This window comes from Homalodisca vitripennis, chromosome 2, assembly GCF_021130785.1.
Source record: "Homalodisca vitripennis isolate AUS2020 chromosome 2, UT_GWSS_2.1, whole genome shotgun sequence".
Classification (NCBI taxonomy): Eukaryota; Metazoa; Arthropoda; class Insecta; order Hemiptera; family Cicadellidae; genus Homalodisca; species Homalodisca vitripennis.
The window spans coordinates 201,535,664-201,641,344 of NC_060208.1; the positions used below are offsets into that span (position 1 = coordinate 201,535,664).

At 33.3% G+C, this 105,681-nt stretch overlaps 3 protein-coding genes across 6 annotated transcripts; 2 read left to right on the forward strand and 1 right to left on the reverse strand.

The window, feature by feature from the left end:
* Window positions 1-4,972: 4,972 nt before the first annotated feature.
* On the forward strand, window positions 4,973-59,838 carry LOC124355262 (nicastrin). Of its 3 annotated transcripts, XM_046806310.1 has the most exons (14): window positions 4,975-5,626; window positions 11,814-11,918; window positions 13,839-13,962; window positions 14,352-14,598; window positions 16,022-16,163; window positions 19,906-20,139; window positions 23,131-23,336; window positions 23,435-23,604; window positions 24,080-24,272; window positions 26,363-26,590; window positions 37,916-38,027; window positions 38,864-39,056; window positions 42,305-42,376; window positions 51,357-52,549. In XM_046806310.1, exons 1-14 carry the CDS (start codon window positions 5,569-5,571, stop codon window positions 51,373-51,375), a joined length of 2,103 nt encoding a protein of 700 aa, XP_046662266.1. In that variant the 5' UTR covers window positions 4,975-5,568; the 3' UTR covers window positions 51,376-52,549. The 3 variants fall into 3 exon arrangements, with proteins under 3 accessions (XP_046662267.1, XP_046662266.1, XP_046662268.1); XM_046806311.1 differs by lacking the exons at window positions 42,305-42,376; window positions 51,357-52,549 and adding an exon at window positions 59,712-59,838 and having other exon boundaries at window positions 4,973-5,626; XM_046806312.1 differs by lacking the exon at window positions 42,305-42,376 and having other exon boundaries at window positions 4,982-5,626.
* A 2,709-nt stretch (window positions 59,839-62,547) lies between these two features.
* LOC124355263 (probable RNA-binding protein CG14230) lies at window positions 62,548-81,232 on the reverse strand. Its single transcript, XM_046806313.1, has 7 exons — window positions 81,080-81,232; window positions 77,228-78,002; window positions 76,102-76,302; window positions 73,247-73,452; window positions 72,372-72,640; window positions 67,694-67,900; window positions 62,548-62,812 (listed from the first exon to the last, which is right to left on the reverse strand). Exons 2-7 carry the CDS (start codon window positions 77,930-77,932, stop codon window positions 62,634-62,636), a joined length of 1,767 nt encoding a protein of 588 aa, XP_046662269.1. The 5' UTR covers window positions 77,933-78,002; window positions 81,080-81,232; the 3' UTR covers window positions 62,548-62,633.
* A 7,949-nt stretch (window positions 81,233-89,181) lies between these two features.
* Window positions 89,182-99,837, forward strand: LOC124355264 (60S ribosomal protein L13). Of its 2 annotated transcripts, none has more exons than XM_046806315.1 (5): window positions 89,182-89,270; window positions 91,554-91,804; window positions 92,189-92,368; window positions 93,033-93,164; window positions 99,686-99,837. In XM_046806315.1, exons 2-5 carry the CDS (start codon window positions 91,559-91,561, stop codon window positions 99,803-99,805), a joined length of 678 nt encoding a protein of 225 aa, XP_046662271.1. In that variant the 5' UTR covers window positions 89,182-89,270; window positions 91,554-91,558; the 3' UTR covers window positions 99,806-99,837. The 2 variants fall into 2 exon arrangements, with proteins under 2 accessions (XP_046662271.1, XP_046662270.1); XM_046806314.1 differs by having other exon boundaries at window positions 89,187-89,211.
* Window positions 99,838-105,681: the final 5,844 nt, after the last annotated feature.

Sequence of the window (105,681 nt, forward strand, 5' to 3'; positions counted from 1 at the left end):
CGTTTTGTTTATACTAGTTGTGTATAATAAGGGTTTGTTTGACGTGGTGCCTCTAAAACCGCTTATGGGATATGATCTACGTCCTCATTATAGAGATGATAAGTTATTTTTTAGGGTTATAAATTTTGCCGGTTATCAGCAAAATATTCGTACTGTTTTTGACCAGAATACTTCTATTTATAAAAAAAAAAACACAACTTGCTTTCTGAGAACCAATTCGGGTTCAGAAAGAGTAAGTCGCAGTAGTAACTCTAGTGGACACGGTTGTAGAGGGGATGGAAGGTCGAAATTCCACGTTAAGTGTGTTTTTCGACTTATCCAAAGTATTCGACTGTGTTGACCACGCCAAACTGCTTGACAAACTTGAATTACATGGCATCAGAGATGTGCCACTGCAGTGGTTAAGCTCATTCCTAAGCCAGAAAAAAACAAATTGTCCAGATCTCAAATACATTCTCTGAACCGATTTATCTAAGATTCCCTCGTGTATCAATAATAAGTCCTATTCGTTATCTAATATATGTCAATGACATAAGGCCATCGTTACTGTAGGGAAGAATTGCACAGTACATTGATGACACAACACTCTGTTGCAGCAGCGTATCACAAATAATCCTAGAACAACAATCTTTTGTGGATATTAACAATCGTGTCCAGCATTTTACTAGCCCCAATCTCACAGTAAGCTATTTAAAATCAAACATCCTGATTTTCGCATTACGATCAGGAGGTTTCGACGATGACCCAGCTGTCTTATTTGATAAATTAGGTGACTTGTTCCAAATTCCTTTGAATATTTTTAGATCGGGGATTGACTTCGAATGCTCATATTGACCACGCTTACTCTAGACTGCCTTCGATCATTTTTGTCTTCTTGAGATCATTGGTCAAATATTGCCCTATTCAGGGTCTGAGGACGGCATATTACGGCTTTATTTAAGTACACCTTAACTACGGTTTGGTGTTGTAGGGGGCAGCATAAATTGTCAGTTCTTAAGAGTTTTTAAAATGCAGAAGCAAGCAATTCGAATAATTGCGCAACTGAAGTTCAGATAATCTTGCAAGGAAGTATTCAAAAAGTTACAACTGTTGACTCTGCTTAGTCTGTACATTTTAGAGACAATCTTATTTTGTATGTAAAAAATGTGCCCTGACAATGAAGGGGCCTGAGACAAGAGACAGATACGCCTACCAAACTGGGAGACACAGGACGGGGGTTTACGAGTTTACGAATACTTACCCTCACACGCTGGGGTTCGTTTTATCAACAAGTTACCAAATTCAATAAAGAGTTCCCCAACGCCCAAGGCGTTAAATACTCGTTTGAAACGTGTTTTAGCGTCACAAGCATTTTATAGTGCTGACAAGTTTATCGCATACGGCTGGGTGGCCGTTCAATCAGTAGACTGACACCCGGCGCGGAAAGTGGGAATATTGGCAGGAATGAGTGGGGTGTGAGAGATAACGTATGTTTAAATGGTGCTTCAATGTTGTGGTCTTGTAAGAAATTTTAAACAACTAATTCTGACGATGCCATACATTTTGTAATGTATACGGCAATGAAGATATTTGAATTTAAATAAGTGTTCTTAGTGGATACTATTCGAAGGATTATGACTAGTTGCATGATTCTCAAAGTACTGATTTTCTGGAGACCACTGTACATAAATGAAAAGCTGAAATTTCGGTACGAGATCTCAGAACGTAGCACGCATAATGCGGGCAAGATTTTAAGCTGACAAGAAGCGCTTCTCTTACTTTGGGCCGATTATGTATTGGTAACTCCCTAGGTTCCTCAAATGTTGTCCTTAGAATCGTTCAAGAGTAAAATTATGGAGCTTGTTGAGATTATAATATTTTGTATTGTATCAAATGTATTTTATTTGATTTAAGTGACTAGAGTTGTTCTACTAAGTATATTTAACTGTATCGCATAATCACTCGCAATTAAAAGCATTTCTATTTACTCATCCTTAGTTATTCTTGTATTATTAAACATGCGTGTTAATTTTTCATAAAACCTACCTAACTACCCTTGTACTTTCCTAATTGTTCTTAAAGCCCTTTCCTCAAAAGCGTGCTGCAACTCCAGCCTGGGTTAATATATATCACATTGTATGTCCATTCCAACTATGGTTAAAATCCATCAAACCACAACGAGTCTATAGTAGCTGTATAGAAAACCTTTTTCAACATGACGCTCCCGCTCCCTTCGGTCCGATTTTTTATTTCTTCAATAGCACATCTGCACTTCAACAAAATCACATAAAAACAAAACAATCATTTCAAGGTCATTAATAAGTAATAACTACAGCAAAGGAATTGACATGCAGCGTTATGTATCCTAGCTTAAGTTAAACAAAATAATTAGAATGATAACAATAACAATATTAATAAACAATATGTAAGTAATAACAAATATTTGAAATATACTATGTGTAAAAATATGAATAACTAAGAATAGCAAACAAATAAATATATCACTGCAACTACCTTATGAATCATAACAAATTTGGTACAGATAACAACTTTTATAATATCAGCCAACTTAATCCTCACATATAAAAATAACAAGAAGTTATTAAATAATCAGTCTAAAAAGAACTTAATACTTTAATTTAGGTCAGTAAATCTTAATCGCAATGAATAAATAAAGTGGGCTATTCAGTGACCAAACCGTGACAAGTCAAATCGAGCAGATCATTATGGATGGCTATATCTCCTTTTAATGACAATAAGGGTCTATTGAAAATAAATACTCGATAAAACCTCGCTTCTATTACGTTGTAGTCTCATTATACTGCAGTTATATGAGTAATATGTTGGTTGGTTTACACGACCAATTACAGATATGGATCTTGCTGCTTTACAAGATAGAAATGTATGTGGTGAAGCTGGTCTGGACAGTACAACATATCATCTAACAACTTGAAAAGTAAAAGTAGGTCATATATTTGGACATGAGGTGTAGAGGATTGCACTCTTGCAGTTCTTCAATTGGTACACCCAGGCAGTCGTAGCCCAGACGATCTTCCAGCACTCTCAAGAAGTGAATCTGTATTCCACTTAGTAAACCAACATGGCAACGCTGATATGTAGATCAGATTTCCGATCCACACTTCAAGACAGGGAGAACTAGTGAATTATAGAGTACTGCGATGGTCTAAAGTTTCTAGTCGATCAAAAATTATCCCAAGAGAAAGTATGTTTTGGATATGACGTTGGTGATATGTTACGGTGGATTAAATGTTGACGTCATTATGAAACCAAGATCTCCTATAACACTCACGCCCAGGATTGATTCCCCAACATAGTATTTCTAATGCAAGAAAACCTCAAGGTGGGTAAACAAAACAACATGACACCTAAACTTATTCAGTTTCATAGGTTATCAGTATACCACATTTTAATGTTGGTAAGAGACTGTGGAAGAGTTTTATGATCGTATGTGCATAGATATGGGCAAAGATCTTGAGATAATATTTGCAAACAACAAACAGTTACCTGGCAAAACACTATTGATGTAATTCATGAATACAATAAAAAGTAATGATTCCAAGTTAAAACCTTGAGTAACGTTCGATTTAACACGAAAAAGTGCTGAAAGAGCTCCCTCACACTTAACTATCAGTTCATGGTCTACGTGATCCACTTGTTATCGACTTGAGGGTTTGTCCACCAATGCCGTAGCCCCCAAATTTGGCAATTAACTACCATGATGTACTTTGCTGAACGCTTTCAAAAGTTTAAGCGAATGTAGTCAACTTCGCAAGAGTTAAAGGAAATGGTCATTATGAATTCTTGAAATACAATAACATTTGTAATAGTTGATTAGCCACGAAAAAAACCCGTGCTGACTATCCAAGGTAACTTTCTTCAGGTAAGAGGAGAGATGGTCCAGGGCGAGTGCCTAAAACACCTTGGCCAGAGTCTCTTTGATTACTGGTCCAAAATTTTCAACGTTATCTCGGTCACCGGACTTGAAAATCGGCATGACAGACGGAAACATTTCCGAATTTAGGAGTGCGTTGAATGTGATGGCCAAATGAGTAGCAAGAACAGGAGCACACAATTTAAGCTCCTTCGGAGGAATGTTGTCAGGATGAACTGTCTTGGATTCCCCTATCCGCAATCACAAAAACCATGATCGAAGAAAGAGAACCACTTCAGACAACATAAAAGACGGCACCACAGCGTTTGTATAAAAAAAAACACACTAGAAAATTCCAAGCAAAGAGATCAAACTTGCAAGAAGGATCATGTGGCTCACTTCCATTCAGGGTCCTTATGAACGATGTAAGACGTTCATAACTGACATGTAAAATGCGATCAAAGATGTAATACAATGAGAGATACTCTATTCTATTTTTCAAATATACACTTCATAACATTCTGAAACCAGAACTTTACATTCTCCTCTCAACCTTTTAAAAACTTCACGACCAACGGGGTTTCCTGTAGCATTGATCTATTACGACCATTTTTTTCTATATCACCAGGTTCTTCAGCTCACCTGAGAACCACTTAGGGAAGTTTAATACAACAATTTCCTTTGTACTTGTGCTATGAAATATAATAATAAATAACTGAGTTCAGAATAAGTTAAATGATTGTTCGCCATTATACATTCCACTGTGATCAGGCAGATCCAAACCTTGTATTTGATAAATATCTCATTAATATTTGTCCAAACAAAAAACTTGACCTTAATAGTACGTTCCTAGACGTAAACGTTCGTAAACTTGCGTTTAGATTTGCGTAAAATTGTGTACATTTAAATTTGTCATTATTTAGATTAGAAATGTACATTAATCAGTTTCAGTAGAGCGGTTGCCCGACAGCGCTGTTTTTAAAACGCGTGTAGTGAGGAGTGAGGAATGACAACGCTCAGTTCCCTGTTCAGTCTTTGATGGTTATAGTTCGTTCTTTTATCTAGTTTGTGTCATTATAATATTGGCACCAACAGGAAGACAAAATTATGAGTAGCGGTGAGTGGTGCTAGACGTACAATGAATATGAACACAGTCATCACGTGATTGAAGAACAGTGATAAAATCATTTGCATTTATTGGTGATTTCGCTTCCTTCATTACGAGTAGTGATTCGGCCTGAGGGAAGATTATGTTTATACCCCTCACTGGAAGATTAACCTTGAACTTAAAACATGCTTTGAACAACAGTCTTCCTTTCTTTTATTAGTCACATGAGGTGACTAACATAGTGAGGCAACTACAAAATTGCTAACAATTCAATAAAGGGCAAAGGAAACGTAAAAACAAACAAGCGAGCATAAAAGTGTCCAATGAAGCTTCATGGTTCTCATACCTAACCTGTGTCATTATAATATTGGACTACGGAGAATATTAAGAAAAGAGTAGCAGAGCAGCTAGCCTAGTGCCTAGTGTTAATAGTGACAGTGAAAAACTGTTTTGGGGTTATGCTAAATGTTAATTTCGTTAGGTGGTACCAATTTTAAAGATAAATAAATTATTAATTTGGATGCTGAGACACTAATTGTGATACATAATTGTTATCTGTTTGGTTAAAATTAAAATCGGCCATTTTATAATGTTAACAATGAATAAAATAGTATTGTTGGTAACCCTATATTTTTGTATAAACTCAGGTAAGAAACATTATTAAATTTTATAATTGATGCTTATGTTAATCAAAGGGTCCTGTAAATTTAGAATGATTAATATTAATGATAACCCTTTAGGGTATTGTTTTATCAGTGGTTTGATTGTTTTTATCTGAATGAATAATTCAACATTACAATTTATTTAACAAAACATATGATTCCTACTTATTAGTTACAGTAATTTGTCATGTAAACAATAAACAGTAAGAAGTAACTCATTAGTTGAGTGTTTGAAAATTATGATGAATATGGTGAAATTATGTGATAAATTTCTAGATATACATGTGGGTTTGGCTGCTGCCTTCACAAAAGCGATTGCTCACTGCTATCCACTCAATATCTTAATATTGTAATGTATTTCTGATGTGTAGGTCTAGACCATAGTTGGATTTTTTATTTTGGGTTACAGTATAGTAAGCGGCTAACACCACAATCGAATCATGATTATTGATTAGAAATATCAAAACTATAGAATAAAACATTGGCCTATGGATATTAATAATTAATCATTGCCAGCTGTTTTTATTTCATTTATGTACTGAGTAGGCTAGTGACATAAGCAAGAACAATAATGATGAACACATGCAATTATTGTCTCAAAATGTATTTTTAAACATTCTAAATTTGGTATTATGAATATATTGAAAATCATGTGCTATTTTGGTTAGAACCAAACAAACTATGACTTTAATTAATGAGTGTAGTTTGTATGGTATCAGTACCTGCAGAAATGTCATTTCAGATTAGTATTTCCATACAGTACGTACCATCTTGATTATTCATACTAGAGTAACTTAACCCTAGAAGTGTGTCCATGTTACCAAAGATAAAACGTCAGTCCATTTTTGACGTGTTGCAAGAGTTATTTAAAAAATTCGTAAAAAATACTTAATATCAAGAAAACATATATTGTTATATATCGTTTTTCTTCTCAGAAGTTGTACTATTTGAAATAGGAACAAATGTTTTGATATTCTTTGGTTTAGTATATATTTTCATGAAAATAATGAGAAATTGCAAAAAGTTTTATATGAAAATTTCAAGTTTGGACCTCTGTAAGGTATTGAAATATTACAGTAAGGTCAAAATGTTAAATGTATAAAATGTAGAGAATTTCATGCCAAATTAGAAAATATATTAAAAATTTCTATTAAACAAAAATTGTAATTTTGCCATATTTTTTTACAAAAGCGAAAATGTACAAAAATGTACAAGGGTTTGGGCTTTTCATTTTTTTTACCTCCAAATGTGACTATATATTTATATGAAAAACAGTGTTCTATTGTAAATTATACATGCTATTTGAAAACACTAAAAGTAAACAACAACAAAATAACTGTTATTTTATTATAAGCTTACAAAAAAAATCTTTTGAAAAATGAAAATATTTTGTAACAAGCTAAATATTTTCACTTATATACTTTATGTTTATGTAATTTTTGAATATACCCTTAGTAAGTATGTTTGTTTGGCTAAAATAAAATGTAAGATATGTTCAAATACTTTGAGAAGGAACTGAGTTATGACATTTTTTGTTAACAGTCGCACGTTGAAGAATTTACTCATAAAAAATAATCTGGTTTGCAATGTAAAAAAAAATATGAAAACATTTTTTAAATTTTTTTACTTGTTATATTATGTTAGCACATAATGTTTGAAAGAAATACACTCAATAATTTTTGAAATTGAGTAAAGAATAAATGTTGTGCATCAAATATTGTAAAACCTTGCATTGTAAAATTTTTGACAATATATAAATAGATATTATAGTTCAAAATAACATTGTTTTATAATGTTTTTGTCATTTCATATGCATTTATGCAGTAGAGTATTTCAACCTGAAAAAATAGAGACCTAAATTATGAAAATCGGTTAAAAAATAAGCTTGTGGTGAAATAAAATGGTCAACAATAGCCTACAGGGATGGGTTGGGTTGGTCTTGATACGATGCCGTGATTCATCTCTTTTGTTTCGCACTGCCGGAAACCTAGTGAACTAAATTTACCGCTGAAAGATTGTACCGGTAGATCGTTTCTTTCACTTTACACAGTTTTTTTTATTTTCTTTATTGACAATAAATAACTGTATGAATGTTATTATACTAACCAGCATAAAATATGCTGGTTTACAACTTTAGAATTGTCCCTTTTTAGAATATTCATAGTAAATGAACTATTCGTTATAATGACTTTCTGTTTGCACTGGAAGAAAGAATAATTCATTCCGCGTCTATTGACATATGGCAGCACTGTTTGCAGGCAAACGTAACTTGCTGTGATTGGTTGAAAATGGCGTATTTCTTTGACCCGCCCACGCGCAAAATTCAACTCAAATGATGACTTCTTCAGAAAACATTTCACCACGACCGTAATATTGAAGTTAGAAAAAAAAAGTTTATATGAAAACTGTAGAGTGGAATCTCACAATTTCAATGATACCAAAAACATGGTAATTGTTTGAAGATAAATAATTCTTTTTAATGAAAAACTGAACCGACATATAATATGCTGGTTCCGCACAACACACATAAATTACAACCAACATAAAATATGCTGGTTCCACACTTCTAGGGTTAAACATGCAAAGCTGCAAAATCTAAACCTAAGAACTTGGTTGTTTTGTACAATGAATTATTTACCAGGAAATGAAATTTCGAAGATTATCAATTATTATTAATTTTTAAGATTTAAAACTAGCAGTTTTATATTGTTATTTTAAATACCTATTATGTAATTTGGTTAGACATTTTGTGTGAAGTATTTTTAGATATTCTTGAATATTGAGGATTTGATAATCATGAATATTGATGGTTCGACAATTATGATTCGATTGTGATAGTGGCCGCTTATTAAACTGTAGCCAAAAACTGTCTAGGATATGCATATTTATAAAATGTAACATACTAAATAGTATAACACTAAGTACTTTTTACAATTTTGAAGGATAAACATGTCTGATACCTTGTGACACAAATAACACATGTAAGTTACATCATCATTGTACTTGCCTCAATTAGAGATGGGTGGTATAAGTGTCAGTAACATGGGTTTTCAGTGGTAACGTATTACGAGGGTAACGTGTTATCAGCAACACCCAGTTATTTCAGTAACAGCTAGGCTGAATGATTTGGCGTTCTCATAATATCTTTCTGATATTAATTTAGGTTACTCAGTAACCAGTAACATCCAAGGCGAGGTGAAAGCAATAAGGTTAGGAACAGACGAGTTCTGATAACGCTCCTGGTATTAGGTTAGTGAGAAACATAAAGTAGTGGAGTGAGCTAAGTTGAGTGGGAAGGGCAGGGAATAAAAGATCAAATTATTAGATAGACCAATATATTTATCAATATAGAACCGGACCCTTACAGGCTTATTTCTTAAATTAAAACAAACCCAACTAATTTGTCATTCACTTCTTTGGTCTCAGTTGTCATTGATTAATAAGTAGTGTATTTTAAAGTAGTCTACTAGTCTAATGAGTTATTAAAATGTTTGTATACTAAACAATAATTGGTACTTTGGTATTTTCCTGGGACTGCATTTTTTGGAACAGTTTTTCTTACCTGGGACCTAAAAAAGTACATTATTAGAAAAAACAAACGTTATTTAAGTTATCACTAATTAAATATAATTATGACGATCGGTTCTTGATTTCTTCCTCTAAAAAGGAAGCGATGTCTGTAAGAAGTACGCCACTCTGTCCTGTATACTTCTTGTTTTTATGTGGTATAAGTAGGTTTAGATTAGGTAATAATAAATTTGTTACTAATAGTACCAAAGTCAAAGATAACCTTTACAAGTGCTTGCATGATTTGAGCTTGAATTTGGGTACTATCTCGAGAGATGTTTTTCTGTCTTCACCAGAAGTGTGGAGGGCGATGGCACCTACAGTGGTGGTCACTCTGATTGGCCATGGTGTGTGGTGGCCAGGGGCATTTCCGATGACTTGTTGTAAACTAATTTTAAAGGAAAAGTATTTGCATTTTCTGGTGATTTAATTTAAGGCTTAATCTTACTCTCATTCTCATTTAAATTACTTGGAAGATATTATGGCTCTTCATATCGTAAAATTAAAAAATTGGTGTGAATTTAACAGAATAATGGTTAATGTAGACAAAACGAAGTATATTAATTTTAGTCTTTCAGAATACATCATTCCGATCACTTTAAAATCTCATGATTATAATTATGTTATATTGATTAAACTGTCAACAGATAGAAAAGGTTAATAACATTAAATATTTAGGTAGAGTATTTGACAGTAGGTTGACATGGGAAAACCACACAAACAACCTTCATAAGAAATTACGGTGCTTGGGGATTATACCGACCACACCAGTATGAGGAACACAAAAATATAAATTTATAGAAACAAACATGATAGAACAAAAAAACAACTCTAATTACAAAATTACAAACTTACAACGATTATCAATTGTTAATGTCGCTGTTATCTTTTCGAGAATCCCGATTATGGCAGGCCGCGCGGCATCACATGATTAAGTTTTTTGCATGGTACATAATTGCCTTTCCATTACAATTCAATTTATATTTCTGATCAGTCCCTCTAGAATTTGATATTTTACTGATAGGTACTATCTCGTGGGATGTTTTTCTTTCGTTGACATCAGCGCAGGCTTCGGCAGCACCTGATGGCCGGAGGCACTCGCATTTTGGGTGGCAGAGTGTGATCAAGAATAAAAACAAGTTTTGTGTGTTTTTTCAATAAAGACTTTAGTTTTTGTTTGGTAATGTTTGTTTTTGTTAAATTGTTGTGTTTGGAGAAATGTAGGGGTAAAACACAGAAGTACAACAAAGCGATGCACCAGCTGAACGGGCGGCGAGACCCTGCAATCACGTTATCTACTAGACCGCTCGACTTTGACCTCTGTCTGACGATGGGGAGGGGTTTGCGATAAGACAATTCCTGTTTTATATTGACGAAATATTATTCTACGCTAATCTAGTAATCAGTAGAAGCAAAATGTCAAATAACGATTCATGTCTGGGTGCGGTCGGTATAATCCCAAAGTACCAAAATTACACATGTCAATAAGAAAGTTCTATTTTTTTTTAAAACTGTTGTGGTAAAAAACTATTAAGAACTTTATACTATGCACTAATCCATTTCACGATGCAGTATGGAATACATTGTTGGAGCAAGATTCCAGTTTTGCAAAATGTCAAACAATGATTCATATCTGGGTGTGGTCGGTATAATCCCAAAGTACCACTTTATACTATGCACTAATCCATTTCAGGATGCAGTATGGAATACATTGTTGGAGCAAGATTCCAGTTTTGCAAAATGTCAAACAATGATTCATATCTGGGTGTGGTCGGTATAATCCCAAAGTACCACTTTATACTATGCACTAATCCATTTCAGGATGCAGTATGGAATACATTGTTGGAGCAAGATTCCAGTTTTGCAAAATGTCAAACAATGATTCATATCTGGGTGTGGTCGGTATAATCCCAAAGTACCACTTTATACTATGCACTAATCCATTTCAGGATGCAGTATGGAATACATTGTTGGAGCAAGATTCCAGTTTTGCAAAATGTCAAACAATGATTCATATCTGGGTGTGGTCGGTATAATCCCAAAGTACCACTTTATACTATGCACTAATCCATTTCAGGATGCAGTATGGAATACATTGTTGGAGCAAGATTCCAGTTTTGCAAAATGTCAAACAATGATTCATATCTGGGTGTGGTCGGTATAATCCCAAAGTACCACTTTATACTATGCACTAATCCATTTCAGGATGCAGTATGGAATACATTGTTGGAGCAAGATTCCAGTTTTGCAAAATGTCAAACAATGATTCATATCTGGGTGTGGTCGGTATAATCCCAAAGTACCACTTTATACTATGCACTAATCCATTTCAGGATGCAGTATGGAATACATTGTTGGAGCAAGATTCCAGTTTTGCAAAATGTCAAACAATGATTCATATCTGGGTGTGGTCGGTATAATCCCAAAGTACCACTTTATACTATGCACTAATCCATTTCAGGATGCAGTATGGAATACATTGTTGGAGCAAGATTCCAGTTTTGCAAAATGAATCACCAAAGAATAAGATAGTGTAAAAAAACTATTTCTCAATCTTCGTAAGTTTAGTTCTTCAGAGAGTTTAATGTGACAAAACTTGTTGCAGTGTTGTGCCAGCGCAAGGACATACATCATATGATGTACGAAACATTCAAGAATGCTGCTATGTGTTTCCGCACACTCAATGGAACCAATCAAGTTGGATGCTCAAGTAATTTTTATTTATAATGTAAAACAAGGTGGTTTTCTGTGTATTTATTTTGCCTTGATCCACTCACACATCTCATACGGAGTGGAAGTGTATGAGTCAACAACAGCTCTCTGTAATATGAACAAAATTTGATCACTTAAAAAAAGCCATAAAAATTATGTTAAATCTTAATCATGATATACACATTTAAAAAATCACTTCACTAAAATGGGAATAATGACGGTTTACAGTCGCTACATATATAAAACTATCTTGTAAATGAAAAATATTGGCACAATACCTAAAAATTTGGACACAAGAAATAAAAACAATAAAGAAGCCAACTTATATAGGAATATAGTTTTTTAACCACCTCCCAATATCGATAAAAAATGAGATAAATTTAATGTTGTTCAAAAAATCTTTAAAAGCATTTTTTGTTGAGGCTGCCTTCCACAATTTTAATGAGTACTGGTCAAAAACAAACTCATAATTTTGTACTTTTTTTTTCTTTTTAGTTTTATGTAAAAATTGGCACCATTCATGTACACTTTTGTATATTTGACGAATAAATAATTTTTTAATTTGGATTGAATGGAACAACATACAGGAGAATATTACGGTGGTGCAATAAATGAGAAAAATTGCTATTTGTTATAACTGTCATTAACCTACTGATCCTAATCACAGTAAATTTTAAATTAGTGTATTTTAAATTATCTTCTACCTTATTTTAGTGCAAATTACATTCCTCAAAACTATTTTATATCTGAACTAAACACAAAGTTTTCCGGTTCACACCACGCTGAACCATTGCTTAGACATTTACATTCTTGTAATATTTCACACTCTCTGTGGATAGTGTTCTTCAGTCGATATATGTTAAACATATGTTGCCCAGCGATTCCGAAATATTACAGGAATGTAATTGTTTAAGCAATTTTTCGATACAGTTTGAACATTATGACAAGGCCATGTAATCTTAAGAATTAAGATATTTTTTTCTGAATAGATAACAAGGTAGGCATGCCATACCACCACTGAGGTTGCTTGTAAAATTTCAAATCTATAGCTCATTCATATTCTTTAGGTGTCCTGTGGACTGATAAACAGACAGACAATTATAAAGAATTATAAATTTAGAAAAAAATGAGAAAAATTCGAAATTTAGGAAGAATTATACATTTTTACAACTTCCTGGCTGACAGAAGAGAAATTGTGTCAGCCTACAAGTTCAATGATGCTCAGCCGAATTCCGTGGTGGGAACTGTGCATGTGCACCATCATAGAACTCATTCTTGTGTATGTAGAAATAAAGTTTCATGAAAAATTCTATAGAAATCTTTCTCAAGCACATAATACATTCACGTGTTTGTTCATTGAGTTCAGTTTTATAGCAGTGTTTAAATAATAAAACTTCTGGTGACGTAGATAGTGTCTTATCACTGACTTAAAATTGACTTACCACTTTATTACTGTATTATTTACAATGTTCAATTAAACAAAATATGGTCAATAAGCATTAGATAATGTCAAAAAAATATTACATTTTATTGACGTGAATTATGTTACACCTTTGGTTGTTTAGTTACACAGGAGATTAATCTTTCATACGAACATGGTTTGCTGAGGCCCGGAGAATTACTTCAGTTAACTCTGGGTCCTGACACAAGGCCGCGCCACGTAACTTGATTGTTAACGTTCAAATATTTACTACCTGACCCTCTTATTCCACAGACGACAGTCCGAGCACTCACTTTTGCTGTGCCTCAGTTTATAGCATTGGACGATTTATCTCTTTTGTTAATAATAAAGGTTTTCCTTAGATTATATTCATTAGTAGAATACAAACACAGGAAAATCGATGTCAGATATCACTCTGTTGCTGGACGTTATGAGAAAGTTATAAGACGAGTATTGAATGTGTTGTTTGCTGTACAGCTTCCCAGTCGGGCAGTACAGGTGTGGTGCACTTTGTGAACAATGAGAGCGACGTCCATTGGCTCCTGGAAGAGAGTAAAGCTGGTCCGTACATGGCAGTAGTACCACCAACCATGTTTTTACGGTGAGTAAAATTTTGTCAATAATGTATGATCATGGGTGTAAGAATAAAGTCATTTTTCAAGAGCCTATTACAATATTTTATACAAAAAGGTATTTTTTCCTAGAATTAGAGATTGCATGTAAAGTGTTTTAGCAATAAGCTGGTACTCAGTTTTTGTGTGAAAGAAATCAGTTACATTATTGTATGTTATTTTAAAAAATTAAGCTGTTTTTTATTTATTAGTATTGTATTCTTTAATTTTTGTATTCTTTAATTTAAAGGAGCACACAGTAAGAGATGAGATTCAAACATTTTTAGTTGCACTACTGTTTTGTCAAAATGAAAAACTTGAACTTATAAGCTTAGTTAAAAACCTCGTTACTTTCAACACATGGTGTGTTTACATGTAGGGATGTGATGCTGAGTTTGAAAGACTCACCCAACGTAGGGGGTGTGCTGTTGGCCATCAACGGCACCGGCGACAGGCCCGCCCACATGTCTCCAGACGATACGTGTCCCAACCGCTTCTCCAGCTTGGGGGGTTCTTGTGATGACAGCAACCCTTGGAATCCCGTGGGTTCAGGGTTCCTACAGGTGGACTGGACTGTACCACTCTTTGTCGTCAAGGACTCCTTAGTTATACAGCAGATCTATGAGGTAGCGAATATAATATTTCCTGTCAGAAGTAGATTACTTTCTTTATACACAAAGAATCACAGATTAATTGTTAACAATAATTTAGTAATCACTCAAAATCTTAACCCTTTGTGGACGGATGCGAATATATCCGCTAAATACTGTGTTAGTAGGTGACGGGTTGCGGATATATACACAAAATCAAAGCAAAACCATACCATTGTTTTGTACATTTTTTTTTAACCGTATGTATCAGTGGCAAGTTATATAAAAAATATAAACAAAAACTCTTAATTACAAAACAAATTATTTTTAAGGGAAATTTGTTTTTTGCATTAACAGTACTGCAATTTTATTTATCAGCAAGTCCTTTTTTGCATCAAACTGTCAAAAACATTGTTTTATGCAAATTTATTATCACTCACTAAGTTTTACATCAAAATGTGTCAGAAAAACGAGTTTCTATAAAACCTTTTTTGTTACGAGCCTTAAAAACATTACAATGTTGATCTATGATAATCATTTGAATAGCTTTTTTCAAACATGTTATCCTAAATGTTTGTAATTTGTAGTAAAAATGTTACCTTCGGTTGAGTTACCTTACATGTTGTTTATTGTCAGTAAAAAAATGTTATAATATATGAAATTTGTTCAGATTTTCTGGGCTTTCACATGTAGTAAAGAAGAAAATCTTTAATATACCATATACACTCAAATTAGGCTCAAAATTAACTTTGTATACAAAAGTTTAAAAATCTTTTTGTATGAACTGAAATTGTTATATTTTTATAAAGCAAATTATGTTTGTAATGATATCTCATATTCTTCATTTAATTAGAAAAAAATCTGTTTAATGGTTATTTTACAACAGCATTTTTTCCCGAAAGCTTGGAAATATCCACACGCACAAAACAGCCCAGCATTTTATGTATATGGGAAAATGCCAATGGCACTCAAAGGGTTAAGTTGTAATATTTATTATTTCTGATTTCTGTAGCTGTTTTATTTATTGGCTATTCTTTTTTGTTTTAGAATGTTTTCTATTAGTTATTTGGATTCAGCTCATTGTTTAAAGTTCACTATTAATGAAAGATAAGTTTAAAGTGTAACAGGATATAGGAAATTTTTAATTATGAAGAGTTACAACAAAGTGAATACTGGTATTGAGATCTGTGATATTCACTCTGTTCAGTTCTTCAGTTAAATTGCTGATAAATAATGTGTTAAGTCTAGTATGTTCTGCTCAGTGCCATATTTCTTGATCTGTCAAGTTTTTGTTTTCAAAGCTCAGAAATAGCTCACCACTGGGAGAGTTGATAACTAAATGAGGTTAAAGTAGGTCTAATGATAACAGAAGATGTACAAAGATATTGTGGTAAATAATTTTTTTAACTGATAATATTAAATGCTTGAGTGATAATCTGGGTTGATGATGAATTTTCAGTGTTTTGAAAAATTCAACCTACCATTGGAGAGACAAGTGGAACGGTCGCTGTGCTCGCTGCAGATGACGGGTCACATGTACGCGGCTGTGGACACGCCCACCTGCCTGCGTCGCAACTCTCTCATCAACAGTTTCAATCCATGTAAGAAGTTATTAACATTTAATAATTGCCGGTGAAAGTTTCTTATACGTGGTTATCTGATTTTTGTGTCATGATCCTTCAAAGACAGAATTAAAGTAGTTTTAGTTTTAGTTTGCGTTTTTGTTTTGTTTTTATGACAATACCTGCCTGCATTTTTAAAGTTGTATTGTTTGACTTTACAGACATCTTTTACAAGGGTTGTATGGATTGTGAATTTTCATGTTCAATTAAGTCCAATGTTATTATCCTTATTGAATAGTTAAATCTTAGGTTTTAGATTAAGTATTTTTTTTAGAGATTTTGGAATAAAAAGTTATCAATATTTTCCACACTCATTATTTATTGACTTAGCAATTAAATTTTATGATTTAAGAGACCATGTAACAATTGTAAAAGTTGAGAGTATTCAGTTCAGAGTTAACTATGGTAAATTAACTTCAGCAACACTGAATGGTATGAAATCATAAATACAGAAAATGTAAACACAGCGTACAAAAAACTTAGTGGCATCCTCACCTCAGCAATGAACACAGCCTGCCCTTACAAAAAATCTAGATCCAAACAGAGGCATAAATTTAGAAGCATGTCAGACTCTGTTGCTAGCAGACTTCAAAAAGGCTTTCTTGAGCCTCTTGAGCAAGAAAAATTAAGACCTGGGGTTGAGGCAAAAAGATTAACAGCAGAAAGGAAAAAAGCATACGATTTTAGATTGGAATTTTGTAGAAGACAAGCAATTACCGACTTTATTAACAATGCTGATAACAAGCCTAAAGCGATCTGGGACACCATAAACAGTGAACGACAAAAGAAAATGCACGGAATCAGCAATTTAACTGGAAGTTGACGGAAAGAAAACTCAGAATCCACTCCAAATAGCAGAACACCTAAATACTTATTTCACAACTGTAGCGGAGAAAACACTGAAAGAAGCCGGTCAAAATCTTGACCTCACTGACAACCAAATGGACATAATCAACAATGTTTCTGATTTTAAGTTCGAAATGACAAATCTAACCGAGGTTGAAAAAACTATTCTTTCACTGAAATCAAAACCCTCAGCTGGAATTGACGATATATCATCCACTGTATTGAAATATGTAGTCGAAGAAATCAGGCTTCCATTGACAAACATAATTAACAAGTCTCTCTTACAAGGCATTTTTCCAGACGATCTTAAAGTAGCTAAGGTTATCCCGATAAATAAACAAAAGACATGCAAAGTTGCAAGTGATTATAGACCTATATCTCTGATTTCTAAAATAATTGAAAAAATTGTTTTAACAAGATTGATGAGACACCTCTCTTCTAACAATCTCTTATCTGAACACCAACATGGCTTCCTACCTGGAAGATCCACCACTACAGCCATCATAAGTTTTATTGAAGGTGTAATAGACCAGTTGGAAGAAGAAAACTTGACCACAGCTTTGTTCTTAGATTTTTCTAAAGCATTTGACAGTCTGGGACATAACTTACTCATTAAAAAGCTTAAAACATTGGGAATTCACAATACAGAAGAAAGCTGGTTTTCAAGCTACTTGAAAAATAGAACTCAATTGGTTGAGATCAAATATACAGTGAACAACACAACTTACCATGCAAGATCTGATCAACTTCCTATCAGTAGAGGGGTTCCTCAAGGATCCGTCCTTGGACCAGTACTCTATATACTGTTCACTAATGACTTACCCAATCACCTCAGTGAGTATGCCTCTTCTACAATGTATGCAGACGATACTGCTTTGATGTTGGCAGAAAAGCAACCTGATAATTTAGACTGTAAGGCCTTCATTGCTTTAAATGTAGCCAAACAATACTGTCATGTTATCAACTTGGCACGAAACGAAGGAAAAACAAAGCAAGTACTGTTTAGTAGAGCACAAAATGAAAATGTTGGACTCCCGATGTTAGAGGTGGAGGAAGAAACTAAGTACTTGAGAATTATTGTAGACAGTGCTCTATCTTGGACACATCATGTTGATTTGGTCTGCAACAAATTGGGTACTGCCCTGTATGTGCTCAAAAGAGTTAGAGCTGTCACAGACCTCGCAACAGCTAAAGTTGCTTAATTCTCACTATTTGAATCTCATATAAGATATGGACTGCTTTTTTGGGGTGGATCAACTGCAGGAAATCTGAATAGAGTCCTAATAATGCAGAAAAAGGCTGTGAGAGTGCTAGCAAGCTTGGGACCAAGAGACACTTGTAGAAGTGCCTTTAAAGACCTTGGTATCCAAACTGTTACTGCCTTGTTTATCTTTCAGTCCATCATTCACATTCTCACAAGTAATGCTGAACGATTCATCGACATCCATACCCACAACACCAGAAACGCAGTAAATTTCAACCTTCAATCTCACAGACTTGCAATGTTTGCCAAAAAACCTTTCTATGCAGGAGCAAAATTTTTCAATCTACTGCCAAGACATCTCAAAGAAGAGAAGAGACTATTGCCATTCAGGACACATCTCACCATCTGGCTGGCCGACAAGACATTCTACTCCGTTGAAGAATTTTCAAACTGGAGAGATTTGTCAACCCAATTTATAATTACTTTTATGTATTGACACATATTCTGTACTCTACGTACACGAATAAAGTTTGCTTTGACTGACTTTGACTGCTATAAACATGTAACAGTTTACAGATTGATAATTCTTTTACTATTAAAGAAGACAATAACTATTATGAGCTTTCCTACATAAAGAACTATCATGTAAAATTTTAAATGTAGCAATAAAAACAAAAATTAAACTAATTATTTATACCTCTAGATTTTTCTTAGTTATTGTAAACATAGGTTTGTGTGTGGCATTTTGAAGGTTTCCAGGTTCTTACCCATTAAATTGTTCAAGATATTACTAATCCTAAGGCGAATGTGGGTGAGATTCATTCAAATTCCTTAACTATTTTTGGAGCTCTATAGTTAAATGGCAACGCTAGTCATCTGCTGGGTGTTCGTCTGAGGCTGTTTTTAACATAGAGTTAAAGCTTAAAACTCAGTTAAAACAACAATAATAATAACACTCATTCTACACTCATATTACAACATTAAGTTATGTCACAAATTGTCAATACTGTAATACAAAAATAATTGCAATTACACGTGTTTTCAAACTAATTTATTAATATTGAAATATAAATAAAATTAATATAACCTCAAAGATATTCAAATAGATTTAGATGAAAAAATGGTTGTTTGTATAATTTTAATCTGAAATTTTGAATTTAGTTATTTACACAATGTTAAAATAGAAACTTCTTTCAAACATATAAAAGTTTAACTTCATAAACATAGATTTTAATGTCTCATAGTTAAAAATATGAATATCTGTTAATATTAATTGTTTATAATTTAATTTCAGTATACATTTTTCCATTACACTATATTCAATATAAATTATATATTGTTTAATATAACCACATGTTTATAAATTAATTATCATGAGATATTAAAATCTAAGATTCTGATATGGGGCATTTGTGGATTTAAGCCATGTTTCTATAGCACAGTTTTATATTTTATTTTCATGTTAGAAGCAGAGCCTCTGATGCAAAGCTAACTGGTAGAAATGCTGTAGTCCTCAAATGATATGCCTCTACACATATTTTTGAATTGGTTTTAAGTTTAGCTTATGATACTTAACGGCTGAGATGTTGTAATTTTTATTACTTTTAATGGCTGTATGTCAAAACCTTCAAAGACATACAAATTGACAGAAGTGTTATGGTTGTCTGTTAGTGAGGTACTGTGACCCGATGGGGGACCAGAATGTGATCTCACACCTCTTCTCGCGGCAGCACTTCAGCGCAGCCCCAAACAACAGTGTGGTGCTGGTGAGTGCGCAGTTGGATGCGGCGGCCATGTTTGATGGTCTGGCACCTGGAGCTATGACCACTGTGACAGGCATTGTGACGCTGCTCACCACTGCACACCTGCTCTCTCAGCTGCTGCCTGAGTACAAGGAGACTTACAGTAAGTAACTCTTTACACAAGTCTCTTATGTGGTGCTGGTGAGTGCTCAGTTGGATGCGGCGGCCATGTTTGATGGCCTGGCACCTGGAGCTATGACCACTGTGACAGGCATTGTGACGCTGCTCACCACTGCACACCTGCTCTCTCAGCTGCTGCCTGAGTACAAGGAGACTTACAGTAAGTAACTCTTTACACAACTCTCTTATGTGGTGCTGGTGAGTGCGCAGTTGGATGCGGCGGCCATGTTTGATGTTTGATGTTTGAGGTAAAATCATTTTTACTGAATTGAAGGTGTACATTTAGATTGCTTAAGAATTGGTAAGAATGGGGTAAAACAATTCTATTTGTTTTGAGTTTGGTTATACTACTGTTTGAAAATATGAAATCAAAATCATCAGCATACCTGATTGTGCATGGTTAACAACAGTACAAACTAAAATATTTAAAAAAGATTAAAGATATTGAATCCCAATACTGATCTTGTGAAAGTTTAAAATTAACCTTAACCTATGATTAACCTTAAGCAGTAGACATCAAACTATATGCATTGTGAAAAACATTATAGCCACCTAAATATCTTGCAAATCCTCAATCAATTTAGGATGGCTGTTTCAGTCAGAGGTCCATTAACCCTTTGAGTGCCACGGGTATTTTCCGAAGGCATATGCATAAAGTGCCACGCTGTTTTTCACATATTTGTAAGCTTTTGGGAAAAAAGCTGTTGTAAAATAACTACCAAACAGATTTCCATAATTTTGTTGTTGTTTTTTTTCTTATTAAATGCAGAATATGATACATATCGTTACAAATAAAATTTGATTTATAAAAATATAAAAATTTCAGTATTTATAAAAAAAGTTTTTTACTTTTGTATAAAAAGTTAAGTTTTGACCTAATTTGTGTGTATACGTTATTTTTAAGATTTTTTTTTATTTACACCATGATTAAGGCCATATGATTCTAAATAAAACCCATGGGTAATATCTTATTCTAGAATTTTAAAAACATGGCATTATATGTATTAACAAAATGTTGCCCGGTACCGACATTTTATAAACTGTACTTCATTTGTCAGAGTTTAGAAATTACTTAGTAATGATGTAATTTTCACAATAAATCTAATAAAACATTAATACAACACAAATAAATATGATTAGTAAATTTAGAAAGAAATACTTGCTAACATATTTACATAAAAGTTTACATTTACTAAATAATAACCCTAATAATATTTACACTGAAAATTCACGTTTTTCGCTTGAACACAACTCAAATCATACATTACTTTTGTAAAGAAATACAGTAAAATACTGTATAAGTTACTATTTTATTTTGTATTTACTCAAATGCTTGGTTATCGGCACATAAACAACAAGAAAGGCCGTTACGCAACACGGTACTCATCCGCTACGTCGCGTGACTGGAAGACAGAATCATCGTACAGGTACTTATCACAGTCCACTATTTTTGGACGAGTTTTCCTTATCAGAGATCAAAGTAAACTTCATTATACGTTCCTTCTTCCATAATGAATCGAAAAATACTCGATGAGTCATACTTCCTATCTCCAAATCGTCTCCAAATAGACACACGAATGGCCTGACATTTTCGAATAATGAAATGTTGTTCTTATAGTTTTTGATTTAATTGATTGTCGTAATAACTTGTAAATTCCAAAATAGGTTAAATAAAGTCAGTTGTTTTTAATACTGTAATTTATTTTGTCCCCGATAAGGAAAACTCGTCCAAAAATAGTGGCTTCTTGATAAGTACCCAAACAACATATGTTTCACAGATACAATAGTAGAGAAACAACATAAAACTCGTATTTATTGATAGTTTGGAACCTATTGAATACAGCCGTCTGATTATTTGGCCAAAATAATCTTGTACTATATAAAATATTATCGAAATACGAAACGTCAAAATTGGCGATGCTGGCACTTTATGCACTTTTCGTACCGTCAAAATTAGCGACGCTGTGGCACTCAAAGGGTTAATACACCAAATTTATACTATTTTCCATTAAAACTCTTAACCGTTTGAGATACAACAGCTAATCATGTCTGCTTAAAGTAAGATTTCCTTTCTTCCAGGTACATCACATCCAGGAAGAAAGTAAAATAGGATAAGAGATGTTTTTAGAAAAAAATTTACATCGATCAATCTGCTATCGTAAATTGTAAATGAAATTTGGAAAATTCTATAACATAGACTGTTATTCTTTGAAAGTATTGGTAGCAATATTGATCATGTATAGTGTGGAATGTCATGTTGTCAAGAGCAGATTTACAAAATACTAAGCTTGTTCACCCATCATGAATCAATCAGTATTATTAATTATTAAGCTTAAAGCTGAAAGTATTAATTATTTAATCAGGAATGGTTAAAAGATCTTGCATGGTTAGCAAATAAACTACAAGTGAAAGCAGTGCTCCTGTATAATATACTTCTCATCTATTATAAGGTTACAAGAATATTTAAGACTGATCAAACATAACTTATGAAATTATTGGTCATATTCAGGAGATCATCTCATATTGATGGATTTTTTATTATAAATTGGATTATTATTCTTAATACTGACAGATTGACTACTTAGGATTTGGTTAACAGCCAAGGTTTGAGACACAGACTATTCAAAAAAACTTAATGCTTTTATTCTTACTGGTAAAACTAATTTCATCCACACATAACATAGCCATGGTGGGAATGGTTTATTCAGTGCAAATATTATGTTTACCTCCATTTTACCTTCCGCCTGGTGCAGCATCTTAAATCCGACATTGGCACAAATTTGACTCCTGGAATCGGGAGTCCATGTCCGTCTTAAGGGATCCAAAAAAAGATCCAAACGAAGTCTGCATCGTTTTGACATCAGAGTCACCTAGGCTACAAAGAAGCGCTATCTGGTATAATCTAAATGAAGAGGTTTTCTCACTCTCTCATCAGGTGCACAATTCTTGTAGTGAAATGTTACACCTGTTGCAGCCAAGAATGTGGTGTTTACTTTGATGAACGGAGAGGTGCAAGATTACATCGGTTCCAGCCGAGTGGTGTACGACATGCAGCAAGGCAAGTTCCCCTCGGCCGACCTGCCGACGCGATTGGAGCATTTGGACTTGGTGATAGACCTCCACCAGCTAGACGCCACCAGAAAGCTGTATTGTCACTGCCTTCAGTCGAATACAGCACAGGTAACAATGTTGATTCACTAAAATGCATGTATTGTGTATTACCCATTGTTGAATATTTTCCAAGATTTATCTGAAAATTAACTGTCTTCTTGTTACAGACAACTGTAGAATTGCTTGTGAGATCCAGTAAGTCGTTTGGAGTGAACGTTGAAGGCTCTTGTTCTCCAGACAAACAACTTCCACCTTCGTCCCTTCATTCATTCCTGAAGGCCAATGCCTCCATACCAGGGATCATAGTGACCAACCATGCCAAAAAATACACAAACATGTGAGCACTGAATACTTGGCAACATTATTTCTGACAGATTACTAATTAAGTGAGAACAGGCTCAAGACTAAACTTACAAATTATACAATAATAATAACTTGTGTAAATTAAAAGGTAACATACATTTTTAATTAATTTTTTAGAAGCATAAACTTGATTTAGTTTATTTTTTAATCATATTTTTTAAAATACAAAGACTAATTCTAATAAAGATAATATTTTGCTTACAAGCTCTAAACATTTTCAAAAAGGATTTTGCCATTTATAACATCCTACTTAAGAAAAATTATTATATTGTTTGGATTTAAATAATTTTTTAGACCACCATAATCAAAACGTTGTTTTAAAAAATACTTTATTATGTGATTATTTGTGTAAGAATCCAGATTCTACTATTCAAAATGAGAATGTTTATAACACAATTTGGCAATGTATGTTTTTTCATTGTGTTCATAATACTTTTCTGTTCATTCAGGTTCTACAATGGACTATTGGATGACGCAGAAAATGTAGGCTATCAATATGCCAACGGCAGTCAGATTCCAGATCAAAGCATTCAGCGCAGCCTCACTGCCGTAGCCCAGGGTCTGGCTCTCAGTTTGGCTCAGATGGTGAACAGCAGTGTGACCTGGCCTGCCAATCTGAGTGTAGAGACCACAGTAGCGATGGTGAGTGAATAGGTTCAGAGACAAATGTGGCTACCCATACGTCAGATTCAGAAGTGTGACCTGGACCACCAATCTGAGTGTAGAAACCACAGTAGCGATGGTCAGTGCTGGCAAGCTCATCAGCTTCAATATGAAGCTTCGAAATAATGAACCAAAATAATATTGGTTTCATTTAGTTGTCTTACAGATGCATCTGTTCATTGTATAAGATCAGGAATATATTAATCTTTCTCCATTTTATCGATGGCGATTTTGAATAAAATCTTACGCTTTCAGACGTCCAAGAAAAGTTTTATCTAGCTGATTTTTACTTGTTCAGCAAGACTGATGCTTCTCAAACATCTTGGTAATCCTGTGGATATTCTTGAGCAGCACTCACTGCAAATATCCTTAATATATATTTTAAGGATGACTTAGTCAACAAGTCCTTGCAGTTGGAATGTAAGAGTCCCAGAGCCATTCCCTTTGCCAGCTTCAATTGGTATGAACTAGAACAGTGCTAGCTTGAAGGTGATAATGACTAAAGATAAGATTGCTTTGTAATCTCTGTCAACCGGGATCTTGGCAGGAGGCAACCCTGTTATCCTCTACCTGTTCGGAATATTCTGTCAGGTAGTGCAGCTTGAAGCAGTTGCAAATGCCTTTCAAATTTAAGAGCATTGAGATTTGTGGTTTCTGCCCTATAGCATAATTCACTGACTAAGTATATGAAAAATTCAGACAATCACCTATATAAATTTATAAAGATATACAGAATCATCATCGTTGATAATGCTTTATGTTTAGTTTTATAGTCCCAAAAAAATATTAAAGTAAACATAAAAATATATTTAGACTAGTAAGGACAAACATGTTTTTAAATTTTGGATGAATATTTAGTGTATACTATAATTTTTCTCGATTTTTCAATAATTTACTATTGAAGTACAGTTTGTAAGAATGGTATAAAATTGATTGATAAATTGTCACGTTATGCTAAGAATAACTAACTAGATCATTCTTACCAAAAGTGGGTGATGGTTAGATCGTGATGTTACTATGAAATGTACCAATAATAAACAACACAGAATTTGTAACCAGTAAGAGTTCTCAACAATAAATGAAATCCTAATGATAGTAGGTTATGTATTAAGTTCATTAGGTAAAATCACATTCTAGCAATGAAAACAGACTGAATCACATTGATCATGACCCTGATGATGTAAGGTATGTCACAGGTGGACGAGTTGCTGCATTGCTACCTGGAGGAGCGACAATGCCAGCTGTTCCATAACATCTCCGGGGACAGTGTAGGTCCACTGGATGGGCCTCTCCCGCTGTATGTGGGTGTTAACCAGTCACCCAATCTGGTCACTAAGATGACACTCTTGGCCCTAGCTCAGCTGATTGAATCACATTGATCATGAACCTGATGATGATGCAAGATATGTAACAGGTGGACGAGTTGTTGCATTGCTACCTGGAGGAGCGACAATGTCAGCTGTTCCATAACATCTCCTGGGACAGTGTAGGTCCACTGGATGGTCCTCTCCCACTGTATGTGGGTGTTAACCAGTCACCCAATCTGGTCACTAGGATGACACTCTTGGCCCTAGCTCAGCTGATTGAATCACATTGATCATGAACCTGATGATGATGCAAGATATGTAACAGGTGGACGAGTTGTTGCATTGCTACCTGGAGGAGCGACAATGTCAGCTGTTCCATAACATCTCCGGGGACAGTGTAGGTCCACTGGATGGTCCTCTCCCGCTGTATGTGGGTGTTAACCAGTCACCCAATCTGGTCACTAGGATGACACTCTTGGCCCTAGCTCAGCTGATTGAATCACATTGATCATGAACCTGATGATGATGCAAGATATGTAACAGGTGGACGAGTTTGTTGCATTGCTACCTGGAGGAGCGACAATGTCAGCTGTTCCATAACATCTCCGGGGACAGTGTAGGTCCACTGGATGGTCCTCTCCCGCTGTATGTGGGTGTTAACCAGTCACCCAATCTGGTCACTAGGATGACACTCTTGGCCCTAGCTCAGCTGATTGAATCACATTGATCATGAACCTGATGATGATGCAAGATATGTAACAGGTGGACGAGTTGCTGCATTGCTACCTGGAGGAGCGACAATGTCAGCTTTTCCGTAACATCTCCGGGGACAGTGTAGGTCCACTGGATGGTCCTCTCCCGCTGTATGTGGGTGTTAGCCAGTCGCCCAATCTGGTCACTAGGATGACACTCCTGGCCCTAGCCCAGCTGACTGGCCGGCCTACCAACATGACACAGGCACAGTGTGCCAGCCCCAGCGATCCTAGCAAGGTAATCTTTTGCTGTGTAGTAGCCGGCCTTCTTTTGCCCAGAGGGAGGCGAAAGGTCTTTTTCTCTTGGGTTAGTGGCGAGGAAGGTTGTATAAACTTTTTGAAATAAAACAGGAGTCGAACTAATATATGATTTATTAAAATTAGCACACAATTTGGATTAGGTTAATAACAAATTAGGTTTGATTAATACATAATTGAAAATTTAGAATTTGGCTTATGAAAAGTTAAAATAGGGAGAGGGAAAGAGAGAGAGAAAGAGGGCCTAATTTAACGTCTGCCGCATTCCGCACACATTAGCTGACCCCCGAGCATAGCTTCAACATTGCCTGATCCTCTCGTTGCCAAGGCTCCAGAGCACATTTCGTCTTAGGATGGTACTTTGGAAGGTGCTGCCGCCTAGGCGATTCATTTAGTAATTAACAAAATACATGGTGCTTTTGGACTGCTCGAGGCCTGCGTTCAACACAATTATTGCTGATTTCAGCGCATTCCGTGCATGTGGCTGCAACAACACCGGTGTTGTCGCACCACCCACGGGCTTCAATTTAATGCATATACAGGCTGTGGCAGAACTCCTGTCCCTTTCTTCTGAAGTGGCTTTAACGCCTATATTTTCCTATATTAATCCGGATGGCACTTGATGTGTACGGCGGCATTGTTACATATTGTGGAGGTCTTGACTTCCAATATAAAGGTGATTAAAATAATCACTAAAGTAACAATAAGAAATTTTCATAGAATTCTCAGCTTAGTATTAGCTGTAAACACAAAAAATCACGATGTAGTAAGAGAAATAGTGGTTAACACATTCACTGCTGCCAGAAAATACGTAAAATACAAGCCCATGCTGAAAATATTTTTTTTAGGTTTTACTTACCATTATTATGTGGAGACTTCATATGCACCATCAATGATGTGTATATGTCCATATATACATATATACAGCAACAATATAGTAGCGGCACCGGAAGGTGCCGGCCGCACTCGGCAGGTCAGATGCCATTGGACACCCGACGGTGTCAGTCGCGTCCGTCACTTTCCACGCACAACACTTTTCACTGTTCAAATTGTTTACAGTATTCATTCATTTGTAACCGTCATACACACAATTATATACAATATTTACAATATTTCCACTTTTTCCTGCCTCATTTTCTTTCCTACTCATGATACTTGTCGAAGCATCTCAGTGCACATAGGCCAGGTTCGCCAGGGCACTGGGCACAAAAGAAAAGGGTCATGGTTCTTTTCTTTGTCTTTGAGCATTCTCTGCATCGTTTTCTCTTCATCCTTTCTCCTGTGTTGTCAGGTGTGTCCATTTTTGACAATACGTGTCTGACAGTTGTTTGTTGTCTAGGCCGGAGTGGAGGTGTGATTGCGTTTGCTGCAGGCAAAAACATGTTGATGATGGACAATCTAAAGTGGTACAGCGATCTTTTCCTTGGGTTGGTTTGTAAATAAAGTTTGAAGGAGTTCACCAACAACGTCTGAAGGAAATGGACGAAGATCTTTTTGTACCAGCGAATTGATTTGTGTTCGAAGGCATAATAGCTCATAAGCTGATCATTTCGGTCCACACACCCTTCATATGGGCGTTGTACTGTATTATGGGCAGAGGCTTTTGGCGAGGTTGGTTATACCTATTCATTGAGATTGCCCAATCATTCTCAAACTCTGTGGATAGGTACAACACCTGACGCTTGTCGCACCATTTTGCTATCAAAACACCATTGGCGTACCGTTCTGCCTTTTCTCCTCTGGCAAGACGAGCTGTCTTGAGATTTGTAGAGGCGATCATCAGGTACAGTCTCTTCGTCACTTTCATAAAAATTTAAACATCTTAGGATCAGGAGAAATCTGTCTCTGCTCATTTGGGATCTCACGAATCCAAAATTAAACATACGATCAGTTTTCCAGTAATCGTTTAGACGATTGATTTTTACAGTTCCCATGTGAAAGATTAGCACGAAAAATTTTTTCAGTTCAGCCACTGTCAGTTCCTGCCAATTATTTATTCTTGATTTTATTTTGAGGTTAGGGGAAAATAATATTTCCCAGGCATTTTTGTTAGTGGCAGACACAATTTTTTCCAACAAGGTATCATCAAGTAGTAAAAAAAAACCAATCGATAGGATCGTTTGTTCCGGGGGCAGGTACAAGCAATTTGTTTTCTTTTGTGAAGGGAATTCTTCGCATACCTGCAGTACGAAGTGACCATATTGGGTCAGAAATCACTTGATCAGCTTCCTGGTCATCCGTGTCCTCATCCTCGATGTCCACAGGCGCCACCACATTGACAATAGGCGGCGCGTCAAGCTGGGCTTGGTCAATGTCACTCTCCGGGCCGGCAGACGCCACAGAATCGTCAGAACTACTTTCCACATCACTCTCACTCAAATAGTGTCTTATTTGGCTAGAACTAGGACCATCCATTGTTCACAACGAAGTTCACAGCCCCTACAACTATAACAATACACCAAACACACAGATTAGCCGATGAACTCAACCCGAACCACGTGGAACAACAAACAAGGGTACTCTACACGCGGCGCGAAATATACCTTCCTCACGCAGACGCTGAAACAGCACTGACGTTGTGAAATCTAGAAGGTGGCGTGACACCGTCCGGTTGCCGAACGCACCCGAGGACACCCAAAGCGCGGCACCGTGCGGTGCCAGCCGCATTCAATGTGTTAATGGGAAAGTAATTAGAGAACATAGTGAGATGGTTAATCATTTTAATGAATCTTATTTAAAGACTGTAGAACAATTAAATATAAAAAGCTCTCCGGTAAAAGCAGTGGGAAAATTACAAAAAGTTAACAGCATGTCTTTTCGTTTTAAACCTATTCAAGCGAAAGAAATTCATAAATTAATATCAACGTTGCCTAACAAGTGGTCTACTGGCTGGGACGAAATTCCCTCAATAATTGTTAAAGACTGTAAGGAATATCTTGTGAAGCCAATAACAAATTTGGTTAATCAATCATTAGGAACAGGTGTTTTTCCAGATAAGCTTAAATATTCAGTAGTGAAACCCATTTAAAAAAAAGGTGAGAAAACTCAAGTCAAAAACTATCGTCCGGTTTCATTGTTACCATTGTTTTCCAAGCTATATGAGAAAGTAGTAAATCATCAATTATACAAATACCTAGAAAAAAATAGTCTGATTACTGGATGTCAACATGGCTTTAGAAAAAATTACTCAACTGACACGGCACTTACCAACCTTGCAGAGGAAGTTTACAATGCTTTGGATGGATCACAGTCTACAGTGGCAGTGTGCTGTGATTTATCAAAGGCATTTGATTGTGTAGATCATGATATCTTAATGAAGAAATTAGAATTATATGGAGTGGAGGGCACATCTTTAAATTGGTTTGTCATATATTACAGGGAGAAAACAAAAAACAACTTTAGTATCAGACTATAAAAAGTATCATTCAGAGTATGAAAATGTAGTGTCAGGAGTTCCGCAAGGATCGATCTTAGGACCATTACTATTTACATTGTATAGAAATGATCTACCACAAGACATAGACACGAAATTAGTCTTATATGCTGATGACACCACAGCTATAATCAAGGAGAAAAACTTACATGTAATGAAATTATTAGTAGAACAAACTATAGTTAAATTAGAAGAGTGGTTTAAAGTTAATGGAATGATTCTGAATACTACAAAAACAAATATTATTCACTTCAAAAACAGACAGCAAAGAGAAGAAATGTTTACAGTCACAATAGATAAAGAACAAATAAATAGCTGCAAAAATGTAAAACTATTGGGAGTTTGTTTGGTGAGCATATGACATGGACAGGACAAATACAAAACTTATGTAAAAAACTCAATAATATTTGTTTCAATATGAGCTGTGTTACACACATCATAAGTTTAAAAACAAAGATGACCCTATACTATGACTATTTTTACTCAATTATGAAGTTTGGAATTACATTGTGGGACTCAGTAGAAATAGCAGAAAAAGTGTTAAAAATCCAAAAAAAGATTATAAGAATAATGACATTCTCATCCAGAAGAAGTTCTTGTAAAGAAAAATTTAAGAAACTGAAGATTCTTACTGTCCCTTGTGTGTACATGTATGAAGTACTGAGTCAAGTTCATCAAAATTTGAACTGGTTTTCTAAAGAAAAAACTATTCATCAACACAATACTAGAAATACTGCGAAGGAAAGTATGTTGCACATATGGAAAGGCTCCAAGAAAAGATATCCGAGCTCGAAGCACAGTTGACCAAGGAAAAACTGTATGTGGTTGAAGCACAAACTATTTTTGAGGACCATGACGGGAAACAGATCGAACTTATTAAAGACCATGAAAATAAGATTGAAGAATTAGAGAGTAAAATTATGACACTGCAGCAACAGACACCTGAAAAAAATGACAGGAGGCTCAGGACTACAGGAACTCAAACATTGGCCCCTGACTATCAAACAAATAATACCTTCCCCTCAGTTCTCTTGGAAATCGGACTCTTAAAAAACAGCCATAATGCCATGGAAGAAAAGTTTAAAAGTCTGGAAGCAATAATGAACACCTCCACCCAAACCTCCATAGAAGTCACCCCTCCACCTGCACCACAATTCTTGTCAGTGAACTCAGAGATGCTAATCCTTAAGAGGAGGCAAGACCAACTGGAGCAACAAATGTCAGCACTTCTAGACAACACTCACCTTCATCTAAATGAGTCTGGAAGAATCCTACCTACTAACTTTATAGCATCTAAATCTACTCAACAATGCAAACATAAAGATGATCCTCTAGATTCTACCCTGAATAAGTCTACCTCAGGGAACAAAAGGAAATCAGGAGTTAGACGGGACGCAAAGGGAAAGAACCTCTTTAGTGTGTCTCTCCAAGCTCAAAAATATAAAAACCACAACATGTGTAATTTAGAAGGATTTGAGATGTGTAACAATAATGCTAAAGCATCCACAGGACTGAACATTGGTAACACCTTACAGGTGACGTCCGTTTTAGACACACACGGAGTCGCTAAAGCCTCAGTAATAAAGCCTCCGATGAATGCAAGATCACGAACTAAAGATGAGAGTATAGAAGAGTTCTACACCACAAACATTGATTACTACATTTCGATCATGACAAACAATCAATTGCCGAATGCTGATTGCATTGAGTCTAATTCATTCACGTTCAATTCCCGGCCTCCTATAAGCCAACAATCTCCATCTGAATCAGGCCAGCGGAGCCCACCACGAGCAGAAGATGAACAGGACAAATATTTTTTAGACAAGACCGGCCTCAGCAATTTCAAAATGAAAACAGCTTTACCATACCCCAATTGAACAAGGAACACTTAAAAATTCTACACCAAAACGTTGACAGGCTCAGCAACAAAATTGACATAATAACTCATCTTCTTCAACGACTTGAGCCTGATATTCTAATCCTCACTGAGCATGGTCTGAGCAATGACCAGCTGCACAATACTAACCTGACTGATTATACTTTGATTGCTGATTTCTGTCGGCAGTTTCATAAAAAAGGAGGTGTGGGTATTTTCTGCAAAAACTCACTAATAACTCTAATTGATCCAATCTCTATTGAAGTGAAGAGTGTAGAGATGGTTTGTGAAATGGCCCTTATAAGAGTAAAACTTCAGGATCGGTGTCTGTACATTGCAGGTATTTATAGAAACCAAGGCAACCTAGAGGAATCCCTTGAGATTATATCCCAATGCATACAAGTGGTACCGATATGGAGGTGTCCGATAATTGTTATGGGGGACATCAACATAGACTGCCTAAACGTTAACAGAGACAACATGCTGTTGGAGGATATATTGAGAAGCTGTGGTATGTTCAGAATTTCTCTTCCATCCACTCGCATAACACCTTTTTCACAATCATCAATAGATTGTGTGTGTACTAATGTAGAAGATGAAACAATAACAGTGGAAGTTTTGGATGAGGGGATCTCTGACCATACGGCACAGCTCTGTACGCTACACCACCAGCAGGTAAAACCAACAGCCCAGATGACTGAAAAACGACAATTTTCTGAAAGGAACATGAGGGACATTAAAATAAAACTACAACAAGAATCATGGGAAGATCTGATTACTGCTATAGATGCAGACACAGCCTACAATTTGTTTAGTAACACCTTGGGAATGATAATAAATTCTGCTTGCCCACTAAAAAAATCTAGAGTAAAAGGAAAAAGGAGAAATAAAATAACAGATGCTGAGGCTGAAAGACTACGTAAAGTTTTTTTACAAGCACAGATTGTATACAACACTACTGGTCAATTGATTCATAAGCAAGACACTGCCTCTAAAAAGAAAGCCTATGATTTAAGACTTAAAGAGTTAAGGCGTAAAGAAGTAACAGACAAAATTCTTCATGCAGAAAATAAGTCAAAGGCCTTATGGGCAGTAGTAAATAATGAAAGGAAAACAAAAATATCACATAGTCCGAAGGAATTAATGGATCCGGTATTAGGGAAAATTACTGACTCTACCCAGATCGCTGATTACCTAAATTCTAGGTTTGTTACAGCGGCAGACAAGGCTCTAGAGGCTAATCCAAAACCACCCCTACTTGTACCTGCTCAGAATAATGTTCCACCCTTAACACTCTTTCCTACCACTTCAGACGAAGTAATAAAGATCATATCTTCTTTAAAAACAAAATGTTCTTATGGAATTGACTTGGTATCTTCGAAGCTGCTGAAATTTTGTGTAATGGAACTGACGGACCCAATAACTCTACTGATAAACCGATCATTCGCAGAAGGGAGGTTTGCAACAAGGCTTAAATTGGCGAAGGTTATTCCCCTTTTCAAGCAGGGTAGCACCTCTGATGCTAGTAATTATCGACCAATATCGCTGATATCAACAATATCTAAAGTTTTTGAAAAGGTGGCCCTGACTCGTCTTGTTACTCACCTCCTGGAAAATAATTTACTAACTAGTCAGCAACATGGTTTTATCAAAGGACGTTCTACATCAACCGCTATAGTTAGTCTAATAGAACACATTATTGATCAACTTGAAAATGGCAATACCTGCGCATCTGTTTTATTAGACTTCAGTAAAGCATTTGACAGCCTTGATCATAAACAACTCCTAACAAAACTGAAAGCTCTTGGAATTTCTGGAATTTCAGCGAGTTGGTTTGACAGCTATTTGACTGATAGACAACAACTGGTTCAGCTGGTTCATTCGGACAATGGTATGACTCGTTCGGTGAGATCTAGCCTGCTAACAAACTCGAGAGGCGTACCTCAAGGCTCTGTATTGGGGCCTGTTTTATTTGTACTTTTTACAAATGACCTGCCTAAGTATCTGCAAGAATTTGCTACCACTATTATGTACGCGGATGATACTGTGCTTTTATTAAGTAACAAGGAAACAGAGCCACTTGAAGTGTCAACGTACATAGCACTGAATGTAGCCACTCAGTACTGCCATCAGAACAGCCTGGTACTAAATGAAACAAAATCGCAACATTTAATAATGGGAAGACGAAAGCTTGAAGCGGGAACTCTACCTAACATAGATAGAGTAGAAGCTGCCAAGTATCTAGGTGTTATAATTGACACAAGTCTTAATTGGACCTCTCATGTTGACAGTCTCTGCAGGAAGCTAAGTTCTGGACTTTATGTAATCCGAAGAATAAAGACAATTAGTGATGTGCAGACGGCAAAAACTGCTTATTATGCACTTTTTGAAACACATCTTCGGTATGGTATTTTAGTTTGGGGTATATCTAGTTCGTCAAATATACAAAGAACCCTAATCTTACAAAAGAAGTGCATAAGAACACTAGCTGGGTTGCAGTCTAGAGACAGTTGTAGAGCTGCTTTTGTTGATCACTCAATTCTAACTGTAGTATCACTCTATATACTCAGTGTAATAACTTATGCCCATGAGAATAACTTCATCCGTGGCCGTGACGTACACCAACACAACACTCGCTATGCTGCAGACTTCGCTCTTCCCCAACACCATTCTGCTCAATTTGAAGAAAAGCCATCCTATATGGGAGCGAAGTTGTTCAACTGCCTGCCTGCTGACATCAAGTCCCAAGAAAACATAAAGAAAACATTAAAGACCTGGCTGTTGAAACACCCATTCTATTCCATAAATGAATTTTTATCTTGGAGAACTTTTGACATAAACGTGTAATAATATTGACACAACTAATATTTGTTCTTATAATGTGATGTTATATTTTTGACGCTAATGCCATTCTCTATGATTGTTGCAAATAAAGTACATTGTCTATTGTCTATTGTCTATTGTCTATACCAATTTGTTAATATATCCTGTACACACCACAGCCATATTTGAAAAAAGTTTTTATTATATGGGTATTAAACTTTACAATAAATTGCCTAACAATTTCAAACAAATGCCACAAGTTGAATTCTTAGATAGAATAAAAAGTATGTTTGTCGAAAAGGCTTACTACAAGATATCCGAATTTCTAAATGACAAAAACATAATAATCTAGTTATGAAGATGAAGTGTTTTCTCCTAAGAAACGTAATTTAATATAATAAAATTTCAATAATTGATCTCCATTTTGTTATTTAAATATGTTATACTGTTACCAATTTTATTGTTTGATTTGTTAATGGTTTTATTAATTTTATTGTTTTACTAATTTTATTGTTTTATTTGTTAATTGTTTAACTAATTTTATAGTTTTATTTGTTGATTAGTTTAATGAATGATTGTTATTACATTATGGTGTACTACAATATTTTAATGTTATCTGACTCAGGAATGCTTTACAAAATAAATGTTTGACATAGGTTTTAATACTGTTAATTAGTTTATAGTTAATTTATTCATCGCTGAAAATGTTAATACTGTTATTTATATTAGAGCTTATTTATTTGTTAGAAAATCATTTTAGCTAGAATCTTGTTCTTGTTAAATTTATTACTACTAACGATGGGAGACCGAAAAAAGGGAAATTTCTGACTATGTCATCTGTCTTACCAGCATAGCTGGATCTTGTAAGATGTAGTATGACAATAAACATTCATTCATTCATTAGGTTAAACTAATTTATTTGTTGAAATTTTGGGGTGTTAACACCAAGATGTCAGAGCTGTAATTTCAGTACTTTCTTAATTATTAACACTGTATAATCTCTTTGTACCAATCTTCTCTAATGATGAGTAACTTGATCGGCTTTTCAAATTTTTATTGACCCAGTCATTTTTTGGAATGTTAGTCAAATATGCCAAGGGTATTTTCACAAGTGTTATCCAAAAGTGCTGTGCCATTTTTTTCAGTTTGAATACAGTTATTATAACTTTGTTAATTATTAGTAAATTTTTATAATTTTGTGTAGACTTATTATAGAAATATGTGTATATTAACACTGAATATATTTAAAAAAATTATAAAACTACAAGAAAAATAAAAGATAAGAACAATAAAATGAATTTTTTTTACTTTTAGGTCTGACACTCAAATAAGTACCCAAAAAGATTCTCACACTCAATAAATTCAATCACACATAATGAACACTTTATTTTAAACATATCCACTAATTTTTATCAAATTATCGCCCAAAATAAAAATATTATAGCATTTGTTTAACGCCACTAACTCGTTTTATGAGGAACTAAAATGCACATCTTGAATAGCAAAATGTCTATGTTCTGTACTGACTACTAATTTTCTATGAGTGATAGCTATGATAATAAGTATATAATACTTAACACTTAGAAAAAAAACTAATAAGCCTAACATGATTTTGGCTAAATAAATCATAATTTTGTAAATATAAATATTTACATGATGAAAGAAATATCAGTTACAAAGTTGTCATTTAAGTACTCTTCCTCCACTTCTCTTCCAAGAGTATTTTCACTCAGAGGGGACCTTGAATGATTCATTATACTTCACTACACACACAAGATTTTGTTATATTATAATTATAAACATAACCACCTAACATTCTAACAGAGCACTCTCCGATACAGCAGGCTGACAACTATCAAAACAAAGCGTCTCGGCCATGACCGGCCAACTTGATCGTAAACTTCTGTCATTGTTACTGATTGATCAGCTGCGAATTTATATAAAATACGCGTAAAAATGTGTATATTTTGAATATATTTTCTTAAAAACGTCCACCGGACATTGGCACTGAAAGGGTAATGACATTTCATGCAATACCAAAACCAGTTTCAATAAAGAACACTACTTAAAAATAAATGGTGTTAAATCAATTCAAAATTGTTTATTCATATAGATGAATCTATAATCTATCTATCTATAAATGGACATGATTTCACAATATCACCAGTAGTGATGTGTTCAAGCTGAATCTTCAATCCACTAAATCTTTAAATAAGTTTATCCGCAGATGACAGCTGATCGGTTGTACGTACAACTTACTGATTGCTAAAAAGTGTTATTTTCATACTTTCTTTATTAAAAAACGTAGATAGATAACGAAATCAACAAAAATACTATGGTTTTGTAAATAATGTTTTACTTACAGTTTGTATTTTCTATATTTATTTTCATGCACCACCTTGATTGAGCCTGCTGCGTCTATTTGTGTGTTTGCTGCTCGACAGTGAACTAACACAACATGTGCTGATTTGTGTACTTGTATAATACTTACTCATGGCTAAAAGTGGGTGAAAATTATTTTTGTTTACTCTATGTTAGGTATAAATTTTAATTCATTAACTCTTTGACGTGGTTTGACGCTGTATGGACGTGACATCTCACGATCATATTATGCTATTTTTCTTTTATGCGGTTTGACATTCATATAACGCCAGCCATCAGTCTATCATGTGGTTCCATCTTGCAGAAAAAATATGAACTATTTAGACAAAGTAATAACGTGAGAATGTTCTGGGTAGAACAAGGAACATGTATTGCTGTTCTGTTTTTTTCTCGCTATTTTATTTATTTGTACATTTACGATATAAACAGGCTGTTGTCAGCTGACTGCAGTGATGGCGGCATGAGTAAACAAAGCGGCATGACTTGTTTACTGGAACGTTTTTGATTGTGTTTTATGTTCTCGGATTTGATTGTCGGTTACAAAAGTGTTTGTGATTGTAATGTGATTAAATTGGTGTAATAAATTGTAAAAATGACATCACGGGATAGTGAAGTTGACCACTGGGTGGACTATTATTCTGACGATAGTGTTAGTGTTGATATTGACTATGCTGAATTGCAAGGAACACCAAATTGTGAGAAAAGTGATGAAGATGATGTTCTCGGCATGTACACTGTAAGCACCTAGTAAATGTGTATGTATGGTAATGCTCGTTTGCGTTGCTCTGCAGGTGGACTACCACACATTCTACTGGGTAGGTGGCGATGATCCTGATACAGGTGTTTGTATGGAAACAGACATCACCCTGACTACAGCCATCAGTCCAGCATTCCTTATTGAAAGTGAGTACTGTGTGTGTCATGAGGGTTGTTTGGTGGGAAATGTAGAATTTTGTTGTCTAGTTTGGTTGGTGTTTTTAATTTAACAATTTGATACATCTACATATTCGAGTATATTTTGAGGCAAATATAAATAGAAGACAGTATGTACTGGGTGAATAGGTTGTAGACATGTTACAAGCCAGAAACAGTTTTCCTCTGGAATTATCACTTGTTAGCCCACAAACCAATTGCAACTGCGGCACTTTCCTACTTCCTCCCTTTTTGTTTTATATCAAATTTTCAGAACAAACTATGAATATATCTAAGGCACTCATCATTCCAAAAAAAGTTAACAGCGTTGTGTATTTTGTGATACAAATCAAGTGATAAAGAGTAATTAAAATGCAAAAGGTCATCACACAGGTAGAGAATAAACAATTTTATGGAACATGTATTAAAAATATCTATGAAAACCAGGGCCAATCCTACGGTAAGTGATACCCAAACAACCTAACCTCCTAACCTCTCTCCCCACCAACACAAGTATCAAAAAATAAATTCATGTAGTTATCTGGAGAAAATTGAATCTTAAGGAGTCGGTGTCCCTTTTTTTAAATGTAGTTTTCACGACCATATGCTAATTATTAGTGGAGTAAGATTAGACTGTGGCTGTGTTATCGTGTTCCTAGCTTCAGATATCACCGCAGCACCTGAGGTTTCTGAGAAAGTTCACAGTAGTACATGAAAATATGTACTGTACCTATGATAATTGGCCGCTCTTACTTGACATCTATATGACTATATTAAAAATGTGTATAAAATTAATATTAAGTAATAAGTTTGGAATGATGTGGTAGACTACAACTGGACATCTGGAGAGTTCTCATCGTGGACGGAGTCGGTCTGGCCGGAGATGAGTCTCCGCATGTTCCTGAAGCCCGCCTTTAACCAGGAACTATATACCCTCATATCCGGAGTCGTTGTTCTCTTCCTCTCGTTCAGTTCCGTGTACTGGGTCAACCGCCATGCCGGCCAACTGTTCAACCCACTGTGAGTATCTCAAGTAATAAAACAGTCTCAGTGTTGTAACAGAATATAACTTACAATAGTCGTTAAGCTGCTTCATCGCATGGAAGGTAATAATGATTCTGATTTACTTATTTTTTTAATTAGGTACTATAAATTTGGACATTTAACATTTCTAAATGTTCGTCTGCTATCTTGTGCTGTATGATTTTATGCTGTGGTAGATCTTATTTTTCAATTTATCTATTTTCAAAATGTCATACTTTGGCAATAATAAAATGGTTATCGTTACATCATTTTAAAAATTAGTAAAGTAAACTAAATCAACAATGTTTGAAACTTTACATATTTTTGCATTAAAAAAATTATCTATAAACTTTTTGTATGGTTAAATTATGTAAACAAATTATCATTATGTAATTAGATATTGTCTGGCATTTTTATGCACATTGAGTTGGTGGCTTCTACCGGGTGTCTACTGCAATCTGGTGGTAAAATCTGATTACAAGTGAATGCGAGCACAAACATGGAAGTTAAGTATGTTGCCGATAGATGGAACCACTTTACAGACTAATCTTCCTAAAGGCAATCAGTAATAGCAATGCATTTACGATAATACAAAAATACAGAGGCTAAACGTCATATGACTCCTTTAGGTTACTATAAGAATATACGTCATATGAAGTCCTGACTCATTATGTAGTGTTTACATGCACTCCTTAAAGGGTTAACTAAGTTAGTTACCATGCCATACATGTGATATGGCAAATGTGTGCAATTAAGTTTTATGTCTTTTTATATTTATTTATTTTTCTTTTCTAATTGATCAATCCAGCTATTCACAACAATATTTATTGTTTAGTTTTACTGTTAGTGATTAGGCTAATTATTTATGTTAATTAGGTTAATTGTTTAATTTGTTTGCCATACATTTGTGTTGCATCACTGTACATATTGGTTCATTTGAGTTTCGACAGTGGTTTATTTTGCTGAGTACTTTTTGCATTTGTTTCTAAACAAAGCGAAATGGTGGCTCTTGAAATTTGTACCATGCATTTTTATTTTTTGACAAAACAATTTTGCATAGTAAACTAAATTTACTTGTTTTGGCATGAGCTGTGTTTCACAATTTAATTCACATACCCATTTTTTATTTATAGTTTATCAATATTTAACTTAATATAAAAATACATATAAAATCGTTATTTTATATAAAAGTTACAATTTAAATCGAAATATTTAAAAATTATTTTTCAAAGTAATGATTTAAAGCTGTAAGCCAGTAATTTGTCAAAAGAGCCATTTCCTTGAAAGAGCAAGTCCTCTGCTTTTCAATACTGTATAATATTAATAAAAGATAAAAATGTAAGAAAACAAATTTCCAGTTATGATTTTGTGAATGTTGAGTTTAGCTCCAGTTCACCTCCTTCTTAATGCAATATCTGAATTCTGAGGAAGGTGAACTGAAGCTAAACTCAACATTCATATTGAATCAACCCTTCCAATCCTAGCTTCGTTATCTTACTAAAAGATTTTGTTTAGCTTTTTTTATTGTGATGTAGCCATCGTCATTAACTCTTCAATGCCTTTGGATGCATTAAACGTTTATTGAGTTTGTAATAGAGTTTTTATTTGTTCATTATTATGTTTAGATGTGTCTAGTACCACAATACCAGAGGAACTACGAGCTAAATATCAAAGCTTACCACTAGATCTTGTCGCTGCTATTGAATAATGTTGTCATCCAACATCTATTGTTTTTGTTTCTGTAATGAATAACATTGGCTTTAGTTGATGGGCTTTAGTACATATGTGGTAATTTGTTCAATAACTACTCACCTTAACTCCGGGTTTGATTTAAATTAAATCATGTTCAGTCATGGATGGCTTATAGTAAGTTTTGACAGCTCGTTTCGTTTGAGGATAGGATGTTGACTATTCAGCATATAGGCTTTATTTATTTTATTTTTGTTCATAAAGAATTTAGATGTTTTGTGTGTACCAACACTTAAGGAATAAAGGCATTTTTATTTATTTATTTATATTTGACATCCGTGACTGAAAATGATATAATTTAATAATAATAAAAAAAAAAAAAAAAAAACGGTTTCACTATAGTAAAACAAGGATTGTTAAGGTGAGTAGTTATTAAACATTCCAGAGGCTTTAACCACAAGTAATTTGTTTAAATTCAAACTGCAATTCTTGCTTGTATTTCTGTACAACATGGGTTATCAGTAAAGCAAGTGTTTGTGTATATGAAATTATCATTGTTCACTCAATGTACTCAGTGGGTTTTTAACAGTCAAATTTGGTCCAAAGCCAGTTGAATTTTTTCGGTTTGTCAAGGTTATTGTTTTTTACAAATTAACATTGATAATAATTGTAGTATGGGAGACAGCTATACGTCAGTGCCATAACTGAGATGAACAAGTGCACTGCTCCTTTGAAATGTTCCTTACCAATACTGGTTCACGGCGGCTGAAGTCTGTACACAGTGAACACATTTAGGTTTATATTTAATCAAGTGGGTATAAAGTAAGAAAGTTGTGGAAAATCTTAAAATGATGAGAGTATTATTTCTTGGCCAAAATATATTTAACACTTATTCCATTTATTTTTGCTATTTTGTTGTAACAGAAAAATCTGTAAATTTGTATTATTTTTTACAAAATATTAAAGCGCTATTAAGTTAAACCCTTTAAGAACTGCAATTGACAAGAAGATTGAAAGTAATTGCAAATAAATACAACCGTGGGGGGTAGAAATAATGTGTTTACATGGAACGCATTCATAGAGTTAAAAGGTTTACCATAACCTCATTTACAGTATCAGTTTTCGTACGCTTAAATCCAATAGTTAAAAAAAATAGATTACATTAAAATATTTAATATCATGCGTAATTCTAATTTTGGAATCTACTAAAGATTTGTAAGGTTAAAAATAATCACTAGTATTTTTGTATACTCTTGTATATTTTGAATTATACAGTACTAGAAAAGTATAATAAAGTAACTTAATAAACGATGAAACATCTGAAACTCATGGAACTTTTTAGTTAAATTATAAATTAAAATATTGTATACTATCACAAACAATATTGAAAAATATGATAACTACTATATGAATTGTATTAAATAGAATAAAATCAGTTACTTTATAATTTACTATTTCAGATTTCAATTTTTGTTCCATCAAATTTGAATGTTTCTTTTTAATTCAATTGCACTGAAGAGGATAGCTGTTGAATGACCCTTGATCATATTTTATAGGGTCAACGGTGAAGTGGAAAGTGACAAAGATACAACATTTTTGATGGGCAGAGTGGATCCTTCCTTGTATGGGTACGTAGTACTACATTACATTAGGCCAATTAGTTGAAACGCAAAGGTGAAGCTGTCTAGGACAACTGTGTGGAGGTCGTAATGCTTTGCTCGGTTCAATCCACTCTGGAATCCTTATTTACATAACTAATGAAGGATATTGTAGTAAAGAACTATAACTGAGAAACTTAAATTTAAATAAAGATAACGTTTAATTCAAAATACTTTTAGTATTGATACATAATAATAGAAGTTTTGTATTTTCATCTACAATGTTGGTGGTTAATGCTGTGCATTGGAAATTTTGGTTTGCTACAGTACAATAAAAAGAATCATCATTTATTCGGGACATTTTTACTGGTTTTGGTTGGTTTGGTACAACAAACTAAATTTAAAATGAAACAGCAAATTGTTATCTGAATTTCATGTTCAATTTTGTTTTCCAAATTACATCCTTAATTTTTGGTAAATTATATCAAGAGTTATCCCATTTCAACAACCAATACCAATTGTTTGTACTTGAGTCATGATTATTGTGCCCACAAAGTCTCTTCTTAAGATTCTATTTATAGATCCAAATGTAGTGTGGTATTTAAAATTTTATTATCAACACTTTGTGTTCAGTGTCGATAAATGTTGTTGCATTCTCAGGATAAGATTGCAAACTGGTATTATAATCATATATTAAATTAAAATCATACTGTAATTGTAATTTTTCTAGTAAATTAATTGATTACTTAGTTAACATTGCATTGAACAAGAAAAACAGCTAATTTTCAAATTTATTAACAATCAATATGAGTTTTTTTTCCTTTTTTGTTAATGTATATGTGAAAAAGCTATTCATTTTAAAACTAACTGACAATGGAGCTAACTAACTAGCAAAGTAATAGCCAACTTAAATTATGTGACATTGAAATGAATTTGAGCAGAATTTTATATAAAATTGTACAGTACATATACTATAATTGTTTGGGAATTGAGAATTATTAATAATAATATAAACTAAATTAATCACATTTTTGAAAATAAAAGTAACAAGTGCAATTAATTTTGTTGAATATTATCTTTGGGATATTAACTTCGCTACAAAAACAAAGGTTTTAAATTTTGCACCAAACCAATCCGTTTTGACCTCAGATTTTCTGATATGCTGGAAAGTTCTGTAGTCAACTTAGTGTTTATCTTCAAAAAAGATTGAAAGTTTATCTTTGGTTCACCGTATTTTTACAACAATTAATTTGGAATCAACTGCTAAGTATTGTGATCAAAGACATTATTTCCAAGAATTCATTTATTCTAAAACTTTGCAGTCTGAATTTTTCATTCCACATTAAAAGTGGTGCTATATTTTTGTTACAACTGCCAAAAAGTGACCATATTAGTGAGAATATACTGTTCTAAAGTGTGATAACTCGTCCTGGTATAAATGTGGCAAAGAAATTAATAATACCTAATTGTTATGGTTGCCACTGTTGTCCTCCCCCTCAAAAGTAATTGTTGTTACAAGTCAAAGTTGCAAAACAAAGCAATGTAACTATTGAAATGAATTGCATGTTGGGCATAGTTGGTGATAAGATTGTATTTTTGCTTTTGTTTGCTTACAAAATAATCTGAACTGTTTTGTCAACAAGCCAAAATATAGGCTGTGCTTAGAAAAAATGTGCATGAAGAGTCTTTGCTCAACAACAACCAACATTTTACTTTTATAATTCCTTCTTCACATTTGAAATTGTAAGTTTATGTTGCAGTAGATGAAATATTAATTATGTTACGCCTAGACAAGCTTTGAAACTGCTTCAAAACTAGCCTTTTCAACTAATTATACTAATGTAATGATGTACTGCTACCCCATATTTACGTAACTGCTATTAATTATTCAATATTGTGATGTGTAAGATCTTCAACAATTTCTGTGCTTATCGTACACAATATGCAATCGCTTATCTGTGTTTTTCAGTCGGCCACGCAATAAGAAAGCTTTGGTGTTGGTATTCACTGGTTGCCAAATAAAACATCTTTAGCTAATGTTTAGAGTAAGCAAATCTGTTCATGAGTGTCATAATATGATTTAACTGTTAACCCTAGAAGTGGCGATGCTAAACTTCCACAGTGGCAAGCTCTTTTTGGCCACTTTGAAGAGTATTTTTTTAAAAATTCACCAAAAATATATTTTTTACTCTAACCTAGTCATGTTGCATACTGAATTCTTCGGAAAGAGTTGAATTTTTATATTATGACAAAATAAAATGATTTATTGAAACCTGAATTGGACTTATCATGTGAAAAACCAAAAAATTTTGATTGACCAAACTAAAATTGTAACTTTGACACTTTGTAAAAAATAACAAACACATAGTTACAGAAAATCCATTATATACAAAAGGTAGAAACAATAATTACCTACAAATAACAAAGGGAAAAGTTTGAAAATTATAAAAAAATAAATTTAAAAAAATAAAAAATTTTTGCAAAATAGCAAAAAAAGTTATTTTGTTGAAACTGGTAAAAAAACAACCTAAATGCTGTAGAATTTTTGCATACTATATTTTACTTTGAAGAGAAAGAGTTTTTTACAGATCTGCCAGATCAGTTTATTACAGTAAATTATTATTTTTAGTTTTTTGTTTGTGATCAAACTTGAAAATGAAATTTGGTACCAGGAAACAGTGAATAAACAAACTAACACAAGATCGTAAAAACAATGCCAAATTTATTAAAAACCAAAAAGATAGACAATGTTATAATAATAAAGAAAATATATAGCTATATGTACAAGCCAAGAAACGAAACAGTCACGTAGGCCTACTCAGCTAGTTTTGCCACAGACCGCGGGAGAAAACTTAGGATTATTTCAGTTAGTACCATTGATTATTTCATCGTGATGTTGATGATACTATATGAAATGTATTTGAAATTTAGTGGTGAACGCAACTGTGCAAACTAGGCGTAAAAATAATTATCGGTTGCCTAGCAATAAGCGGCAATGTGAAGCGACTTCTAAGACGTCGCTTGCCACGTCACGGCGGCGTAAATAGAACGTCTCAGACGTCGCTTGCCGCTTAGAGGGTTAAGAGAGCAATCAGATATCAATAGTTGTCAATGTGTTTTTCCATGTACAACTTTGTGTTATGGCTCTAAAATACTTAGTTATTAAGAGTGTTAGATGTTTTTGTGATTTAGAAATAAATCTTTTTTTCATATAAAGAAAAAGATTGAAAGTTTCCTGAAACATTTTAGAATTTGGAAAAAATAATAATATTTATGTTTCATAATCCAAATTTAAATTAACAATTAAACAGCTGTTAATACTTAAAATTTCTGTTATGTTTCAGCTGAAGTTCATCATGAAATATTTAATTAAATTTAAATTTTACAAAATATTATATACACACTGCTTAATTAATAGTGCAATGCAGATGGCAAAAACAAATTTATCCTATAATTTGTATTTCAGATTGCGCCAGTAATTATTTAAAACATCTAATGCATTGGAATTAATTTGTTTAAAGTTTGTTTTTGGAAATACCATTAAATTATTTTTATAAAACTACATTCATGAACAAAGCTAGAATATTTGCACATAAGGTACAAAACTGGTTGGCTTCCTTGACATTGTGATATGGAATATTTACAGTGGCTTAAGGGAAAACACTAACGTGGCTGAACGAACACTAACATGGCTGAACGAGCCATTCTTTCCCAGGCTAAAAGTAACAAGATATCTATAACGCAAAACCTATTATTAACGATTATATTGGAATGTTGCATGAGTTTAATAAGGGTTTATCCATATACTGGGAGTAATGTTTTATTACCGTATTAGACTTCTTAGTCCTAAGTATGTATGTATATTTTCTTCAAACAACAAGGAAAACTCTACTATGGCATCGGAAACATCTTACACTGAAAGAAGACTGCAAGAGATGGAAGTAGACTCTTTATGACCAAAGCAGGTTTCTGAAACCTACATATGTATATATTTTCTTGATCGGAAAAATTAGGCCTACTCTTAATTTGACACTATTAATATATTAAACCGGAAGGAATTTAAGTGGCCTAAAGTGGGCTTCTCAGTCCTACTTGTTCACATTATTTTATTTATTTGGTTAAATATGACAAACTCGCCTATGGCATGGGAAATATCTTACAACAGAAGTTAAAGCTTTTTGATCAGAGTAGGTTTTTGAGATCTATACACACACACCTGTATATATTCTTGATTGAGTCAATATGGCAAACTCTGTGATACCATAAATACATTAGACAAGAAGGGAATTGAAACGGACGTAAGTAGACATTGTTTGACCGAAGTAGTCCTTTTATGTACATATATTTTATTCATCGGGACAACTAAAAAACTCAACTAAGGCACTAGAAATAGGTTACAAGTGCTGGAAATAAAGGGATTTTTCTTACCGAAGTAGATGTCTCAGACCAGTGGATAGGTTTTCTTGATCGGGACAAGGCAAACCCATTTGTGGCATCGGAAATATAATTCATCAGAACTGGAAAAATATCACAGGGCACCATTATATTACATCATAAATGCTTTAATTATGTAGGCTGTGGACTTGATTTAAAAAATTTAGTGCAAAACTGTGGGTAACTGCTAGTATTTAATAACAATTCTAACATCATCTACATCAGGGCTGCCCAACCTACGGCCCGCGGGCCGAATCCGGCCCACAAGTCAGTTTTATGTGGCCCGCTTTGTTGCCAAAACAACCAAATTTGTTTACAAGCATTTGAAATATTAAATAAATACAAATTTTGAGAACCAAGCAGTCCAGCCGATTTCACGTAGAACGAGCCGTATTCATTTGGTGGAGTATGAGTGTTGAAAGAAGTAAAGTAGTTGTAGACAGATTTCACTGACTACGGTGGTGGCTGCCGGCTGGCGAATAGAGCGCGCGTAAAGCACGGCACAGCGCGCGGTGCGGCGACGTAACCCCTACCCAATTCAAGGTCACCAATCGCCACGTAATTTGTATGTCCTAGTATCCTAGTAGGATTAATTAAAATCAATGTATTCAATTTATTGGTGACTTATTGTTCCCTCAGAATTAGAGCAAAAATCCAAAAGTCTGGGTTTATATTTATTTCTACTAAAAGAACCTAAAAACAATATATTATAAACCTTTACCTAACAACTAATAAATAATAAGAAATTACAATAATCAGGTCAACAAGGGCCAAATAACCTTAAAACTCATATTTTGCACAAGATTTCTGGAACAAACCCCGGGCAATACGTTTTGTTTGGGGTTCCAAATCCCCTGGGATGTTGGCCCGCCTGGCCATAAAGGCTTTACAATGTGGCCCTTGGGTAAAAAAGGTTGGGCAACCCTGATCTACATTCTTTTCTAATTTGCTTTTAAAGTTTCATAACATGATCCGCATTGTGTTAAGTATGATCAAAGTAAAAAGAGTTTTGAGGTGAAGTCAGGCCTAAGAAATTTTCTAATTTAAAAAGTTTAATTTAACATTCAAACTAAGGGCCAAAGCTATATAGATGGTTTCTCCAGGTATGTGGGATGTTTGCATGGACAACGTTGCTCAGCGGTCATCCACACTCTTCATTGCTTGATTCACTGAACCCCTGTATCTATAAGAACAGGTCAATAATGGCAAAATAAACAAAATCTTTAAGGGGATAGAATTTCTTCTATCATAAGGAGAAATCTAAAATATTCTAATTATTAGTCAAGAAACAAGAGGATTGTAACCTGATTGATGCATTAGAGTGTGTAATGAAGATGCGGCTTAACACTGGTTTTCATCATTTCTAACAAAAACCCTAAATATATATATATATATATATATATATATATATATATATATATATATATATATATATATATATACATATACAGGGTGATTCAAAACTAAACGGCAATCTCTCGAGAGCTTATTCTATAGCTAAAAACAAGTAAAAAAGTTCATATAACCATATGCCCGGAAACGCTTCGTTAGCGAGTTACGCCTAGCGAAAGATTTCGCCCGGATTTCAGAACCCTTGGTGAAGTCAGGCCGTATAAAAATGGTAAAGGTAGTTACAAAGATACAAATACGATTGTTTTTTATGTTTTTATATCTGACAAATTTATTAAAATTCGTCCCAGAGCTGTAAATGCAATACTTTCAGAGATATCTTATGTAAAACACAAGAATTGGTGCAAAGAAATAACACATTTTTGTGTTTAACGTAAGATTACTTCCATAAATGTTAAATAAAGGTCATTTTTTTCTTAAACAGATTTGTAGAACATTTAATTCTGAAAAGATTCATGTGAATTACTTAGGAAAAAAATTAATAATAGGTATTGAAATTTAGCTTTATTTAAAAATAAAACAGACGCACAAAAATGCATATTCTTATCTGCATAAAATATTAACTAATGTTTAGGTTGTGAGTAACAGCTGATCATTTATTCAACACTTTTTATCGTCATATTTTCTTTGCAAAGGTTGGCAATATCAGCTGATCAACAATTAAGTTCATGAAGTAATATTTGAATAACCTTTATGGAGGTTTTTGTATTGTGGCGTGTGAAGATTGTATTTTGTGAGATCCTGTGATTATTTGGAAATATTTTATACAAGTGTATAAAATATTTTATTAAATATTTATTTTTAAAATATTTTATTAAATATTTTTATAAAAGTGTATGTAATTATTTTAGTAAATAATGGCAGATAATGTAAATGGTGTGTATTCGTTTGAAGAGTATACGGACATGATACTGATTTACGGCAAAGTTAACAAGAATGGTTTAGCTGCAGTTCAGGAATATCGTGATACTTTTCCACATCGAAGAACACCTGATCGCAAAACATTTGAAGCTGTGGAGAGACGACTTAGAGAAACTGGTAGCTTTAAACCGAAGCGAATAGATACTGGTCGTCAACGTAGCACAAGGAACTATAATAATGAACAAGCAATAATAAATGCTGTAGAATTATCACCAACCACAAGCACCAGACGATTATCACGTCAGTTAAATATTTGCCAGTCAAGCGTATGGCGGACACTTCATGAAGCACAGTTGTACCCATTCCATATAACACGTGTTCAAGACTTATTACCGCAAGATCTTAATAAACGGAAGATGTTCTGCCGCTGGTTAAGAAGAAATTGTTTACGACATCAGTATTTTCTTCGGCGTATTCTCGTTACTGATGAATCCTGTTTTACTAGAAATGGAATTGTAAATTTTCGTAATACCCATACTTGGGCGTACGACAACCCACATGAAACTGCGACGAGGCATTTTCAACATACATTTTCAGTCAATGTATGGCTTGGTGTTCTGGGTGATAATTTGATTGGTCCATTTTTCCTCCCTAATCGACTTAATGGAGTAGCGTACTTAAATTTTTTAAGAACAAACCTGCCTACCCTCTTGGAAGATATTCCTGTTCAAAACAGAATAAATGCATGGTTTATGCACGACGGAGCACCTCCACATTTTTCTAATGATGTGAAAAACTATTTAAATGATACATACGGTAGACAATGGATTGGTCGAAATGGACCAGTAAAATGGCCACCACGTTCTCCTGACCTCACGCCAGCAGACTTTTTCTTATGGGGTTGGATGAAGTCAATTGTTTATTCAAAACGGATTAACACCATAGAGGAGTTACGTAATCGCATTACAGAGGCGGCAGAAACTATCAAGAATGCTCCAAACGTTATGAAACGCGCTAGAAAAGAGTGGATTCGTCGTGCGAAAACGTGCATTGCTAACAACGGAGGACACTTTGAGCAACTATTATAGGTGATTATTACAGTTTTATAAAGGTAAATACATTTTATGTTAATGTTCAGTCTAGAATAAATGATCAGCTGTTACTCACAACCTAAACATTAGTTAATATTTTATGCAGATAAGAATATGCATTTTTGTGCGTCTGTTTTATTTTTAAATAAAGCTAAATTTCAATACCTATTATTAATTTTTTTCCTAAGTAATTCACATGAATCTTTTCAGAATTAAATGTTCTACAAATCTGTTTAAGAAAAAAATGACCTTTATTTAACATTTATGGAAGTAATCTTACGTTAAACACAAAAATGTGTTATTTCTATGCACCAATTCTTGTGTTTTACATAAGATATCTCTGAAAGTATTGCATTTACAGCTCTGGGACGAATTTTAATAAAGTTGTCAGATATAAAAACATAAAAAAACAATCGTATTTGTATCTTTGTAACTACCTTTACCATTTTTATACGGCCTGACTTCACCAAGGGTTCTGAAATCCGGGCGAAATCTTTCGCTAGGCGTAACTCGCTAACGAAGCGTTTCCGGGCATATGGTTATATGAACTTTTTTACTTGTTTTTAGCTATAGAATAAGCTCCCGAGAGATTGCCGTTTAGTTTTGAATCACCCTGTATATACAGACACATTGTATATTTACATATGTCGTGAATAAACCATTTGATTCTTGTTTTTCTATACCTACTAAATATTTTGGCCCTCTGTACTGACAAAAATAAAAACATCTTTCAGGTGCATTTAAATTTTAATAAAAGTGAACTGTGCGTTTAATTTTTCAATAATTGTTTCATTTCTATATTCTCTCTGCTATGCAATATTTAAAGTTTCATTGCAAATAATACAGGAATAACATGAGGAGAGTTATCTAGATATACATAATTACTCAGCTTTTTTTTCCTTTTAAATCTTTAATGGAATATCTCTATTTGTTCTGATGAATTTACTTGTGTCCTATAAAACTTTCTTGTTTCCTCTCTTCCTCATTCCTGTCGCTCAGAGAACCATTCTCCTTTTCTTTTGTAAATATTTTCCCCACATGATCCCGGGGTGTATTTTCCTTCTATGTGGTCCTCGTCAAAACTCCATCTTGGTAGAAAATATATAAAAGTTTATAATCAGTGTTGTATTGTATTCACATCTAATATGCCAGAAATTGCTTGACCAAATTCTTGTTGTTCCGCACACACTGCTCACCAGTCGCTATGTTCGCAGGACTTGTGAGCACTGCTAGGAAAGCGATGCAAATCTCATTTCTCTGAGGACCCTGGAGTCGCGTGGTGTTCCGCTCTAGATGGTGAGATTTGCACCCTCGGACATTCAACTTGTAATATGAGATCCGCCCCCAGCAGGTTGTTATTGCTGATCTATTCTCAGGACTGTGATATTTCCTCTACGTGCTTACTTATATGTCGTGAAGCACCTGATTTTGTTCCTTGAGTCATAAAGAAATTTTAAAATTTATATTGACTTTAGCAAAGATTATTTTTGCTCAAAGCCTTGATATATTTTTGTACACGTTTAGTTTTTTTTTTTAATACTTTTTTGATTACCACATATTGTTTATGTACTTGTCAAAGTTAGTTAAAGCACTTGTAACCGTATTCATGTAATGTGGTACACTTTAAGTACACATAATGTAATAGTAGTATAAGTTAAGTCATTTTAAAGCAGTTCGCCTTGTACATTTTGCAAAGCTAAAACGAATATGACCTTGTTTTTAAATAAGCCATCAGTAATAGTTTATTTTAGAAGAACTCAGAAACTATGTTATTGTAGGACAGATTTGATGGAAATGCTGGTTCTTGCACATGTCATTAATTACGAGCTATATAACTAGAAATCGTATAACTGTAAAATGCTGTATTGTACGTACATTACAATATTGCATGGTCATCAAAATGCTTTTTAAAAATATAATTGCTTAATCTTTATCAAACAATTAAAATATAGTGTAAATGTTATACAATTTGTACAAAATATGTACAATACAAATAACTCTTCCAGCATAACTATTACCATGTGCATAGAAAGCTTTGATTTTGGTTGCTAGAGTATTGAGTGCAGACACCCTGTACGTATATGAGCAGCAATGCTTTATTTCCTGAAGCATGATGACTGTTGCAACATAGTGGGCCTGAATATTCATGAGACTTAACTATAATAATATTGTAGTCTTAAGTAGTATTTTGAATTATCTGTTTAAAAGTTTGTTTTAGTATTAACGTAATATTTTATTGTAAAGCTTGTCTATTTAAGTATTGTGAGTGAAGTGTGACATAGTCGAGTGTTTACATTATGTTTTTATCTAAATGTAATCATTGTATAATAGTTCTTTCCAAAAATGTAACCAGTAATTTAGATTTTGTAATTATTTAATACAATAAAAGATTATTTTACTTGAAAAAGGTGATACAATATATGTCATCATAACACTTTGTTTTAATGTTTCAAAAACAAATCCTTTTAACTTTTTATAATTTTTTAGTATTGAAGGTGGTTTTTAGGTATACTTGTTGAGTTTTCTTTTTTTCAACCCTTTTTGACTGGTGGGTTTTTGCACAGAAGTCATGTTCCAAAATTGGACTTATTTTGTTTTTGTTCAGTAATAGTTGGTTTGCTAAAGTTGACAGGTTAAAAATTAAAAAGATCAAATTTTATTAAAAAAAAATTAAATGCATACCAAAGAAAGTCACAAGATCGATTGAGAGTTCAACAAAAAGTACATATGTACCTACAAAAGATTTTAGTGGTGTGAAAAGGCTCAGAAGCATTCTGAGCGCTGTATCAGACTTGTGGCACATTATGGTGGTAATGCTAGCTGATACAGTCTTCATCTGTCCTGTCATTTTCATTAATATTAGAATAATCATTACAATACCCACTTTCTTTGTTCATAAAAATCTTCATTGAAGTTTTTCTTGTACCATTTTATACAATCAGTCATTATGAAAATGTTTATTTCCTAACAATTTACAAACCATAAATACCACATCTACTAAACTAAATAGCAAATGTAACAACACATATAAACAGCGATGATTGATTTTGCTATTTTACTGTTTTGAAACAAATGACAAGTCATAGTTAATCAGTGAGAAGTTACAACTGCAAAGAACGGAAAAATCAAGTCACTGTACTCTATTAGACACAGCGGAAGCTATGTGAAAGTGTTTCGAGTTCCAGCTGTTTGCACGAGGCGTGCTCTCAAGCAACGGTAGCACTACCAGTCAAAGGGTTAATTTCACTGAAAAAGTTATTTTACAGTAGTTCTTTTCAAAATTAAAAGAACTCTTGTCTTTTAAATTTATATTAATAATACCTGGCTAGCAGGTTCCAATGGCAGTAGATTTTTTTATTGTTGGATTATTCGAATAGGCTTCATCTACCTTCTTTTTGCAATAAACTTGGTCTATGTTAAGAGCTAAATTTTTGGTCACAGTTTGAAACTTTAATTTCACAATTAAATTATAACCCATCATTTGCTAATTGAGTAACACATTTGTGGTGTAGAAATTGGGGTCAGAGATAACAAATTTCACTTAAATCAAAATTCGAACCTTCTCCATGAATCAATTTCAAAATGTATAACCAATTTTAATTTTGGATTGAAATATTTAAATCTGTCGATCTGAACTGATATAAATGTGAATATTTTAACTCAAGATGAATACAACAGTAACTTGGTACCTTTTGCTGTTTCACGAGCAAATACTACTAATCCATTTTTAAACTGTAAGTTTTTAACCAATTGGATACTTTTAAAATTAAATAACTATTTATGGTTTGCCAATACAAGAAGATTTGTTTAGCATAAACTTTGCCGACACAGTCAATCCAACAATGAGAGAGAAACTTGTTAACTTAAATAGTGTCGTCATTTGAGATTGAAATTATACTAAATTTTTTCATAAAATGTAAAGTCCCTTGATTACTTGTAATCCCAGATTTGTAACCAATATACACTTAAATAAAATATAAACTTCTGTTGAAAATTATTGATGGCATAATTTAAAAGTAATACGGAGATGACAATATTGTAAAAAAGAATACACTTGCTTGAAATACAGTTATTCAGTGCAATAAAATAAGTAAATAGAATAATTTGTATTACAATAAAGTTTCATTGTTACTTCTTTACATAATTGGTATAATTTATATATTTATTTGGTCTACCCTTTGAGGACTGACATATTTTTAGATTGGGAACAATTTTTCACTGCTATTTAATTGATGTTAAAAGTTAGAAAATTTATGATATACTTATATTGGGCAGTTTATAAAAATGTTCGTATATTTGTTAATACATTCTTGAAGCTCTCTTCTTATTGGAAATTAGTTATTAATTTAAAACAAACACTCCAATAATATAGGTTTTTATTTTTGTGAGGCCTTTGGCAGTCAATGAGCACATGTGGGTCTGATGATGTGCTCATTGAGTACCAAAGGCCTCACAAAAATAAAAACCTATATTATTGGAGTGTTTGTTTTAAATTAATAAATATTTGTTAATGCTAATTAAAAATGTATTTACAGTATTTTACAAATTTGGTGTGATTAAAGTCTTAAAACAAGATTATTTGCAAACATGCTTTGCCAGACCTTCCTGGTAACCTTCACTGTACCTGGAACAGAACAGTTTCTCACGAGGTGTACAGGCCCAATGTGTTTTATATTAACTCCCTAGAAGTAGTGTGTTTTAATGCCTAGAAGTATTGTATCTAATGACGATTGCAATCAGCTGGTTAAGGTTGAAAAAAACCAAATTTACATTTTCAAGTTTTTAGTGACAAACAAAACAAATTACTGACCAACTGGGCATAAACATACATAATTTTAATATTGTATGATGTAAAGGTGTTATAAACTAAAGAAGATTCAATGACAATATATTCCCACCTGATCCTCGAAGGGTTAAACCTAGTTTTTGACGATGGAAGAATTGTGAAGGTAAGAGGACTCTTGCATCAGTGAACAATAGTAAATCCCCTTATCTACATAATAATCCCCTTAACTACATACATTTAGCTAAGCAGTGTATAAAATAATCCCATTTTCAATATTATTATAGTAGCTATTATAACAATTGTTTATTTTATGGTTTATTGCTAAAATACTATAAATCACACATAGAATGTTAGAAACTAACTATATTCGAATTTTCTACTCAGTTAAAAACCAATAGTTATTGTAAAATAATAAATATTTTATATATTAAACTGCTTCTGTACCAAACTGTGTATTATTTATTTAAAGCCTTCCTTCACAGAATACAGTGTGTCCATAAAGTTATGTCACACTTTTGAATACCTTTACCTACAAAAGTATATACAGCACAAGAATGAAATTAACATAGGATTAAAGAGAACTTTAAACAGTTTTACGTCAGTTTATCTGAGATCGACATGAGTACCATGAATCACCCTGCAGAAGCTCAAGTGAACTTTGATCCCCTTCTCATAACTTGATCAGGATTTCTGGGGTAAATAATAAATATTTTATATATTAAACTGCTTCTGTACCAAATTGTGTATTATTTATTTAAAGCCTTCCTTCACAGAATACAGTGTGTCCATAAAGTTATGTCACACTTTTGAATACATTTACCTACAAAAGTATATACAGCACAAGAATGAAATTAACATAGGATTAAAGAGAACTTTAAACAGTTTTACGTCAGTTTATCTGAGATCGACATGAGTACCATGAATCACCCTGCAGAAGCTCAAGTGAACTTTAATCCCCTTCTCATAACTTGATCAGGATTTCTGGGGTAACTGATTCAATTGCAGCTCTGATTCGTTGCTTTAAGTGCCAATATTTTGAATATGTTCACTATAATAAACATAACCTTGGACACAGCCTCATAAATATAAATCTAAAGGAATAAGTTTAATTAAGCATGATGGGCAAGTCTTCCACCCACCTCGACATATCCAACTTCCAGGAAATTACTTGTTCAAAAAATAACAAACAATTTTACTATTGTGGCAAGATGTTCATTGTAATTACAGTGGAGTCCCGCTAATCCGAACACGTGTAATCCGAACGTCGGTTAATCCGAACAGGTCCAGGAGGAATTATTTATAACGATAATGAACAGTTATAGGAACTAATTACATAAAAAATGAAAATGGGTGCATAATTTCGTACATAAACAAAGAAAACTTTAATTAAATATTCATACACTATTTTATTAAGACAAATTGTGTACGGTACAGTACATAAATAATGAAGTTAAATACAGTACCAAATTGAAACTTATAGGTTAAGTATGAGTTAAATTACTGTATTAAGAAGTGAAATCAAACAAAAATTGGACGTACAGTACTGATATTATTATTGAGTACAATATTAATTGTTAAAAGACATAAATTCAGTTATTGTCTTCTGTCGCATTAAAGAGAGTCTATTGGATGACGCGTAGTTTCGTACAACTATTGAACGCGTGGACCCGTACAATATCCAGTACGCTCACATTGCTTAACAATAGAACTCTCACACTAAATACGGTAAATGTGCTTAGTATTCGCAAACACGTTTATTTGTCAAGAAATACAATGCAACAGTCAGAAAACATGTTTTAATAAAAATGTTGATAATTCTATAACAAAATAGACCTATTCTCAAGTTTAAAACCGTATTTTTCTGTAATTCTGGCTAATCCGAATAGGGCTCGGTCCCAATTAGGTCGGATTAACGGGACTCTACTGTAATGTTTTAGCATATGAAAATAGATAAACATAATACTGTTTTAAGCAAAGAAAAAATGTACTAATAACACGATCTTGGGACAGAGCACACTAAACTTTCATTTTAGGTTAGATTGTGATGATTTACAAAAACCGTTACCCACACTTTACTAGATGACAACAACTGGTAAATAAATGTATAAACAGTTGTTTTAATTTAAATCTGTTTCATAGATCCGTGATAAATAATAATAAACAGGTAAAAGTGTGACAAGACTTTTTGAACACATTATATATATAAAACATTAGATAACTCTTAGTAATCATTTGTGTCACTCACACCAAGTTCACCTTTTACAAAGTACTCGGTAGAAAATTATAACTACATTCAGATCAGCATGTAGTTAGTGCTTAAATCTTAATTGCAACTTATTTTACTAACCCTTTTAAACATCATGGTCTGATATGGTGTTTCCGGAAGAATTAAGAACGTATCACTAAGCTATGTAGAATTAATCAGTTATTTATTTACATGTTCGCTGCAACAATTTGAGCAAAGGGTACCAGGGTGGTTCTGGGTACAATGGTGGCCACAGCATGGCGGATCTGCTATATGCTACCAACACTAACTTTCCTGGGACAAAACATCTAGTGCGCTATTCTGGTTCTACATGACACTCTGAGAGGAGCTTGTAGAAACCAAAAGCTGTGTCACTTGAAGAGACCTGTCCTGCTATAGTATACATTTCAGCTGTAGATCTAGCTGCTGTCTCTTGGGTAAACTTTTGCAATTTTCAGTTTGTCTGGGAAAACTCCTTGTGAGAATGACTTGGTTATTACGTCTGTCAAGGGTAATAACATTTCATATTTACAAGATTTTATCACTTTGGCTGATATTTCATCAACTCCGGCTGAGTTTTTCGGTTTTAGGGAGTCAATGGCTGTTTGGACTTCGTCTTGCGTGACCGGTCTGAGCTGGAAGATATGATTTGTTGTTGATGAGTCTGGTAACATATTAATTCTTGTGTTATTACTATTTTGAAGTGTCCTTTCAGCTATTGTTGAGAAAAAGTCATTCAGATAGTTTGAAACTTCTATTGGGTCGTCTACTATTTTATTATTAATTTGTAAGTGAAGCGGTTTGTCTGGACTGCATTTAACTTTTTTTTCACAGTTTATTGTACGCCACAGTGCTTTTGATTTATTTTCTGCTCTGTTGATTTGGTCTTGGCTTGGCTTGCTTTTTTGTGAAAGCTATGTCTGTGGTAGTAGTGGTAGGAGCTTTGACTACAACTACTACAATCTGTCTGCAGCCCTTGCTAACAGATTCTGAACCAACCTCCTCCAGTGTACAGAGTCCTAGATTTTATCCTAAACTGCAGGAGCATTGCCCATAGGGGCCATGACTCCCGGGAAGCTCTAATGTTTCTCAGGCTTCAGGAAACTAGCTGAAAATGGGAGTAAGATAATATTAAAATCACACATGTCAATATGATTACTTAATACACGGTTTGCTGAAATTTGCTCAAAGGTGCAAGACTTGGATTTTGATGTCTTTGCCGTATCTGAAACCTAATAAGACTATGACATAGCTTATATACTAATGATAAGCATTCCTCATGAACGTTATCTCTGAATTAAGGATTTTTACCTCAAAACTAATGAAACTCTGTTGTTCTGAGGGTTAGGGAAGCTTGATTTATTGGTTGAAAACAGGCCTCTTAACATTGTGGATTGTTTTCAAACACTTGTTGTTTTCGCATGCCCCCTATCGAAACAAATCCCGTAGGTATGATGGGTAAAATAAGCCATCGAGAACCTGAGCACTACTGTATTTGGCTACAAACCTCAAAAAAATGAACGCCTGCAGCTAATTTAACGTAAACATTGTCGATGTGAGTAGGTAAATTCCAAGAAATTGTATGATCATGACCTAGCTTATAAACTACAGCTATAGAAATTTGTTTAACTCATTCTCTACCTCTGTTTCATCATTCACAAGACGGAACCCCGTTTAATTTGGATTTTTCTGAATTTTTTTTACTTTATTGCTGATGATGCCCCAAATAGTTTCCCCAAATATGATAGCTTTTGAGACATCATTTGCTTTCACAGTTTGGATCACTTTCCTATAAAATTTGTAGGAAAACTTTAACTTCTGTCTCAAAACAGATATTTTTTAGTGATACGTTTCTTGTTTGATATTTTCTGGCAAGCTAGTTTTCAAGGGATGGCAGCAATGTATATTGGATTATTGTTAACATTTTTACTTTTCTTTAGAAAGTGAAGCATTGCAGCATAGCAACATTCTCAGGCCTTAAGGCCTCAAGTGTTTTAAAATATTTTGCTTACATTCTAAACTTTTCCCACTAATTATTGTTTATTGGTAAAGTGGTCTAAAATTGCTGTGTTGATCAGAGACATTATAGTGTTATGGAGGTTAGAGATGATATTGTCAATATTGATTGTGTGTTCAATTCTTGTTGGGATTTTGACTAACGAAAGTTTAAACATCTGGTGATTGATGGTCTTTGTCCAAAGTGTTTATGATGATATAACGCATTAAGACACAGTGTTGGAGATGCCATGTCAGGTCTGTCAGTAAGGATTTGATTATTGAGTAAAATATATGTTTGCTTCCAATGACAGTTGTAATATTCTTATCATATTTTAAAATTATGTGGACAGTAAATCAAATTTAATCTGTTCTAATTTATGTAAAGATTAAAATACACTATGTTAACGATTTATAACATTATGGTACATTTACTTTAGTAGTTTGTGTTTTAAAAATTTCTAATAAACTTAGTAGTTCATGTCTTAAAAATAAATTAAAATTACCTAGTAAACTATTCTTCACATTTTTTTTCAATTTCAGGTACAGAGAAACCAAAGCTATAAAGACAAGTTTTAGACTCAAGAAGTTATACAAGATGTGAACTTTACTGATGTTACATTTAACAATTTTTCTAATAAACAATGTTAAATGAAAACAGGTTTAAAAAAGAAAACATTTTTATCAATTATTTCTATATTGTTTTCATCCAGGACATAAAAAATTATAAAATAGTCTTAATTTACAATATATTTTACAGTGGTTTACAAATTATTATTTTAATTAAACAATATACTATAGAATAATAATAATAATTAATAGAATAATAAGGCACTGTTGTTACACTTATGAAGGAGAAAAAATCATTATTAAACTTTTAGAACAAGTATTTTTTTTACAAAGTAATAAAAAGCCTAAAACATAATCATGCAGGACAATGTTTTTCACAGAAAAAATTGTAAATTATTGTATAAGCTACAAGGTTAAATCATAACTAATTACTAAGAAAAACTTAAATATTATTTTTGATTCATCCTAGTTTTAAGAGTAAAAAAATGTAACAAATTTGAAAAAATATTTTTGAATACTAACCCTTTAAGGAGTATGGACATCATATGACGTCTTCTTTTGATAGGCTAAAATGGAGTAATGGATAAAATCCAAAAAATTACCAAAAGGAGTAAAAAATTAAAATCTTAAAAAATGTTTATTTACATTTGAAAGCTTAGTAAAAAATGACTACGTGTTCTACAATTCAATCTTTCAGTACTTTTTCAAAATCAAATATCTTATTTCCTCACTACGGCAGAGTCAATCAATATTGGCTGCCATTTAGACAACAGTAACAAACTACATAATTGCTCAAGAAATATGTCACTCTCACAAGATAAATATGGCCACAGTATGCAGTATACAAGGAATGGCTAGTATAATGTGGCGGCATATTCTAACCTTGAGTCAGTGGCTACTGCGATCTGGTGGTAAAACCAGATTACAAATAATGATTACGAGCACAAACATGGAAGTTAAGTATGTTGCTGATAGATGGAACCACTTTACAGACAAATCTACTTAAAAGCACAATCAGTAATAGTATCGCATTTACGATAATACAAAAATACAGAGTGTAAACGTCATATGACGTCCGTAATCCTTTATGCTACTATAAGAATATACGTCATATGACATCCTTACTCATTATGTATAGTTTACACACACTCCTTAAAGGGTTAAACCTGTCCTTCATAACTGTAATTTGACTTTGAACAGGACTCTTTAAGAAACAACAGAATAGAGTAGGATATATTTATTGTGTTGATAATATATAGTAAATTGTATTGCAATAGTCAATAATAATACTAAATTTTCACAATATAATATTCAACAAATTACACTCAAATAATAAACACCCACTAAAGTGTTCAGAAGAGAAAACCAATCAAAGTTATTTCATCAAGAGTACCTATTCCCTATATTTATCAGTTGAGTACGATATAAGAGACCAGTGCGAGATCTGTCCATTGGCAGGACTTATAGTGCAGAAGAGAGAAGGATAAAATCAACAGTAAAGTTGTTCCTACATATTCCTCCTGAACACTGACATTTTAAAATAATTAGTACGTTTGATGTGGTCTACTGCAACTAGAAACTTAACTGTCACTCGTCTACATAATATTGTCAATACACGAGTTGCGACATGATCGAAAGGATACAAAATGAGAAAGAAAACATAGCAGTGGTAGGTTACAATAACTTGGGTAGGTAAGAAAATAAGTGGGTCAGATAAGTTAACAACTTTATTTGACTTGTAAAATAACCTAACCTATCTATGTACAGTTCGAGGACTTTAGCTGTGCGTGTGACCTTGAGTGTGTGGTGATAGGTGGGAGGGGTGGCGGGGTAGCATTATGCGCTGCGTCCCGAAAACATTTCCTGTGACTCATGGGTAAAACCCTCCTTTCAGGAATCGTATTGGCCCAAATGACTCACTACACTCACTACAATCAGTCTGTTTCGTTACATTGCTGATTGTGGTGGAATTAAATAATAAGATAATACCAAATAATAACAATAATAGGACTTATCCTTGTTTTTCAGTTGTTATAGTGTTGTTTAAAGTGTTTTTGAAAATAACGTATTTGTCAATACTAATCTGCAAATCGAAATCGTGAGTTTAAAGTCGTTAAAGCGATTGTTGCGCCTTCATCTCAGCGGCTAGCACGTAAACGCAACCCGCCACACAGATAGCGTTTATTTGTTGAAAGGGTAGTATTAGGGCCCTACGAGCACAGCTAAATTCCTTCAACTGTAACCTAGAGAAGTACAGCATGATTTGTAACGTAAGTTAGGTTAGGTGAAAGTAAGGAAGGAAACCTCGAGGTTGGGGTCAGGCAGAAGCAGGAACTGTCCGTCATCAAGTTGATATTAAACGCTTTGGATTACCAGTAAGTTCTTTACGTTAAAGTTAACACAAAAATCTTTAGTTTTGAAGCTAGAAACAAAGAGTTGAGAAAGGAAAAGAAATTTGTTATATCATAAGACACATATTAGATAAAAATAGGGAATAGATACTCTTTATGAGTAAGCTTAATAGCCTGCTCCTTCTCCCCCTGTAGGCCAAGTTCATGATCACTGGCAACAAAACAAAATAAATCCCCACTAATGACATCAATGTTTGGCACTTCTCAAGTGATACAGATCTAATGATACCTGTGATCTGAATGGTTAATTTTGCCATAAAGCAATTATGTATTTTAGTACAAATTAAAAGGTATGGTTTGGATATACCACAGCACAAGATTAATATTCTTACCATTATTGAGCCTCGCCACTGGGCAGGTTTAAGTGTTAAAATCCTGGTACTGTGAATTACACTGAATGGACCCATTGACATTTATAATAAATAATTTGATAATTACAGCTGAATAATTTCTAGGCTAGAATAGAAAGCATGGCTGTCACTGTTCATTTTAATTTTGTTTTGAATGTCTTCTTCAAACCACCAAGTTTTTTCTTGAAGTGAATTTTCTTCCTGTTATTGTTTTTAACCTTGTGCCTGATGAAGTTCTTCAACATTTTCCTTTTCTCTGTATAAACTTCAATGTCTCCCGTCTCATCAGGAATTTTTAAAAATTCAAAAGCTTCTATAACAGAAAATCCAATGATTAAATTACTACTTTGTCCACATTCAATTTCTTTACTGAATAATAAAAACTACATAATTAAGAGTTGGTGTAAGTTTGGTGTAGTGGTTTCCATCCTGATTTTAGCCCCACAAGAACAATGTTAAATTTCATGCACGTTTATAGCTTTAGTCATAGAATTATGGGTGGTGTCTGATTTTAAAGATATAACTAATACACATCCAAACACCTTTTTAGTTTTTTTTATATTTTTAATACTTATTAAAAAAAGTCTAAATTTCCATTAAATATAAAAAATAAATATATCTCTTTTTTGTTTGAATATTAAAAAAGTATAACAGGGCAGCCATTTAAAACCTCTGATTGGGGCAGTGCATATGTTACAAATTTAGCTTCAATTAAGATACGGTATTACAAAAGAAATTTGTTAGGTTTATGACTAATGGCAGTTTTAATGAGCACTCATTTCCCCTTCTGATGAACCATGGAGTCTTACCTTTGAGGCATTTATATGTATTCAACGTTTTGTCAATGTTCTACAGGGTTAGTGGTAATTTGGGACCAGTTGTTGATAACCACCATAATTATTCATATTAGAGATTAGAGTGCCTAAACCAAATTTTACTTTATTTAAAAAATGTTTTGTATACTTATCTTGCTTCCCACAGAAATCAAGTAAAAAAATTAATTTTAAGTTTCTAATGCAAAATAAAAAAAAATGGTTATTTACAAAAGCTAATGATAAGATTGAGAGTCTCTATATGACAACTGCTTCGATATAACCTTGCCTTCTTGTTTTTCAGATTTTTCATAAATAATTGGTTCTTGGCTTTTTTATAAAAATATTTATTGTTATTTTTCTTTAGATTTTTTTGTTTGATTGTTGAGATGGTTATGGCCCGTTTTTCGTCCATCTTTTTTCATATTGTTGACAGTTTGATCGAGTTTAGTGTTTTATGAGACTACCACCCAGACACAGAGCTTTTGAGCTCTTCTGGGTGAGTAATATTTCTTTCAGTTAATTCTTCTAACTGCTTCCAATTTAAACTCTGTTGTATTTTGATGTTCCTGATATATTTTTTGTTTGTTTGTGTATGTATATGCATATATGTATGTGTGTACATTTATATATATTTACTGTTTACTGTCCGCATCTGACTTGTTTGCGAGCTCAAGGAATGCACCTGCCATTGGCTGAGGCTGTCGACCAACTGTCACTTCCCGCACTACTACCCGGCCTAAAACTATTAGTTATTTGTCTTGTCACATTATAACGCCAGGAAATTGGTGTATTTAAGTAATTCTATATTTTGGGTATAATGACATTTTTTACATGAGCTATAACATTGTTTACTCTTATCCTAAAACTGTATAGTTATTTAAATTATAAATTATTATTTAAACCATAGCAACATGAAGTTGTTCTACTTATTATCTTGAAAAATGTTGGGACTTGAAACCATACGTTTTATAATAAAAAGTCCGTATATTTTTCAAAATATGACACAAAATAAGTTTTGTTTTCTAAGCTTAGTCGAGTGGACATGCGAGATCTGATTCAGAAGAACTCTGGTCGTCGTCACTTTCACTGGAGTCCACGCCACCAAGTTCAATAACGAAGTGGTCAATGACGTCTTCTATTAATCCATCCTTTATCCAGAAGTCCTGCTCTAGTTTTAGGGTGTGATTTGTAAAACCTTCCCAGTCTATTTTGGTAACAGAGTTCATAGCATGTGTTGTCACTTCCTCAAGTTTTGTTAAAATCACCTTTGATATTGTGATTTTTAATTTCGCGTTTCATGGTAGCCCAGGTTAACTCTATAGGATTTAGCTCGCACATATAAGGTGGTAAACGGATTACTAAATATGTCCATGTGCCTTTAGTAAAGAATCTATATGGAAAATCTTTTGTGGAGGTTTGTGTTGCACCATTAAATCGTACAGTTCAAATTTTTTCATAGTTGAGGAAACAAGCTATATTAGTTTTCATTAACCATTCAACCATGTCATTTCTAACTGCATATTTAGAAGGAGGTTTATTGTCCTGAAGGCAGTGATATGGTGCATAATCTAGGACAACTATGCTGTTTTTTGGAAGATGTGGCAATAGTTTTTCGTGAATCCATCGTTCAAAATTAACGCCATTTATTTGACCATGGTAATCACCGGTAGCTCTGCCAGCTTTGAAAATTAAATTGCAGTTATGAAGAAATCCATCTTTCGTGCCGGCACTAACCACTATTAGTCTATTAGATGAACTCGTGTTTGTCGAGACGCCAGGAACACCAGGACGACTCCAACATTTTCCAAAAGTTAAATAGTTGTCCACCCACGTCTCGTCTAGGTATACAATAACTTTACCCTCGTGTCTACACTTATGTATCTCTCGCAAATAACGAGCACGCTAGTTTACTATATCAGGCCGTTCTATTAAAACGTGCCACATCTGTTCCACTTAAACTCCATGGTACGTTTTAGTGTAAGCGTCGTAAAGTGTGTACTCCCCAAGGAAATTTAATCTTTTCTTTAATTGCCTTTAATAATTTATAATTTATGTACGTTGGCACTTTCTTTTGTACAATGTAAAAATTATTAATGGTATCACGAATCACTCTCTGGTCAAATTCATCAATGTGAAATTTTTTTCCCTCTGAATATGGTCTTTTTTTCCCAGGAGTACTTAAGGCTTCATTACCGGCTTCGACACCTTCTTTCCTTATAGATGTTACACTTCGCACTGATATACCCGTGTAATTAGCTACCCGGCTATTACTCTGCTTCAGTCTGTGTTGGAGAGTACCCGTATTTGATTCTTCATCACACTTTTGAATAACTCGCCTTATAACATCCCTTGCCTTACTGTGAATTGTCTGTCCCTTCTTGCGAACCGAAGCCATTTTGAAAAGCTAAAATCTCACAAATATACACTATATTAAATTAAACTTCCTTTCACTTAATGAATTTACACTATGTTATACATTAAAACATAATAATACAAATTTGAGGTGCACTGGTGAAATCACAACTCTCTACTACAAGGTATTCGCGGGCGAATGTGCGGAGGTGACTAGTAGCGCCGTTGCCGGGACAACGGTGACGTATTGTCTGTGGAGGGGAGTCCTCACCCTCGACCCCCTCACCCCGCACGCGCAAACAAGTCAGATGCGGACAGTAGGTTAAGTATGAAATATATAGTTTGTATCCACATGAAATTGTAAGTTTGAAATGTACATGAAATAGTTCATTTTGGGGAGAAGAAATTTTTATTTGTGTTTTAAAAGAAATAAAGTTTATTATTACTATATCACGTTATTTTGTTACTGCATGTTCCTAAATAGTTTCTATACATAAAACACATTTTAGCAATCAGTAATTTGCTTCGTGCTGATCAGCCGTCGTCCACGAATACTTATTTGGATTTGTAATTCAGTTTCCAAACATCACTATACGTTATATGGTGAAATCGTGATTTTCCAAGTGAATCTTAAGCACTTCTGTGGTATCAGAATGGAGTGAAAAGAACTGCAGTATTATCAGGATCAATCCATCCCTATAAAATTTCAGGGACATTATATCACACACACGTAGAACTAACCAAGATAAACTCCACAACACTAGTGGAGGCAGCCTTGGATCAACTGACGTCCGATAGAGCTCACGAACATATGTCTATCTTCATTCAGTTTCATGGACCATGTCGCGTAAAATACAATATTTTAAGATTATTTCGGTTCTGATTGAAGGCGTTGTGTAGAGGCAGAAAAATTATTTTTGAGTTATCTCAATGGTTTTACGAGGCAAGTCCAGAAAGTAATTGTACTGGTACTCTTACAGCTGTAGGGAACACTTTTTCAACATGTTGGCAACACTGCCGCGTAGCCTGAATCCTCCCCTTAAAAACGAGACCAATCCGAGGTTAGAGTGTTGAAAACTCTTGACACAGTAGCATTTCTCACGAAAAATGTCGATCGTATCTCCCGCCAAGTGGAAAATTCGCACCGTCACTGGCTACCTCGTTGTGAGGGGAAAAGCTCCAGTTGAAATTTGAGGTGAAAACTGTTTAGACTGCCTCTTAGTTTCAGGCGTGTAGTGGGCAACCCAAGTTTCGTTTCTAGTGACAATAGAATAGAGAAAATGAATCGCCTTCGAGTTCGTAGCGTTCCAAAAACTCTGGAGCTCTGCACTCGATTCAACTTGTGCTGTTCTCTCAGCTAGCAGACAATTTCCGATATCCAGAGTTTCTGTGATTGTTTCGTGTATCAGGGATCTGAAGATTTGCGGAAACATTGCAGAAAGTTCATCTAACGTCAATCTGCGATCGTCACTGACCGCATTCTCGATTTTGTCCACAAGTTCGTTAGTCACAGTTGGTCTTCCGCTCCTCTGGTACGGAAGTACGGCCATTTTGAAACTTGTGACACCACTTGTACGCTCGTACGATTCATAGCTCCATTACCGTAAACAGTTTTCGCCTCATTATAAATTCCAACCTGAGCTTTTCCTTTCACAACGAGGTAGCGAATGACGGCGCGAATTTTCCACTTGGTGGGAGATACGATCGACATGGTCTCGTTTTGAAGGGGAGGATTAAGGCTACACGGCAGTATTGCCAACATGTCAAAAATGTATTCCCTGCAGCTGTGAGAGTACCAGTACACTTACTTTCTGGACGTGCCTCGTACACCAATATTCCTGGTTTCACCGGTAGGGTGGCCATCCTGTATAAACTTATCTTAAAAAAGCATTTGGGAACATATTAGTTACAGCTTTAAAATGAAAACTCCCAAGTTGTTTCATTAGAGCTGGCCTTAACAAGATTTGATGAATTTCAACTTAAATATAACATTTTGTAAGAAATGTGAGGTATTTTAAATAATTTACCTTGCAATCTTGTATCACTATCAGTAAAAAAGAATGTAGTTTTCCAGGAAATTACTGGAGGTTTATCTTCTCTTTTTTCTGGCTCTTCCTGCTCCAGTTCAGAGTCACTGGAGTCGTACTTAAATGGATTTTTTGCTTTAGGATTTAATTTCTTTATAGGCCTACTGCGATTATCTTCTGGTTTGTTGTCGGACTCCTGTGGTTCTTCTAAAACATGAAAATAACACTATTTTTTACATTTATCAATAACTCTCAACGTAACCAAAATTAATCAAATTTTAGATGATCAATAAGACTGTTATCCTTCCCAAATACCGATCACGTATCAGAATCATAACCCTTTTATTGTTATCTCACATACAATGCATTGAAAAATTCTTATGTCACACATGTAGGCTTAATTACATAGCCTTAAATTAGAATTACATACTATATATATACAGGGTGTATATTATGTCTGGAAACACCCAAATATATCCTTTTAATAATTTAAATATAAATTTGAAACCTCTTTACAATCGTGATAGAGATTGGGCATCTACTTTTTGGAACAATGTTTTTGTTATGTCACACCAACGGGGGACGTCCTGCCGGAGGGTATCGTGAATATTCTTAATTGAAGCCTATACCTTGTGTTACATAATTTTAAAGGTAATAGCTTACTGAATTGAATGCCCACAAACCGCATCTCAAAGGAATTATTCTATCAGAAAATAGAGCATTTTTAGTATTGAAAATTTACTGATGTTCAAACAATGTAATTTTAACATGGTTCTTGCCACAAAAATGTGTTACACTAATTTTTTAGCATTTTTTAAATGTTCAATTAAAATAAAATAAACAATTTATTTTTAAGCTGGTTTCATTAGTACAAATTTACCAGTTTTTAATTACAATGAATTAAAAACTTATGAGTCACTTTCTCTGATTACTTATGAATCTGTACTTGGTGTTTTCCAGTCAGCAGGTAAGGTTTAAAGAGACAAAGGTCACTAGCCTATGAGAAACATTATTGTTATTAATCATCTGGTCTACAGGTTTCAGTTTGTTGAGCATGGAGAGCTTTCACTAGGACAGGTCTAAGCTTGGGAATTACAAATGGACAAAGGTCATATCATTCCTGTCGAGTTAATCAGTGTCTCTGAAGCATTGCTGTCAACAAGTTATCTAATTACAGTAGTTCAGTTTTTATTTGGCATTTTAATGGAATTGTCTGAAAGAGAACGAATTACTCTGTTGATGATGCGAGGATATGGCGATCGTCAAAGATCTTATCGGGAAGTTTGTAATTTGTTTAATGACACTTTCCCAGAAAGGAATCCCATAAGTGTTTCAACAATATCAAAAACTATTGAGCGTTTTGAAATGACAGGGAGTGTAGTGTAGGTAATCGGCCCAAAGTCGGGTAGGATACAATCTGCAACAGATGAAGAACATGCACTAGATGTTTTGCAAACATTTATTGAAGACCCACATACATCGCTCAGAAAAGCTGCACAGCAACATGATATGCACCCTATGTCTGTGAGTAAGATTTTGAAAATTTAATAAATACAAACCATTTAAAGTTCATTTAGTCCAACAGTTAAGTGAGGATGATTACGACAGAAGAGTTTGAGTTTTGTGAACTTGTGATGCGCAAATGTTGATGACAATAGAGATTTTCTGACCAACATACTATTTTCTGATGAGGCAACTTTTTTCCTAAATGGCAATGTTAACAGGCACAATTGCCGTTACTGGGCTAGTGAAAACCCACATTGGATTACTGAGTCCCATTCACAGCAACCACAAAAACTGAACGTATGGTGTGGAAATTTTAGGTAACAAAATTGTTGGACCCTTTTTCATCAATGGAAATTTAAATGCCGAACTTTACTACAATTATGCTCCAAAATGAAATAATCCCAGCTATTCAAATTGCATCAGGAGAATACTTTGATAATGTATGGTTTCAGCAGGATGGTGCTCCACCCCATTATGGGAGACAGGTAAGAGAGTATTTGGATTTAAGGTTTCCTCATAAATGGATTGGCCGAAGAGGAGAAATCGAATGGCCTCCAAAATCTCCGGATTTGTCACCAATCGATTATTTCCTATGGGGTCATTTAAATCCAATGTTTATAGAAGAAAGCCTCATAATTTGGAAGACCTAAGAAACAGGATTATAGAGGAGATTGCTTTGATAACTGAAGAAATTGTTAGGCAACTCTGGTCGAAATCATTTTACACAAGATTGGCTCAATGTCAAACCGTATAGAAGGAACACAGTTCGAACAATTGCTTTGACACCAAATGCAGGTAAAAACGTTTGTTGTAAGACTTTTCTAACAGCATACATTATTTTTTATTTGTAATAAGAAATCAATAACATAAGTATTTCCATAATTGTACTGTAATAAAAACTGGCAAATTTGTGCTAATAGAACCAGCTTAAAATGAAATTTTTGTTTTATTTAATTGAACATTTAAAAAAAAAATGCCTAAAAAATTAGTGTAACACATTTTGTGGCAAGAACCATGTTAAAATTACATTGTTGAACATCAGTAAATTTTCAATACTAAAAATGCTCTATTTTCTGATAGAATAATTCCTTTGAGATGCGGTTTGTGGCATTCAATTCAGTAAGCTATTACCTTTAAAATTATGTATCACAAGGTATAGGCTTCCATTAAGAATATTCACGATTACCCTCGGCCAGGACGTCCCCGTTGGTGTGACATAACAAAACATTGTTCCAAAAAGTAGATGCCCAATCTCTATCACGATTGTAAGAGGTTTCAAATTTTATATTTAAATTATTAAAGGATATATTTGGGTGTTTCCAGACATAATATACACCCTGTATATATATATATATATATATATATATATATATATATATATATATATATATATTGAGTACAATTCAATATCTTAAAAACATACATGTCATCAATATTGCTTAGTAAAATTTCATCCGTAGAGTAAAATTCTTTTTGCCCCAACCATTTTAAAATACAGCTTTCCTCTGTGATGGTTGCTACGTTGACATACTTCCTGCCAGTATGAGAGAGAGCCTCTCACTAAGGTTGTAGTTCATCGAATTTGAGAGCATTGTGGACAGTGCAGTAAGTAAGCATCCTGCATAAAGTGATCACTGGCAAGAGGATTTTTTTTTACCTTAGGAAAAAAAGCTGAGAAATTGCACGTAGTTCTTAAAGGACCTGTGCGTTGCTTCCAGAGTGACAGGACATTCTGGATGGCTAAGGTTGGAGGTTGGGGCCACCTCCTGTCGAGATCCACGAGGAAGTATTTTGGCCATTAATCTCAGTCATGTCTCCTTGGTAGAAGGGGGAAGCCAACTCTGTACCTGCCTCTCCAGTCAAAGGAAGGCAGAGGGCACACCCTTATGTCTAGGCTAGCAACAGCCCTTAACACTTAGCGAGCCCCACCAGCTCCAACAGTCATCTCCCGCAGTAGACTAGACCTATTGATTTACCCTTGTGCCCCAGAATCTTAACATTTGTGGTCAGTGATATGCCGCTCCTGGATCTATAAGGTCACCCAGATTAAGACACGTCGGTTTTTGCTGTACCTAGTGTGGGTTTAACTGGAAGGTATAAACCAGCCAGAAGTGAATCATCCTGGGGCTTTGCATAGCAGCCTCTCGAAAGGGTGTCGCATAATTTATCCTGCTCAGACAAAAAACTAAACAAATGGCAGTGATTTAATGTTTTGTATTTTAAGTTATGCTATCTCTTCCTTTAGATGCTATTCCCTTATGCAGGACAGCAGTAGTAAAATACTGATAGAATGAGTAACTGCAGTTGAAGCTTAGTGGATTCTGGGAGCAGATTTCTTAACCTATACAGTCTGCCTAATGTGCACTAAGAAACATCTTCTGAAATTGAGCTATCCATCCAAAATATGCATATAAGCATATGACGTGCAATTGGGCGTCATCTGTATACAAGTGTACAGTGCAACTTTGTATACAACTAACAAAGTCAGATGTGTAGAAACAGGCTCCAACAACTCCCTTGCAAGTACACCTTGTTGCCTGACAAGTAGACCAGAGTCACTCACCATCCTAGTCACCCGCAGCCTGTCGCCCAAGTAAGACAACATCCATTTAACAAAATTACTGCTAAAACCAAAATAATTTATGTTTGCCAACGGACAACTGGACATCTAATTCATTTTTATACATTACATATTATAACTATTTATATGACTTTTGGATGTTTGGATAACATGGTATCCAAACATACCATGAAAAAATAGTGAACTGTACTACACTACAACATTGAAAACACTGTTACAACCATGGTGGTGAAGAGAAGGTACCCACCTGGTCTTTACAGAGAAGGCAACAGACCAAGATTAAGTAGAAAAACTTTCTTTTATGAATTGGTAGAAGACACTGATTATAGACCAGATCCCCTAGTCGATGTTGTATTGAAAACAAACGTTCCAGGTGCAGGAAATGATGGAGACATTATTAATTTAAAAAGGACAGCTGCTTATTATAAACTTATTCTGCCAGGCTTGGCAGATTATACAACACCAGAATCATTGGAATATTCGAGTCAACTAAAGAAAGATGTATCTGTACAGGAATGGTACAGTATTTTGGGAATTTTAATATACAATGTTTTTTAAGTGATTATTGAAATGTAACCAATTTTACCTTACCTTTAGAACCAAAAAGTCTCAAGAGACTGAAACCAGTTCCACCTTCATTTTTCAATGTTTCTTTCAAATCCTCTTTTACTGTGTAAAACTTTTCATTTGAAACTTCACTTTTACTTTGCACATTTGTTGATTCCCCACTTTCGTCTTCCCTTGTTTTCTTCTTCTTCCTAACAATATCTTCATCTTTCGTTTCTTCCTGTGGTTTCACAATATACTTCTCATGGTCTTCTCTACTCGGGTCGAATCTTACCATAAAAGTCTCCTCCGCACTGAAAATAGCATAAATTCAATATTTTGTTGTTAGAATGCACTACTACAAATCTTTTGGCAAATTAGAACAGATAATGAATAAAGGATTTTATCTGTATATTGTCCAGCATCATAAGCTTTGATCTTTTGTCTTCATTGACAATATGCTGTTTATCAGAATGTAATACTGTAATTAAAAGTAACAAATAAAATATAATAAACTGCATAAACCATTTTATGCTTTGTCTAAAATTATGAAAAACATCTGGTATTGGTTCATATGAATTTCTACATTCAAAAAAGTATAACTTTAAATTTTAATGATAGTATTCTTTCACTATTTGGTAGCTGAAATATTAGATAAACAATTATTCAAAACAAAATAGTTGTAGTAAAATAAATATTAACCTTCAACACACTAATTGTGAATCTTCATTTTACAGGTAGCTTACATTACTGTATACAAATAATTTAAAACACTAAATGTATTTTTAAGTTCCAAAGGATGTGTTTTGATGATTTGTCCTGTATCTGCAAGTTTGGTGAAAAAATATCATTTTCTATAATTTTGCCTTACACAAAAAATAAATAATATTTAATAGTTTGTAACTTAATAAGCAACTTACTTCTTCCGTGCTTTCTTAATTTCTGAAAGAGGTTTTATTTGCTGATTTACAATGCTTTCCAGGATTGCCAATTGTTTTTTCTTTTCATCAGAAAGAGATGACTCTCCATCTCCTTCATGTTCACTCTCTTCTGAGTTGCTTTCATAAAATCTTTTGTCCAAAGTGAATCTGGAATCACTCGCAAATCTAGATTGAAGCTCCAGTAACTGAAAGGATGAACATTAATTAGACTAGCTGTTTTTTTATTTCCTATTTTTCAAATTCAAAACAAGATTGAATATGAGAAATATACATTTACAAATTCATGTATTCATGTTTTAGGTTAGAAAGATGTACATCTTTCTATATGTGAAAGGTTCCATTCTCTGTACTTCGTAATTTCTTTACAAAGCATTATAGTTTACAAATAACATTAAAGTAAGCAAGAAAGTGTATGGGAATTGGCCATAGAATTTTATACAAATCTATTGAATTTCATTGAATTTGGTCTAATCAATCAATTTGTACAAAATACTTATCAAAACCTTTCATAAAAAATAGTTACATAAATGTGAAACAAGTATCTTTAGTAATATTTGATTTTTAGTGGATGTTGTATAAAAAAGAAATATAAAAATAAAGAGCATAAGATTTATTATTTTCTATTGCTTGAAAAGGCTAAGTATTTAGGAATGAAAATTTTCTAACTTTTATCATCTTTCAAATCACTGAAATAATTGGAAAGTTTCACGAGCAAATTAAAATCATTATCTTACTTTACAGATTTTATAGTAATAAAAAACTTTTTTTATATAGCACACAAACCCAAAGTCTCTTTTCTTGTGTTACGACCCTGCCTTACCAATCAAATGTCCTGATATTCAGGAAACTGGCAATGTCCCGAATGAACCCAGCACCTTGACCACTTTCAACACCATACATGCCAACTGGACGAGATCTTGAATATTCAACTAATTGCAAGTATTATTTACATTTTGAGCATGAACACGGAATTTGATATTATTTGTATTACTTTATAATGGCTGAATTCATAAACCTTCTGCAGGGCCATGTATATAGATAATTTCATGTCTCACTATATCATATGTTAAAATCTATTATACATATACTCAATTGTTTTAAAATTTATTTATTCTGTGATTTTCTTGTAGCTATCATGGTTAGCCATAAGACCAAAGTAAAAATGTTCATTAATGCTGAGGAAAATACCAAAGAGTGATGTGCACAATCATCGAACTCGATGTTGCTTATACAGAAATGAGGCTCCATGTAGCCATGAAGCTCTATAGAGTTTGTACTTGAGATATTGTTGTGGACAGACAATACAGATATATTAATCATTCACTAATACTGAGCTAAATACCAAAGAGTGATGTGCACAATCATCGAACTCGATGTTGCTTATACAGAAATGAGGCTCCATGTAGCCATGAAGCTCTATAGAGTTTGTACTTGAGATATTGTTGTGGACAGACAATACAGATATATTAATCATTCACTAATACTGAGCTAAATACCAAAGAGTGATGTGCACAAACGTCGAACTTGATGTTGCTTATACAGAAATGAGGCTCCATGTAGCCATAAAACTCTATAGTTTGTACTTGAGATATTGTTGTGGACAGACAATACAGATATATTAATCATTCACTAATACTGAGCTAAATACCAAAGAGTGATGTGCACAATCATCGAACTCGATGTTGCTTATACAGAAATGAAGCTCCATGTAGCCATGAAGCTCTATAGAGTTTGTACTTGAGATATTGTTGTGGACAGACAATACAGATATATTAATCATTCACTAATGCTGAGCTAAATACCAAAGAGTGATGTGCACAAACATCGAACTTGATGTTGCTTATACAGAAATGAGGCTCCATGTCGCCATGAAGCTCTATAGAGTTTGTACTTGAGATATTGTTGTGGACAGACAATACAGATATATTAATCATTCACTAATGCTGAGCTAAATACCAAAGAGTGATGTGCACAAACATCGAACTTGATGTTGCTTATACAGAAATGAAGCTCCATGTAGCCATGATGCTCTATAGAGTTTGTACTTGAGATATTGTTGTGGACAGACAATACAGATATATTAATTATTCACTAATACTGATAATAGGTTTTCGAATATCAACCGACCTAGATTTCACTTCTGATTAGTAGATTGATAATAATATACTTATTAAACAGCTGCTTTTAACTAATTTAATATACTTTCACAGGATTAACACTGCCTCCTCCATAGACTAATGGTTATAGTCTCGGCTCTCTAACCGAGAGATTACGAGTTCAAATCCTGGGAAGGTCCAAAAATGTGGTAATAATAATAAAGAAAAACCAGTGCACTTCAAAGCCGGCATAGCTGACGCTGAGGCTTAAATGAGGAGAAAAAAAAGAAATAAATAAATAAAAAAAAAAAGATTAACACTGAACCTTTTAAAAGCCGGTGAGCAGATTTCACGAGTCAAATGTATTTTAAATAAAACAAAAAAAAAGCATAAGAGTCATTAATTTATACCAAATATGTATACAAAATTATAGTTTTCGAAATTTAAAATTGCTGTACAAAAATCAAGAATTTTTAAACAATGTAGTCATGGGCCAGAAATACAAATCTGTTGGATCTTTTTTCTTTCACACGATAGAAAACAATAATCTTTTACCATGAAAAATAAGTTAAAAAATTAGTAGAGGAAACTACAAGGTTTAAAAGTAATTTAAAATAGGATGCAGTGCTCTATAGAAATATTGCAGCAGTACTATGGAGCAAAAGTTAAACTTTGCATATAACACATGAGAACTAATGTAATAATATGCATTAATTAAAAAATTAATAATTACCATACCTTTTGACCCTTTTTGCCTTCAAATTGGTGATTTAATTTGAAGTCGGATTCAAATTCAGAATCATCATCCTCAAACAACTTTTGACGGCCTTTCGTTTTGTTTTCATCTGGTTCAAAATTGTTTTTTTGTTGTTGATGTCTTTCTTCAGACTCTTCAGGATCATTGAATATAATTTTCTTATTTATTTTGTTCTTTCCATCCTGTAAAATAATATTTTACAGTGATATTTCTATAAATATGTAATTAAAATACGTGTATTAGAATTTATTACTTAGGAAGGAATTAATAGTATTATCAAAATGAAGTTTTCATGCTGTAGCCTACATTTAAACCTGAAGGGTGTGCTCTACAGAATAAGGCAAGAATATTTAAACTGTTTTAGCTTCAAATTAAAGAATGAATTAGAATCGCTTCCTCCTATTCCTAAGTATAACACACTTGCAAGTAAAATTTAATGTTCACTGTTCTTTGTTACATCACTTTTAACTCATTGTCTGTGTTTCATTCTAGTAAGGACTATTGTTTTAATAAATTTAGAGTTACGTTAACATCAGATTATAAAAAGTATTTTTCATCCTCAAGTGTCCATAACATCACACGGTTTTTCATTCATGGGTATAATTTTATTTTACACGTACTGTATACTTTACAATCTGTATTGACCCATTTTATACTTAAATGTATAAAAAGTTCAAATGTTCACTTTTATTACGTGAATCGCTTCACATTATAAATGATTGTCCCTTAACATTTCTAACACATAAAATATCTTAAGTATCTATAACCAACCGAGACAAAGATAATAGCATTGTTAATCTGTAAACCACTGCTTAAAACAGCTCTTCAGCTACATGTCGATAGGACTGGATGTACTTTGCGATTATCTTCTTGGGGAATAACAGAACTAAACATAGGTTTTCAGGAAGTTTTCAATTGGATTAAGATGTTCTATATAGCTTTGAGAGGGAAGATCTACTTTTCTTAATTTACACTTAATGCTAATATGTTGATACTGAGCTTTATAGTTTTATACACATATATGCCCTGGTGTTTTAAGAAGCTAAAAATACTATATTTGGACAAATAACTCACTAGTTCTAAATTATTATAATTAAGCCCACTGACCATTGATAATGCTTGTTTTATTATATTCTTTTTTTCAATGAGAAGTTGTCTCTGTTCTTGTACTGCTTTTTTCCGTTTTAAATCAGCAAGCTTTGAATCATACTTCTCTATTGAATTTTTATCCACTTGTGCTACGCTGCTGGATTCATCTTTTTCTCTTTCTTCAGAATCTTTTGTCTTATTTTCTGGTGAATATTGTCTAATGTTATCATTTTTAGAATTAGGATGTCGTACATTTCCTTCATTAGTCTTCTTTCTTTCAAACAGAATCTGAGAATAGCTTTTATCTTTATGGGTTTTAAAGTTTTCTCTAATTTTTTTCTCATTCTCTTCACTGCTGTTCCGCACTTGCCGATCGACGTTACCTTTGAACCAATGACCAGAAACGTTATTTTCTGTATTGACAGTTGGATAATCGTTCCAAACGTTGCTGAACTCTTCAAGTTTGTTCATTAATTCAGTTGGATCATACTTCGATTGCTTATTCTTTGAATCTTCGCTACTATTATCAATGTGTCTTTTCTTATCCTTAAGTTTTAATTTATTCTGAACGTCTCTTTCAGTTTGTTTTAAGGATTTGATCGGCTGGGTAGACTTTTTACTAATCATTGATTTAATTGTTCCTCTAAAAGGTAACAAATTTCCATTTAATTTATCTTCTTCAAAATTGTTGGAAGAATGGGACATTTTCTCGTTACTTTTCATGCTCTTTGGACAAATCTTCTCTGTTTTCAATAGCTGCGAGTTCCAACACAGACGAATACCAGGCCCTTATCTGGAAAAATTACTTAGATTAGACTGTGTTGATATAAAAAAAAAATTGAGTAACTTCAAAAGAGAACTTAATAACTGTACTTGCTATCCTATTACAGGCAGCATTCAAGAAGTTTAAATCATGTACTAAAATTTGAAAATTATTCAATCAAATAAGTTATATATTAGTATGAGTTAAATGTTTTAGAACTAAAATTATCACATAAAAATAAATGTTATGTTAGAAAATTACTGAGTTTTTCAGGAGTTGACCAATTGCTGTAAACAACCTATGTGAATGTCAGACTTATTAAGCTAGGTACTGATATATAGGCTACAGTATAAGCGGCCACCATAAAAATCGAATCAGCGAACTAAATTACCAATTTGAATAACCCAAACAATAAAACGCAACAAATTCTAATAATTATAGTTATTTCAAATGAATTATTGCTAGCTGTTTTTTTTTATGTATTATAGCAATATTGTTTGAAATGAATTCAAACAATGTAAAATCATTTGTTTGGTATTTGAGTTTACACTCAATAAAATGTAATATAATTGTTCGGTTGCAACTGCAATAGCGATGAACATACATTATTTGTGTCACAAGCTGTCAAACATGTTTATCTTTCAATAGTAAGAAGTAAGTTTTACACTGCATTTCTTGTTACATTTAATGACCGCACACTGATAGTTTTTAAAGCATCACTACATTATTACTCTTTTAAATATACAAAAACATAGCTGAACTATACTTTAGAATGAAATATCTATAACATAGTTCAGTTTGTCGTTTTGGTTTTTTAATATTAGATACAAGTAGATTATAACAAGCGACGTACACATAATATTTGTAAAATGCGCAAAGATTTAATTCCTCTTAGGCCAATAGTAAGTTTAACTGACTCTCCCGTATCAATGTTACCAAAATTTTTGTTACCTATTATTAGTCCATTATTTGGACAAGCTAATCCTTATTTCAAGAATTTAGAAGATTTTATCAATAAAAAAAATGTTGATATTGATTACAATGATATTAGAGTCAGCTACAACGTACTCTGTTTAAAAATTGTACCTGTCCCTGAAGGCTTAATTGTACATAGATCTGATGTACATAATCACAACACCAGAAATCAACTCCGGTTAGATGTGCCATACAGTAGGCAAAGTAAATTTCAAAATAGTTGTATATTGTAAATCTAAAAATATTTAACCAAATTACACAATGAAAGTAAACTCTTAGATTTCAAACTATTTAAGTTAAGATGTTACAATTTGTTTAAGCTTAAACCCTTTTTATGATTTAAATGAAGCTCTGTGTTTGATTAAACAACAACTTACTGATGATAACAGGAGAACATCATCATCTATTAACTGTGTAATGGAACTTCTTACTATATGTGTTAGCTACAACTATTTTCAGTTACAAGATAGATTTTACAATCCAGTATCCAGTTTACCTATGGGTGGTGTTCACAGCCCAATAATTAACAACAAATTTATAGACCACTTTAAAGATATTGCTTTTGAAAAATGGAGTAATAAACCCAAAATTTCGTTGCAGTATGTAGATGATGTCTTTTGAGTATGAGAAAATAAAATGAACGTTCAAAATGAATTTTTAAAACACATCAATACAATTAGGCCATAGACAAAATTTACCATTGAAAATGATAAAACCAGTAAAGTGCCATTTCTTGATATTTTGATAACAAAAATAAAAGAAAACACAATTAAAACGACATTATTTTGGAAGAAGACTTTCAGTGGATAGTATCTTAATTATAATTCAAATCATCCTCAACATGTAAAAATTTAATTAGTGCAAAGTTTGTTCCAGAAGTTGATAATTTGGTAACTGATAAAAAGATAAAAACTTATAGTACAAAGATACTACAGAACTTTTGATTTAAAATAACTATCCTCAGTTCATTATTGAAATAACTAAGACTAAAAACGAAAGTTGCAAGCAAATTAACAGAAAAAACAATCCTAATTATCTCATTACTGTAACTATTCCTTATGTAAAAGGAATATCAGAAAAAATGTGTAAGATAAATTCTAAATGTAACATACATACTGTTTTTAAGTCATCAAATAATGTATAAGAAGTTACTCAAAATTAAAACCATAAAAACAAACAACAGGAAACCAAAAATGTAATATATAAAATTGACAGTGGATGCAAAAAGACTTATATCGGATAAACATCAAGACCTGTGGAAACGAGACTAAAAGAACATATAATTATAAAATATAAAACGATAAATCTAAATTGTTGGAACATGCAATAAAGGTAAAAAATTTGTTTTAGTTACTTTATAGTTACATGGTCTGAAAGCACAGTTCTTTGAAAAAAATGGTGTATAACACTTTATATTTAAGTTACTATTTACATTTATTATAAATTTTACAAGGAGAGCCTGCAAAACCTCACAAAACAGGTGTGCATTTCACAAAATATGATGGACGCTCGGAGGGTTAACGAGTTGAATTCCGGCTGACTGTCTAGCAGACCATCTTTGTGATCTGCAGGGAAATGCGCCTGTCTGAGGCAAATCCTTTATCCATTTCACAGAAGCAGCTGCTCGCTTCTATCCGGACAAGTTACAGAATCTCCAATATGTAGGCCTAGGTTAAAGTTGGTTTTGTGATTTTTATGCTATTGTTAAATTAATGTTGTTATTGTAATGTGTTATTGTTGTTGTGTATGATTATTAAACAATATCGACTTGGATAATATACTGAATCATTCGATAATAACAAACGAATAATAAGTGTAGGCCGCTTACTAAAGTCTCACCTTCAGCAAGTAGGTTTACACCATAAATAATGATGATTTTATTGTCTTGTTATCTACCTATACTGTAAACTAATCTCCATATTACAAAACAATAGACATCCTTATGAAACTATCTTTTCTCTTACACTACACTTAGGCTTACCATAAGTGAACCTCTGTCCCTAGAAAAATTCACATTTTCTTTTAAATGCTGGATATGAGATGATATACTAAGTATCTAACTTAGGTAATCTACATCTAGGTTACTAGAAAATCAATCATTTTCCTTAATAACAGATCACTTTCCTACTTACTTGGTTGATTTAGGGACATAACCTTCAAACCAGGATTACAGTGTGGTGCTTGCTAGCACAGCAACAACCACAACACAGTTAGCATTTGATTTGAGTGTCTCTGTCTCACTTTTAGGACTCAAGATAGTGAAGCGACGGGAGAATGGAATATAGAATCATTTTTTTTTTTTTTTTTTTTTTTTTTTCTCTTAGGCTTTGGAAATTCCACGAAGCCGCGACGTACACTTGATTTCTCAAATATTCACTGAACTATTGCATATATTTAAGTGTTGTGGTTGCCGATTCTTTCTTTCCAGATCCTTTGAGGGTTATAAATGCTATATTTTGTTATTGGTTAAAGGATTACATTTATGTTTATTTGTTCACAAAGTGTTATTGTTAGTCTAAAGATAGAGTTGGAAAAAGTTTTTAAAGAAGGGATTTTTAATGCATAGGAAGATTAGGGGTTTGGTTTTAGGCATCTTCTCGCCTGGGGCCGATCAGGCATTTCTAATCCGAAAAGGTGGACCACGGATTTTAGCACCCAGGGAATTGCAACATTTATGGCTGAACAGTGTATGTTTTTGTATTAGTAGTCATGGATTTATTTTAGCAGTTTTAATGTATGAAATTATCTCATTATAAACATCTAAATCATTTGTGCGTAGAATGTCTGTTAAACTATGGAGATACTTACCGCATTTATTTTTAATATGAAAAAAGGTTTGTTCTCGAATATATTCGTGCTTTGGGCAACCTAGAATTAGATGATCCAGTGTATCTTCAACACCTAAGGTGCAATTTAGGCACAATGATGTAAAATATAGTTTCATCCAATATAATCTACTGTTATTTCTGGCATGACCGAACCTTAGCCTACATATACTTGTTATACCAAATCTACTTATCTTAATGTTTCTAAACCAAGGTTGTTTAGGAGGTACAGTAACTATTTTCTTATACCATCTACCTGTTGCACTAGCGGTGAAGAGTTGCTTGAATTGTTCTAATGCTATGTTGCTCGTCAACGATTTATGGTCTAGTAATGGTACCTTGATATCTACGTCAAGCCCATCAGTTATAGCTTCTTTAGCTAATTTGTCCACATATTCATTATGTAGGATACCACAATGTCCTGGAACCCAATGTATTACAAAATGTTTGTCCTTGTTCACTACTTCATATAAAACACTGAGGGCTAAGCAATCAGTAGCATTGAAACCGCGTCTTGTTTTCTCTAGTGCTCTTATAGCTGCTTGAGAGTCGCTGTAAATGATAACATGGTCAAAATCGTTGTCATTTGAATATTCAATAGATTTTAATATTGCTATTAATTCTGCCGTATAGTTTGACACATACTTATTTAGCTTATATTTACATTTAACATTCATCTCAGGTATGTAAAAGGCTGCGCCTGCGCCTTCAATGGTCTTTGATCCATCAGTAAATATTTTGACACAATGATTGTTTGGAAAGTTTTGGTTAGAGGGTATGTTGTTAGCTAGGAAGCATTGTTTTAAAACCATTTCGCTATTTTGTCTTTTACTTATATTTCTGCCAATCGTGTGAATGCAAGTGAGTTTTACATTGCTTCTGACCAGGGGTTTTTCAAAATCCTGTTCACTTTTGAACTCCCTGTACCTTTCAGGACTTCCAAAATAGTTGTCTATGTTCTCCAAGGATTGTATATATGAGGGAAGTTTTTTCTTCCGCCAATAATCCAGGTTTGAGGTTAACATCCTTAAGTACATTAGTTTATACCAGGCTGGATGGTCCTTGTTACTTCTTATCTTATAAACTAACCTATCAGTCAACATTTGTCTTCTTATATCTAGTGGCCCTATTCTACATTCAGCTTGTAAAGCAATGATAGGTGTGCTCTTCATAGCCCCAATTGCAATTCTTAAGGCTAGATTTTGAATAAAGTCTAATTTTCTTAAATCCTTCTTTGAAGCCGTACTTAAAATAAAACTGCAATAGTCAAGTCTGGGTCTTATAAGACCTTTATATACTTTTAAGGCCAGTTCTGGGTGAACACCTTTTTTCCCACATGTGATAGATTTTATTATGTCAATATCTTTTAAACAAATCCTACTTATATTCTCAATGTGAGATCTTAAAGTAAGTTTACTATCTAATATGATTCCAAGTATTTTGCATTGTTCGACAACAGGAATAAAACTACCATCTACTAAGAGTTTTATGCAACCAACATTTTTCTTTCTTGAGAAAATTATAACTTTACTCTTTTCTCCATTAAATTGTAAGTGTAATTGTTTAAAAGATGCCTCGAGTGATTCAAGTGCATGTTGAGTATTACATTGCGTTTGAGCACAATCTTTACCAGATGTATAAATAAGAACATCATCCGCATATTGTAATGATTTGGTTGGTTTTGGAATATAATGATTAATCTGTGCCATATAAATTGAGAACAATATAGGGCTTAGGACACTCCCTTGAGGGAGGCCTTTATAAACATGTCTTTTTATTAATGAATTTGAGCAATTTAAAATTAATGTCCTATCAGATAACCATTGGTGGCAGTACTTAACTAGTTTATTGGTAAAGCCAAACTCAAGCATCTTATTACATAAAGTCGGAATGTCAACATTGTCATATGCACCCGAAATATCCAATGATGTGGCTATTAGTGTCTCATTCAAAGATAGTGCAGTCTGGATTTCAGTTAAAAATGTTAAGATATAATCATTACAACCTTTTTTCCTCCGGAAGCCATATTGGGTGTCAGGTATAATATTCATTTTTTCTGTAAACCACTCCAACCTATTTTTAATCATAGTGTTGAGAATTTTAACTATACAAGGAATAAGCGATATAGGCCTATATGAGGATCCATCATATTTATCTTTTGATGGTTTCAAGAGTCCGAAAATTCGAAATTGTTTCCACTTTGGTGGGATGTCTAAATGGCCATTCCAAATATCATTGAATATGTTCAACAGAATTTGTAGTGCGTTTGGTGGTAAGTGTTTAATCATTTTATAGGTTATACCGTCCAAACCTGGGGAGGTACTCTTCTTCTTAGAATATATTGCTAGTTCTAATTCCATTATAGTAAAATTATCATCTAAAATGCTATTACTATTATTGGTTGAATACTGGTCTAATACCAATTCTCTTTTATTTGGGACATAATCTGATGCAATATTTTTCATAAATTTATGACATAAACTTTCATTATTGGCTAGTTCATTCTGATTGAATTGTGGTACTTTATTGGACTTTAATTTATTCACTAAATTCCAAGCAAGAGATGAGGACTTTTGTTCACTTATAACATTACATACTTGGATCCAACCTAATCGTTTTGCGTTTTTTATTGTTTCTCTAGCTTCCATTTGTGCCACTTGGAAATTGTGGTAGTTGAGGGCTGACATATTATGTTTAAAGGTGGTGAATGCTAATCTCCTGCGTGCTATATAGAATCATATAGTGTTTGAATACAGCCCGAGTATTCACATATTTACGATACAATATGGTATCGTCTGCTTTGGAGGCACATTTAAAACTCTGATCGATAAATTACGAATCTCTCAAAAGTCCCTTATTATATAAGACAGAGCATTAGACTTAGGGAATTTTGTTCACTGTTGGAAATTTGGCTAATGACTAAACAAGATGTAGAATTTTTGAATCATGTAATTAGTTAATATAGTTTAATTATTTACATAGCATTCAATATATGTCATAAATTAATGTTAACGCACATTTGGAAAACCTTTTCACAGTTCTAATTATTGAATAGTTATTACAATATTTAAGTAGTTTATTTTAAAGTTTGAAATCATAAACATTGCAGAGAGTGTCTTTCTTGAATATTTAAACTTTATGTGCTAGACTGAAAAAAAATATTATTGTATTTTTATCTTTGCCTTATAAAAACTGGCCACACTACTGGTTACGTGGCCAGTCAATTTCCAGGTTTTGTATTTGTAATTTCTGTTGTATGTTGAAGGAAATAAATCATTTATTCATTAATTCATTTATATTTATTCATTTGAAAACCTCAAAACGAATTCGAATACTTTTGAAATGAATACAATTCTCTGGAAGAATTGTGTCAAACCTACAGTATTCCTTCGTTCGGATTAAAAGCATTCCAATAAAATATTCAAGAGACGTATACATAGCATAGTATTAATACAAAAGTATTCGTTGGAGGTTTTTCAACGAATATAAAAAAATAATAATAATTAGGGGAGATTCATAATTTGGAATAAATAAGTATACATTTTCAAAACAAAAAGCCAGACAATGTTACAAAACCTGAACTACCTCGCCAGGGATTCAAACCAAAGAAGCTTCAAAAACTTAAACGAGTTCAAAATCCCTATGGATTATTTCAGAAGAATTTACATGCAAATATTCGTCACTATTAAAAAATTGTGTTAATGAGAGGTTTCAGTCTACTGGACTACATAAAGTATTAATTTGGAGTAGGCCTCAGCTGTCAGTGAAAAGGGGGTAAATACCATCAAACTGGAGAAAGCGCGGGGATTCTTCGTAAATCTTGAATCTTGACAAACTGCAGTTCCACATGTCAATGTTAGGGGATATCGCCAGACGGAGGAATGAATCATTAAATACAATGAATAATATTAGAAAAATATGGTCGATGATAAAACAGTATATGAACCTCATCCAGAAGTCTACGCAGCTTTGATGCCTCTGAGTTGTGCTGGGTATTGGCTGTATCAGCCGAAAGGTCATTCAGAGCACTTCGTAGACTAAGAACATACCTGCGATCAACAATGGGACAAAAGAGACTCAACAATATTGCAGTTCTCTATGTCCATCAGACTGTATTGGAGGACTTGGATCTGAGGCCCATCATACACGATTTTATTAAAGCCAAATCTGTGTTACGGACGACACTCGCATTGCCCAAAGACTAAATTGTTTAATAACTCAATAACTAGTTTATTCAACCAAAGTAACACGATTGCATGCCTTGGCCATGTCAGATAAAAAGATACTTCTTACAACATATTACACTCGTCAATAAAAAACAACTAAAACGACTTGAACTCTTAATATATTACAAAACATCCCAGTTGTCCAATTAGCCGTCAGTCAGGAACTTACGGGCGCTGTAAAATATTTTTCAAGGAGAAATAACCTAAGCCTCTTTCTAAATTTTAAATGATTTGACCCTTTTTTTAGATACATATTGGGTTTATTAAACAGTTTAGTTGCAGTGTAACGGAAATTTCTTTAAGAAAGCTGTGAAATATGCAGGGAAATGTGAGGGTTGTTAGAAATGTTTGAATTATACTGATGGTTACGAAGAATTTTGAAATGTTCAATGTACTGAGTTGGAAAAGATAAAGTTTTTTAACTATAAAGACATAGAAAAGTAAAAATATTGGAAGACTTAAAATTCTATTTACAAGATTGACGCCTGTTAATTCAAATTACTCTGGTTAATCTTTTTTGTAGGCGGAACATAAATAATGTCCATTTGTTCTCATACGTGAGAAGAGCATAGACGAGATGAAGGTAAATAAGGCCGTAATGGGCAGGAAGATGAATATCAGAGTTAGAAGATATTGGTTAGGTGAGAATGACAAATATTCCTGACCTCACTTTGTTGGATACATTTAGAATATGGTTGTGAAATTTTAGCTTGTCATCCAAGATATGGGCTCAGAGCTTGGGGTAATGCATCCAACTATCATTTAAAAAGTATAGAAAGCATACAAAGACAGACACTTAAATGTAGTATGCCAAATAATTTGAAAGTTTTACCAGATGCTGATGTTTTCCAAAACTTAAATCGATTACAAATAGACAAATAGTTTAAATTTTGTATAATTAATGATTATTTAACAGTTGACACTTATAAAATAAAAAACACACACTCGGTCAGAAAAAACTATCTTGTTGTACCTAAATTCAGCAACAAATATGGAAGTAGAACTCTGGAATTTTATGTGCCTACAGTTTTTAACACGCTTCCAAACAATGTTAAAAATGCTAAGAGTTGTAAATTATTTAAAGAGTTGTTATGGAAAAATGAAATTTAATATTACTGGTTATTGTGTTGTTTTGTTGTTGATTGTTGATAGTTTTGTTATAATTGTTATTATAAATATTATTGAAAATAAATTGCTAATACAATTAAGGTAACTTAAGTATATAAGTTACCTTAATTGTTAATTATAAATGTTACCTTAAATTAAATTAATTGTAAATGTTAATTAATTATTGCTATTGTTTTTCTTGAAAAATTTTGGTATGTTAATTTTAAATTTGTATTTATTATTTTTTATATTGCTACTGCGTTATTGGTGAGGTGTTTACTCTTGTAATAAAACTGCATGGACTTGACTACAAATTAATTTAAAGCATAAAATTAGTAATTAGTATATTTAGTGAAATGCAAACAAACCCAATAGGCTTTTTGCATTTATGAATAAAATGATTTGTAATTGTTGTCATTTCAAAGAATAAATAAATAAAAAAGATCAGTCCAATAAATTGTGTGTTGTTAATCGGGTGGATAGGAATTTCATTTAGATAAAAACTAAAATCAGGATGGATTTTTCAGAAATGTGAAAGTTTAGAAACTGGGTTTAAGTAAATTAATTGTTAACACATTACTGTCAAACCATTGTACTAAGCCGTTGGCTTCAACAAAAGTCAATGGTTCAAGAGTTTCCACAGTGGCCTGGACAGTAAAAGAGATGTGGCATCAGAGTAGAGGACGGCCCTGGCCGACTCAGTACCTGAAGGTAGATCGTTGATAAAGATCAGAAATAGAGTAGGACCGAGGGTGGAGTCCTGGGGCCACCACTCGATGTAGGAAGTTTGAGTGAATTATACTTCCGCAGAAATCTACTCTCATCAACTGCTGATACCCTTACACATTGCCTCCTTCCCTTCAAATAAGACTAACCAATCTAATGTCAAGCTTCTTATCCCATTACAACTCATTTTTTCAAGTAGAAGATCATGATTGGCGGAATGGAACGCCTTGCTCAAATAAAAAATAGACCTGTGGAGTAGTTTTCCTCATCAAGAGCGTAGACGATCTCATCTATAAGAGCAAACATTGCGGTGGTTTTAGATATATTTTTTACAAATTCAAGTTGATTTTCACATATTATTTAATGTTTACCCAAAAATTTAGATAGACAGAGTGAAACTATTTTTTTAATGCCTTACATATTTGTCCAAATTGAGATAGGGCGATAGTTTTATGGCCTTTTGTCACCTTTCTTGGCCTACCTATTGGAATTTTTATGACATTTGGAAAACATCCTGAAGCGAGTGAGAAATTTATGAGGTGGCTGATAGGTTCTGCTATTCGGTCTGCTATATCTTTTAACATTCTTACTAATATTTCATCTGTACCGTCAGAGTTTTTATTTTTTAGATTTGTAATGACATTAATTATTTCTTTACTTGATGTTACTAGGCCGTCTGTAGTATTCTCGTAAAAAGTGTGTAGATTCCAAATCCTTTGTTATTAGTAATGGTCATTCAATTCATCTTTAAGTTTTAGTGTATTTGAGCTGATTCTGGCAGTTTTTGTAGCTTTCTTCTTTGTAGCCTTTTTTGTAAATTCAGGAAAGTCGAAATAGTACTTTACTTTATCAATAAACAAGTTATATTTTGATTTCATATTATCAAAGTTTAAAACATCAAGCCATTTTTATATAGAAAGAACACATCTAAAAACTGTCAAGTTTGCATAATTAAACCTTTTGCTGTTTAATTTTATCTGAGAAAGATAACTGATGTAGTACTATGCTTTCGAAAACTTTCCCAAGTACTGGCTGAATGGTGATGGGTCTATGATTATTCTTCACATCTACGACTTCAATCTTCAGTCAAAATGAATTTATTAAAGTTTTATCAGTTATGCGTTAGTTTTAGAATTTAAGTTTGGATGTTTTTTCCTGGATGGAACGAGTTCTGATTGATATTCAGTAGTTTTTGACGTCAATGAATAAGAAATAAAACACATCTAAACCTGTTTTGATATATAATTTGTTATTATACTTCTTGTAAAGATTACCAATAATCGTATTTCTTGTTTGTTGGTTACTCATTTTCTTTGCCTTTGGATCAGCGGGTTGCCATTGCCACAGTATAGTTATTCTTCTTTCCGGTTTTCCATCCTTGTAAGTATCGAGCGTTGTAGCTCATTGTAGTGAATTTATCTATTTCAATCGTAGATTAGGTAAGAAATTTAATCTAATTTTATATTTATAAATATGTTAACAAAACACTGAAGGATGAATCTTTACATTTTAATACAAAACAACATATTTAATATTTTATGATTAGGTTCTACTAGGTTATGGTTGTCTTGATCCACAATTTCTTATTCGACCCACAGTTAGACATAATTGAATTAAACAGGCATGTGAGTGATTCTATGGTTTTGAATGTATCTTTATTTAGTTTTGGTATAGGCTAAATATGTTAACTTTTTTAGTTTGAAAATAATCACTACACATAACATGCTTCATCAATTAGGCTAGGCCTATGATGAGATCCTTCAGATATACATATGTAAGATCCTTCACTAATGAGATAAAAATAGGACTAGGTCCATACTAAATTAAGATAAAACTCACTTTATTACAGCTTAAAATGATTTTAAACAAATTTAACTATTTCATAGATAATTATTTGCAATCAATACTGTACCAACTTCAATATTTTTTTTACTATTGAAGTTCATTATTAAGTTCACGTTCCTAATTACATTTGAGACAATTACAGGTGTTAGAAAGATAAATTAAACTAATATATAGCAATCCTCTGTCCCTATCTACTATTAATCATGTGAAAGGGCTAGATGTAGGTTTATACATGTAGATAGAAAAAGCTACATTTAATGGTACTTTAGTATTATCTGGAGGCCAGTACTTTTGGGATGGATTTTATTATTGGGGATCACTAATTTTGACGTTTCACATTTCAATATTTTATGTGGTACAGGGTTGTTTTGGCCAAAACACCAGATAGGTAACTGCATTCAATAGGTTCCAAACTATCGATAAATACGAGTTTTATGTTGTTTCCTCACTCTTTGATCTGTGAAAATATGTTTTCTTTGGGTACTTTGGTATTATCGGGAGGCCGTTATATTTGGATGAGTTTTCCTTATCGGGAACCAAAATAATTTACAGTACTAAAAAGAACAAGTTTTATTTAACCTAATTTTATATTTACAAGTCATTATGACAATCAATGAAAACAAAAAGTAAAAGAACAACAATTTTTTATTTTATAGTGACAGGTCGTCCAGGCCTACTTGAAGGGTCACTCGTCTAGGCCTGTTTGCAGGCGATTTGGTGATAGGAAGTACGACTCATTGAGTATCTTTCAATATATTATGGAAGAAGGATAGCATTAGGTCGTCATGGCCTGAGATAGGAGGTTGAAAAAACTACCCTCCTATTTACCTACTTATACTACCTAATAACAAATAGTAGATATGGTTAGGGTGGCCTCCTTCTCATTAACATCTCTTCCTTTTTGGAGGCAGAAAAAAAATTCAAATAAAGTCTTTTCTGATCATTTTTGATCAGTTCAAACAACTGTTTAGGCAAAAGTTGGATGATCTAAGACGTAATTTGAGGTCAGGAAATATTCCGATAGGAAATGCTCCTGGCCATCAGTGTGGGCTTTGGCCCCACTCCGTACTTCTGGTGAAAATGAAGAGAAACATCCCTCGAGATGGTACCCAAATTCTAGTTCAGATCATGTGTATTTATGATAACCTAATATAAACCTACTTATATCGTGTAATAACAAATAGTAGAGTGGCCTCCTCCCCACTTCCTTTTAGGAGGCAATTACAAAAATAGTATCATATTGACATTTAATTTTCATAGTTAGAAAAAAAAATTGGTTCATCCTAATAATGTAGTTTATTTAGGTACTTAAGAAAACTTCTAAAAATAGTGCTGTCCGGATAATTCCAAAGTACTAAAATTTGAAAATTTCAAGTTTCCCATGAATATTTAGTAGGCTATTGTTGTAAATTACAGTGAAATATAAATATGGGATGTTGTTTAAAATACAATTTCCTGACAATGGTTCTTTAGAAATACCCTGCTTTTACTGCATTTTGTCTAGAGTAGGAACATTTTTATATAACCCATGTTATGTAAAATTGCTTATTTGGGCAAAGTGACAAAATTAACAAGTAGTCCTACTCTAAAACAAGAATAAACATTTCTGATAAAGACATGCTATAACTTTTAGTTTAAAACACGCAGATATCCAATTTTAAATTGTTCACCATTAGGTATGTATGCCTATAAGCCTATAAGTTTTAGTGAAAAGGATTTCAGAAATGCAGACTATTGCTCATTATTACTCAGTAATCTATAATCTTCTGATGACAATATTTTGCTGACTTTTGAATTTATACTGACAATTATTCTTAGCTAGATTAAAAGAGTTTAAATACAATTACAGATTTTTTGAAATAATTTTGTTTTTTCAGACAAAATGGCGCCCAAGAGGAATAATATGATCCCAAATGGCCATTTCCATAAGGATTGGCAACGTTACGTAAAGACCTGGTTCAATCAGCCAGCAAGAAAGTTCAGAAGGCGCCAAAATCGTATCAAGAAGGCCAAAGCTATCGCACCACGCCCTGCACGTGGTCCGCTTAGGCCAATTGTGCGGTGTCCGACAATTAGGTACCATACTAAAGTCCGAGCTGGGCGTGGATTCACCTTGGACGAACTGAAGGTAAAACTTTAAACAGTTACATATCATATTGTAAAGTCTGAAAATATTTTGAGGGATAATAACTACTTTTGATTCACTTGAAATCTTTGTATTTGTCATGTTTTTTCTAAGAGTTTATATTGTGTATAGAAAGTTAAGTAAATTAAGAACAATAACTAGAGTGAAGTTTACAACTTTATTAGACCTTGTACACAAGCTTCTACCTAAGCTGTGTCTCATCTTTTGTTCATTTTGCTAGACGTACTAATTATTTTTGGTTTGGTTTTAGAGTTCTGTTTTAAAATTATAGTTTAACAATTTCAGCTGTTATCTTGTGGGTTAAAGTTAAATCAGTTCTTGATACTTTTATTACTGAATGTGTGTTAAGATAATGTTATATTTCAGCAAGCAGGTCTGAACAAGAGATTTGCAATGTCCATTGGAATCGCTGTAGATCCTCGCAGACGCAACAAGTCTCACGAGTCAGTGCAACAGAATGTTCAGCGACTCAAGGAGTATAAGGCTAAGCTGATCATTTTCCCAGTCCACGAGAAGAGTAAGAAGCTAAAGAAGGGAGAAGCCACTGTAAGTTTTAAGTTTACCAGAAACATAATTTATGAAAGATAGATTTTGAAATGTAATTTTTTTTTAAGTTTTAAAAATTATAAAAACCTTAAAGACTTCAACAATATTTAATAATTTTGTTTGAACACTGAAAGTTTGAACTTAAGGGGAGAAAAATGTCAGTATTAATGTGGACAATTTGACAATTCTCACCTTTGTAGTTTGTTAGAAAATCAGCTATGCTAAGACGTTTAAAAATATCTATAGTTCTGGATCTATATATTAATAGGTCACAACACAATCTTATTTACAAATGAAAAAGAAAAAAATACTTAGATGTAGTTTTAAAAAGCATTTTTTTTAAATCAGCTTGAAATTTTGTTTGTGTTTTATTTAACTTACAACAATATTGTGTATCTGGTCCATTTTTGTTTCGGTACATCTGATAATGATCACTTTGTCATTGAAATTGCTCATCTATTATTTACATGTGCAAGTAATGAGACAGTTTGATGAACTGCTTTATAAATTTGTTAAACCATCCATAAAGCACACTCAGGTTGTAAAGATTTACCTAAATTGCTCTATATGACATAAATATTTGTTTAATTTTGAACTTTTTTCAAACAATGTGTCTTAGAGTGAGATTCACCATGTAAGATATTTTGTTTGTGCATACTTATAGGAGGAAGAACGTAAGCTGGCAACTCAACTGAAGACTGTGGTGATGCCAATCAAGCAGACCCAAGTGCGGCCGAAGGCCCGAGTCGTCACAGAAGAGGAGAAGAAGTTCTCTGCGTATACTGCTCTGAGAAAGGTAAGTTTGCTTACTCGTATCATTTCTGTATACGGCTTCCACTTTTTAATAGGTTAATTATACTTCCTAACCTTATTAAGAAGAAGCCTGTATTTTTTTTGTAAACTAATAATACATTTTTAAACCATGATTTTATTACCTGTTTTTACATGATTAAAAACATGTTTATTTGGTTCCTGATATCTTTCTTTATTTTTCAATATTTATTTCGGTTAACCCTTTGCGATCGGGTCGTCGACTATAGGTCGACCGCGGCAGTTTCGCTGAACGCTCGCATGTCGACAATAGGTCGACCGGATAATGTCACTGCTTGTTTGGCCATTTCTAACCTATTGCTGTTCGGTATTTGAGTTATTCAGTACTTTTGACTTCTATTTTGGTTACGTGAATGCTATGTCGATCTTTATTCACAATATAGGAAGCATTGGAAGTGAAAATAGAAGACCAATACAACTGACGTCTGCACTTGCGCCGTGTTTACAAATATGGCTGGTCCAAGTAAAAGTTTTACTGACGATGACGAAATATTAGATGAATTAGATGATTGTGATAGTATTTTCAGTGAAATTAGTATCCAAAATGAAAAACAGATTATTGAAGAAGACCGTGATAGTGATTGTGAGTTGAATCATAGTGAAAATTCTTCTGAAAACATTGTGGTAAATGACGGTAACCTAGACGACGAAAGTGATGTGTTTGGATTGGAAACTTTAGGTAATGATGGGGAAGAATTTGATAAATTCGTGGATAATGTGATAGTAGTAGGACAAGGAGATGCAAATAATAGAGGTAGGCCTAGGCTACAAACTAGTAGACTAAGAGGAAGAGCTAGACATGTTACCCAAAGTAGGCCTAGGGCTGGAACAAGGCAAAATTATAATATATATATAATGTATTATATATAATATAATGAATAACATGTATCTAATGAGATCCTAGTGCCTTTTCACCTGTATTCATGTAATTTTGGTTTATTACATATGTATAAAAAAATAAAAATTATGTTTTTATATTTTTTACTTCTTTTTTATATTTTTTTAAATGTTACTTAAAGTTATAAACAAATACTATAAAATAATGTAAATATTCTTTTTAGGTTATTTACATTGATATATAAAGAGAAAAAAATAAAAAAGTTGCAGAAAAAGGGATTTAAAAATTGCATTTGTGTATTGTCAAAGAACTGTAAATTAACAGAAATTAAATACGACCTGAGGACAGTCTAAGCAATTTTTATTGAGACCTCAAAGGGTTAAATGTCTGTATAACTGTCTTATGAGATTTTGAGTGCTGATTTCGTAGAAGTCTGCCGCCTGTGAGAATAACTAATCTTAACTGCTTCTTTCACCTCGTCATCAGTGTTAAAGTGCTTAACATAGAGAAACTCCTTTAGGAAACAAGTGAAAGTCGCTATGCGCTTAGTCCGGGCTGTATAGCGGTTGGACTATTCGTTCCCAACCAAATGATCTGATGGGAGCGATTTGGCTTTGAAAGGCAGAGTGGGGTCTGGTGTCGTGCAACAAGAGAACTCACGATTTCAATAGGCCACGTCGCTTATTTTGTTTTGCACATCGAAGTTTAGTCTGAATATCGCAATAATTAGCTCCATTTATTGTTCTTCTTTCCATAAATTCAATGGTTAGGAAAGTTCTCTTGATACAGACGTCTTGCTACAGTACTATTGCAGCGTCCCAAACCATACATTAACCCTAGAACTGGCGGTCATTTCATCCTGTAGTGTCGGGCTGTTTTGGAGCTTCGCGCAAGGTTTTTTTAAAAAAATTATTAAAAATATAAAATAAAAGCAATATAAATAAGAGTATATATTTTTGTGTTCAGAATTAAACGTAGAATTGCACTATATTGTAAAATTAACCATCAAAAATTTTCTAATAAACACTTTTTTTAATCAAATATAAAATTTACGAAAAATATTTCTCAAATTTGGGGGGGACCATACTTAGCAAATGAAGTTATAGTGAGAAATATTTATAAGTGAGATAGCCATTCTGTGTCAAATTTTATCTAGTTTCAGAAAAACATAAACATTATACACATTTATGAAAGCATCATAAAGCTATAGAACAAAAAGCAGCGATGCGTATAAATTCTGAAAATCGGGTGTACACGTAAGACTTTGGTAAAACAAGTTTTGCTAATACATTATCTATGAATACATGTTATTTTTCATATTTTATTACTTAGAATAAAATAGAATATACAGTAGTAATGAAATAATTACCATAAATTATTTTTTGAAAAGTAAAAAAGTTAAATTTTGCCATTATTCAAAAATTTTGCGAAAAATTTTCATTCAGCAAAATATAAAATAGTTTCTAAAGCTTGTACTATATCAAAATTTATAAATTTATGGTTTATAAGTAATAGGAAATATTATGTAGTTAGAAAACTATAAATATAACTAAAGATATTGAAAAAATATAGAATAACCCAAACAGTTATTATATATAACCAAAGAAATTACAGGCAATATATATATATTATTGTGAAAACTATCTATTTACCAAAAATAAATAGTTACTTCAGAGCTAAAAGAGTGCTATAAATAACGTTTAGTAAGTTAAAACAATAACAAACTATGTGAAATGAATTTTAGCCAAGTCATTTTGCCATAGCCTACACAAAGCCGGTAATTTCTCAAACATATTTCAGTAAATAGAAATTGATTTATTCTAAAATATATATGTTTACACGACTACGACATCAAACAACACAATACACATTAAATACGACACTAAAACACGCGTAAAACTATTAAAACTTACAAATATCCACAGCTCGGCACGAAAGTGATACAGAACGGCAGCGGCAATATGGCGGTCACAACAAACGGCGTCGCGTTTTCTTTTACGTTCAAAATAACAAGCTTGCTACGTTATAACCATAATACAAAGAGGAATAAAACTCATCTGTTCCTTAGCATTTTTCTTCCCGAATCCAATGGTGCATGAATTATATCGATACGTTACCGGAGTATATTATAAAAAGTAATTATACGAGGGAATGTTTGGTCGACAAAATTTTGACGGTTAACACCACAAAAGCGGCATTAACCGACATAATTATGTCGATTAACAGTTCTAGGGTTAAATGCATGTCTGCTAATTCAGGGTTTGAATACACATGAATATTACCTTCCATTTGTAATAAATGAAACACACAACACAAAATCACTAATAAAATGGATGAAAATAATTGGTAAAAATACTTAACACAAACACACAGTATCTTTACAGTTTGTTATTTTGTTCAACAATAAGGTGACATATGTCATCTAATAATAAATGCCCAGCTGATTATTTATTATTTAAAAATGTTTAAACAGCTGTTGTTTAAATGATTAATTATTACCAGCCGTTATCAATCAGATACTCTTCCTTATTATAAAACAGCAAAAGTTTGCTGTGTAGTGCAATTTGTGAGGAGTCAATTTCATAAATTTTTTACACATTTAGTTAACTTTGCTTATTATGGTTGTTTCCAGAATTAAATTCTCTACAATCTGTATCAGGAAAAACAATTTGTTTAGTGGTCATTTAACAATGTTATTGGACATCAAACATAAGACTGTATTTTTGTTATTAGATTTTTGGCTAATTTCACACTTTTTCTCAAAAACTGTTCACACTACAACCTCTAGAGTGGTTTTATTTGATTTTTAAGGTGATTTCCCTTATAAATCCACCTATTTGAGTTAAAAAGTAAGAATAAAACATTTTAGAATCACTTAATTTCACCAGGTGAACTGAAAACAAAGCAGAATCTTTTACCAGCCATTACTCACTAATGGAGCATTTCCGGACCTACCTTTATATAACATTTTTTTCTTAATTTTAGATCTACAATCACGTCTTAAATATTTCTGACTCACCCTGTATAATAAGAGCTTTGCCAACAAATGTCCAGTCATTTTCTTATGCCAATTTCTCTTGTATGCGTGTTTCTAAAATGGAATACATTGCTCTTTACTTTTGGAAGTCCAGTAGTGATAATTTTCTCATTCAAGTAGACTATAAGTAGGCTGTGACGGTTATAGCCATCAGAACTCAACAGGTTAATATGAAAATACCACCAAAGAGTATTTGAAATGTATTTTAATAATCTTAAGAACTTAAATGTTGTAATTTTTACCTTTTGAGTGCTGCTGGAATTTTCCCAAGTCATATGCATAAAGTCTGATTTTTTTTGTTTCTTTTTTTGCAATATTTTCTGAAAAACTGTTATAAAATAATTGTCCAGTAAATTATTGTAATTTTGTTTTTTCTAATTAAATGAAGAATATGAAACATAAAATAACAAACAAAATTTGCTTTATAAGAATACAACAAAATTCAGTTTTTATAACAATTTTTATAGAAAGTTTGAATATAATTCGAGCGTAAAAGTATTTTTAAAGATTTTTTCCTTTATTCGAAAGGCCATGAAAATGTGGACAAATGTCATATATTATAACATTTTTTAATTATACAAAAACGTTCAAGGCGACTTAACCAACGGTAACATTATACTTCAAATTACAAGCATATAGATAAAGCATGATTTCAAAAAAGCTATAAATTGAATTTTTATGGATTGTTAGAATAGAAATTTAAATTTTTTTCCTAAAAAATTTCCACTTAAAAAAATAAAATGATTGAAGTCAATTTTGTTATTTAAACTTTTTACGGTAATACCATAATAAAGACAATGAAATTCTAAATAAAATTTATGTATAATAAAAATTCTACAATAAAAACAAACAATATTATGTTCATAAATAAATGCAACCGGTATCGACGATAAGAGTAAAGAACGACAAGAGAGTAAAACCTGTGTTTTAACTTTATTTATTTTGTTAATGGTTTTGAATAAAGAAAATAAATTAATGTAAATGAAGTTTATTGTACCAATTTGGAATTGTTAAATTTTGTGGTATTTGACCACGACAATACTATTTTGTTCCTACAGTTTTAATCTGTTTTGATTAGATTTGTCTTATCCTGGTTGTGTGTGTATGATGTTATCATATACAAAATGCTTTCATCAGTTTTAACCCTTATAACGTCAGTATATCTTTTCACGGCTTCCAGCAAACGGCACAATATTAAAAAAAAAAAAATTAAATGTGTAAAGTTCATTTTTATTTTTACTTTCTTTAATTATATAGTAAGTATAAAAAAGTAAAAATTTTTAAATTATAAAGTCACTGTACTCAGGATCGTCAATGTTACGAGACATGTTAATTATCACTAATAATGAACACGGTACTTTGGAATTATACCGACCACACCCAGACATGAATCGTTATTTGACATTTTGCTTCTACTGATTACTAGATTAGCGTAGAACAATATTTCGTCAATATAAAACAGGAATTGTCTTATCGCAAACCCCTCCCCATCCTCAGACAGAGGTCAAAGTCGAGCGGTCTAGTAGATAACGTGATTGCAGAGTCTCGCCGCCCGTTCAGCTGGTGCGTCGCTTTGTTGTACTTCCGTGTTTTACCTCTACATTTCTCCAAACACAAAAATTCAATAAAAACAAACATGATCAAACTAAAACTAAACTCTTTATTGAAAAAACACTCAAAACTTGTTTTTATTCTTGATCATACTCCGCCACCCAAAATGCGAGTGCCATGCCTTCTCGCTGATGTCAACGAAAGAAAAACATCCCTCGAGATAGTACCTATCAGTAAAATATCAAATTCTAGAGGATCTGATCAGAAATATAAGTTGAATTGTAATGGAAAGGCAATTATGTACCGCGCAAATCATGTGATGCCGCGTGGCCTGTCGTAATCGGGATTCTCGAGAAAGATAAGATAACAGCGACAACAATACCGATCATAATGCCTGGAAATGCTTGTAATTTTGTAATTAAAGAGTTGTTTTATCGTTCTATCATGTTTGTTTAGCTATAAATTTATATTTTTGTGTTCTTCATACTGGTGTGGTCCGGTATAATCCCAAAGTACCTGAACACTAAATAGGTGACACTAAACACTAAAATGACACTAAAAACGCTAAATGAATACTAAAACTAAGATATCAATACTTTTAACAAATAAACAAAAACCATATAAACAGAAAACACGACGAAGGAAACCGACTCAGCGATGGTTAGACACGTACTACCTGAAGCCAAACTGCAAACAAAAGCGCGCGCTGTACGGCGTCTGTGCCGTGTGACGGGGAGAGTGTCTAGACACCGCGTCTATTGTTTCAAACAATGTACCGCGACAGCTATATTTTGACGCTTGACATAGGTCAATAACCCACACACATGGTTGACGCATACCGTTAGTGACATTGATCGGATTTAAAAGGAACTTAAATTTGCTATAGACGCAGTTTTGTGTCGATGCGCCGTACCGCGTCTTTGCCGTTTGGAGATAGTTTGCCTATGCGCCATACGGCGTCTGTGACGTTATAAGGGTTAAGAATGATTATTATTAGGCCTACTCGAATGGTGAAAGCCCAGCTACGAATAGTTGTCTCACTAACTTGTTAATTTTCCAGGCTCGAGCTGACCAGCGTCTAGTTGGCATCAGAGCAAAGAGGGCAAAGGAAGCAGCAGAAAATCCTGAAGATGTAACAAAGGCGGCGAAAGAAAAGAAAGAGAAGAAAGCGAAGAAATAAGTTTGAGAATAAAATGTTTTTTTTCGTTTTTACTCTGTTTATTTAAGTGTTAATCCATTGAGTTCCCTTTTATTAACAAACTAACTTGTGTTAGGATTTTTTCTTAGTTGCTTTACAAACTCATATTACAGCTTTTACTATAAGATATAGTGTGTATGAGAACATTCCAATAATTCCCTCCCCCTACTTTTTAAAAATTTCTTCAGATATCAACTTCGGACTACCACTGGTCATTGTTGAGTAGTAAGTACTTAATCTTGATTAAGTTAATACTTTCAACCGATATCTTTATGTTAATTTATATCTAATCCTAATATGTCAACCAAAAATATTAATGTAATAATATGTCAGCCAAAAATATTAATTTAATAATATGTCAGCCAAAAATATTAATTTAATAATATGTCAGCCAAAAATATTAATTTAATTAAAATGAAGTAGTTGCTACTCAATAATAACTGTCTATATAGGAGACAATATCTGAGGAAACGTTCAAAAAACTATGGGGGGGGAGGCATTTAAGTTACCATATATATTATAAGGGCTAATAAAAATTTTTATTGAGATGAGTACTATTTCTTGTAGGAATTGATATTAATTTCAACCATATTCAATTATTACTCCTACCATTCATTTGAATATTAGAAAAGTCCACAAAAGGCATTTATTTCCACAACGTTACTCTTTCTCCAAACAGTAATTTATTATATTAAGGAACACATGGTAATCTGAGAGAACAGAATTTAGATGCATCCCATGAAAATCTATGTCTACCCTGGGTGCTCACTAGGTTGAAAACTGCTGATGCAAAGCATGTGAGGTACCGAAAGACAAATCATTAAAAATTATTAGCACGATCCAATGCCTTGTGGATGAAATAATCTCACTAAAAATCTGTAAAACAACCGGAACTGCAACAAATCCTGCTTTCTACCCATTTGACCTTCACCACTGGGAATATATCTCGAGATACGTTCAGGTAAATATCTTGTGGCGATAAAAAAATAAAAAGAAGAAAGGAATAAACATACTACTACAATACCTATTTGTTAACTGTTATCTATCTATATTTTTCATAAAAAAATTCAGTTTTTAGCAATAGGGATGTAGGCTATTTGTGTACTGCCAATCAGCCGGCAACTCTGAATGATAGATTCGGATTCGACGTTCAGCATATCACTAGTTAAAATATTTTGAAGAAAACTTTTCCAGGTCACAATATTTTTTCTTCAAAAATTTCCAACTCTACAAGTATCGCATGAAAAATTCCAAATTAAAAATTTTTTCCCAGGTCATTATATTTTTTCTTCAAAAATGTCCCAACTTCACAAATACTGTATTTGTCACTGGCCAGATTCTGGTTTTGTCAGAGACGCAGATGTGGTGCACTATTGCAACTTAAAAGTGTATTATTGAAAAACGACAATTCTTCGTTGATCTGTACTTACATTAGCACCAGGTCTTTAGTACTCATGAAAACGAAGTAAACATCTCACGTTAGTACTGTCATGAAGAATATTATTTACTTCCAGTTGCTTGGTGTTAAACAGAAAATCGCTATTTTGCATTTTATACATACATCGTACTTTGTGTAGTTGTACATAAACAGGTTATATATATATTTTTTATGTAAATGATATATATATATTTTTTTAAGCTTATTTTATATAACCTACAATTTCAATGATTCAAAAGCAAAAGGTAGAGGATATGACTTGTAGTTTTATAAATATATACATTTCACTGAATATTTGCAGATTCCTATGAAGTAGCATGGTGTTCTTAGGGTTGTTTTCTCAAAAGGCAAACTGAGTTAAAATTACAGTTCTGATGTGAAAGTTTTCAAGATAAGAAAGTTGGTGTACTGCAGTCCTCTGACCTACAATGCTGGCTGGACTGCAGTCTGCCCCATGGTAGCACTGTTTTGGCAATAGTTTGTTCTCTTTATTTATCTGGAATTGGATACATGTATTTTCCTAACATCTCGGAAAGGTTATTAGTATGTGCAATGTAATGCCAACATATTGAAAGACAAATAAAAACTAAGGATCTTGAAATAGGTGATAACAATGAATCATCATGGAATTTCTCTCGCTTTGCTAGCGATCACATTTGCTAGACCACCATAGCTTTGTTGCATTTGCTGCAAGTACAGCTGGTGACGATAAACCACCACTGTTGCACTCGGAGTAAGAGTTAAATACAGTACCTACTACAGTTGCTAATTTGGTTTGAAAATTGATTAGGAAATAAATCTGAATTTTTGGCCAGGAAAACCGGGAATTTGTAAAGAGGTTTAGAGTAGCCACCCTGTTTAGAATTTCAATACTTATTTAATTTATTTATTAGCCATTTTAGTTTACATTGAGAAGCTTAAGCTTAGGTAAACATATAACACGACAATTTGTTATATAACTTATCCTAGCCTACATCAAAATTAATACATATATTGGAAATATAAATACATATATTCCTGTAATTAAACAATGTCAAAGTAATTTAAGTTTCATAAAAAAAGAGACCCGTTAATATGCCTGGGCAATGAGATGGTGCTTTAGGGCACTTCTGAATTTGGAGATATAATTTTCCAATTTTAAATGAACAGGTAGTTTATTATATATTCTGAGTGAAGAATAAAATGCTCTCCGTTCATGCAATGTTAAATGGTGGATTGGATAATGTAAGTTGACATGTCTGAGCTGATAATGATGAGTGACATGGTTACTGTTAGTGGTACTATTAATGTTTGATCTATGAAATTATAACAGTTCATAAATGTAAATGCAAGGCAATGTTAAAATTTCATATTTTTTAAGATTACCAAGATTCATTACACTGTAACTGAAACACTTAAGTTTTAAAAATTGAAAAATTGTGTGAGTCTACAGAGCTGCCCAAAAACATGACCCTATTACTCGCACCCAAGATAAAGGAACAGAGCAAGTGAGAACAGGTTAATTGTTTATTATTTCTATAACATTTTTAAACAATAAAAATAACCTTGGATGAGCCATTTTTAAGTTTACTTATTCCATTAATTAAAATTTTTCTTATTCCGACACAACCCACATCAAAACGATTTACAATGATGACATGTTCAATATAAAAATGAAAGGGGAGGGTACGATAAGCGGACCCGGACCCGGTTTTTTATATCGAAATGTGCAACGATATTACTTAACCATAACAATCGATATAATCCATTGATACTGATTAATTATTTTGAACAGTTAACTTAAATGATCTATATCAACAACTGAAAACACTTTCAAATAATACATGTAAGGTAATATTTCAATTTTACATAAGTAACATTTTGATCATTAAAAATGGCAATCAATTTTAGAAAAATACACAACATTGCTTTGAAAAATGATAAGACATATTTTACGTGGTTTCAACATGTTGGACTCGTACCGAAAACCCCATTATGTAAAATTTGTGGGAAAGAAACAATTGTAACTGTGAGAGGAGCAAATATGGTTGTCTTCAGTTTTTCTAATTTTTGTTATAATAATTTGTTTAATCACTGTAAATATTAAATTAATATTTTAATATAAAACATGATTGTTAACTATAATTTTATATCGATTGATGGTCTAGGATTTGAGATACGAATATTAGGTATCGATGATTACATTCTTCGATATAAAAAACCGGATCCGCTTATCATACCCTACCCAAATGAAATGTTTGAATAATAAACTTAACAGTATGGCACTAACAGTAAAAGCATGTGGCACTACAAATGAAACTAACAGTACAGTGTTGAGTGAGGTCATACAACTAAAGTGCAGCAATAGGGGTCGGGACCTCTCAGTAATTTACGATAGTACTGGACAGGAAATGTTTCTTTTATTTAAGATTAGTGAAAATACTTTTATAAAATCACTGTAAAACTGCGAATAAATTACACGTAGAAGGTTAAAAGTGCAAAGTGTTTTCAAACCTAACACAACACTCCATTTACAGTTTCTTTTATTCATAATATTCAACATAGAAACAAACATTAAATTGTACAACTTATGTATTGCAAAAACAATCTTTCGAGTACATTTTTCACAAGTAGGCCTACATTACAGTTTATGATCATATATTTAAAAGATTTTTGATATGACTGAACAATCATGTTTTCATTAATAAACTATTACATTGTAGTGGTGTTGTAAATAATTAACACACTCTAGTCTATCTCTGTAAATGTTACATAAATGTAACATTTATACCCATTCTTATTCCGATGATCCTTAACTATGAATTTCATATCGTATCGAGCAAGAATATTAATGTTTACCACAAGGACAAAAGTGGTTGTTTTTGGTCCTCAGTCGCGTTTTACTGAAGAAGCAAAGCCGAATAAAACCACGTTGGTTTGATCAAAAACAGTATTTAAAAAATCTGGCGAATACGGTTGATGTTGCAAAGTTCCGAACTTCAATTCAGGCATTTTGACCGCCAAAAACTTACAAGTATGCACCCGCGCGGTTAGCGAACGCGGCACCCACCTCGCGGAAATGTTTTGATTAGCAATTTTCATGCAAACTTGAAACGACTGCACCCTGTGAAATTCCTGTAGCCTCAAATATCTCGCGCACTTTAATTAATCAATAATTCAAAATCATTTCCCAGATGTTTTCAATCATTTCGGCAGTAGTCGTCTCGATCGATGTTCACCTTTAGATGAACGGCCACATTTAAATTTGTTTACCCAATTGTAAACGGTTGCAAACACAGGAGCCGCTCTAAACTCACTTTTCTCCATTGTTATATACAAACAGAAGTTGTTTACTTCTGTCGTCAACAGCAACCAAACACAGGAGCCGCTCTAAACTCACTTTTCTCCATTGTTTTATACAAACAGAAGTTGTTTACTTCTATCGTCAACAACAACCAAACACAGGAGTCGCTCTAAACTCACTTTTCTCCATTGTTATATACAACAGAAGTTGTTTACTTCTGTCGTCAACAGCAACCAAACACAGGAGCCGCTCTAAACTCATTTTTCTCCATCGTTATATACAAACAGAAGTTGTTTACTTCAATCGTCAACAGCAACCAAACACAGGAGCCGCTCTAAACTCACTTTTCTCCATTGTTATATACAAACAGAAGTTGTTTACTTCTATCGTCAACAGCAACCAAACACAGGAGTCGCTCTAAACTCACTTTTCTCCATTGTTATATACAAACAGAAGTTGTTTACTTCTATCGTCAACAGCAACCAAACACAGGAGCCGCTCTAAACTCACTTTTCTCCATTGTTATATACAAACAGAAGTTGTTTACTTCTGTCGTCAACAGCAACCAAACACAGGAGCCGCTCTAAACTCACTTTTCTCCATTGTTATATATAAAAACAGTAGTTGTTTACTTCAATCGTCAACAGCAACCAAACACAGGAGCCGCTCTAAACTCTCTTTTCTCCATTGTTATATACAACAGAAGTTGTTTACTTGTGTCGTAAACAGCAACTGAACTACGCGATGGATCGAGCTGAAATTGTGACAACTGCCTACTTAATAATGTTCCTTACGAAAACAATTTCAACCATACGAGCGCCATCTAAGGACTTAGTGAACGACCCTCGTATTTCTAATAACCGAGTACAAAATGTACTCGTCCTGATTTAGACTCGTACGTTGCAGAGTGCTCCTAAAATGGTGCAGGTGCACGTTCAAGTTACTGCTACTGCTAAATTAGTCTGAGTACTGTGTACCAAGAACGGCGTTAAGCGTGTACAGTATCTGTGCCGTAAAAGTATCTGTAACAGTAACCTGTACCGGGTACTTTCGGTTGCGGTAACTCGTACTCTCCGTACAGACGAGTAACCTGTACAAAAATTATCCTTTGCAGTAGTCCCGATCAGTTGTCACAGT

Excerpts from the sequence above, each read along its gene's own strand:
- LOC124355263 (XM_046806313.1), bottom strand. The coding sequence starts at position 77,932 with ATGAAAAGTAACGAGAAAATGTCCCATTCTTCCAACAATTTTGAAGAA. Across the intron at positions 76,303-77,227 it reads TAAAACAAGCATTATCAATG|GATGGAAAGAACAAAATAAA; the intron begins GTCAGTGGGCTT and ends ATTATTTTACAG. Across the intron at positions 72,641-73,246 it reads ATTAAGAAAGCACGGAAGAA|TGCGGAGGAGACTTTTATGG; the intron begins GTAAGTTGCTTA and ends TGCTATTTTCAG.
- LOC124355264 (XM_046806315.1), top strand. The coding sequence starts at position 91,559 with ATGGCGCCCAAGAGGAATAATATGATCCCAAATGGCCATTTCCATAAG. Across the intron at positions 92,369-93,032 it reads TAAAGAAGGGAGAAGCCACT|GAGGAAGAACGTAAGCTGGC; the intron begins GTAAGTTTTAAG and ends GCATACTTATAG. Across the intron at positions 93,165-99,685 it reads CGTATACTGCTCTGAGAAAG|GCTCGAGCTGACCAGCGTCT; the intron begins GTAAGTTTGCTT and ends TTAATTTTCCAG.
- LOC124355262 (XM_046806310.1), top strand. The coding sequence starts at position 5,569 with ATGTTAACAATGAATAAAATAGTATTGTTGGTAACCCTATATTTTTGT. Across the intron at positions 11,919-13,838 it reads CAATCAAGTTGGATGCTCAA|CTTCCCAGTCGGGCAGTACA; the intron begins GTAATTTTTATT and ends TTTGCTGTACAG. Across the intron at positions 39,057-42,304 it reads GGCCAACTGTTCAACCCACT|GGTCAACGGTGAAGTGGAAA; the intron begins GTGAGTATCTCA and ends CATATTTTATAG.